The following is a 120116-nucleotide window of genomic DNA, read 5'->3' as shown; positions in this document are numbered from 1 at the left end:
TCAGCTTGATCTAAAACTTCTTTGGCCCATAAAAGGTTTTCAATGGTGGGCATTCAATTCACATTGTTTCTTTTAGTGGGTCTACTTAATCTTTTGATTTACTTTATTTTTGGGCTCATGACCTAAAATGACATGAAAAAAAATGAATAGACAGCATGGATAAATCATATTCATAATGATGGGATTATTGACTCACTAATGTACGAACCCAATGGAATATAGTCCTATGTGAAGAGTTTATATTTGTAATAACATCAAATTTTTATAATATAACAATTTATATAAACAGTGGAAGTTCTACTTGGACGCAATTTACACCGAAAAGATGTATGTGATGCCGATCTTTTGATATTGATATCTTAAATCAATTAGTCTTTCCCTAATCTATCCCAGTAATGGAGAATCAAGATAGCCTAACGTCTAATTCTCTGGTAGGTGTTGAGGACGACGTATACTGTTCATATAAGTAGACTGCACGTGAGGATAATAGAAGATGATGGAGTGATTTTTTCCACTCTCTTATAGACTTTCTCTTTTTTCTCACACTCACACATCCTATGTGGTGGGAACATCTAGGGCTAGCTCTACCTCTCATTTGGGATATGATTATATAAATAAGGAAGGTTTAGGGTTTCAACCATACATCCGGTATGGTGCTTCGCTACCCTTTGAACTTCAGTGTAACCTACTATGAAGAAATTCTGTCAATTCGCCACATCTATACATATACTCATGATTTAACCCCTCCACTGTCATAGCATATCCGCTAATGCCTATATCTCATGCCAATTAGATTTGGTCCACTAGGTTATCATGAAGTGCAATCAAAACAATTTTAGTGATTAAAATAAAAATTCAACAGTTAAAAGCCTTTTGAAATTTGATTAAAATATTTAGACTGTTGGGCTTATCAGAAAAATCGTTTGATAAGTCCCTAATATATTCAGATGAAAGCCATGGATAAAAATGTTTCTACATAAATCAGTGGATCCTTTATTGGCTCATGTAATAATCAATAGCTCTTGATGGATGTACTTAGCTATGTCCACTTTATTAGGGCCTACATGAAGCTTGTAGGAAGAGTCAAAACTAACCAGTCAAGATCGTGAATCTTACGCGTCCTTAAGTTTAAGGATGAAGTCATCTTTCATGCATCATGAAGTACTAATATCACGATCATAGTCCAAACTAATGGGCCCCTGTACTGTTGACTTCATCTTAATCCACCAATGTGAGTGACCAAATGTCCAAACCTATATCATTTGTACATGACACACTCACTCTTTTATAGTGTAAGGGTAAAGTATAAATTGACACCAAGTGGGCTCCCGATGGTGGAGATTGTTCATCCTAACCTAAGTTAGTCCCCTCACACAAGATGATCGTACATCTCATGAACTGATGTCCACATTTGTATTCCACCCACCTATGACGATCATGGTCTAACCCTACTCTTTTAGGGCGTGTTTGATTTTATGTGAAATGTTAAATGCAGGTTAAAAAAGTAATAATTACTTCCCCCTACATTTACAACTTATCTGATTTGACTACTTACTTTTTGACACGAAAACCAAGAATAGTACAAAATATCTATGGGTCCCACTGTGATGCATTTCGTTTATCTACACTGTTCATCTATTATTCCAATTGAATTCATAGCATGAGTAAAAAATTGAGGCATATCCAATACTCAATTGGATCACGTGATACCAAAAAGGGAATCGAATACTTACTGTTAAAAACTTTGTAGGGCCATTGTTTCTTTTGGTGTGGGCCACTTGAGTGTTGGATCCACTTCATTTTTTGTCTCATGCTCCAAAATATTGTAATAAAACAAACTGACAGAATAGATATATCATTCGCATTACCTTGCGTTCAAAAATTAAAATTACATCTTTTGAACCAATTTCACATGCACAAATTCCCATGAATTTTCAAACGCAGTGAAATTACAATAATTAATATTTCCCAGGTATTTTCCATTTCTTTGAAAAACAACAGGCCCTTGGGTTAATAACCATCCTGTCTAATCTTAAGTTCACTAGAATAATCACTCTTCAATAAATCTAATGAATATAAGATAAGAGCAACATCAAATCTGTATAAGGCATTATCACATGTCCAATTTGAAATCCATAGTTACCATGATCAACAACTGAGATCTGTCCAATCACATTTACGTGGTCATTGGATAAGTGCACAAATGATTTTCTAAGACACTAACTCCAACAAGGGTTAACAGAGCTTCGACCAGTATTCAGCTCAAAGCTAGAGGGTCACTAGCAAATCCAGTACGAATGTTACGGCCGTAACAGCCGGTGGCAGTTGTGGCCGATACAGTTTTTTTTTTTTTTTCCACTTAAGAATAGATCATGAACAAGTGGACTACATTTGAAGTATGAATGTAGACATTGCAGATCTGCCACACGATGTATGCAATTGGTGGTGGGCCTTAAAGTGTAAGGTCATGACATGATGTGATGAGGGTGTTTGGGTGGGTGGGGGGCAACTCGAATATTGATATTGTAAACATAGTAGCCGTTGTCCTGTCCCCAAGTACGTGAGAAATTGTCGATATTCTGATTGGAGATGAAAATGTAATTTCTCTCCTTCTAAGATTATCTCGGTTTGCTAGAAAACATCAGGATGGGTTGTTATATGAGACGTCGGGACTGTAGCCGTTCGATCTGTGATTATTGGATGGGCCACAACGTGGATGGGGGATACACACTAGTCAAACTCTCTAATTGGATAGTTTAGAGCTTGAACCGATCCTACGTGGCCCCTTAAAGTGCAGCACGGTCGGGTTCAACCGACCTGCCCAACCCAACTTTGTACCAGGCTGTTGGTAGAGGTAGTAAGAAAAGATTTGATGATGCATAGTCTAATTAAGATTACGGTTCTTGATACAGTGGAATAGTTGAAAAAAAAAAATAAAATTTCATGCTGCCAACCTCAAGGTTTTGGCAATTGTTGATAGAGCTTACCATCCCATATTTATGGGATTGGGTTTTATAAGGCATGTGTATGTTGTATCTTTTGCAAAAGTTTGCAGAAAAGCAATTACACAGGCATGTTAGGATACTTTTATTTTGGATCATGGGTTAGGTGGGGTTGGGTTTGTTGGGATTTGTGCTGCGGCACAATATAAATTTGGATTTATGATAGCAATCCAATAATGTCAAGCAATCATAAGAGAACACAAGGATTTAACGTGAAAAACTTTTGCGGAAAAAAACTACGGTACAAAGCGATAGAAATCAACTATGAAAATAAAAATTATGAAGAGAGAGGACTTACCCAATTCGAACAATCTCGAATCTCACCGTTGTTGCACCTTTTATAAACCCTAGAACCCTTTTAGAAACTCTTGAAATACCTTTAAATAGCCCTAGTATACCTGAGAATGGCCTTAGGGAGTCTTATTTATAAATGGGGAACTCCTACTTACGCACACCCCTAAAAACCACCTCGAGTTTATGTAGTTCGCGCACAAATCGCGCATCATTTGTGTAACCCTCGACTAGTCGAAGAAGGGTTTTGACCAGTCAAAGGGATCTTCGACTAGTCGAGCACCTCGGAACTCTAAATACATTGTTACTGGACTTTAAGTCGAACAGGTTTTATCCAGTCAAAGGGACTTTCGACTAGTCGACCTAGTACCTCGACTGGTCGAGTAGCACGGACAGACAGATTTACGACATCTGTTTTGACAACAGGGTTGGCGCCGGTCAGGTCAGGCCAGGCAGTTTTCCTCAGTTAATATATGGGAGGGCTACGTTGGGTTGGCCTAAAACTGAACCTGACCCATTATTCTAAAGGAGAACTTTTTGTCCTGAGAGCCTGGTTTGCAACTTGTCATTTGGGTGGAACCCACCCATTGCCACCTCTAATGATGGACACTATCATCCACGGATCCATTCATTTGAACCGTCAATTAAACAATATCCTCGATGACAGGACACCTACGGTGTCCTCAAGCCTTGAGTTTGCATACATGGGGCCATATCACAGTGATCCAGACCATTGATCTAATGGGCCCAAACATTATTTCTCTCCATATTAGAAACTCATACCCATCGATCCCCTCTCTGCGTTCTTTCTTGATCAACGGAGGTGGGTTTAGCTGTATTTCATTGTTAGTCATTTCGTTGCTGGACCGCCTCGAACGCTTAGAATTGCCTGCACAGGTCATTGACTCATCCACATATTAAAACATATAGGCCCGAAATTTTGACCCACGGCAGGTCAAGTCCTAAAGTTTGATTAGTAAGTAGGCTGGGTTTGTGACCTCCCAAAATTAACCCAACATGACCCACCCAGATCTAGTTTTAAATGCGCCCGTAAAATGGACCAGACCCGTGATGTACACATTCGACCGACGTATACATGTAGGGAATTTGACACCATTCATCACATAACGATCAACATCGAAGAGGCTTGGACCGAACCAGACCTGACCCATGAATCTCTTTAGGTCGGATGTGGACCGTCGTATATGCCGTCCTGACCCGCTAATTAAACAAGTTGGCTCATGTTAACTTGGACCCCACGTATACCTAACCTAGATTTTATTTAAAAGATTGAGCCCAGATTATTAAATGGTAGTTAAATGACACTGCATATCCTCACGTCAAGGTTCACATAGTTGCCAGTAGGCAGCTACCCACCCCATATGTGTGGCCTGTAATGTTCTGCATTTATATCGAAAAAATAATTTCTGGTGATATTTTCCCGCAACTGCATTAATGATACCATTTTCTAGGCATCAATTGATTGATTGACATTGCCATTCTCCTAACCAGCCAAGATGAGTGGCCCAGATCTGGCATACTAGTCCGCACTAATTTCTACTTTTTAATGAGTGACTTCAAGCCCTGATTGGGATTAGGAAATAAGGAATTTGATAAATCCAGAAACTTATCAAATTATAGATTTGCTTTAGATTTGAATTTGGCATATTTTAAAGTATGTCGATTGGGAATTAAACTACAAATTCATAGATTTAGCAAAGAATTATTATGTGGTAAAGCGTTTATTACAAAAGAAATACTCTTTTAATTATAAAGTAATTGTAGAAAAGTTAAAGGTTAGGATTATGTCATGAGTTTTATTATAAAACGTAAGCCATCCATCTTTGGTACTATGTGGGTGGACCTAATTGATGCATCACCTTGCCGAGTCATGAACGGTCAATGAATGCGGTTCACTATCATAGTAGCATTGTCTATCGGAAATGGTTCAATAAATGCATTGATTAGGTGATCCCATCCATCTCAACAGTAGCCTTCTTGGCAGTTATGGGTCTGATGGAGAGTAGTAGGAAAGTAGAGGTTGGAATTGTCTAATGCACGTGATATGTTAACGATGGTCTATGATAGGGCCCACAAGATTAATGATTGATGGACTTGCATTCCTGCCATATCTACTGAGGAAAGAAAGTTCTATTCTCCAATCATACTGACTCCACTGTTTTCAGCACAATTTTATGATTTCCCCATAGAATGTATGCCTACAACCACTTATGGTAACTTGCCATAAATCTATATTATATATGAAGTAAGCATTTTTTAGACATCTTTGCCTCTACGATCAATTGCCTATCATGGAAAACTTTGAACGATGAAAGGGCATGAAAAAATATTTTAGGTGGTAGAAATATTTTGAGAAATGAAAAATATAGTTGTTATTGATATACATTTTAAATTTCACCTATAATGAGCTTTCAAATTATTTAAATTTTATGAAAAAACAAGCTAATAATTTTATTTTTATTTTTTATGAGAAGAGTGTTTTCTTCACTTCTTTGCATGTAACTTATTTTAATGATATCATTAAAAAAACAGTGTAAGAAAGGTTGTGTAAGACCATCATAATAATTACATGAAATTCATATCATACATGCATTGCACCACTTCATACTAAGATATTAGCTTGAAAACCAAGTAAATTTAGAAGTCAGGTAGGCCACAATATTGCCAAAAAAAGATAAAAAGGGGATATTTTCAACTCGAGAAGCCCAACCTGAATTCCTCTGTACTTCACCAACAAACCCTACGGACCCACTTGACCCAAATACAGGTGGTTTTTTCCAACTCATCCTAACCCTCCTGAATTTACTTTTCTGGACCCGACCTGAGGACTTCGACAACCCAATCCCACCCGACTCCAACTCCTGTTGGGTCAGGTTTGGGTTGACCCGAACCCAAATTGCAGCCCTAACCTTAAAATAAAATTTAAAAAAAATATTTTTTTTTATAAAAAAAAGAGAGAGAAGAAGGGAAAAAGAAGAAGACCCGAAGCCAAATTACAGCCCCCCTTCGGTTAAAATCGGAACAGTCACAGGCGGCATGTAGAAATGTGTGGAGCTGAACGATAGCTACCATGTGTGGGCCTTCCTGCAATCACGTAAGAGATCTGGACCATTCATCGGATATGTACGCACTGGACCAAAACTTAATATTGGTCAGCTGACTAGGCAGATCACACTTTTTCGAGAAAATAAGCTGTCATTAGAGAAAATTCTCAACGGTCCAAATTTAACCTACACGTTAAATGTGGATCGCTTGTTAAGCTCACCAACATGATGCTAGTATATGTCATGCTCACAGTGTATGGCTCGTATTGATTACACGTGTGCCCTGTTCCACAGAAGCCTCACGTGGTAGCTAGCTGTAATGCTGGGCTGCATTCTGGGGCATCCGCGACAAGTTCTTATGGGCTACCTATGGTGGAGGTTGATTCACGCATCGCTGTGGGCCATGTGAAATTATCATGAGCCGCTCCCGGTAACATAAGCTTTAATACCGCGAGAATTTCTTTAGTTGATTTTCACTTTGATATTTTAAAAAATAGAGAATTCTTTATATAAATAAGGGTTTTGATTAGCTCACAAGATCCTCAAGGGCCCGTTTGGCCGGTCGGATCGGAAGGGATTGGATGGTATTGAAAGGGACTGGAAGCTAAATCCCAGGATTGGCCGGGAATGCCAAACAGAGTTGGTGATCTGATCCCAATCCCATGGATCTTAAGACAATCCACTGACAACACCATCATTACCTTTAAATCCCATTCAATCCACCCCTGGGACGTGTTTGGTTCGAGGGATTGGAAGGGATGGGAAGGTTTAATCCCGGGATTAGCCGGGCGTTCCAAATAGACTGGATATAGCAATCAACGGATATAAAAATCCCAATGGATCTCAAGACAATCTACTGACAACACCATCATTACCTAGAAATCCATGCCATCCACCCTAATACCATTCAATCCCTTCCCATTCACCCGGCCAAACGGGCCCCAGACCTTTTAAACGACACGGGGGCCTATCGTTGATCTCAACCTTTCATCCATGCATACAACTAAAAGTAAGCATTGGTTCCAGAATCATGCGGATGATCTTTGCCCTTTAAATGGGGCCAATTTTTTATTTTAATTTTACAACGGACCAATGTTTACTAGCCATAAATCAGATAGTTTAAAATCATCAAACCAAATTGTTTCTTTAGAACAATAAGTAATATAATAAAATCTTCTTATTCAAAATTTAAATTTATTTAATAATTTATAATTCCAATAATATATTGAAAAAATATTAATATTTTGAAAATCTCCTAAGAAAATTTTGAGCCCAAATGATGCTGATTATTTCTAGCTGCACCAAGATCAAGGAAATAAATGGTCACATTGACTTGAAAAAGAAAGATGTGTGATGCGTGTTGGTCCGGTATCAGTTCAACTGCCTTGAAAAAGTATTGCCTTGAAAAACGTATTAAAACAGGGGAAAAGTAAATTCAGCCCATGGTTTTAAGATTCAGACCGGTCAATCCATTATCAGCTCAACTGCCTAGAAAAAATAAATATATATTAAAACAAGGGAAAAGATGGTGGGACCACCATGCAGAACGAAAACTGATTGAGTGGGCCTCAGTAGGGCCAGAAATGCCCACCCACATGGTAATGTTTATATGCCATCCAATCCATATTAGTGGGAGGAAGCTTTCTCGCCCTGAGATGTTAGCTGGGGCCCACTATAATGTTTGTGAGAAATCCACGTTGTTCATCCATTTTGAGAGCTCATTTTAAGACATACCATCATAATTGAGGTGGATCCAAAATTCAAGTGGGCCGCACCCAAGGGTAAAGAGTTTCAATGGTGCCCCTTGAATCCCCGTTGTTTCTTATGATGTGGCTCGCTTAAGTTAATCTGCAGGATATTTTGAGATCAAATCCTGATTGGGGCTGGCGCAACGGATGGATGCAGTCAATCGATAAAAAAAATGCATGGACAGATGGATTCCACGACAAAAGTCGGTCGTAAAGGAAGGACTCGTACGTTTGTCTGGCACATCTTAGAGCATGGTAACGACTCATTCTCTTCACATGTGACGCTGATGTGCGGCTATCTAGACCATCCAAATTGTGGGTCTGTTGTGGATGCAGCTTATCTCTAAAATAACACTAATTATGCAATCCTAACCATCCAATTACTGGCTATTAAATGGATGGTTAAATCCAAAGGAATAAGTCAGACAATTAATATTATCTTCTCAGTACCATTTTTAGGACATGCTCCATCCAAAGTTCAGTTGGCAATCTGGAGCATCTGTAAAACCATGGCATGCGCAAGGTTGAAAAGTCTACACCATTTAGGAAGTTGTGAAAAACTGGCATATGAGTCCAGCTCTAACATGAAATGCTGTGTGGACGACGGCAACTTCAAGCCGGCAGGTTTGATGTTAGCGACTGTCATTACATGGTGATTTTCATAAAACCCATCTAATGGTCCAATGCGTGTGAATTCGAGATAATATAAAACAAAGGAACGAATCAAACTATTGGTGTTCAAGTGATTATAGTAGTCAGGGCTGTCAACGGGTATTGTACCAGCCCGATGCCTGACGAACCCAATCTGATTTTAATGGGTCTGGGTTAATTTATTGGAGCCGTTAAAAATCGAGCTGGGTTTAGGTTTGGGTCCCATTTATTCAATCCACTAACAAATAAAGTCAGATTTGGGTCTCACCTTTTGAACCGGATTAGAATCGGTTTAGTCAAGTCCTGGCCCCACGTTTTGGACTTAGTTAAGGGTCATTCTAGTCAGGTTTGGATCAGGTCCTTGAGATGCAGGTTTTCTGCTATAGTTTCTTGTCAAAAGTTCATGTTAGGTGGAGCACTATGTACATATACAAATTACGAGACCATTTTAGAACATGAGATAAAAAATGAGGTGGATCTAAAACCCAAGTGACCTGTACATTGGGGAAATGAAGGAAACACTTTCCTATCAGTGAAACTTTTGTCCAAACCGTTAACAAGGTCATTCCTGCCCAGACGGGGTGAAATCACAAAACGTTTAGCCTGACATGAAGCTTTTGTGGCCGTGTGAATATTTCAATGGTGATCACTAAATCTTCACTGTTTGATTTTTTGTGCACAAGACTTATAACGATCTTGCACAATGGATGGACCGAGTGGATTTTACAACAAATGGTCCAAATTAAACAAAGAAATGATTATTAATCAAAGATTAGGAACTTTAAATCAATATGTATTTTGGATACTATGGGGGCACGTACCCTATCAAAACCCTCCTGGTACCGATGTAGTCATGACCGGCCGGGAGCGGATTAGGTGAGACCTCGGATCCACCGAAGTGGGTGGGACCTCTTGACTTTGGGGCTCATTATAATATGTGACTATATCCATGCCGTACATCCATGTTGAAAGCTCACTTTAGATTATGATCCAATTAATGAAGAAGATCCAAATCTCAGGTGAACCATAATACAGGAAATAGTGGTAATCGACAATTAAAAACTTCTCACGGTCCGCAAAAGTTTTCATATCAAGCTGATATTTATGTGGTCTCTTCATCCATATCTATGTGACCTTATCAACAGGTTGTATGGAAAATAGCATTCAGGTGGCCCTGTGCAGTTTTTTAATGGTGGGGATTTAATCACTTCTATTTCCTGTGTTATGGTACACATAAAGATTTGGATTTGCTTCTTTTTGGGGATAAGGCCCTAAAATGAGCTTTCAAAACGGTTGGACGGCATGGATTTAAGGCACATATATTAGGGGTCCCACCCACATAGGTGGATCCGGGGTCTCACCTAGTCCGCTCCCCTCATGACAACGGCCTGAACTCGGGCTAGTTAGTTGAGCTGGAAATGGTAGTGTAGCGTGTGCGAGTCAGGGTTGGATCCCTGACGTCGTAGTTTCCTGGTGCTTACAACCTACGTGTAAGGGTAGTTTTGTCACTTTTTAAGTTTCCTAATACATCGGGTGCGGATTAGGTACTGCCCCGCCCTCCTGGAGCTCAGGACGGGCTGGACGCGTAGCTCGTTAAGAGGTGGTAAGTGATAGCCAGTCTCCCTACTCAACCTGTTAGTAGCTAATTCGCGAATCCCCGAGGTAATTGCAGGAAACGGATTGCTTACTGAGTAACGTACGCTAACTGTACTGAGTAAACTCTATGGGGTCCACCGTCGTTCATGCACTGTATAAACTCCGTCCATCCGTTTAATCATATAAATTTAGGGCTTTAACTCAAATATTAAGTATATCCAAATCTCAAGTGGACCACACCACTGGAAACAGTGTGAATTGAAGTATGAACCGTTTGGATGATAAATAAACATCACTGGACTTTAGAAAGGTTTCAACGGTCGAAATAAATAATTCCACTGTTTCCTGTAGTATGGTCTATTTAAACTTTAGATGTACTTCGAATTTGGGTTGAACCCCTAAAATGATCTGAAAAATCAGATGGACAGCGTGGATAAAACACATGAAATCTTGGCGAGCCTAACAGAGTTTACTCAATACAATAAGAGTGTACTGAGTACGCGCGCAACCCGATTTCCTAATTGTGTTTAGGTTTCTTGGAATGCACGTTATCTGTTTGGTGCGCAGATTTAGCAGCCATACTCGCTACGAAGTGACGTAACCCAGTTCTATGGGCCCCACCATGATATTTGTTTTGTATCCACACCGTCCATCCATTTGGAGAGATCATATTTGGGCATGGTCCAAACCATGAGTTAGATCCAAATCTCGAGTGGACCCCACCATACAAAACAGTGGAGAGAGCTACGCCTATCATTAAAAAGTTCTAAGGGCAACAAAAGTTTTTAATCAAGCTGTTATTTGTGTTTTCCTTTCTTTCATGTCTGAGTTAATACATGAATAGGTTGGATCTCAAATAAACGTCGTGGTGGACCTTTGGGAGGTTTCAACGGTAGGCATCACTCTCCCCACTGTTTTTTGTGGTGGGGTCTACTCTAGCCTTGGATCTAACTTATTCTTTGTATCATGCCCTAAAATGATTTCTCCAAATGTATGAACGGTGTGGATAAAACACATGCATCATTGTGGAGCCCACAAAACGTGGCGACGTTACTTTAGTAGTGATTCTCGCTACTCAATCTCCGCACAGAAAAAGGTAGAAAATAAAAAAGTAAGGGACGGTTGGGGTTCTCGTGGACGCGAGATATCGTCGTTGACTGACGTGGCAGCGTGCCTTATGACATAACTACTTACCGCGGCTCAACGAGCTACACGTCCAGCCCGTCCTGAGCCACAGACGGCGGGGGTAGTACCTAATCCGCGCCAAATGCAACGGCATGTTTGATCTTTTTTTCGTGAGAGCCAAGGCATTTTTGGATCTCTACCGTTGCTGAATCCGCAAGACTAACCTGTGCGTTTTTCACCATTCCTTTCCGTAAACAAGGACCATACGTAATTCAATCCATGCCGTCCAATCAGGGAACTAAATGGGATTGCATGCATAAAGTGTTCATAGATGGTAGCAGATGGTCAAGATGATATCTCGAGCACGCTCCATCGACAGTGGCGCCTCGCGGTTTGTACGGTCTTGATTGGCTTGCATGTGTACTGCATGTTCTCCAAAACGCTTGCGTGATTGGTGTGTGGGGTCCACCACCTGTGTATGTGCCATCCAATCCACTTATTTGGTGCGCCACACAATTTAATATATTCCTCAAAAATCAAAACATTAAAAGGCTCGTGTGAGCCACACCATGTGAATTAGAGCCCTTGGATTGGACTGATTTTTAGGATCCTCGATGAAAATGTGGCAGCGAACCTGATAGATGGGGTGGATTTGATGCACTTTCTCCCCACGTGGTATGCGGTTAGTTGTAGGCTCGCCATACGCAGTAGCACATGTACTGTCGGTGAATCACCACAATTTAAGAAGCGGGGCAGAGTGCGCATCGCAGTGTGGTCATACGAATTAATTAACTCCTTCCTCGACAATGTTGCCTTCCAGTACATTCCCAGTACAGCCGCTTTACCGTAACTTGCGAGAGGTACCTTGTGCTAGGGATCTCACGCACGGAGGGCCACATTGGTGGAATTTTCATGAAATCCATCCCGTCCATCAGGTACAATGCCTCATTTAAACCTTGGAATCCAAAAGTTAGGACCATATAGACTCAATTAGGCCACTCACTAGGAAACTGTGAGGATGGAATGCAAACCGTTAATTTATACAGGGTCCACTATGGTGTTTAAATCCCATCAAATCCGTTCATCTGATGTGCCTCAGTGAGATGAAATAATTATCCGGAAATTAAAATGTTTTAAAAAATCAGGTGGCCCATACCACGTAAATTTAGAGATTTTTAGGAATAATTTTATAGGGTTGCCCACATGATTGTTAAATAAGAAGGATTTTAGGTATAAAGGATAAAAATGGGGTGAGTAACCTGATGAACGGAGTGGATTTCATGTACGTTAGGTCCTTTCAACTGCGTTAGAGAAAGTGGCCCTACGCGTGGTACGAAAGATTTTTCTAGATTTTTTTCCATTCCCGCTGTCTTTCGGAGACGGAAGCGGATTGGCTACTCCCCCTGACACCAGCCCCGTGGCTGATGGTCGGTGCTCTGTGGGCCACATAATGATGTATGTGTTTCATCCATTCCGTTAATCCATTTTTACAGATCATTTTAGGCTCGATATAAATCTCAGGTGGACCACACCACATGAAAACGATAGAGATTAGATATCCACCATTAAAATCCTCCTAAGGCCTACTGTACTGTTTATTTCACATCCAATCTGTTGATTAGGTCATACAGGCCCAGATGAAGGGAAAACCAAAAATCAGCTTGATCTAAAACTTTTATGGCCCCCAAAATGTTTTTAATGGTCGACGCTCATTCAACACTGTTTCCTGCAATGTGGCCCAATTGAGATTGGAATATAACTAATTTTTTGTCTCATACCGTAAAAGGATCTATAGAAATAGATGGACGGCATGGATGAAACATATACATCATTGTGGGCCCCACATAGCACCGATCACCAGCCATTGGCTGCTGTCAGGGGGAGTAGCCAATCCGTTTCCTTCGGAGACTTCCTCTATAAAAGGACCGTCAGGGAGAGAGAAGAATCCATAGAGAAAAGGATCTTCTGAGAAGAGAATTTTATTGGAGAGAGAGAGAGAGAGAGAGAGAGAGAGAGAGTGGAGGAGGCATGGAGTCGTTTGCTGGGCATCTGCCCGAGGTGGGGAGAAGGGTAGACGGGCAGCTGCCGAAGGAGAGGTGCGGGTACTTCCAAATGCCGCTGCACTACCCAAGGTACACCAAATCCGACTACGAGAACATGCCAGAGTGGAAGCTCGACTGCTTGCTGACCGAGTACGGGCTGCCCGTCTCAGGAGATGTCTCTGAGAAGAGAAAATTCGCCATGGGCTCTTTTCTCTGGAATCCTCTTTGAAATCCACCACTGATAGAGAGAAAGACGTTGCAGTTAGTTGTTATAGCTAATGATGTAGACGGTAAACATTATCAGATATAGCTGTTTGGATGATTTGGGTTTGTCTATTCCTTTTTTTTTTTTTTTGGTTTTCTTGTTTGGGTATTTGTAATTTGGGTGATTGAGTTGCTGATATAAAAGGTAGATGGTAGCTTTTGATGCCGATTACTTTTCCGTGTTTTATGTCTTTTAATCTTTTTTATTCTTTGTTTCCTTTAAATAACCGTTCTGAAAATTTGTGGACGTTTAATCTTAATATCCCTTACCCCTGGGAGATTCCGTATGCAGATTTTGAAGAGTGATGAAACCTTTCAGGCGTGTAGTCCAAACACACTCATGTGTGGGCTACTCTCTCTGCGTGTGCTATCTCATGAAAAGGGGTGAGAGATGCTAGAGATTGGCAAGCGGCATGCATGTCTAGCTACTGGACGGTGCTCTGTTAACCCCACCATGATGTATTACCGGCCACACCACAGAAACAGTGGTGATTGAATGCCACAATTTAAAACTTTACGGGGAGACCACAACAGTTTTGTATGAAGCTGATATTTATGTTTTCCCTTCATCCAGGTCTGCGTGACCTAATCAACAGGTCGGATGAAAAGCAAACATTACATTGGACCTGAGGAAGTTTTTAACGGTGGTGGGTGTTCAATCACTGCAGTTTTCTAATGGTGCCGTCCACTTGAGATTTGTATCTGCTTTCTTTTTGGGGCTCATGATCTAAAATGATCTCAACAGATTGATGGACGGCATGGATATAAAACACATCTAAATTAGGAACATAAATTTGAACCGTATAAATTAAATCACAAATACATTACCGTGCGATTTGACAATTTCTAAGTGGGTATCAAAGTATTTCTCCCATTGGGAAATATTCTGCCCATTTACTGAAACTTGTTCAGGTGTTGAAAAAATACCATAGCCTTTGGTTGGTATAATCAGGTTCAGTGCCCAAACATGCACATCAATCCGGACCGTACGATGGTGAACTGCTTTTATGGGCTGAGAAATCTGACTAACCAACGCTCGTATTAATCAGCCATCCCCACAACTTGTAAAATCAGGCGGTTGAGTGGATGAGAAGCAATCGCCAATAAAGGTGACTTTTTAATATCACCCTTCTAAAAATGGGCCCTTGATTGTATGGTCGGAATTGAAAGGCATGTTATGTCCTCTTGAGGTGGTTTAGTAGGTACTAAGTGGCGTCTTTTCATCAGCTTTGAGGGGCCCACTCGCATGTGCAATAAAACTAATGTACATGCTACGTATATGCAGCATGACATGATGGGCCCAGGATCAAATCCACCCATTAGAACTGCGCCACTACATTGATGCCTTAGCCCAAGAATCAATTTGATCCACTGGTCGGGTGGGCCACAGTTCGCAAATGAAATGTACGGCCCTGGAAAGCTTTGGTGAGTTTTTCTTACCCATCCACCTTTTCTCAATATTTGGGCCCATGTGCTGATTGGATGAGATTTATTTTTGGAAAAACATGTAAAAGGTCGTTCCAACGTGATGAATGGATAGAGGATCTCGGAACCATGTGGCTAGTGTGGTTCAAAGCTCTTTCCCATCCATGTATGGTTTATTTATTCATATTCGTCACACGGAGGTGCTCGTTTGCCATACGTGTGTAAGATCTGGGCCATTCATCATGCAGGGAACACCAGGAGCAAGCCCTTGCTCAGTATCTAGGGCTGTTAACTCAGGATATAAAAAGGGATGATTGGAAAATGATGAACGATGCTCAAAATTCTATGTACAGGCAAATAAAGATCGGGGCCTACTTGAGGATTGGAGCTTTTCTAGGCCAGGGGATCGTTATGGCGGATTGGATGAGTCCGAGTCCCGTTCGGACTCATTGTGGTGGACTTTATAAAATCCGGTCCCAGTCAACACCACCTGCGCTGTTCATCCCAGACTTGAATTGGGTTTTAAATTCTTTCACATGACTCAAATAAAGAAATTTAAGTTTTTTCAGTGCTCTCGAAATTCTAGAATATCTTTAAAATAATAAAATTGCAACTTACCAGCAATAATAAAATTAATTTAAAATTCAAAATCAAGTTTTAAAATTATTATAAATATTATTAATAGTTCGGATCTAATTGCCATATATCTTAAATTGTTTTTCTCTCAATCTTGGCCGCCTATTCAAATTCACCAGTTCTACACTATTTAAACAATTTATTCAATCGCTGCTTCCTTCAATGGTTTTTCTTACCCAAAAATGCTGAATTAATTTGGAAGATTCTCATTCCCATTGGACAAGGTGTGCCATGACAGCTTTTGAGAACAACATCATATGAAACTAGACGCAACCCCTATTAGAAGGTTTTTATCTTGTATTTATTTATTTATTTATTTAAAACGTCTCTCAACGTTTAATAGGGAGAAAGTGACGCGGTTTAGCTACTGACAGGTTGAGCATGTAGACTTACTACTGAAATGGACCACAGAAAACAGTGGAGATTTAATGCCTACCATTAAAAACTTCTTAAGGGCCACAAAAGTTTGATATTTGTGTTTTCCCTTAATCCATGTCTGTGTTAACTCATAAATAGGTTTAACATGAAACAAACATCATGGTGGGCCTAGGTATGAATCAATGGTAGGCATCACTATCTCTACTGTTTTCTATGGTGGGGTACACTTGAGATTTGGATCGGCTTCAATTTTTAGCTCATGCTCAAAAATGATCTCTCTAAATGGATGGACGGATGGACGGAATTGATACAACACGTGCATCATGATGGGCCTACAAATCCTGGTGACGTCAATTTAGCAGGGAGATTGGCTACTGAACCAGTCAGTATCTAATCCGCGTCCAAGCAAGAAAGACATGTAGGGCCCACCTAACGTCCATGTCACATTCACCCGTCCATCACGTCGCTACATTGTATTGAGACCGGACCTAAAAATAGGCAGATTCAAAACTCTAATGAGCCGTTACAAAGAATACACCTGGAACAAGATCTTCACCGTTGGAGCCTTTTTAGGACGTTCCTGGCTTAAGGAATGTTCGCAATTGACACCGTTTCAGGACCCACTTTATATTTATATTCCACAATAGCATAGCATCTTGATAAAAACTCAGCATTGATACCTCCTCAGGACACGTTGATGGGCATAGCATCTTGCTAAAAACTCCAGTGGACCTTAAAAAGGATTTCAATGGTAGACATTCCATCCCACTTCTTTGTGTGGTGTGGCTGGCTTATTTGAGTTTTGTATCTATTTGATTTTCGTGCACAAGCCCTAAAATAATCTTGCACAATGGATGGACTGAGTAGATTTTACAACAAATGGTCCAAATTAAACAAATAAATGATTATTATTCAAGGATTAGGAACTTTATTAATATGTATTTTGGATACTAACCAATCCATCCCCTACCAAAACCCTCCTGGTACCGATCTGGTCATGACCCGGAGCGGATTAGGTGAGACCTCGGATCCACCAAAGTCGGTGGGACCCCTGACTGTGGGGCCCATTATAATATATGTGACTACATCCATGCTGGCTGTCCATCTGTATTGAAAGCTCATTTTACGTTATGATCCAATTAATGAAGCAAATCCAAATCTAAGGTGGACCATGATACAGGAAACCGTGGTAATCAATTTATGTGGTCTCTTCATCAATATCTTTGTGACCTATCAACGGGTTGTATGGAAAATAAGCATTCCCATGGCCCTGCAAGGATTTAATCACAACTATTTCTTGTGTTATGGTCCATATAAAATTTGTATAGCTTCATTTATGGAATAATGTTCTAAAATGAGATTTCAAAATGGTTGGACGGAATGGATTTAAGGCACATATATCACCGTGAGCCACACAGTCAGGGGTCCCACCCACGTCGGTGGATCCGGGGTATCACCTAATCCGCTCCCCTCATATGACCATGGGCTGAACTCGGGCTTGCTAGTTGAGCTGGCATTGGCAGTGTAGCGTGTGCGAGTCAGGCTTGGATCCCTGACGTCGTAGTTTCCTCGTGCCTACAGCCGACGTGTTATGGCAGTATTGTCACTTTTTAAGTTCCAAATGCATTGGCATAGCCAAAGCGTTTTTGGAACTCTACCGTTGCCGAATCCGCAAAGCTAACCTGCGCGTTATTCACCATTCCTTTGCCTAAACATGGACCGTACGTAAATCAATCCATGCCATCCAATCGGGGAACTATATGGGGTTGCATGCATAAAGTGTTCATAGATGGTATCAGATGGTCAAGATGATATCTCGAGCACACTCCATCCACAGTGGCGCCTAGTGGTTTGTATGGTCTTGATTGGCTACTGCATGTTCGCCAAAATGCTCGCGTGAATGCGTTACTCCAGAGTCATGTAGGGTGTGACTATTAGCTGATATGCACGGAGGATTTTAGGTGGATGAGATCCACCCCGTCCAATCAGGTGATTGGCAAGGTCCTAACACACGGGTCCATTCGAAACTCAGGTGGGCTACCGTAGGGAGCAGCTGAATTGGGAAGTCCCGTCATTAAAAATTTCCAAATGTGTGTGGGGTCCACCACGTGTGTATGTGCCATCCAATCCACTTATTTGGTGCGCCACACAAGGATGAAAATGTTCCTCTAAAATCAAAACACTCAAAGGCTCGTGTGGACCACACCATGTGAATTAGAGTTCTTGGATTGGACTGATTTTTAGGATCGTTGGTGAAAATGTGGCAGCGAACCTGATAGATGGGGTGGATTTGATGTACATTCTCCCCACGTGGTGATCGGTTAGTTGCAGGCTCGCCGAACGCAGTAGCACATGTTTGGTGGGTGAATCACCACCATTTAAGAAGCGTTGCAAAGTGGGAAGCGGATTGCGTACTGAGTTACTCAGCAGGAGTAAACTCTGTGGGGCCCACAGTCATTCATGCATTGTATAAACTCCGTCCATCCTTTTTATCATATAATTTTATGATTTTAGACAAAACCTTAATCATATCCAAAGCTCAAGTGGACCACACGGCCGGAAACAGTGTGAATTGAAATCTACCGTTGAAAAGTTCTTGGGGCCCACTGAAATTTTAGATCAAGATGAAATTTGTTTTTTCCGTTCATCGATGTGTTTTTTATCCTATGAACAGTTTGGATGACAAATAAACATCACTGGGAGCCTTAGAAAGGTTTCAACGGTGGAAATCAATATTTCAACTGTTTCCTTTGATATGGTGTGCTGGAGCTTTTTATATACTTCAATTTTCGTCTCAACCCCTAAAATGATCCTTAAAACGGATGGACGGTGTGGATAAACCACGTGAATTCACAATGGGCCCGACAAAGTTTACTCAATACGCAATCCGATTCGGCAAAGTGCGCATCGCAGTGTGGCCATACGGCCCATACGAAGTAATTAACGCCTTCCTCGACAATATTCCCTTCTAGCACATTCCCCGTACAGCCGCTTTACCGTAACTCGCAAGAGTACCTCTTGCTAGGTACCTCGTGCACAAAGTGCCACGTTGGTGAAATGTTCATGAAATCCACTCTGTCCATCAGGTACAATACCTCATTTAAGCTTCGGAATCCAAAAATAATGACAACCTAAAATTCAACTATGCCACGAACTAGGAAAATGTGGGGATAAAATGCAAACCGTTAATTTATGCAGGGCTCAATATTGTGTTTACGTCCCATCAAATCCACTCATCTGACGTACCTCAGCGAGATGAAAGAATTAACCGGAAATGAAAAATGTTTTAAAAACTCAGGTGGGCCATAACACCTAAATTTACAGTTTTTTATGAATAATTTTATAGGGCGGCCCACCTGTTTGTTGAATAAGCATGATTTTAGGAATTCAGGATAAAACTAGGGTTAGTAACCTGATGAACGGAGTGGATTTCATGCATGTTAAGCCCTTTCAACCGCGTTAGAGAAAGTGGCCCTACGCGGGGTGCAGAAGATTTTTCCATTCCCTCTCCCTTCGGGAGCCTTCACTCTATAAAACGCGCGTTAGGGAGAGAGAATCCATAGAGAAAGGGATCTTCTGAGAAGAGAATTTTATTAGAGAGAGAGAGAGAGAGAGAGAGAATGAGTAGAGGAGGCAAGGAGTCGGTTGCCGGGCATCTGCCCGAGGTGGGGAGAAGGGCAGACAGGCAGCTTCCGAAGGAGAGGTGCGGGTACTTCCAAATGCCGCTGCACTACCCAAGGTACACCAAATCCGACTACGAGAACATGCCAGAGTGGAAGCTCGACTGCCTGCTGACCGAGTACGGGTTGCCCCTCTCAGGAGATGTCTCTGAGAAGAGAAAATTCGCCATGGGCTCTTTTCTCTGGAACCCTGTTTGAAATCCACCACTGATAGAGAGAAAGACGTTGTAGTTATTAGTTATAGCTAATGAGGTAGACGGTTACAAGTACGTTATCAGATATAGCTGTTTGGATGATTTGGGTTTGTCTATTCCTTCTATTAGTTTTTTGTTTGGGTATTTGTAATTTGGGTGATTGAGTTACTGATATAAAAGGTTGATCGTAGCTTTTGATGCTGAGTACTTTTCAGATTTTATGTCTTTTGATCTTTTTTATTTTTTATTTCCTTTAAATAACCGTTCGGTAAATTTGTGGACACCTAATCGTGATATCCCTACTACATGCTTCCCGAGCGGCGGACAGTTTTACCCATGCTGTTACTCTTGGGAGAGTCGTGAACTTTTCGATTTGAAAGGCCATTATTAAGGATTTATGATAAAGGTGAGGATATTTTAGGAAATTCAAAAATTCCGTATGCAGATTTTGAATAGTGGTGGGCTACAAACCCACCACTCTCAGTCTCATGTGTGGGCTACAACCTCTTCACGGCTTCTCTTATTCTCTCTGTTCGTGTGCTATGCTCTTGTAAGCTAGTGCCATCACAAGAAAAGGGGTGAGACATGCTAGAGATTGCCTAGCAGCGTGCATGAACTGGACGGTGATCTGTGGTCCAAATCTCATGTGGACCACACCACAAAAACAATGGTGATTGAATGCCACTATTAATAACTTTTTGAAGCCATAACAGTTTTGTATGAAGCTGATATTTGTGTTTTCCCTTCATCCAGTTCTGTATAACCTAATCAACAGTTTGGATGGAAATAAACATTACATTGGACCCTAGGAAGTTTTGAATGGTGGGTGTTAAATCACTGCATTTTTCTAGTGGTGTGGTCCACTTGAGATTTGGATCTGCTTCCTATTTGGGGCTCATTCTCTATAATGATCTTTAAAAATAGATGGATGGCATGGATACAAAACATGTATATTACGGTGGGGCCCACAGTGCTCTTATGCTCATCTAAGAGGGGGGAATTTCATACGTAGCCTCTACGGAAACTTCAGTAGAGTGAGTGCAGTTTTAACTTAATGATGCATATAAATTAGCAACATAAAATTGAACAGTTTAATTTAAATTATATATATTGATGTGCAATTTGACAATTTCTAAGTGGAGTATCAAAGTATTTTTCCAATTGGGAAATATTCTGCCCATTTACTGAACTTGGTCAGTTGGTGTAACCATGGCCATTGCCCAAATATACACATCAATCCGGACCGTACGATCGGTGAACTGCTTTTATGGGCCGAGAAATCTGACTAACCAACGCTCGTATTAATCAGCCATCCCCACAACTTGTAAAATCAGGCGGTTGAGTGAATGAGAAGCAATTGCCATTAAAGGTGACTTTTTGGTATGACCCTTCTAAAAGTGGCCTCTTGATTGTATGGTCGGAATTGAAGGGCATGTCATGTCCTCTTGAGATGGTTTAGCGGGTACTAAATGCCGTCTTTTCATCAGCTTTGAGTGGCCCGCTCGCATGTGCAATAAAACTGATGTACATGCCACATATATGCATCATAACATGATAAGCCCAGGATCAAATCCATCCATCGGAACTGCACCAATACATTGATGCCCTAGACCAAGACTCAGTTTGATCCACTGGTCATTTGGGCCACAGTTAGCAAACCAAATGTACGGCCCCGGAAAGCTTTAGTGAATTTTGTTACCCATCCGCCTGTTCTCAATAATTGGGTCCATGTACTGATTGGATGAGATTTATTTTTTGGGAAAACATGTAAAAGGTCGTACCAACGTGATGAATGGATAGAGGATCTCGGAACCATGTGGCTAGTGTGGTTCGAAGCTCTTTTCCATCCATGTATCGTTTATTTATTCATATTCGTCACACGGAGGTGCTCGTTTGCCATACGTGTGTAAGATCTGGGCCATTCATCATGCAGGGAACACCAGGAGCAAGCCCTTGCTCAGTATCTAGGGCTGTTAACTCAGAATATAAAAAGGGATGCTTGGAAAATGATGAACGATGCTCAAAATTCTATTTACAAGCAAATAAAGATCGGGGGCCCATTTGATGATTGGAGCTTTTCTAGGCCAGGGGATCGCCAGGCAATCCCCGTCAGACTCATTCCGGTGGACTTTATAAGGGACGGAGATTGACAGCGTGGCATCCAGGTGGCTACTGACAGTACTCTATGGTCCATTATGATGTACCTATCCTATCCATGCTTCCATCCGTTTATTTAAGACTATTTTATGGCTTGAGCCAGAAAATGAGACATAAATCACATATAGGCCACAAGAAAGAGTGGTGACTGAACGCTCACCACTAAAAACTTCTGTGGGAGCCACAAAAGTTTAAATTAAGCTAATATATGCATTTTCTCTTTATCCCAGTTTGTAACCTAATCAAATGGTTGGATGACAAATAAAGTTTTTAATGGTTGGAATTCAATCGCCACTGTTTACTTATTGTGTGGTCTACTCGAGATTTGGATCTCGCTCATTTTCGGGCTCGTGCTCTATAATGATCTGAAAATAATAGATTGACAGCTTATATAAAACACATATATATTATATTTAAATTCTTTCACATGACTCAAATAAGGGAATTTAAGTTATTTGATTGCTGTCGAAATTCTAGAATATCTTTAAAATAATAATTCTGTAACTTACCAGCAATAATAAAATTAATTCAAAATTCGAAATCAAGTTTTAAAATTATTATTAATATTTTTGAAAAAAACTATTATTATTAATTCAGATCCAATTGCCATAAATCTTAAATTGTTTTTCTCTCCATCTTTGGCCGCCTATACGAATATCCTTGTTCTACATCGGAGTTGCTGACTCTTTAAGCCACTTATTCAATCACTCTTTCAATGGTTTGTCTTACCTAAGAATGCTGAATTAATTTGCACGATTCGCACTCCTATTAGACCAGGTGTTTCCATTACAGCTTTTGAGAACAACATCAGATGAAACTAGACGAAATGTCTATTAGAGGTTCATTATCTTATATTTATTTATTTATTTAAAAGGTCTCTCATTGTATAAATGTTTAAAAGGGAGACAGTCGAGCAAGAAAGCTCTGTATGCCCCACCTAACGTCCATGTCACATCCACTCCCTCCATCACTGCACTACATTGTATTAGGATCAGGACCTCAAAATAGACAGATTCAAAACTCAAGTGAGACACTATCAAGAATACACTTGGAACAAGATCTGCACCGTTGGAACCTTTTTAGGACCTTCACTGGCCTAAGGGATGTTCTCAATTGATAGCTTCTCAGGACCCTCCAAAAGGGCATAGCATCTTGATAAAAACTCCAGTGGGCCCTAAAAGGATTTCAATGGTAGGCATTGATACCTTCTCAGGACACACCTTGATGGGCATAGGATCTTGATAAAAACTCTAGTGGGCTTTAAAAGGATTTCAATGGTAGCCATCTTATCCCACTTCTTTATGTGGAGTGGCTTACCTGGGTTTTGTTCCTGTTTGAATTTTTTGTGCACAAGTCCTAAAACGATCTTGCACAATGGATGGACCGAGTGGATTTTACAACAAATGGTCCAAATAAAACAAGAAAATGATTATTGGTCAAAGATTAGGAATCAATATGTATTTAGGATACTGACCATCCATCTTGGGTCACGATACCTGGGCGGCTTGATTGAACTAATATATGCCACATGTAAAAATGGCTGAGTATAAACCTTCACACTCCGCCAGAGTATCAAATTACTCGCATTTACAGCGGAAACGGATTGGCTGCTCCCCCTGACACCAGCCAATGGCTGTTGGTCGGTGCTCCGTGGGCCCCAACCATGACGTATTTATTTCATCCATTCCGTCCATCTATTTTTAAAGATCATTTTAAAGTTGAGACAAAAAACTAGGTATATCCCATTCTTAAGTGGACCACATTAAAGGAAACAGTGTAGAATGAGAGTCGACCATTGAAAATCATTTTAGGGCCATAAAACTTTTGGGTCAAGCTGATTTTTGTTTTTTTCCCTTCATCTGGGCCTGTATTACCTAATCAACATATTGGATGTCAAATAAACAGTACATTGGGCCTTGGGAGGATTTTAATGATGGATATCCAATTACTATTGTTTTCATGTGGTGTGGTCCACCTGAGATTTATATACCTCTCAATTTTGAGATCAACTCATAAAATGATCTTTAAAAATGGATGAAACACATACATCATGGTGGGGCTCACGGAGCACCGACCATCAGCCGCGGGGCTCCAATCCGATTCCATTTACAGCTGCTTCGCCACCCATGTCTTCGGAAACGGATTGGCTACTCCCCCTGACACCAACCCCATGGCTGGTGGTCAGTGCTCTATGGGCCCCATCATGATATATGTGTTTCATCCATTCCGTTCATCCATTTTTAAAGATCATTTTAGTGCTTTATACTAAAAATAAGAGAGATATAAATCTTAGGTGGACCATACCACAGGAAAACAATAGTGAGATATCCATCATTTAAATCCTATTAAGGCCCACTGTATTGTTTATCTAACATCCAATCTGTTGATTAGGTCATAAAGACCCAGATGAAGCGAAAAAACAAATATCAGCTTGATCCAATACTTTTATGACCCCCAAAAAGTTTTTATTGGTCGATGTTCATTCAACACTGTTTCCTGTAATGTGGTCCAATTGAGATTGGGATATAACTCATTTTTTATGTAATACCATAAAATGATTTATAAAAAAATATGGACAGAATGGATGAAACACATATATCATGGTGGGGCCCACAGACCATGGAACAGCAGCCATTGCCTAGTGGCAGTGGGAGTAGCCAATCCGTTTCCCATGTCTTCCACAGCGTGCATGCCACTTTGTCCACCACTGATTGGCAGCTCACCCAAATTTGCTTTGATAGGGACATCTCAACCATTTTAATAAACCCCCTCTTTTTCTCATTGAATGGGAGCCGTTGCTGATTTTTGTCTTTTTTAAGCCACCAATTAAACGGCTGTTGTGGTCCAAATATTTTGTGACTTCTGTAATAGCCAATCCATTATAGGAAATAGCAGATGAACGGTTTTGATCTGGCCCACGTATTCAATTAGCTGAGAAATGACACAGAGGCACGAAAACGCCGTGCATTGAAGTTAAAAGAAACAACCATTCTTTTTTCCTTAATGTAAAAAATGAAATGCCCATTCATGCAAGCAAAGATGGGAGAGGTGATTCGCAGCATGTGGTCCAATGTGAACAACCATGGGTCTGGGAGCTGTTCATCAGGTGGGGTCTACGTGAATGGGCCCCAGTGAAAAAACATAGGGTGGTCTACTCATCAAGTGGGCCAGATGTGAAAAAAAAAGAAGTGGCCAAATAGTCTGTAATCGACCTACACAAGACCACGTAATGAACAGCTCAAATCTCACACACGTGTGCCTAGTCCTATGCAGTCTCTCCACGTGATGATCATCTCAGCAATTTTCCTTTCACTTTCGTTGGATCAAGAAGAAGATGAGCATATATTGAAGAGGCCACACGTGCCAACGCTCATCAGATGGGGGCTGCAATGAACATGCACGCCCATCAAGCAGGTCCGCCAGTCTGGTGGACCTTTCATTTATATTCAAGCGAAAAACTTTGATTAAGATCAAATGCGGGCCCCCACAAGTAATTCAAACTAAACCGTCCAGAATATACACGTATGTTGAAAAGGAACGGCTGAAAAAACATCTTCAGATTGACCATTCTTCACTATATAACGGTTAATCATGGGTGATTGTACCCATCTAACTAACCGGTCCATCAGCGGCCCATAAGCTGGCCAGGGCCCAACCCACCAACTGTCTACCTAATTGATTGACGCTACATCCACATGAATTGGTCGGATGATTCGAGCGAGGAGAGACTGAAGAATATATATATATATATATACATATATATATTTGGCACACGTGACAGTTTGGTGCACATGTGTGATATCTGAGCCATTCATCAGGTCAGAGCCACTCCCTGGACCAAAAGGCAGGCCCAGCGAATTGGTCCTGTTAGACAACCTGCGTTCCAACATTTGAGGTCTCAAATATTCAAATTGCATGTTGGCCCACCTGATGAGTAGTGGAACCTTTACAGTGGCCCCCACCTTATGAGTGGCACGAGGACGTCTGCCACGAATCACCTCAACGTGCCCCAGGTTACACGTGATAAGTTACACACATATGGACTTTACGGTTAGGACTTTGGTATATAATGGAAATGAGGTCGTTGATCTGGCCGTCCAATTTGATGTGGTCCACTCTTCACTGGCCATCATGCAAAATTACGCCAGTTCCGTGATCTTATACACATGGATGGCCCGATCATCCATCTGTACCGTCTACCCAAAATAACCAATTTTTATGTGCCACTTGGCCCTTTTTTTGAAATGAATTTGCAAATTATGAGGGCATTTTAGTAAATTCTCTGACCATGAATAGCTATCAGTTAAAAGGACCGTTGAAATATTGGATGTGGATGGGAGAAAAGCCTCCATGTGGATGAATGTAGCATCGTTCATTTGCATAATATCATTGATGTGTGGGGCCAACCGTCGTGGGACCATTACACGATCAGCCGTCATTAATCCCTCTCCCCACCACGTGTACTGTTGAGAAAATGGCTTTACTACTTCCATTTCTCCCGCTGTACCATATCATTTTCCTCCATACGCATCTCTATTGCTGCACCAAAATGTAAATAAAACAAAGCAAGTATAAGAACATATAATTTGACGTGTACTAACTTTTATAGCAAAAAAAATCACAACATAAAGCAACAATGATATACTGTGAAGATCAAATACAAAAAATTAGATGAATTTATAGGTACAAAAATCCAAGTTGTATCTGTTTGAAAACCTAGAAACAAATTGCTCCTTCTCCTCCTATTCTAATTCCGCGTTACATCCAAAATAGAAAATAAACTATGCAATTATAAAAAATTGTGTGTGACGTCCATATAAGCTTCAATCAATCAAACATGCTCGAAAGTATTTAAAGAGTTAACATCAATTTTACAATTTATGTCGATGGATCGGCCTTTCAAGTTTGATTGATCCAACATCTCCATAATTATCCAAAGAATAATCTATTTAATTCGAGGTTAACTGGATTGATTGGTAAACCTATTTGATCGATCAAAACCATTTATATATATATGTATTTATTTATTTACAAATTGAAGACTTCCAAACAACAATTGCAATGTCCATCATGTGGGACCCACTTAAATGTGTATATTATACATCCATGCAATCCATTTGTCTTTGCTACCCAGGATATGTGACAAAAAAATGAAGCATATCTAAATCTCACATTGATCATAACTTATGAACCGGTGGTGATTGGACACCCACCATTAAAAAGTTCATGGGGCCACCCTAATGCTCAACGTAAATTTTATTTGCCATCCAACATGCTTATAAGGTTAATATGTGGCATACAATAAGTTTTTAATGGTCAATCACCATTTTTTTCAATGCAGTCCACCTAAGATTTGAATTTGCTTAATTTTTGACTCATTTTTTTTATGAGTCTCAAAACGGCTAGACAACACGTATATACAATACATACGTAACCGTGTTGGCTGAGGTGGCCGCTCATTAGGCTGAGTTGTGATAAACAATATGCAAGTGTTGTTTTTTTTTTTATTATTATAAAAAATTATGATTACAATCTAAAACCCAGTGTAAAGAATATAAATAGTGTTTTGATAAACCTAAACTTGCAACAGTTTTTAACTTCATGTTCAACCATAATTCCGATGAGCTCAAGAATAAAAACCATTTTGAGGTGTTGTCCTATAATCACTGTGATTGTGTGGTCCACTAGAATGCCAGATTAGTAAGAATTTTAGTCCCCAGGCCTAACATGGGTGCTGAAGTGGTGTGTCTGATGGTGTGGGCCATCGCAAATTTTAATTGCATGCCAAAGGATATGTGACTGAAATTCTGACGCGGTTGCAAACGTGAGGCAGATGTAATCTGCCGCCATGACTCACGAACAGTGCTATGTGTACACACTATGATGTATGTATTTCATCCACCCCGTTCATCTATTTTGGATCATTATTTTAGTGCATGAGCCTGAAAATGAGGAAGATTAAAATCTCAGGCAGTGCATACCATTAGAAATAGTGATTGAGCTCTCACTGTTGAAACCTACCTAGGGCCCAACCTGTTGGTTAGATCACTTAGAGATGGATGAAGTGAAAACACAGATATCAGCTTGATCCAAAACTTGTATGGCTCCCAAGAAATTTTCAACAGTAGGTGTTCAATCCCCTCTGTCTCCAATGGTGTGGTCGGCTTAACATTTCAGCTTGTGTCCTAAAACGAGCTGGGAAAAATGGATGGGCGGCATGGATAAAACACACATACCATGAAAATAGCTCAACAGTTGCCACTTGTTCGTTTTTTAAAATGAATTTGCAAATTATGGGGCATTTTAGCATTTTAGCAAATGCCGTGAACATGAATATCTAGGAGTTAAGAGGACCGTTGAAATATTGGATGTGGATGAGAGAAAAACTTCCATGCGGATGAGTCTAGTCTCATTCATTTGCATAATATCATTGATGTGTGGGGCCCATCAGTTGCCCTCAATATCGATGCATTAATGATTGAGGTAGATGCAGCGTATGGAAAATGGTAGAACAGTCCATGCCTCGGGATGTCTTGGACCTTTCTTGGCCAAAAGGAAACAGATTGGCTACTCCCCTGACACTAGTTAATGGCTGATGGTCGGTGCTCTGTGGGCCCCACCATGATGTATGCGTTTCATCCATGCTGTCCATTTATTTTTTCATATCATTTTATATTATGAGACCAAAAATGAGGTATATACCAATCTCAAGTGGGCCACGTTACAGGAAACAATGAGCGTCGACCATTAAAAACCTTTTGGGGGCCATAAAATTTTTGGATGATCAAGATAATCTTTGTTTTTTACCTTCATCTAGGTCTGTATAACTTAGTCAACAGATTGGATGTCAAATAAACAGTACATTGGGCCTTAGAGGATTTTAATGGTGGATATCCAATCACTCTTGTTTTCCTGTGGTGTGGTCCACCTGAGATCTAAATCCCTCTAATTTTTGATATTGAGAAATAAAATTATCTTTAAAAATGGATGAATGGCATGGATGAAACACATACATCATAGTGGGGCCCACAGAGCACCGACCATCAGCCACGGGGCTGGTGGCTGGGGGAGTAGCCAATCCGTTTCCGGCCACAAAGCTCTCAATTAAATAATGGTGACGCCTACCCAAATGACTAGATAGTAAGTCAATCCAAACCGTTCATCTTTCAGGCCATGCCCTCGATATGTAGCTGCAGAAAAAGCAAATGAATAGGGCAATCCTAGCCTTCTGATTTTCCTATTTAACATGGACCGTTGACCTTTTTTCAAACCTATATGATATTGGTACACTTGATGAATTCAGGTAGGGCCCATCACTGATTACCCAGACAACAACAACTCACCACGCAATGGATGAGAGTGGGCCATTATCTAACCAGAGACTAGCTGTGCTGTCGTTTTTGGCATTTATTTAAATTTCTATGAATGTAAGTTGTCTGTCCATGGTGTCATGAGATTTGGACGGCTCATCGACTTACCATTTTTTATGTAATCCAAAGCCATACGTATCTGTCCCTCTCATTAAATGTTCCTAATAAATGACTACGAGCCGTCCATCTCAACCGCATTCAGTAGAGCACTCCAGAAAGCTAAGAAGGCAGACTGATATTTGGATTCTTTTTGGTGGACCCACTTTGGTTTGTTCGACCAGAGGCACACAGAACTGGAGCCCGACCCACAGCCCATTTGAATTAGTCATTTTCTATGACCCTAAGATCTGTGGGTCCACTGAGATGTCTGTGTTATATCAACTCCGTCCATCGGCTTCACTAGCTTGCATTAAAATACGAACTCAAAAATTAGAAAGTTCGAAAATTTTAATGGTTCACGCTGTAAGAAACAGCAGGGATGAAATGCCTACCTTTGAAAAAGCTTCTTGGAGTCAAGGAAGTTTTAGATCAGGCTGATATATATATTTGTGACATTACCTCATCAATGGGTTGGATGGATGGACCCAGGAAGGTTTTATAGGTTGGTGTTTTATCCCCACCATTTCCTGTGGTGTGGCCCAATTGAGCTTTGGACCGCCTCATTTTGGGTTCAAGTTCAAGCCAAAGCCAACGACATTGAAGAATTGAATGAATTTCATGCGGATATTAGGGTGAGCCTCAAGCTTAGGGTTATAGGAAATTTTAATTTATTTTTCAGTATTCAAAATTCATTATTTCGTTTTTTTTTTTTCAATACCAGATTATCATCATTGAAGTCATATCATGGCCCAGATTGATGTGAATGTAAATAAATGTACAGTGGATGTGTGAATATGTATAATCCAAAATATAAAGAATTTGCCAGGGAAAAGCTCCTGTGCCACTGGGGTATTTCAAAGCTGTTGCTTGCATGACATGTGGATGGCTAATCATTGATCTAGGCTGTTGGCTGATTTGAGTATGCTAACATTTTAAGTATTGGTGTTGTATTTTATTTTTGGTCATTTAAAAAAAATCTAATAGGAGGACGGCATGTGGTATTGCACAAAAAATAAAAAGTGGATGAAAAATTTTTCAAGATATTAAGTACTTTTTATGAAATTATAGATATTATAATCCAATTTTATATGTTATTAAATGGTTAATAAAATGATGTGGTTGAGTTATTTAAACATTTGATGAGCAAAATAAAATACATTTGAACAATTCAAAATACAAAAGACAATCAAGAAACTCAAATTTTGTCTAAATTAAGAGCAACAAACACGTAAAGAAAATATAACAAAAGAATAATATATACTTAAGAGGAACAACAAGGTAAAGAAAACACAACAAGAGAAGAATATAAAGAGATACTCTTCAACTACTATAATCACTAGAGTAATAAAATAAAGATTTACAAGAATAAGCTACGATAGAACTCTATATATAATAGATGAATCCAACATATAAAGAAGCCTCACATCAACCAAATTAAACAAAATTATCAATTTACTTTATCTAACTTTATTTTAGGAATTGCGATAATTTAGTAGCAGTAATTCTTAACTATAATCTTTAATTGTAATTGAAATTTATGTTTATACATTGGATTTACTCTTCATCTAATATCACGCAGTTCTTTTAAGATATGTATTCTTTTAATTGCTTCTAACAATTAATCATGAGTTTTTATTTTTGTTTGGTTGCATTGATATTATGAAAAGTCATTACTTGTTAAAGGCACAATTAAATAACTCATCTCCGAAAGAACAACTTCATTACTTGGTTATCACTTGTAAAATTCTGTAAGTGGTTGAATAAGCAACCGATTTTCTTACAATCCAGTCATATACATTCATGTTGGATATATTTACTTATTTAAGTACCCGGGGCTGAAGTTGATCAATTTGATCCAACTAATATATCAATTCTAGGACATAAGCATGCATAAGAAACAAACTGGAAGCCAACAATTGGTCTCTTTTTCTTTACAACCATTGGATCGCCAAGTCATTATGACATAAACAGCATTGAGTGGATCTATCCAATGGACTGTTCATATTGTTTAGTAGACCTTTTATCCAAGCCCTCCATCTTTTTGGTCATGATCAGATGGACAAGAGTGGGCGTGAATTTTTTATATACTGCAGCCCATGAACATAGAGTGCACATGTTAGACGGTAGAGGTTGATGATATGACCACCCACGCATCTGAAAGCACTGGACATATTAAGATGTGCCAACGGTCTGATGAAGTGGGCCACTGTACTATACTCATAAATAATCAAAAAGTCCTTCCATAATGGCCTTCCTACGTTTGCAGGCTCCTTTTCTCTTAGAGACATCATTTTTTCGGTCCAATTATCATTTCTGTCAACCAATCCGGTCCATTCGTTTATTGGGCCCTGACATGGATAGCACATGCATAAAAAATACACCTATTAAAATATTTTTATGTATATGCTTGGTGGCTATCAAAGTAATGTTATAAAACAAAGATAATTAACGGTTCTAAAATTTTTGATGGGTAAGAGTGACTGATAGGCTTGATTTTTTAAACATTGGCCATTCTTTTTAAGGGTCCATAGATGAACGGATCCGATTGATAAGTCATCGCAGAGAATTCTAGAAGGACTAAAAAGAAACGAGGGCATGTTAGATAACTATCTTTGCGAGTAGAATAAATCCCATGAGCCAAAACGAAGCAACCACAGTCGAATCATGCATATACTGTATGCATGATTCGAGACACACGGCTTTACACAGTGCGTAAAATACCCAAGCTCTGTAGAGCCCAACGTGTCTTATATGTAAAATCCACTCCGTTCATCAGGTTCAATCCTTGATTTTAGTTGATGAGTTGAAAAATAGGCAGATCATCCATAACTTATGTGGGCCACACCACAGGGAACAATTAGAATGGGATGCCAACCATAGGTTTGTGTGTGGGGCCACCGAGGTGTGTTTCTGTCATCAAACCCGTTAACCAGGTTTAAGAAACCAAGATGAAGTGAAGATACGGAAAATCTCAAGCTGGCCACATTGCGTGGAGGTTTTAGGAGAAATTCTACATTATTCCCATTGGTGTAGTCCACGCGACAAATGTATGGGGCTGATATGTCATATATACAGTTCAAAGAATGGTCCTCACCTGATGGACGGATTGGATTTACATTTACAGGATGGTGGAAAATCTTAGGTTTTTATGCACCGCGTAAAAACATGTGTTGCAGATGATTCCGGTGCATTCCAGTGCATTCTCCATGTTCGAATTTAAAGGGTAGTTATAGTACTCAGGCCTGGTACGAGTCTTGATACGCAAGCACTTAAAAACTGTACACATGGAATATATTAACTGCATTAAACCGACTAAATTGTGCAACCTACTGCCTCCAAAGCATCGAATCCCACGATCAGATTATTCGAACAATCCTAACTTCTGATTCGTGGATACTTGTTTGGGAAAATAGGACCGTCCAAAAAATTTCAATTTTAACCATCCAATATCTGGCCAATAAGCCGATAGTCATATAATAAAATAAGCTTAATTTTTGGTTCATGATACATCTATACTTGTATCATAACTTGGACGGTTCCATGTTACTAGTATGCCACGTGTGCAATTGCTACGTAACTGCGTATCATCACCGCATTCTGCCAGAGTATGTGTACTAACGTGCTAACCAATTAAATAATTTTTTTAAAAAAAAACAAAAAAACAAAAAAAACAAAAAACCTCTATAAAAGGCATCCTACTCTTACTGAGTTTTGGCCACGAGAGAGAGAGAGAGATGGGCAGCATAAGCAGCATGGATTCGGTTCTCCGACAGCTGCCCGACGTGGGCAGACGGTCAGACGGGCAGCACGGGGACTCAGGGAAGAAGAGGTGCACGCACTTTCAGATGCCACTGCACTACCCAAGGTACAACAAGGCCGACTACGAGACCATGCCCGAGTGGAAGGTCGACTGCTTGCTGACCGAGTACGGCTTGCCCGTGATAGGTGACGTGGCAGAGAAGCGAAAGTTCGCCATGGGTGCATTCCTTTGGCCTTCTCAGAACAATTGAAGTGGGCCATCAGTGATCACAGTAGTTACTATGATGCAATTAGCTGCGTCTGGACACGTGGTCCATCCTATTATAGGTCTGGATTGTTCATTCAGTATGGTTCACCCCATGCAAAAATCGATCCAAACCGTCCATTGGTGGTAAACACCTTGGATGGACGGTCCAGATCAATGATAACTTGAGTGCCCACATGCCCAAACGCAGCTAGTTCTACCATAGCATAAGGTACTACTGATTATGTGAGATCTAGGTAGATACAATAACCATGTGGCTATGTACATACGTTATCTGGTGCAGTTTCTCTATATTAGTATCCATGTGTTATGTCACGTATCTGTGACGTGGTCGTCCATATGTAACTTATTGAAGACCTAATTTCTTAGTTCCTGTTTCTGTCTAATCTATAATTACCTTTTGGTTTGGAAAGTAATTAATTCTTACTCTGGCACGGTGTGAGACATGATACACATGCACTCATGAATTGCTATGTATCAGGATTTAATTCCAACTAAACTCGCTAAATTGTGGAACCCAATATCGCACATAATTCCAAAATTAGATTGATTGAACAATCCTAACTTCTGGGGTTTGGACACTTGTTTGTTGAAATAGGATCATTGGATGGCCCTTTTCTTTTTTTTGGTAACCCTTTAATAATCACCCGGCAATCCGACGGTCAAATAATCAAATAAGCGTAATATTTGGTCATGATACATCCAAATTGGGACTCATAATTTCATATGTAATTTCTAAACAATAGCAAACTTTAATAAGGTTTTATCATGCAAACCTAACAAATAATCATATGTAGGTTAGCTTCTTCCCGTACGTTTATTTTTCTGGATGTGGAATGAAGAGTTTTTAAACCATTAAAACTCCTAACACTCCACGCTAGATATTGTGTAGTGTATTATATACTTTTTGACATGATCTTAGTGGGTTCTACTGGTTTGCTACAGAAAATTAGACCATTGATCAAGTAGCCCACTTTAGAAAAATCTTACAGGAATATCCTGGCCAGTTGATGTTTGGGCTTAAAATTTTTAGCCATCTTTTTGTAGGCCAATAATTGAAAGGTTAGGATTATCCCTTGTGGAGAACTTCGGTACAAGATCTATACATGATGGCACATCCAGGAGGGGGCCCTTTTGAGTACTGTACGGTCTGAATAGATGACCATGTTCTTCACTCGTAAGAAGGTTTGCTTTCCAACCCAAGTTTTGATGTCCAAGTTGCCATAAGATTTTGAGAAACCATCCACTGTTCGATTTTGACTTTGAGAATCGAATGCTGTCTGAGCACCTATTAGTGCTACTTGTTGCATTCGGACCGTCCAATTGATTGAACCGAACTGTCCATTAGATCCATCGCACTTTTGAAAAGGCAGCCATGCAAAAAATCCCACCGATGGGATGATCCGATCCAGCCACAAGTGGGAGTTCTTTTTCATAGTCATGGATGGGATGGTTTGGATTGCCTGACATAAGTGAATTTTTACAACGAATAGTGATCCGTGATGGGCCCAACAAACAGATGGCTCAAATTGTTGCTTGGGTCTATTTTATTTTATTTTATTTATAAATGATCTTGACCATCTTTTATAGATTATGATCGGATGGTTAGAATCAAGAAACAGTGGTCATACTCAGCTTAATTTCATCTATGGCCCACATAATAAGTAGATAAGAATGATTTTTGATGTGCTGCAAGTGGAGTTGATCCAAACCATTCGTTTATGGGTCATCCGTGACTAATGCATCCAAGCGCTGCCTGCTTTTATGATATTCCGTAGCAAATTACCATTCCCATTTGGGTGCTTTTTTATTCTCACCATGATATTTGTGAGAAATTTACTTGGTTATAGGTCTTACTGAGGACATGAGCCTAAATATATGGCGCCAGATCCAAAACTTAAGTGGGCTTCATGACAAGAAACAATAAAAATTCAAGCCTAAATCCGTGGCAGATCCAAAACTCAAGTGGCCTCACAACAAGAGACAATAAAGATTCAACACCGCCACAAAAGTTTTGGATAAGGCTAATATTTTATGTGTTTTAAGCTGATCTTAATAGTAATGGCTTTATAAACAGTTTGAATGACATATAAACATCACCGTGGACTCAATTAGGTTTTCAACTCACTCTTTCTAGTTGTGTGGCCTATTTCAATTCTGGATCTGTTTCATTTTTGGGCTCATCTCCTAACATGATCAGGAAAAATGGTTGGATGACATGGATTTCTCAAAAACATTAAAGTGGGCCCACCTAGCTTCTAACCACAATAACTTCCTACCAAAGGTGTCCGGAGCAACCTACCTCGCAGAGAAAGGGATTTCATTAATGAGGTGTTGAATTGTCATTGGGTCTAGATAAAGGTGGGAAATGAACATCTATGGGAATTCAATTTCCAGTATTTGCCCATTTAAATCTGAAAAATGATTCTTATCAACAAATATATTTTAAAAAAAACTAGCTAACAATTCTTTACAAATATGCAAACACAAAAGTTAGATTTTTGAGAATAACCTTCTCATGTCTCAAATACTATATTCAGAATCTCTTTCACTTAAATTTCAGTTCTCAAGAACATATTCACAACATTTTTTGGGAATCAATGACGCCCATGTTAATATATAAAGCACGATGGCAAACAATCCTCCATTTAAGTCACTCGATCACAGCTACCTGGTCCATTATTAGTTTAATCTATGCGAAAAAATAATTGCTCACTAGATAGAGATGGGTGTTTGTGACCCAAAAGTATTGCCATCCATTGATTGGATATTATTGGGTCCATGCATTGACATGAATATGTGGGAGACATTTCTTCCCTGTGACTGAGGGTGCATTGATTGCTGAGATGGATGAAACCTAGAAAATTATAAACAACTTGATGGAAGAAATCTAGAAAATTATATATAATTCCAGTCATGTCGGTATGCATGTGTGCAGTTTTAACCTCAATGGTTAATAGCCATTCTCATGCATGTAATGTTTGAAAGCTTAAAAGATTGTACCATGCAATTGAGGCTTGCTTGAATACAACCCAACATACTATAATATGATAAATCAGGACTTTTTCCCTTTTAATCTGGGTCATCTTTCAATGATCCAAACCATTTATACAACAAGTTTCACTTTATATGATGGAAAGACAACAAATAACTTAGACTATTTCTATCCTTTGATGATTTGCCTATTTTGATTTGAATATAAATGGTGACTGTAACTTCTCTATAACCATGGATAGAAATATTCAATTTAAGAGTGTTTGTGTTTTATAATCAAAAGAAAGCCCTATCAAACAAACAGTTTATATTTGAAAAGGACCCAAATCAAGCTTCCAGAGTCCCGACGTATCTTATAGTAATACAATATATTTAAGCAAACCTCCATTCTATTTGAGCATATTTTCACTAGTTTGCGTGTAAGAATCTAAGTTTTTGATTTCATGGAGGATGAAATGGAGACGCACCACAATAATCAAGTGCATTGTTTATGTTGCTTACGTCTCTTTCACCTTCACATTAAATTCTCTATATATGAGGCGCTGCCACCACATCTCTCTCTCAACCAACCAACCAACACCAACCTAGAATTCCATAATGATGAAAATAATGTAAAAACTTTGATAAGGATACAATGAAATGAAAGAGGGGAAATTTCAGTAAATTTGAATTTGTTGGTGACCTCTATCACTGCCATGGAATTTTATGCCTCCCTTGTTTTAGAAAAAATGCAATTTTAGATAATATCAAGTGTAGTAAGCAACAAGTCACTCAGGTAATTTTGAAGCCATTTGCTGGAAGACTACTGAGAAGATGACTCCAACCATCTGTTTTGTTCTTGAAATTTGAACCATTTACTATTTTACTTTTTATCATCCATTTGATACACACTAATTAAATGGTCTAGATTTTCTTATCAATGTGATACTAGAGATATGATCTCCATACACCATATTTCACACAACTTGGACAATCTGATTTCTAGATTGAAGTATTTGAGTGATGTATTGCCATAAAATGGTGGTGAACTGTCACAATAGGATCCCACCTTTCACAACTGTTCTCCTCCCTCTCTCTCACAATCTGCAAATCACTTTCTCCCCACCCATATATTTGCATTGCTCATAACACATTAAGTATACCACAACTCATCTCTATTATTAGTGACAAGAGTAGCTAACTGCAAAAATCAACATGGAATTAGTTTCTTTAATTGCTAAAATTATGCATTATTAAAACCCATATGAAGAGTTTTAAACAAAAAAGAAGAAGAGGATATTAGGTAAGGAAGCAGACTGTGTCCTACCCCGCCTGAACAGAATTAGTCCAAGCAGGGGTATTGTGGTGCCCACTGTGACATATGTATTTTATCCATACCATTCATCCATTTTTCCACATCATTTTAGGGAATGAGCCAAAAAATGAGATAGATCGAAGGCTCAAGTGGGCCACACAGTGGAGATGAAACGCCCACCATTAAAACTTCTTAGGGACCACATAAGTTGTTGATCAAACTGACATTTGTGTTTTCCCTTCATCCAGGTCCATGTGACCTTATGAACAATTTGGATGGCAGATAAACATCAGAGTAGGCCCTAAGAAGGTTTGAACGATTAGCATTATTATCACCATGACTTCCTATGGCTTCAGTTCACTAAAGCCTTAGATCTACCTCATTCTAGATTTTTTAGCTAATACCTTAAAATGAATCTGCCTCATTTTAGATTTTTTAGCTCATACCCTAAAATGATATGAAAAATAGATGAATGGTGTGAATAATACCCATATATTATGGTGGGTCCCACAAAGCTAACTAACACAAGTTTTTTTTTAAAAAATAATTTTAAACCACATATATAGACCTATTATTCGCATCCATTTCTCCACCTCTCTCTTATGTCTTATAAGCCAGTTCCTCTTTCCACCTGCAGTGTATGTGGTCTTTGTGAGAACCGGTTCTCATGGAACCATGAGCACTTTCTGACACATGATATCATGTGTCATAAAATCCGAAGGGTCTACTAAATGAGTTACCGATAGAACCTTTAGGATCTAAAAGTTAACCTAATAAGTGAGAGGCAAATCAAGAGATGGGTTACATACCTATTAAGTACATAAAAAATCACTTCCAATAGGTGATGACTACATGGTGCAAAAAACAGCCCTATCTACTCATCAGGTGGGCTACACATGAAAGTCAATGTATAGCATTGATAAATAGTAAAATACAAATGTGGGGCTCCATCCAAATTGAAGGTCTATTCTTGATGGAACATAGCCCAAAAAGCAACTAAATTGGACAATAAAGTCATTAGTCCAAATTCAGTAAGCATTATCATGATGTGCGGCCCACATCTTTCCACAGCATGCACGTACTCTCTCTTCCGAAAAGTGGGCCCAAGGTGAGTAATCCAGACCATTTAGCATGTCGTGCCTTCCAAAGATCATGGTTAAGAGACTGGGCCCTGAGTCCAGTAGCAACTTGGCTGCTTTGACTTGTCTGAGCCCGTTTACACCCCTAGTACTGATACTTTGGAGATGGCAATGGGTCAGGTCAGTGTCATCGCAAGCCCGACCGGACCCTTTAATAGTAATTGAATAGGTCTCGTACAACCCAGCTCATGCCCAGCCCGGATCAATTAATGAATGCATACATTTAATACGGACATCACATTTGTGTGTTGATGGTTATTTTGTTGTGGGTTTTGGGCCAGGTCGGGTATGGTCATCTCGCCTAGCCCACCGGAAACCTATATGGGCGGGTCAGGTTGGCTAGGGTTCAACCCAGGTCCAATGCATTTATTTTAACTGCCGTCATTTTATAGCATGCGACCTGCTACCTATTTAACATTGCCTGAACCCACCACAAAACTGGGTCAGGCCAGTTTTTGCTGGGTCCACCCGACTCATTGCTACCCGATATTATTTCCAAGGTAACACATTCACAGATCTTCTAGCCTGGAGTATTTAGAGAACTGAACCTGTTGGGCCGGATTTGGGCCTGTACCGCAAGGCCCGCAATTTAGCCCAGCTGACTTGAACCGGTTGGGCAATTAAAAGAAGAGAAATGATACAGTGCTCAAACGCGGGAAGATTTTGGTGAGGCCCTACGAATGAACGGCCCGGATCACCAGAAAAACACATTTTAGTTTGGTTGGCCATCATCGAAATAAAACCGGTCAGTTACCGGATCTCCATAAATTGCCGGTCGAAAGATCCTTTTACAAAACGCCACACCATATGTTAAAGAGGACTGCTACTTGCACTCGCTACGCGTGGAACATCCGTGTGTAATCTAGGCCGTTCGTTAGTGATCCCAGACATGTAATGACCTCTAAAAAACCAACTGATAAGATCATCAGGTGGACCACAACGGAATAAAATACATCGAGAAATTGACCAATGGTTCAAATTCTCTGTACATCGGTGGGCCCAACAGATGACTATATTTAGCTGATTTTAGATGCATGAAATCTACATGCTGAGGATGACATGGAGAGCTGCTCCGATATTACACACGCGTGTTTCATTTACACGTGTGAGGCGATTGCAATTTCAAAGTATACTTTTTGCGAGTGCATTCAGTCCTCGTTTTTCCTCCGTCGCTATTCGGGATCTAGCGTGTGTCGTCGCACATTTGGACCCACTTTCTCAGTATTCCCATGATCGTAACCGTTCACGTTATGGAATCTATACTATGATTGCCATTTCATAAAATTTGCTTTGAAAGGATGATTGTGATCATCAATATATTTAGACAAATGAAAAACAATAAAAAGAAAGTTTTAATGGCTTGAATTTAACTTTTAAAATCAAAATATAGGATTTTTCAATGAATCGTAATTATAGAAAAATATATTAATATAGTAATAACTGTAAAATGGACGGTTCAAAGAAATATAAAATCTTATCATGTGGGCCCTAGTGGGTGGCCTCATACAGTTTATTCTCAGTCGCGACAGAGGCAAGTATGAATGGCCGCCATCCCGACAACTTGTTCATTAGAGTTGCTTTTTTCCCTCTTCTTTTCAAATCCGAGAGAGAGAGAGAGAGAGAGACAGAATGAGAGCGAGGAGAAAAGCAAAAGGGCAAAAGAGAGAAAACCTCCTCCTCTCCTACTCTCTCTCTCTCTCTCTCTCTCTCTCTCAATACCCTAGGTTTTTTTTTTTTCGTGGTGAGGAGAAATGCCGAGGGAGATCATAACACTGCAGGTAGGGCAATGTGGGAATCAGATAGGGATGGAGTTCTGGAAGCAGCTCTGCCTCGAACATGGCATCAGCAAAGAAGGAATCCTGGAAGATTTTGCCACACAGGCATATTTCCTTTTCCACATTTCTTGATTTCTTCTATTCTTCGATCCTTTCACTTCTCTCTCATTTCTAGGTTAACTTCTTATATCTGCCAAATGCTTTAAAATCGAGTTTAGTTTTGTGGAGATTTCTTGATTCTTCACCGATGCATCTCCTTATAATTCCCGCTCACGATCCAACGTCACGAACATGGCTTGCACCGGTGCCAATTGTCGGATTGGAAATGCTAATATGCAGCTCTCTGCATTAGCGTTCTGGCGATCGGGACTTTTTTTTTTATTATTACACACGCACACACACCCCCACACACTCATGCTGTAGTGGTATTTCACCACCTATGGATACTCGAACCCTTGACCGGGTGTTGAAACTCCTGAGAATCTACCACCGGAGAAAGAGTAAGGATCCATGGTGATTGGGACTGTTGATATGGTGGGCCACTGTGTAGATGGGCTATGGGATGAAAATCGCAGGGATCGGACCACTCTGAGCATTCAGTTATTGTAAGTTTTTCTAGCGAGCCCCTGATTGGCTGGATATCACAGTCTGATCTCCTTGACCCTTTTTTTTTTCTGCATACAGGCTATTCATGTGTTTAGACGGCATGTTTGACGTGTGTACTTCAGAGGATGGGAACTGCATAGGACTTCTATGCAGCCACTTGCATATTAGCATTTCCTCATTACACAAATTATATTGCAGAAGTGACACCTCATTCAACTCATACAAGAGAACATGTAGAGGTGGGGTTTTGATACAGTGCTCCCAACCAGAGTCCTGTAGGGGTGGGTTTTTTGCAGCCTGGATTTCATCTGAGATGATTATTATTTCTGCCTTACAGAAGCTATGACCTAATAATCATGTGTCATTAATGATCCTAACCTTTGACTCTTGGACTTGAAGATGAGCTATTCAAACCTTTCAATGTTCCAAGTTCAAGAAGTGTTTCTTAGGATGACCCCTATAGCATAGACTCCAGAATATGAATCATCACCCTTATCATCATTTACGCCTTATCCCAACTAATTGGGGTTAGCTACGTGAATCCTTTTCAGCCATTCCACTCTATTGAGGGCCATAACTTCAGTTATACCATAGGTCATCAATTCTTTTCTTAGTACCTCCACCTATGTCCTTTTGGGCCTTCCCATTGCCCCTTTTAGAGCCTTCAATTTGTATGAACTCACTCCTTCTAAACAGCGCAGTTCTTGGTCTCCATTGCACATTACCATATCATCTAAGTCTACTTTCCCTCATCTTATTACCTATTGATGCTACTCCTAAATTCCGGAATACATTCATTTCTAATTCTATCCTTGTCTTGCTACTCGTCCATCTCAACATCCTCGTTTCAGCTTCACATCCTATGAACATGTTGTTCCTAACTACCCAACATTAGTTCATATTATCATCCAATATTCAATCTGGCAGTGAAAACCCACCCCTATAGGGTAGTTGTGGTATGATCCTATCAAAACCCGTAGAGGTGTGACTCACATGGTTACCTAATTTGTTCGATTCTAGCATGAAGTTACATAATCTGCCTGATTCTATTATGATATTCACATTTCAATTTGTCCTAATCCATAAACAAAGTGCTTTATTCAAACAAAAAGAAAAGGGTAATCAAGCGTCAAAGAAGGAAAAGTTGCGAGGCTTATACATGGTTTCAATGTCATAGTTTCTCCTATATAAAAGATCTCAGAAAAGAAATCCTACATTTCCCATTATTGTTTGAAAATGTCCAAAATATCCTTAATTCCTTATCCTGCATAAAGATGATATCTAACCAATTGTCATTCTGGGCATTTTCTAGAGCAAATGAATCTAACAAACAAAGATGTTGGTGGCTACATCTTGTTGTTCTTGTAGGCCAATGTTGAGATGGAACAATGGAGAAGCAAGGGTAGAGAGAGAAAGGAGGAGAAAGGAGGAAGAGAACGTGAATGAGATGCTTAGGTTGTGAAACCCTACCCCTCTCACCTATTTATAATATTAGAAAATGTGTAGGGCCCTATGGGTCTTATTACATGGATTGGGCCCAATGGGCCTAATTCCTTTCAACAAAAGAAAGTTGAAGAACGAATAATGGAAGCCGACCCATAATTAACTGGGTTCATTTGAAAGTTTCAATCCAGAATTGTAAATCCAGGCCTAATACAAACCAAGCAAACCAGGGATTCTGCTAACCTAGGTGACTCTTGAGCAAGAACCCTGGGTTTTTTGCCATCTAAGGCTATTAATTCTTCTTGGCTTTCTCTAGGTGATCAGTTGCTTACATTCTCTTCGTGGTTCGAATCTTGCTAGTGGAAGGTGTTAGGTTTGGGTTTTGGAAAACAATCTAGACTATATGCTGTTAGACAGACAAAAAAGGAGAATGAGAACTTTTTGGATTTTGTAGTAGTCGAGGCACGATTTGCAATCACTCGGCTTGAAGTTGAATCTGCCTCCTTGGATGAAGTCCCTTAGTGCAACCAGAATCTTGGACAGTCAAGCTCCAGGATGCAATGACTACTGCCCGATCGCAATGTGCACACATTGCAACAGCCCCGAACCGCCTTGTAGGTTTTGACCCAAATAGAAGAGAATTAAAAACAGTAAAGAGTTGCAGAGATTCAAGAGAGAAGAAATGTAGATTTTAACTCTGGAGAACTGAAGTCTTTAAATAGATTTAGAACAGAGGTGTAATCGCACCCTTTGGGAGAGGGCACGACCCTTGAGCCTAAAGAGACATTACCATTGGGCCTTCAATAGATATGGCTATAACAAACAAACAAACAAAAAAAAAAAAAAACAACAACAACAACGAAGGGACACACATGCCATGTGCCATGGCCAGGGCCATTGGGCCTGAGGAGACATTACCATTGGGGCTTCAACAAATATGACCGTAATGAAAAAAAAATTAAAAGAAAGGACACATACACAACGTGCCACAGCCACTGCCCGGCACGTGCACATTTCAAAGAGATGGTGCACACCCAAAATTCTCGTGTCCCTTGAAGGCCCGAGCCTCCTAATTCAACTCATACTTATAAATTACTTAGAAATCTTGTAGATTTCTAATGTGGGACTAAAAGAGAAGCAATGTAAAGTGAAAGGAACTTGGCCAAAACGTTTTGAGGGAAAGATGTGAGGGGAAATTTTGAAACACAGTTTTCTTTTTCTTTCTTCTTCTTCTTTTTATCTTAAACTGCTTTCTAAAACACAATAGAAGGTCAACAATACATGGAAATCTTGGTGTTGGAAGTTGAGGAAAGTGAAAGGAATAATATGATTATAGGGCTCTTTACACGTGGGACGCAAGAGAAGATGGATGGTAGCACGTGGCACATGTGGGGCCTAACCAAAGATGGACAATGTCTCATTTGGCACATTGGCACATGTGGCGTATGTGAGGCGGTTGAAAAATGGATGGTGGCACATTTGGGCTTAACCCTTGAGAAACCCATTTTCATTTCACCTTGGGAAAATGCCTTTCTTAGTGGTGGAGAAGGGTAAATAAATTTGACAAAGATAGAAAGTGGGAAATGGGGTTTTCCACTAATTCCCAGAAAGAAAGGCTTAACAAACAACGGAAAGTGAGTTTCACAAGAAACAATGTTTCCTTTCCCCTCCTTTCCATGAATCCAAACAGGCCCTTAGTAGAATTTGCTATTTTGTGTTGAATTGGAAATAAAGATTGGCAAAACAGGGATTGTAATGCCAATCCCAAATGGCTGTGACAAGGCTATGATGATAATGATAAAAATTAGAAAGGAGCTCTTTAGTATAAATGCAAGTATCCTTTCATGATTTTTGGAAATTATTTGCGAGTAGAAATCCTTAAAATTGTGAAATATTTTTCTTGTCTTTTCCTGAGCCAGAGGCAGTGTTACTGAGCGAATTGGTCATTTCTGTTTCTACCTTCTTCATTGATGGGGCAGTTTCTGCATTTTGATTTTGATTTGTGAGGGTTGATTTCTACATTTTTTGCTCAAGATTTCTAGCAGATTAGTTATTGAAACAACTATTTGAACTTCTTTTTTCCTTGTGCAGTTTCTAATTGTCGAATGCTGACTTTAAGCTGTTAATATGCATTTCCCCTATAATATTATTCAAACAGATTGCTTTGTAGGCTTAAAGAGCAGTTTTATTTTATAACCACAAACACAAAACTTTAGATCTGGTTGATATCTTATATGAGATGCTGCAGGGAGGTGACAGGAAAGACGTATTTTTCTATCAAGCTGACGATCAACACTACATACCTCGAGCTCTTCTGATAGATTTAGAGCCCAGAGTTATTAATGGCATTCAAAACAGTGAATACCGGAATCTCTACAATCACGAGAACATATTTGTCTCAGATCACGGAGGTGGCGCAGGAAATAATTGGGCTAGTGGGTATCACCAGGTTTGTTATTAGGATCCTACTTGTTCTTGAATAATGCCTCAATGTATCCATTCCATTAGATTTAGAAACCCTTCAGCAACAAAAGGCAGTTGTGAACTCAAACCTGTGAGATGTATAATTCATATTATGTTCTTTACTGCACATTATTTCAAGAACATCATAAGTCATTTGTCTTTTAGATTTGCCTAATTTATGATTACATGTAATCAGGGAGAGCAGGTTGAAGAGGATATAATGGACATGGTTGATAGAGAAGCTGATGGAAGTGATAGCCTTGAGGGTTTCGTTCTATGTCATTCAATAGCTGGTGGGACAGGCTCAGGTTTGCCCTTTGCGTTTATAAATGTTTCTTTAATCTCCTCCTTTCCCCTCGCATCATCAAGTCTTCTGTCCTGATTCTTACACATCTGAGTATTGGTTGATAAGCTTTTCTGCACACACCATAAGCTCTTACCATGGTATCTGCATATGCCATATTGCATCTCTATAGTCTATCCTTTCCGCAGCAGATTTGGGTAAATTCTTGCTATCGTGTCTTTTGCTCACCTGATCTGCTATATGACATAATGTGTTGTACTGTAGTCTCTAGATTCTCTACACACTTTTCTACACCTAAGAGAGCCTATGTGCTATCCAAAAGTGGAATTAAGGGCCAATTTGGAGCTTGCAGTGAAAACATTCCATGGTAAGACACCTTCTAAAGATTATGCTATTGTTATGGCCAGTTCCAGATCAGTAGCTGACCTTTTGGTATAAAGTGTAGAGGAGCTAAATGTTTTTCCACTTTTTATCCCGATAAAAAACAACTCCTTTGTTGACATGACTACATGATAGCACAATGATGGGGCATTTTTATCACATTATATTTTCCCCAACAGCTCCGAATGAGCCCTAACATGTTGCGTGTGTAGGGGATACAGAGTTTCTGATGCCCTGAGCTGGAAGTTGAATAATCCTTCTGCTTCTGTACCCCTAGAATCATCTGTTATCTATAGACACCCGAGATGCACATCATTTTATGGATATCAGGCAAAACAGTCAGCTTTATGATGCATTTACCTTGGGTCTATTGGATTCAGATGTTTTTATAGAGCTGTAAACCTCATGAACATATCCTCCCTCCAGCCTTAGTAGTGCATGCACTCACCTTCATACATGCATGGGATGGTAGATTTGGTTTATCATGCATAGCGATTCCATTTATGTATTTACCTAATCTGGATGCCATCTCACATTGTTTTGTTTCTTCTAGAAATTACATTGAAATGGCTTGCAGCTGCTAGATGGACCATTCACTGTTACATGGATAACTTCAACTGGACATCTACTGTCCTATCTTTCATGGGTGTATAATATGCGCTCTTCAAATTTTTATTTATTTATTTTTTTGGTTGGGAACTGTTTCTAGGGGTGTTAGTTGGGTTCTAGGAAATTTTTGTTGAAATAGCAAGAAGATGTTTTTTTTTTCTTTCTTCGGAAGCTATGTAGAATCATTTCTCCTTATGCCAAATTTCTAGGGGTGTTACATCTGCACGCTCATTTACACATGTACACGGTATCTTATCTCTATATGGGTAAGTAGGTAGTGTTCGAATTATCTCCGATATTATCAAATTATCTCCAATGTTATCTTTATCTCCAGCTAAAGGATACTGATAACGTTGGTAGTATTAGAAATTCCAGGTATTAGCAATGTATCGCTAAGTATCGCCAACGTATCAATATTGCTAATATAATCGACAATTTTTTCAACTATGTAAATTCTAGGTGTCGGTTGTTAGAGGTGGGCAATCCTGACCCGATCTGGTGGATCCAACTAGATCCGACCCGATCCGAACCGATCCGACGGCCTGGATTGGTGCGGATCGAGTAGGGTAGTCCAGATCCGAAAGCGTTTTGGGTCGAGTTCGGATCCATACTTACTCGGACCGATCCGACCTGATCCAGAGATGTATGTGTTTCATCCATTCTGTTCATCCATTTTACAGATCATTTTAGGGCTTTATACAAAAAAAAATGATAGGGATATAAATCTCAGGTGGATCGCACCACAGGAAAACAATAATGATTGGATATCCACCATTATAATCCTCCTAAGGCCCCTTGTACTGTTTATTTGACATCTAATCTATTGATTAGGTCATAAGGACCCAGATGAAGGGAAACAATAAATATCAGCTTGATCAAAAACTTTTATGGCCTCCAAAACGTTTTTAATGGTCAACGTTCATTCAACACTATTTCCTATAATGTGGTCCACTTGAGATTTCGATTTACCTCATTTTTTTTCCTCATAACATAAAATGATCTATAAAATAGATGGAGGGCATGGATGAAACACATACATCATGGTGGGGCCCACAGAGCACCAACCACCAGCCATTGGCTGGTGGCAAGGGGAGTAGCCAGTCCGTTTCCAGTACAGGTACTGGCGTCTGGCGCTCCTCGAGCTCCGAGTTGTACGAACGGTTCAAAGGAGATCAAAGTTATATGGGCCCCACAGTGATGTATTTATTATATCTACACCGTTCATATATTTTTAGAGATCATTATAGAGCAATATCCAAAAAATAAATAATATCCAAAGATCATCTGCACCACACCACAAATAGCAGTAGAGAATGATTTTCACCGTTAAACAATTCGTGTGGTCCACTTAATAGTTAGATCTGTCTTATTTTTCATCTCAAGCCTTAAGACTAGCTCGCTGAATGGATGGACGGCTTGGATATAACACATACCCCATGATCAGACCCACATAACTCGCTAACGTCGATAAAGAAGTCACCCTGTGCAAGCTGTGCTTGCGTGAAAAGCAAGTCACTGCATTTCGTGCAGTGCACGTCAAAAGCCCAATAAAAACATGTATATGGTGGACTAAAAGTTCTTTCAGAGCCATGTAGGGCCCACCTTGATGTATATACTTTATCTAAGCCGTTCATCCATTTTGACATATTATTTTAGGCCTTGAGCACAAAAAGACGGTATATTAAAGGCTGAAGTGGACCACACCACATGAAACAGTTGGATTAAATTCATACGATCCGAATCATACCCAACCCGATCTGACTCGGTTTCCATGACCGAGTCGGACTCGGTTCGGGTCAGGCCAACCATGCATCGGATCGGTCCGAGTCAGGTGACCCGAATTCGGTCTCGGATCAGATTGAGTTCGAGTCAATCCATTGGGATTTCAGATCGGATCGAGTTGGACCTAATCCGATCCGATCCAGACCGATGCCCAGCTTTATCGGTTGTATTGCCAATGCATCAATATCGCCAATGAATCACCAATATTTTCGACTATGTAAATTCTAGGTAATGCTTGTATCATAAGTGTATCAACGATATTTCAATAATATTGCCAACGTATTGATATCATCAAATTTTTGTTTATTAGAAAAATTTTTCTTTCAAAATTTTTTTCATGGGCACATGGTTGTATGTAGTGTTCAATTTATCATTGATTATATAGATAATATCTCGATATTATCGATATCACAATATGCGCGATATTGAGACCACAATGTTTCGTTTCCTTTCCAATTATTGATGATTTCTTGGTGAAACATCAAGTGTTGTTGATATTTTGCAATATTGATGGATGTTTGGAAGGTTGGATGGTTAAATAAATCAGATGGGATGGTTGGTCTGATTTCTTACAACAACACATGCTTTTAAGGCCCCATTAAATGGTTCGGTTCACAATCTGTTGTCAGCCTGGCATGGGATCAAGGTAGGAAAAAAAAGATCGCGCCTTTGGAGAATGGCTATCCTAGCTATCTGGTGGTCTGTATGGGAAGAAAGAAACGGTAGATGCTTTAACAATATGTCCAACTCCGCGGAATCTGTTTCTTCTAGGGCTAAGGGTCTCCTTATTGAATGGGCTATTAATGTTTCTTTTTTGAAGGACTTTGACCTTCTCTTTTTAGGTGTCTAGCTGAATCTGCTCCCTCAGCAGATTTTTTTCTTTTCTGTATTTCCGTTTCTTTCTCTAATATATTTTCCGTTGCTTCTAAAAAAAATAAAAAATAAAAAAATCTAAATATGCAAATATGTACATTTTAACATCCCCTGAAGTTTCGCTGAATATTCCACTGTTTTCCCATGTTTCCCCACATTTCCGGTTATTAGTGATATCGATATTGTCCCTGTATCCTTGGCCAGCGAAACTTGTAGTGATACTGATACTTCGAATACTGCAAGTAGGAAAAATAGGTAATTTGGCCTACCAGATGTTGGCAGGCTATTGTTGCATGAGATGAGTCACCATTGAGTTCACGAACTGGCTCACTCCCTAGCATTAGGATTTGGAGAGTGCTTGAGGTGGTTAATTGATGCATTTTCTGTCCATAATTGTCAATTTTTCCCACATTTTCTTTAGTTAGTCAATATTGCTTAGGTATCTTGTTGATGTTAGCTAACTTCTATGTAAGTCTTTATATCTGGGGCCCATTTTTTTATGTATAGCTTATAGAACCTACAAGTAATAGCATTACTGCTCCATTTTCATTAGTATATTGCTATCTTATTTTCATTTGTCTTTTTCTGCCTTTTTGATCATTTATGAGCCATAAGAAATAGTAGGAATTCCATAATAATATGTATTCATTATCTTTGTGCAACATCTTTTGTCTGCTTCTATTTCGTGGTTTGCTGGAAATTCTTTTGCTTCTTTAGTTTGGCTGCCTTGTCAGTTCATGGCCTTCATCTTTACTGTTTGCCCTTTGTAATCTGCATTCCATCTCCAGGCTCCAAGTCCTTTGTAATTGATTTTATACTTTTCTTGTGATGAGGGAAAGGTGCCTCCTCTTCGCAAAATTTATTAGACGGCATTTTGTTATAGGATATGCATGATTATGTTCCTTCTTCCTCTCTAGCTTTCATTGGGTCTGTTGAGGGGTGTTTAGGGTGAGCGATTCATTTCACATTTGTTCATGTTTGGTGTATCTACTATTAACATGCTTAGTTAATTTCTCGGATCCATGAAGCAACTATGACTGGAAGAATTGAATCCTCTATTTCAAAAACATTATGTTGAGGTTAATGCTTAAACATTGAATATGAGGACTCGTGACCAATTTTGGTGATTATGGTATTAGTAAGTAGAATCATTCTACCATTTGCCCAAATTTTGGGTTTAGAATTTGGGACCTATGACCAAGGTATTCCATAACGGTGGCTGTGGCCATAATGGCCACTGCCGTTGCCGTTATGACACGGCCACCATTATGGTTTTTCATTTGTTTTAAAAAAAAACTGTTTTGGCCCCCTTTAAGGGCCATCTTTTCTGTAATGGTTGTTTGGGCTCCGTAAGGTGTAACGGTTACCACCATTATCGTTACATAATGGCTGTTACATAACTGTTTTGGCATACCTTGCCTATGACCTATCTCTCTCATGCCCACGGTGAATGTTGTTGAGGTTATTCTAATTAGTGTGGTAAGTTAGGAAAGAATGATGATAGGTATTGTGCTTGTTAAATAGGAATTTAGATCTAATTCAAAGATTCATTTGAGTGAAGAAGGTTAGGGGCAGTGTTTTAAGTATCGACGATATCGGCCAATATATCCCACGATATATCTTATATCCCACATGTGCGATACGAAACGCACAAGTAATGCAATATATCCCACATGTTCAATCCGGTGAACATTTTTTCAATCCTTTTTTCTATAAATCATGTTAAATCAGTGTCAAATTGTTACAAATCCATGATTTTTCATGTTTTGCATGAAAAATAATGAATTAGGAGCTTCAATTTTGAGATTTTAGGAGATGGGCCGAGTTGCGAAAAATTGAAAAAAAAAAATCAAAAATTTCCAATTTCTCACAAATTGGTTGCAATCTGTGTCCAAACATAAAATCAAACATGTATGATTTATGTAACCTTATCTAGTAATTCTTCTTATTGCTTATGTTTCCACACGCCTTCTTAAATTTATAAATTATATGAATAGACTTTGAATATATTTGCATCAATTCAGTTAGACAACCCATAGATTAAGACCCCATACAAAGAAAACCTATTATGTGCACTTTATTTTTTTTAAAAATAATGTTTGGATTTATAAGTGTGTATTGATGTCTTTTTTAACAATCACTGAAGTTTCATTGAAAACTTTGACCAATTTCCCAATGTTTCCCCATGTCTCCAACAACAGCGATACATTACACGATACAACCGATATATCCTGTGCGATAACCGATACGTATCTGTATCCCAAGGGTGCAATACATAACGCAATACCGATATTTCGAACACTGGTTAGGGGTGAAGGTATTCCATAACGAAAATGGTGGGCCCCTATAATGACCATTATGTTTTTTGAAAACAACCTATTTCGGCCCTGTAATGGCTGTTACGGGACCATCACAGGTCATTTTTCCATAATGGCCGTTACGACCCCATAACACGTTGTCATTACGATTCTGTAACGCGTAACGGTTACCACCGTTTATTGTTACATAATGGACGTTAAGTAACTATTTTGGAATACCATGGTAGGGGTGGCAATGATTGGGTTTGGGCCAGGTTGGTGTCAGACAAATCTGACCCATTATCAAACGGGCCAAGAATTCTTTGCCGAAACCCGACCCACAACACATTACCCTCTAACCTGATCCAACCCACTTAAAATTCATCAAGCCCGATTCAATCTAAACCATTTAATTGTAAATGGGTCAGGCTCAACTGACCCAACCAAACCTGCCACGACCCAACTCAAGTTTAAGAATGGAATATGACACTAAAGCTATGCACAACTACTCCAGTTAGTGGATATGTACGTACATATAAAATCCACCTACACTTGTCTTTATTTTGATTCAGGTTTTGGGTCGGGTCGGGGCATGTAGCTGAACCCATTGGTAACTTATATGGAGGGTTGGGTCGGGCAGGGTCCCAATCCCGACACATTTACTTAAACAAATCACATTTCTAGCCCAAGCCAAACCTGCTATCCATCTAGCTTGGGCTGAGCCTGCCTTAGAAGTGGGTCGGGCAAGTTGACCTTGTGGGCTGACGCGACCCATTGCTGCCCCTAGAGTGAGGAATTCGTGATTTGTCATGGTACAGTCCATATTATTGTGGATCCTCATCATGATACGTTTGAAAAGCCATAATGGAAGCTAAAAAGGGGTGCTACTGTAATTTGAACTTTTCCAAGTTGCAGATGCCTTCGATCAGTTGATAGCATAGAATGGATGTTTTACAGATATTTGTTGTTTTAGTTGTGTTGGTATCATCTGAAAAACTTTCAGGATCTGTAGCATCCATAGTAGAAAAGTAACATATTCCCTTTGTGTTGACAATCAAAACCTTGTTCAATATGCAAGGTGTCTCCAGATGCCTTTTACACTTCACAGATCATTGCTTTTGCTGTCTTCACATTTATGAGGGATTTTATCATGCATCCTGTTCTTCTTTTTAAGTAAACTCAACTGAAGTATTTCTTCCTACTTTGCACTCTCTCTTCTTCTTTTTTACTTTTCTTTTCTTTTTCTGTGTGTGTGTGTGTGTGTGTTTTTTTTTTTTTTTGGGCATGACACCCATCTATTGCTTTGGTGCAGGAATGGGTTCATATCTTTTGGAGACCCTAAATGATCGTTATAGCAAAAAGCTTGTTCAGACATATAGTGTATTTCCCAATCAGATGGAGACGAGTGATGTTGTGGTCCAGCCATACAACTCGCTTTTGACTCTCAAACGACTGACTCTAAATGCTGATTGTGTTGTTGTTCTTGACAACACTGCACTAAACAGGATTGCTGTGGAACGCCTTCATCTAAGTAATCCTACCTTTGCACAAACAAATTCATTGGTTTCTACTGTAATGTCCGCAAGCACTACTACTCTTCGGTATCCAGGATACATGAACAATGACCTGGTTGGTCTTCTTGCCTCTTTGATCCCAACTCCGAGATGCCATTTCCTAATGACAGGGTATACGCCACTCACTGTGGAGCGTCAGGTAAGATTTCAAATTTAGTAAGAGGTCTACTTCCTAACATTATCCTATATTGCTGTTGAATTTGTCTATTCTATAGTAATTTAATTAATAATCTTTCCCGTGAAGAACGGTGTTAGATATATGGGCTCGGAAGCTGTTAGAAACCATGACTCTCATGTGAATACATGGTCATTAGTTGTGTAGGGTTTACAATTTCAATAATGGTGTTCACAATTACACAATGCAACACCATGATATATGGTATTTATTTATTTATTTACTACATAGGTTCAGCATGTTCATCACATTGGGTCCTAGGATTGCATATTGTTTACCTTATATTGCTGCTTCTGATAGCACCCATACATGCCTTTGATGTTTTTGGTTGCTGGTCAGGGTTTGAACTGTTTGCTTCAATTGAGAAGAATTAGGTTTTACCCTGGCATGCACTTTTTACAAAGAAATTTTCTTTTTTCTTAAAATGTTTGTTATGTTATCTAGTGCCTAGAAAAAAACTGTCATGATTATTTTAGATAGGTACATCTGTGTGATGTAGTCCCTTCTGTTCTGGCAGGCTAATGTGATTCGCAAAACAACTGTACTAGATGTTATGAGAAGACTTCTACAGGCAAGATCATGGCATTTTGAAATGTTTCTTTATTGCTCTTGCATGCTCTGAATAGACATTTTTGTTTGGTGTTTCACAGACAAAGAATATCATGGTTTCGTCCTATGCTCGAACAAAAGAAGCAAGCCAAGCAAAATACATTTCAATATTAAACATCATACAAGGAGAAGTGGACCCTACTCAGGTAAGTCTGAAAGTGTTCTTATATATATAAAATTTATTTATTTACTTACACACACATGTTTCATGTATAATAAGTTCATTGTGTATCAAAGACCAAGAACTGCACTGGTTAGGAGTGAATTGTTTCAAGTTGAAAGTTGTAAAAGGGCAAGGGGATGGTCCCAAGGGACATGGGGTGACATGGTAAGAAAAGATTTGATGACCTATGGTTTAACTAAGAATATAGTCCTTGATATAGTGGAATCGTGGAACGAGATTTGTGTAGCTGACCCTAATTAGGTGAGATAAGGCTTACATGATGATAATGATGATGTGATAGGGTCATCTTACGAAATCCATCCAATGTAAAAGAAAGAAAAGATAACATACCTTGCTTTTTATGGAACTTTTATTTGCAAGTCTTATCTTGCCTCTAATTTTTATTTTTATTTTTTAATTTATTTATATATATATTTTTTTAAATCCTGAATCTAATCACCCCATGCATGGCTCAACCAAATGTCGCACAATCCTTTTTTCTTTTTTATTCTTAACCCAGATGCAAGTGCCCTCTATGGATAAAAGATGAGATTCGTGTTGGGAAACTTGTTTACCATTAACATAACTAACATATATCACCTTCACTGCCACAAGCGTGTCAAGAATCCTGAAACAAATGCATATCCAAAGCCACTTATCTGAAGCAAACTAGTTCACATCGCCACAAGCATGTCAAGAATCCTGATGATTGTGATGAAGACAGCAAATAATCAGTTTATATCCCTATTCATGTGTGGGTAACACATATCCATTGTCTATTGTTGGCAACACGAGTCTTGTTGTCAACTTATAACACATTCATTTCTTTACGTATTCTCATGGTATCTTTGCATATATACACACCGAGAATCTTGAATTGCTTCTTATCTTCTCTTCTTCTTCTTCTTTTTTTTTTTTTGGTGTCTGCTTCAAAGGTTTAGCTGGTTCGGACAAACTGGAATTTAGGAGTTTATTCTGTATATTCTAGATTGAACCATGAACATACAAGACCTCAGTCTCCAAAATCACATTCGCTGCATCAACATACCAGGATACATTGATTTTAACTACCTATTGTGGTAGGATTATATCATCATCATCTAATCTTTATCCCAAATAATTGGGATTGGCTACATGAATCATGTCCCTCAATTCCACTCTTACTCGTTGATTGTAATCAACCTATGTAATAGACTATTAGATAGCACTTGATTGTAATCAACCTATACAATAGTCTATTACATTGCACCTGTGGGAATTTTGTGCTGTCATTGCCGATCCCTGGCCCAGATAGAGGGTTTCATCAGGTTGGCAGCCTGCATCAAACTTATGCCATAAATTTCATCATGAATTTTTTAAATAAATGAGGTAGGGTTATATGCTGATGTGGAATGTTAATAAAATCCTACTTTCACTTGCCCAAAGAAGGGGAAAAAATCCATTCAAGGTGATTTATGGGGAAGTCGGAAGTTCTTTGTTCTTTCCCTTTTGAATGTCTGTCATTTATATTCTTTCTGTTTGAACGCTGTTTTTGATCTGTTCTAACCTTTCAAATATGCAGTACTTACAACAGCACTAACTTCTGATAATTTTTGAACTAGGTGCATGAAAGTTTGCAGAGAATACGTGAAAGAAAGCTTGTCAATTTCATTGAGTGGGGCCCTGCTAGCATTCAGGTTTATATCCACTAAAGCAAAGTTCAACTTGATTTAATTTAGTCCCTTCTGTCTCCTTTGTTGGGGGTATCACATCATTCACACGATTCTTTTGCAGGTTGCCTTGTCTAGAAAATCTCCATATGTTCAAACAGCTCATAGAGTAAGATCTTCTGCTGGTTTTCTTTAGTTCAATCTCTATTTGTATCCAACAGCTGTACTTAGTTGTTGACTTCTTGTACTCTTCCTAAAACTTAGCAACTTTTTTGAAATTTCATCCGGTCATGAATTTTGATTTTTAAACTCAACTGTTTTATTTCTTTTGGTTGGTTACCAAAATGCTTAAAATAAATATTTGAAGGATTCATTTTTTTAATGCTTCCACATGCTCTTTAATAGGTTAGTGGTCTGATGCTAGCAAGCCACACTAGTATAAGGCACCTCTTCAGCAAGTGTCTGAGCCAGTATGAAAAGTTGAGGAAGAAGCAGGCCTTTCTTGACAATTATCGGAAGTTCCCAATGTTTGCAGTAAGTTGCCTGCCACTGCCATTGTTGTTTCCAACTGCATTTTCCTATTTATTTATTTATTTATTTGAGAAGGTAAGCAATATATTTTTTTACTGATCAGAGGCCAAAGCCTAATTACATTTACTCATCTTTGATCATGAGATATTTTTTTTTCCCATTCTACCAGGACAACGATCTCTCCGAATTTGATGAGTCTCGAGAGATAATAGAGAGCTTGGTTGATGAATACAGAGCATGTGAGTCCCCAGATTACATCAAATGGGGGATAGAGGTGTGTTGCTGATGGAAGCTGACTGTCCATGTTATTTTATTTTTGATTTGTCAGCACAGTTTTGGTTAGGTGGGCATTTTTTGCAGGACCCGGATCAAGTACTCACTGGAGAAGGCAGTGTCTCGGGAACAGAGGACTCAAATATAACACTCTAAAGATGGCCAAGTAAGCGCCGATCAGAAAAAAAAAGGATGGTCAAGTAAGCGGTTCTCATCCTTTCCCAAGAAAGCTTTGTGGATAGATGTTGATTCTTCCGAAATGGCAGAACTTATCTTTGTTTTGTGATGATGGATTGCTGTAATGTATATGCTGTTTGATTTATCTCTAATCAATTCCAATCAAAATATAGTGCAGGTGTTTGCCGATATTTCACACTGCTGCATGCTTGTGTCACTTGGTATACAAGTTCTTGTAAGTACCTAGTCAATAAAGGAATTCATTCCTTTAAAAAAATAAAAATAAAAAGGTGATAATCCTAGGATTTTCACGGATATGTTTTAGGTGATCTTGTTGTATTGGGCACTTTTATCTCCAGAATCCCAACATATTGTATTCTCTTCACACAAACACCCATAAAAATTCATATAAGAAGTCATAATGCAAAAACTTTGTAAAAGAATAGGCTGTGTTTGGATGCACAAGTGAATCAAGTTGCAACCATCCAGCTTAATCCAAAGAAGAAGTGACAAGAAATTACTTCCTAGCATTAGATATTGAGCAATTAGCACTCCAAATTAAAGTCACATTCTTTTCAAGTCCTGCTTGAAAGTAACATGATTGCATTTTGGATCCTAGTTCCCCAAGTTATGCTTGGATCCAAATATTGAATTGGATGCCATTATTAGTCTAAGAAGTGGAAATAACCCAACTATGATCACCTTGCTTAGCTTTTATTTATTATTATTTTATTTATTTATTTTAAATCAAGGGACAGGCTCCAAATTGCAGTCACGTTACTATCAAGATGAACTTGAAAGAAACCTAACCTTGATCAGAGGGCTGCTTCCTCTCTTTAGTAGAGTTAATAGGTCAAAAAATCATATAACTGCATAAGGATGGCATGCTGCAAATGGGATACCTGTATCCACATTTTTTGAGTAATGGAGAAAGTACTTTCTTTCCAGTTTCCATGTCGGTATTAGTACCTGTTTTGGGCATTGTAGACAAAGCCTTAACTGTGTCCCACTAAGTGCTGGATGTCCCAATGTCCTGAGCTGGTGGGATACTTCTCTTCCTAAATTAATTATGGGAATGTTTCTGACCGGACGCGAAGCGATCAGAATGTTGATTTGTTAGTATGGAAAAAGGGAACCTTGTAATGCAGATCCTATTTTTTTCTTAACCTCATATGTACAGCAGTAATGGATATATCTGTATTTTGGGGCACATCAAAACAAGGTTTTGGTGTTTACTGATACATTGTGGCAACGGAATTGGTTATGAATCCTTGTTCTTTTTTTCTCTAATTTCCCATTGTCTCTCACTTGATTTGCAGTCATAAACGCATTATGGGATCTTCCATTTCCTTAGACAAACGCTTATCACAGCTACTATAAAAACCATGACATCATGAATGCTATTGTTTCTTTCTTTCAGGTGAAATCAAACGGATATCAATGTTGGCACGTGTGCCTCTGATAAGGCCATAGAGGGTAGGTGGTTTTGTTTTTAGGTAAAAATGACTAAATGCCTCTAGAAAAAATGATCACACACAACTTGGCATGTTAACATATTACGCTTTTTTGTTTCCCATTTTCCACTGACATTATTTGTGCATAACATCTGAGCCGTGCAAAAGGTGGCCCACATCATAAAGATCACCTGGGACAAAAACCAGAATGATTCCATTCATCAGAAAGGCTACACCGTTGAAATCAATGCACAGCCAATGGTCTGAATCAACGTATATTTGTGCCCACATGTGAGTGGATTGCTCAAGGTGATCCTCATGGTACGGTCCACACTTCTCACCGCCCATATAATCGACTGGGTGACACGTGAGGGGAAATTTAAAAATTAAAATAAAAAATGTTATAGATTAATTTAAGATACAACGTTGTATAATCTCTAGTCTATTTAATGAATGATAACCGTTATGATAACCGTTAAACAAAACGTTGGCATCTAGCCTTTCTAATTTTGACCATTCATCTCGGACCAGTTGCCAACTTTGGACTAGATCGAAACTATGCACTTGGTATCTCCGATAGTGAGTGGGCCGTAGTTCACAAAAAAGTTGTGATTCAATAGCCTATAACTCAAGTTGGTGGCCCACAAATGTACAATAGAAAACAAAATCCAGCAATGGATCCCATCCATTGAGAAAAGTTTCATTTCGTGGACGGTTAAGATTGCGCGAGCAAGTGATTTTTTTTCGGTGGACCAATCCAAGGTGTAGGAGGCAGGATCCGTGGTTTGGATCATCATACATATGCGAAAAACGTACGGTACAGAATGTAGAGGCACGAAATCCCGTGCCTCTGGGGGCAGTGGTTCCGCTCCTTGCTTTCAAAATACCGTTGGTATTTCGTGGTCCCCAACTGTCCAGCAATTAAAGCAGTTGCGCACATGCAAAAAGCCTTTGATGTTGACGCCTGCTGATGCAAAAGGAATAAAACAAAGGGAAGCTCATCGGAAGCGGATTGCGTACTGAGTAACTTCAGTACGTTAGCGCACTGAGTAAACTCTGTGGGGTCCACCGTGATGTATATATTTTATCCACTCAGTAATTCAATTTTACCAGATAATTTTAGGGCTTGAGCCCAAAAATGAATTATATCCAAACCTCAATTGGACCACACCACAGGAAACCGTGTGAATTTACCATCTACCATTGAAATTTTCTTGGGGGCCACAAGTTTTCGATCAAGATTGTATTTGTGTTTTCCCTTCATCCATATTTGTGTGATCTTATGAACAGGTTAGATGAGAAATAAACATCGCTGTGGGCCCTATAAAAGTTTAATTGGTGGATGTCATTATTACAACTGTTTCCTATCGTATGGTGCACTTGATCTTTGGGTATGATTAAATTTTGGTCTCAGCCCCTAAAATAAGATGAAAATTGGATGGACGGCCTGGATAAACCAGATACATTCAGGGCCCAACAGAGTTTACTGAGTACGATGAGAGCCTACTGAGTAACTCAGTACGCAATCCGATTTCAAGCTGGTCTGGGCCAACGGCACATTAATCAGTGTTAGTGTGCCATGGCCACGGACACATGGATGGCCAAATGATCAATCTGGACCGTTCATGTGGATTTCCTCTCCTTTCATTGTCTACCATGAAACAATCATTTTGATCGGATAACGGAAATCTTCCTAACAATAACCGTTGGTTACTCAAGCAATGGATGGATTATTGTAGTCACCAGACAAATATTATTGTAAGTGGACTTTTTCAAATGGACCATTCATATTGATGCATGGACGTTTTCCGATCCAAACCGTTCTTTTTTGTACGGATCTTGTATCTCACAAGCCGGGTGCGGATTGCATACGAACCCTGCCAGTACCGACGTCGCAACTTGTAGGTGCTCTGTGGGCCCCATCATGATGCGTGCGTTTTATCTACACCGTCCATCCATTATAGCATTTCATTTTAGGGAATTAGGCAGATCCAATTCTCAAGTCGACCACACCACAGGTAAAGTTGTGATTTAACGTCCACGGTGTAAAAAACTTATTCGGGCCACAAAAGCTTTCAATGGTAGGCATTTAATCACCAATTTTTTCCTCGGGAGTGGTCCACCTGAGCTCTGGATCTTTCTCATTTTTGGGCTCATGCCCTATAATGAGCTGGCAAAATGTATGAATAACTGGTATGCAATCCGCTTCCAGGAATGCAGTCAATGTACACGTGGTATACGTATATGTCAATCTGAAGTACTCAAATAATTGGCCCAATGTAGATGAGTTCATAAACCAAAAATATATTATTACGAGTTGTTTGAATGCATGTAAAGTCATTAAGTTATAATTCAATTATAGGTAATGTGATTACAAGTATAAAGTGTAATTCAATTATAGGTATCTGTTTGTTTTGTTTGATTTTAAGCTGTAATTTAATTATAGAAAATAATTAATTATGTTTGTATTAATTGAAATCTGCTTACATTCTATAATTAAGTATTCAAGCATGATAAAAATTGTAGTCAATTCTTCAAAAATAATCAAATAATATATAAAGTCTTCATGTAAGATAGATAAGTAGAATAAGCCCAACTTAATAAAGCCCATGACTGATTTTTGAGCCACATAAGTAAGTCCACTAATTCAAATTCGCTTTTATGACAAGAAACTATTAAATGGAATATTTCTGGTCCTGGGTACTCAAACTCTGCACCATCATTTGGGTTTGGGGAGTGGATTAGTTATTACCCGTATCTTGTGGCCCACCATGATTATATATTGTATATCCACACCATCCATCTGTTTTTCCATCCCATTTTAATGCGTGGTCCTAAAAATTAACAAGATTCAAATCTCAGGTGGACCACACCATAAGATGCAGTGCTGATTGAACATCTACCATTAAAAACTTCTCAGGGCCACTGCAAGCATATTTGTATGGTATATTTTCCATCTATCCCATTGATAGGGTCAAACACACCTGGATGATAGGAAAATATAAATATCAGCTTGATCCAAAACTTTTGTGGTATATAAAAAGCTTTAAATTGTCATTCACTACTTTTTCTAGTGGTAAAGGTCAACTTGAGATTTGAATCTTGTTAATTTTTGGTATAACGGCCTAAAATGATATGAAAAAACGAATGAAAGGCGTGGATATGCAAAAAGTTCATCGAGGTGGGCTCCACACGGTTAGGGTAACACCGATTACACTATTACACGGGTAATTACTAACCCACTCGCTTGGGTTTAATAGCATCTCAACGGATGAGACACTGCAATGTCGTTTGCGTTTGATAGCATCTCAACGCAGCATGTGATTTCAACTCATGATGGATATGTACTCATGATCCCTTACTTTGTTCTATATTTCCAAGAATTTAGGAACTCTAATAACTTTTGTGATTGTGCAGGATTATATACAAAAGATCATTTCTGGATCTGTTCGGTCTCATATTCTTAGAAGGTTTTCCTCCACTAGCAGGTCTTTACTAAAATTTCCATTCATGCCTATATTTTTGTTGGCTCTTATTTGTTCCTGTTTACTCTTATCTGAAAATAATTAAGTTTTAGTAATGACAGGATGAAACCAAGAAATAACCCCTCACGAGCAAAATTATAAGGCACACTTACAAGACTATTTCTCATGTTTTAAATTACAACTAAATGGAATTATAACATTCAATTGTTTTCAAGCAAATATACTTTTTGAAATTCCCATTGTAATCTGATTATATGTAATCAGATTTTTTCTTAATGACTTTATAAGCATCCAAACGACTCCTAAAGACATATTGTAATGATCCTATTGATGATTCGGAAATCGACGGTTGAGATGGAAAATAGTGGATGGTCAAGATTCAAAAATCAAATATCTATAGGTTTGATATTAGTGTGACCAACAATCTGTTTTTGGTATACGTACAATGGGGACCACAATTTGGACGCTTTGGATTGTGTACATGCATGCAACGCATACAGTGGCAATGTCCTGCATTTGCGTATCAAATAACCGCCTCTGCCAAGAGAAATACTCTGTCATCGTATAATGGATGATACGCATGCAGTTGGACATTACTGTGAAATTGCATATGTAGCAGGTAAGTAATTCAAAGTAAATCGTCCAGATTATTTTGACCAACTTAGATGTATAGTGAAACAAAAATTACTTTTATTTGATAATCCAAATACTAAACTTTTAGACATTTATTGGACGGTTAGAGTGAAAAGCTCCAATGGTCTTATTTAAAAAAACAAAAAAAAAACAAGTCCAAGCATCAGAGGTTAGGATTCTTCAATCAATCTGATTTTTATGTGTAACTTATCACAATGGATTCCATAATCTAGCCCGTTAATTTGAGTTAGTTATGTCAAATATAGTATTTCTAGCTGGATGCGTATCAAGCGTGATACGCAACCAGAGTATCAAGTAACTTACCTTTTTCTCGGATACCGTTTCTGACGAATTATTCCAATCTTCACCTAGTACAAACGGTAAAGGAATCCATGTGGGGCCGACCATGTTGGACATGTAAAATGCACTCCGTCTATCAGGTTTTTGGCTCACTCGAGATGGTAATATATATATATATATATATATCTATATATATATATATATATATATATATATAAAATCAACTTGATCCACACAATATGGAACAGTAGGGATGGAATGCGAACCATAGCTTTGTGCGTGGGGCCACCATGCAGTGTATCTTTCATCAAACCTGTTGATCATGTATAACTTCCCAGGATGAAGTGAAGATACGAAAATCAGCCTCGCAAAAAAACATCAGGCAGAGCACAGCGTGTGAAATTAGCAGTTCGCGGAGCAATTTCACATTATTCCAGTTGATGCCGCCTATTTGAGTTTTTAATCAGGCTTATTTTATTAATGTACGATCAATCTAATTGTTATCACTTAATGGACGGAGTAGATTTTACATATATAACATGGTGGACCCGTCTGTTTTACACGCTGAGTTAAATAGGAGTAGTAGACTATTCCGGTCCCTCCGAACGGGTAATCCTTGCCCGTGGGCCTCGATTAGGCAATCCGCATCCTTCGTGGTTTGCATCTCATAAATCTGCTCGATACCAAGCCATGGATCGACGGTTAAGAAGAGAATTGCAACAACGGTCTACATCAATGGTCATAATATCAGTTTCTAAATTGTCTCAATCTGAAAGATTTTGAGGTCAATGTCCATACATGGCAGGACTCAACATACCAACTATCCGGATTACCGGAAAATGGGCCCAACCTGTCTGAAGTCAATAACTTGTGCATGATGGTTGATCAGAAAGCACACACATGTCATGTATTTACTCAAATAACCAACGACTTATTGTATAAATAAATGCTGGGAAATACATGATAAATATCAGATTGGTTGAACAATACTAACCTTTGTTTTGTGGACGCTTGTTTGCTGAAACAAGACTATCTGATATTTTTCATTTTTAACCCTTGAATAGATGTTCACCAGTCAGAGAGTCTGAATATTTAATAAGAGTAATATTTGGTCAATGATATATCTAAAATAGCAATCATAATTTGTACCGTTTAATTTTAATTACTTGAATACCAAATATGCAATTCCTTGTAATTTCGAAGTGACTGCGTATCATTCCATCTTACTCTACAAGAATTTCCTGGATACAAACTCTGTGGGGCCCCCACCGTAATGTTCATGTAAAATCCAATTGGTCCATCAGTTTTGCAAGCTCATTTTAGTATGAAATACCTAAAATTAGGCAGATTCAAGCTAAAATGGGCCACACCATAAGAAAAATTAGGAATTGAATACGCCCACCATTTAAAACTTACTCGGTCCGAAAGAAAGTTTTGGATCTGGTTGGTATTTATGTTTCTGTTTCATCCTGGTGGGAGTCACCTTATTAAGGCGTTGGATAGAATATAAACATATGGTGGGCCCTAGAAAGTTTTCAACGGTTGGCATTTCCATCCCCATGTTTCCTATTCTGTGGTACACTTGGATCTTCCAATATGCCTCGTTTTTGGAATCTTATCCTATGATGACCTTGCGAAACTGATGGACAGAGTTGATTTCACGCATGGATGGCGGTGGGCCCCACGGAGCTTTTGGGTTGCAGGAAAGTGGAATTCACTCTTCTAACAAAACGCCACGTGTGGTGATGATGGTCAGGCCAGTTGGCGACAACTGAGAGGCCAGACTGTCGAGAGAGAGAGAGAGAGAGAATAAACGGACGGTCACATGGGTGCGAGGCCGAGGCATGCGGGCGGGCGTGCCCATACAAGAGTTCCGCTCTGGAGAATCGCCTATAAATAAGGATTTTCATCTGACATATTGAGACCGATCTCGAAAGAAACTCAAACGAAATCTCATCCGACTCTCTCTCCTCTCCTAGCGTTTCAAGATCTTCTTTCTTTGGCCCTTTGTCGAGCCACTGAAGAGATCTTCATTTTTCTTTTCAGGAAAGAGAGTATCAGAGAGAGTCGGGAAATGGCGATTTCTAGGGTTTCTTTCGCGCTTCCGATTGTCGTCGCTCTTGTTTTTGGCATCGTTTTGCCTGCGGTTCAAGCTCAAGGCCTTGCTCCTTCTCCGGCTCCTGCCAGCGACGGTCTGCCTCTCCCATTTCTTATTTTCTTTTTCTTTTCTTAATTTCTGATTCTGCTTTCTACATTCTCTCGCTTTCTTCTCATGTTTTCGTTTACTCATCTTGATTTATGATGTTTCTCGACGATCTCGTCAGATCTGATTTCTCATCTCCTGCGCGGCACTAGAAAAACTTATAACTGCCATTAAAACGACAGTCATTACGGTGATGTCCGTCTCCCCGTAGAAAACTGCCATTTGATGGGTGACTGCCTCGATCTGACCAAGAAATAGGCGTACCAGAATGGCTGGGGAAGCACCTAGTTCGGTGGGGCCCTGATGTGGTGAAACTTGATTGATCCAGCCACGTGGACCCTGGCAAGCTTTTAATGGTGGGCGTTCAATAACCATTGTTTCCTGTGGTGTGGCCCACCTGAATTTTGTATTTGCTTTATTTTTAGTACCATGCCACCATGCCCTAAAATAAGCTGGCAAAACATATGTAAAGACATCGAGATGGGCCCTACGGTCAGGGTGGTGTCAGCTAAGTAGTGTTTTTATGTACTCGATCAAACCACTTTTAAACGAATCTGTGATTTCCTGGCCTAACCCAATCCCGCTAAGTAATTTATTTCAGGTTCTTTCCATTGCCATTTGTTTTAATTGCTCGGCTGAAACTTTCCTATTGAGTCGTTTTTTCTTTTCATGTGTAAGTGGTGAAAATCTATTCTTTCTTGCACATTAACGAGGGTTATTATTCGTTTGATTTACATTCATTTTCTCATGAAATCTTTTTGTTTTTTCCTACAAAGAATCTCCTTTTCGTATTTCTGTAGAAAATGATCTTCTGTTGGAAATTTCTTTCTCATGGTTTACAAATGCTTCAGTGTTCCTGGTTTTCTAGCTTCATTGTGATAATAGATTTGCTTTACTTTCCCCTGTTGTTTATTTCGCACGAATGATATTGAGGCTGATGTTTTGTTTGTTTGTTTGTTTTTTTTTTGGTTGGTTGGTTGTTTAGGTACCTCAATCGACCAAGGGATTGCTTATTTGCTGATGCTTTTAGCTTTGGTTCTCACGTACCTCATACACTGCGTGGATGATGCCTCTTCTTTCAGTCTCTTCTGATGATTGATGATTGATATGGTGCCCTAGTAGAGAAGAAGAGGAGAGGCGTTACTTGTATAACCATTATTCACTGATTTTTCATTTTATCAATTTGGTTATTGTCGAGGATATGTCTGTTTGTTTGATGAAATTTGATTTGGGGCATTCTCTTTACTTCCATTTCTTGTGTTGTTTGCTGACTTTGGTATGTTTGCATGGAACACTGTATTTCCTGCATGGACCCATGTAAGGACAATCCATCTCCTTATGATTCCACTTGTTTGCAAAGACCTGTAACCCTTTGCTTACTGTCATAATTTGTGGATTCATTATTCTTATTTTCTAAGGGTTTTGTGCATGAAATGGTTTAACAAATCATGAAGTCATTGTCCTTATATTTTCTTCACAAGACTTGTGAAGAAAGCCCATAAACTCTATTAGATTGGAAAATCCTGCTTGATCTTTTTGGGTTTGCGGAGATGGCCTGATTTACTCTTTTTCACATGCCACAATGATGGGTGTAGGAGATATATCCTGTGAATTTTCATCCCACCATAAAGATGTCCTGGTGCAAAAATCAAGCCTGTCCACTCTATAGTTGGACCATCCAAGTATATGTGGAACCAGATTGTTGGCCCATTGGATTTAAACTATTAGCTATTTTCATAGGGTGATGATTGCATTGGCTTGATCTTCTTAGACAATAATATTCATGGTGAGGAAAAGAAAAGGCAGCAATGGTGGGCAAAAATGCTATGTATTTGGATAAAAAATAATATTGGTCCACTAATCATATAGGTCAAAGCCCAACTATCCAAATTCAACACACATGTGGCTGACTTAATGAGCATCCTATGATCTTTTAATATGGGATGTTCCAACTATCAGTGCACCTGACCAGATGAATGACCTGATCTCTAACATGTATTCCATCCCCTTCCACAAGAGCCCCACGACACACTTCATCAAAGACTTTTCCATTTGTCCTAAGAGTTTATATATGAGATAGTTGGAACTTCAGTCATAAGAGTTTATTTTGACTCTATAAACTCATAACCCAACGTGTCACCACCCATTTGAGCCTACGTGCTGAGAAGGTCCAATGATTTAAACCATCCATGTTCACGTTGCTACCATATGTTATCGCCGAAACATCAAGCTTGAGAGATGGATGAGAACCTATTGGAATTTTTCCGAGTTGCTAGCCATTGAAAATTTTCCTTTTTCTGCTTCAATGTAAGTTTATCACGGTGTGGTCCGCATTGCATAGGGTCCACAAAATAGACAGTTCCATTCATGGGAGAACTGCGCAAGTGGGCCCCAGGGAAGAAAAAATAAAAATAAAAAATCATCCAGAGCAATAATGACTAATGAAGGCATTGCCTGCATGCGATAACGTATGCCACAATCCAAAGAAAACATCCGAGACGGTAGCATTTGTATTAATGGGACATTAACGAGTATCTCGTCCATGAAGCTGGAAGTTGCAAGCTCTTCAGAATCTCTAGTCCTCTCTCTACCTGGGGGGAGATGCCCGCTGAGGCCAAAGTCTCTGCCTAGTCTTGATATTAAAAAATTAATAAATCATCAGTAATGAGTGCCAAAAGATCCAAAGCGGATTGCGTACTGAGTAAACTGTGGGGCCTACCGTGATTTACGCATTTTATCCACTTCGTCCATACATTTTATCAGATAATTTTAGGTCGTGATCCCAAAAATGAAGCATATCCAAAGCTCAAGTGGACCACACCACAGGAAACAGTGTGAATTGAAATCTGCCGTTGAAAAATTATTGGGGGCCACAAGTTTTGGATCAAGCTGATATTTGTGTTTTCCCTTCATCCATGTTTGTGTGATCTTATGAACAGATTGGATGGCAAATAAACATCACCGTGGGCCCTAGGAAGGTTTCAACGGTGGAAATCATTATTCCCACTGTTTCCTGTGGTGTGGTCCACTTGAGCTTTTGATATGCTTCAATTTTGGGCTCAACGCCTAAAATGAACTGGGAAAACGGATGGACGTTGTGGATAATCCACATACATTCACAGTGGGCCCAACAGAGTTTACTCAGTAAGATAAAAGTGTCCGCAATCCGATATATGACGCTTTAGCCCTTCTCATCCTTGAGATGCTTTTCCGCATTTACCGCCAGTGTGTGGGCTTTCTGCCACAATGGATGGTAAAAAAAAAAAAAAAACAAATGTTCTTGCCCAAAGAAAAGATAAAAGGAAAGAATTTCTGTCCTTTTCGGCATATGGGAATGGCATGGCAGCACTTGTGGAAGCTCGAAGCTCTTCAAAATCCCAAGTCCTCTAATTGGGGGGAGATGCGTACCAAGGCAAAAGTCTGCGCCTAGCTAGCTCCTTGAGATTATATAATAATAATAATAATAATTTTTTTTAAAAAAATCATCAGCAATTAGAGCTAAAAGATTATGAACCGTCTGGCACATCTTTGCTTCTTCTTCTTCTTTTTTTTTTCGGCGCTCTTTAGTGCATTGGGGCTTTTCTGTATATACCGCCTGGGCATGGGCGTGGCGTTCTGACACCCATGGACGTTAAACAAAGTTCTTGCCCAAAGAAAAGAAATGAAAGAGTTTCTAGCCTTTTGGGCATGGCGTGGCAGCTGTTGAGAAGATTGTTCTGTTCACCAAGAGTCCGTGTGATGATTATTCTCGCACCATCCATCATCCATGAATGGTGGGTGGCAATCAGAACACAGCGTTTCAAAACCTCGACTTGGAATATGCAGCTAAAATCCCTCTAATAAAAGGCACAAATACAATGTTAATTATAAAATCCGCAACCTTAGAGTATCCGCATCACACTCAGACCTTCAGTTCAAGTCCCAACAAAATCCCTGTATTTCTTTCTATTGGCCACCAATTTAAAGACTTTTCCCAATCTGGGACAACCTTTTTCCCCCCTCCATAGCCATAGTGTTGACGGTTTGGATTACATTGGATTACAGGACAACGGTGTAACTGGAGGAAATTCTCAATATCCTGTTTTTTGGCAGTCAGTCCCGAGACAAATATCAATCTGACACTATTACAATTCAACAATTACTGCTGCTGATTCATATGCACACATTGGTGATGAAAAAGATGTGGATCCACTGGGGATTTGAAAAGTTCAATGAATTTGAACTTGAGTACAAAAGCCTTGTATTACAGCTCTGAAGGAACAATCATATTCCCCACAAAACCCACTAAGAAAATGAAAAAATAACAGGGCTTAGAACCATAAAAGAAAATCTTCTCTTCTTCCAACGACTGTACCTTTGAAAATCCTCTGCCAATTTATACTTTGAAAATCAAATGCGATGTGAACAAAAGGAAAAAAATGGGGGGGTGGGTCCCAGCAGTTTGCCCATTTTAGGGCCAAAATTCAGGGAGGCATCTTTGTGCTAGACCTCAGAAAAAAGAAACAGCTGCGTCATCTAACTTGCCACCTCATGCGGCTCAAAACGACGCACCACAATGCATGCAGCTCAAAATGATAGAATGGAACAATTGTGTACTCTCCCCTCCCCTCACGAATTTGAGCGTCTTTGATGTAGAGCGTACTTAACCACCTCATAAAAAGAAACCACGATCCCAACCGAAGGGCCAGCGCGTGCAATCCGGGGGCCGATGCCTGTAAAAAGTCCCTTCATCCTTCCATCCCTGTTGCAAGATTCATATCCCCTTTTAGTTTGTTTCAATAAATTATGGGTGGCTGCAGTATGTGACCGATTATTGAATGATGATGGAATCAACGGCACCTACTGCAACAAAAGGGGCTCGCACATAAATCAGGCTGGCCATTCATCAGGTGAGCCACCATGTGAATTTGGAGGTTTCTGAGTGGTTGCCCATTGTTTTGTGTGGCTCATATGATTACATTGACCTGACTTTCAGGGTGCTCCAATTTCATGGTAGGGTGACCCTTCTGGACAGGTTGGATGTCATAGACACCATGGTGGGCCCCAGAAGCAGCTGGTTGCACGAAATTGTCATTCTAGAGAACTGGGGCCTTCAAGTTCATTACTCTACAGAAGGGTATGAGTGCATGTGAATCCTTTTCCACGTTGTTCAGAATCAGTTTGCTCCAGCATGATTTTTTGGGAAATATTGCAACGACTAAAAGGGGAAACTGCATGACAAAGGGGAACATACCTCCAGACTTCGATTAGTGTTTGCCTCGTTGTCATCCTCATTGCCCTTGTTGGATCCTTCTGGAAAACATGGACAACTCCAATTAATAAGTGGAGCCAAGGGCATCTCAGAAGGTAAACTACAAGGAAAACCTCACTCTATGTTAAAGATTTCACATGCTCGTTCGTAAATCTTCTGATACCTTCCATTTTCAGTTTCTAACTAAAACCCAGATTACTATATAATGTCATAACCAGTAACCATTGGAGCATGTTTCGATGTCCCTACAAATAGGGCCTGAAATGAAATGCCATCAATCACTTCTTTTTCTTTTTTCTTTTTTCTTATTTTATTTTTGGTCAGGGGGTGGGGGATCGACTACATGATGCATTTTCCAGTTTCTGCACTGCCTGCAATGCTTAGCAGGTTGGCTGACCGACCATTCTGCCAAAAGCATTCACAGAACTATGTGATTTCAGGTACATCCAGATGCACCCGTAATAAAGGGGACAACATGAAGTTAGATTAACATGTTTGAATTCAGGAACCAACCTCAATTTGTCTTCGAGTCTTGACAACGTCTAGAGGACATGTAGCTGCAGCAGCAAGGCTCCCTGCGACAAAACCAGCTGAGAAGTTTGCCCCTAGAACACTTGCTGCATTGGCCTCTTCACCAACCAGCCCAAGTAATCTTCTCCTAATCTGTATAGTTAGAGCAGATTCAAACATTTTTTTTAAAAAAAATGCCAAATAAGAAATTGCAATCTTATAAAAATATATTAATAACCATGTGAATCTTACTGGTTCGAGGGTTGACCAGCAAATTGCAGAGAAAGGAACATCGCGGGCGAGTTGTGCTCCGACGCCCATCCATAGGATGCGAAAGCCCTTAACTGTTTGATTGCAAGAGGAGCTCAATCATAACATGTAAATGAAACAGGAAACTCCTCACAACTAGACCATGTAGTTGACTGCATGTGGGACCCACTGTGATATGCATCTATCATCCAAAAGATGCATCAGATGTGCCCCATCATGAAATCGTATGCCCGCCCCCCCAAAAAAAAAAAAAAACAAAAAAAACAAAAAACAAAACAAAAAAAAAATCCTGACCAATGTTGTCAAATGGCACAAGTGATCTTGTATGACTCAAGGGGGCTGTGCACTTTTGCGATGGCAAAGCCCAATTCAAGGAAAAATGAAAAAAATATATGTGACAAATTATGTATAAAGACAGCAAGCATAGGGAATTGTTTTTTATAGTTGTATTAGACTACTAGACTGTATCAAGTCAACTAACAACTAATCAAACAAATGCATATAGTAAAAAATATGACCAAAAAAAAAAAAAAAAACAAACAACAACAACAACAACGGATAAATTTTATTGATGTCATTTTAAGAGAGAATGAGAGTAATAGAGTGTGAAAGAGAGTTGGAGAGTTAAGAGACTAGAGAGACTGAGCGATGAGAGTGTTAGAGAGAGAGAGAGTAATAGAGTTGTGAAATTAGGTGGTGGGAGTGCCTATCTATAGGGAAAAAGTGAGAGAATGAAGCAAAAATAAGTCCCAACAGTCAGAAATCTAACAGTGGGGAGGTTATGCCATCACATATTGTGTACACGATGGCATAACTGCATGAATATTGCTTCTGCGGTGGCATACTTCTCTGTGCAACTGCATAAGCCCCAATGGCATAATAACGGTATATCCCACCATAGCATATATGGTCCACTGGTCCAAAATGGCATATGCAATATAAGTGCTTATGTGATCACTTGATAAATGGGTTGGATTCATATACAGAGCATGGCAGACCCCACAAACCTATGGTGAGCATCCCATTTCCATTGTGCCCTCTGGTAAGGCCTGCCTGAGTCGAGCATCAGGCTGAAATTTGGTCTATGGGCCCGATATTGGGAGGCACAACTGGTGGATGGGTTGTATGTCTGACGCACAATACACTGTGTTCAACTCAGATCGACCCTACCGTAAGCTAGGGTAGAGTCAACTACATGTGAATAAAATTCATGTGTGTCAGTTTGTTTGTGTGCTTTTCACATGCAACCAAAGTACACAGATAGATGAGACTTCAACTTAAGCTGATAAAGAAATGGAAAAAATCATAAATATGGGGTCAATTGGGTAGGGGATGCTACTTGAATTTGATACATGGGCTCAGGCTACTTGAATTTGATCCATTGGCTCAGGCATTTGGGTCTGGGATTACGAAGCACGTATGTCAAACATATGCCGCATTTCACGTAGGCATGTATGTTCTTCATGTGGATCTGAGTGTGAGCATGTGCGATATAAAAAAGAACAAGATTGAAAAGAGTTTATGCAAATTTTCTCTACTTTGTAGATAGAAAATAATCTTCTGATACTGAACCAAGCAGTTGAGCAAAAAAAGGGGAGAAGCTCAATACAACTGCTAAATCAGAGTATAAAAGAACGTACAGCTCTGAAGGTTACTTGTACTCCCGACAGATGAGAGGGCCCCAACTAAAGTTTTCCACATTCCCGGAGGCTTTGCTCCAATTTGGAACTCTTTATATGCCTGTTCTCAACAAGATATGCAACAAAATAAAAAATATAACTATCTCTGCTACAACTAATAACTGATTCAGCAAGCAAATATTACTATTTAATCACATACATATCTAAGAAACCACCCCAGAGAGAAGCCAGCAGCTTACGACAGTTCTATGATTTCTCTATACAGTTTTAACACCTATATTAGAAGAGGAGAGATGCTCTAGAGCTCTCAAAGCACCAAGTTATAGCGCTCCTAGTTGCATTGGGACACTTGCACAATTCAATCCAAGATATTAAAAAACAGTTATATATTGGCCATAACGGCCGCTACGTGACGGTAACGGTGGGAACCATTATGTGTTACAGAAAAATGGCCTATAACGGGGTTTTTTAGGGGGGGAAGCCGTAACAGCTGTCACGGCCCGTGTCGTTATGGTAATGGCAGCGGCCGTTACAGGGACCATTACCATTATTGAATACCTTAATCCAATCACTTGATCTAGACTGTACGTTAGGTCCAACACAGATACTATAGGCTACCACATAAATAGTACACAAATCTGATAATTGCAACTATCTAATCATTAGCCTGTGATTTAAATGGTCCAGATCATTTGCACAAAAATAGGTCCAATCAACAACTTAATAAATATATTTGTTGGATCCCATCGTAAATTGCTTATGATTCTGAATATTCACTTTATCAGGAAATCCTAACCATCCCATGCACGGCTTGGAAAAAAGGATGGTTACAAGAATAAGGACAAATCAGGGATGGTTTGGATCATGGGATCAGTGCGATTTCCGGAAAAGTAGCCCATAAAACGTTTTCTGGAATTAATAGACAGTTCATATTGATCGATTGGACCAAGTGATAGAAGCAACTAGGAGCAATATAACTAATAGTGCTCTGAGAGCACTAGAGCATTTCTCTTAGAAGAGATGAAAGCTGAAATATTGACTACTAAAGAATGGATATGGAACTAAAACCCATATTTAAAAGACTGGATTGACATTGATTTAGCTAAGTGTTGGCATCGTACCTATAGATATTTTAAACAAGATCATGAGAGAAAAGGATTTGGACGAAATATAAATCATGTGAAGATCACTAAAGTGGGATATTTCATATGCATGTGAAATCCCTGCATCATACTCAGTTCAATGAGGCAGCTTGCGAAGAGTTGTTTCTCATCATCATCTTGGCAGAGTTTCCCGAAAGTAATGTTTCTTTCGCCCTTAGTAGAAAGAACCTACATTTTCAAACTACCTTTCCTAAAATTTCACCATTTTAGGTCAGACTCATGGGACTTGTGGAGCTGAGATACTGAAAAAACGCCCTCAACGAATTTGGGTGGTGTACAGGAAAGGGGGCACATCCCTCAACATCTTTTCTGTAATATAGGAAATTTTGGACAAGATTAGAACTGAAATTCCTGCTAACTGATGGTTTAACAAGTATTCTATTGCACAGGTGACATATTGGTTGATGTTTTCAGAATTGCTGCTAAGCAATATGGGGCTGTCCTGGAATGCAAAAAATCCAATGTACGTATATTGCGAATATCTGCGATAATTCCCAATACTTCCAGCGACATCTGTGATGTTCCCTCTTAGGGTGTGATTGGATGGCTGGATTCCACCGCAATATGATGTAAAACTAACATCATTATTTCTTGTAGCCAATTGAATAAACCAAGCTGTCAAATCACAGTAATCTGTTGTATTCACCACCAACTTGGATGGGCAAAGGTGCGTTGAGGTGGCATAGTTTTGTGGGCCCCACCATAATGTATGTATTATATCCACACTGTCCATTCATCTTGCAAGATCATTTTATGGAAAGAGACAAAAAATGAGGCACATCCAAAACAGAAATTAACCACACCACAGAAAGCAGTTGGGATTAATGTCTGCCATTAAAAACTTTCCACAGCCCAAAGAAGTGTTTTGGATGAAGCTAATATTTGGGGGTCATGCCCTAAAATGATATTGCAAAATGAATGGACGGTGTGGATGTAACACATATTAGGCAAGTTATATCTATATGTATGTAATCACGTGAGTACATTACATGCATATCAAAAAATTGAAGCTGCAACAGTAGTATTGTATTACATACGGCTTTACTTAGGACTACTGTGATAGTGATAATCATTACCCATTTACATAACATTACTATGGAATCCAGCCATCCAAACATGCCCTTATATCTTCCACTTGAGAACCCAATGATATTGGGTTCTCTTGATTGATCTTTTCTACTTGACATCTCTTTCAATCACTTTACTATAACCACCTTGTCATGTATTCTTCCTTAGTACATTTTGTTCTTTTACTCACATACTGAGAACACTCCCAATAGACCATCTGATCTGCCACATTTGTATCTCTTTTGTTTTGTGGGTCATTTGCTCCATAAGATCCTACTACTAATACCTTGTAGTCTACCCTTTTTACAACAGCACTCATAAGAAGATGCCACTCATAATTAACACAGCATCACTCTTCTTTGTACTAACTTGGTTGTATTGTTTGTGTTTTATTGCCTGTATTGCATGACATTTGAATGATATGAACTCAATTTGCATATAATTCCATCAGTCATAGCCGATACTGCATATTTTTGTCTGTTAAAACTGGAAAAGTACTGTGGGTAGTTTTGCCCCTTCTATTGTTGTGAATTACTGGTTTGTAGGTGATCCTTTTTTTTAAAAAAAGAAAAGAAAAAAGGAAAGGCTGCTACCAGTGCCAGGCTGTACACCCAAAAGCCTAAAGAAACCACAGCTGATAGAAAAGAAAAAGATTTCCTCTGTGAATTGTTCTCTTCCTAATAAAATTTCTGTTATAAAAACAAAATTAAAAAAAGATGAAAAAAAAAACATTTTTGTTAAATCAAGGAGATGACACCCAAGAATCTTCATTGGAAAACGCAAATAACTATATCAATTCTGTTATTTAACGTTTTTATGGGTAAGTTTTTAATTAAAGTATTAGCAAATGATTAAAAGAATTTTGATGCATGAAACTGGTCATAGGCAATTGCATATCTGATACTTAAATGCACTGGCTTCCAGGCCATTGCATACATGTTTTTAATTGGTAAAGATGCCAACATGAAAAGTTGCATACCTGCATGCGCGTTCTTGCCAATTCAATAGGAGAACAGGTGATGCAAGCTAGTGATCGTGCGAGTGAGCCGGCAACTAGGGGGGCATATGGTGTCAAGGTAGGAGCATTTTGGGCAGTAAATTCTTCTATCCAGTTGCGGAAAATGTCATAACAAGGCAAGTAAATTCCCACCTGATTGACAATTTAGACAAGTAATACATCAGAAAAATGCAGTCCACAAAACAGCTGAACATCAAGGCTATACACTGAATTTTTGTGAAACATATGTCAGCTAAAGTCATGTAACTTGGCCACGGAAACAAGGTGTCATAAACAAGGGACTTTGAAAACCCCACACACTAGCATGCTTTAACAGTTAATACTATATTGATCCATATATTACTATACAAATATTAGTTCTTGAAAGAATAACATAAAGAAATTTGTATCTAGATTAACAAAAATGCATAAATAGAAAGCATTATGTAAGTAAAATTCCAAGAAACTTATGCGACCTGCAATGCATGGGCATGAGTCAGGCAAGGGTTTTGTGCATGATTTTTTTTTTGAAAGGTAACAGTACCAGGGATTGAACCCTGGATCACTCACATACACCACACTGTCTGCAAAGCTCATCTAACGTGTGGGAGACTTGAGCATGAATATTTTTCAGCAGCCATGGAAAGAACATGGAGCATGTTTAGGAATTCTTGTTCACAAGGTCCACGTGATGTGCCAAATGCAGGTGAGACATGGTCAAGAGCCATACTATCTTGCATACGATTCAGGGCAACAGACACAAGATAATGAAGGCCTGCCTCATGCAGGTTCTGTTTTGTGAGCTGTTTAAGTCCAAACAGCATCATATTGGCTTGGGACCCACCTAATACGTATTCTGTTTTACATCATACTGTCGAATACAAATTGTACAATATTGGCTTAGAAGCCTGTCTAGAGTGGATTCAGTTTTATGTACTATCCAAATGGAAATTGCATCTTACCGGCTTTGAAGCCCTCCTATCAAGGATTCTATTTTACCTGCTGTCCAAATTGCACCACACTGGCCTCGAAGATAGGGTATGTTCAAGAACTCTTGGTTCCTAAGGTCCACATTATTCAATTAGTGTCAAATGCATGTGAGAAGAGCATGACCATCCCCCAGAATCTCTCTTTCATGATTCAGTGAAAAACCTCATCTAGATTCTGTTTGTGTGTTGTCCAAGTGCAAATTGCATCATATTGGCTAGGAACCCTACCTAATGCAGATTTCGGTTTGTCTTGTCCAAGTGCAATTTGAATCATATTGACTCACCTAACAGATTCCATTTTACGCACCGTCCAAATGCATATTGCATCGTCTCAGCCTGGATGTCTGCGTAACATGGATTCTGTTTTACATGTGCAAACTGCACCACATTGGCATGGAAGCCTGCCTAATGCAGATTCTGTTTTACATGCTGTCCAAAATCCAAATACATGCACTGTCTTGGCTTGGATTTGGAAGCCCAGCATAGGCCACTTTTTTGGGGCTTACATCCAGATGCTGCATAAAGCATCTGATCATCCAACGGACATTGAAACAAGTCCACTCAAACAAGATTTATTGGCACTAGGAAAACAGTTGTTGGTTCTTGTTCATACTAGGAGAGAGGTTATCAGTTCATCTGGAATAGAAGGAAAAAAAAAAAACACAAGTTTGATACAATTTGTATATTTTCGTATTTTGGTGACTAGTGACTAGTGACTAGTGACAACCATGTGACAGCCATGCAACAAACATGCTTCATTCTTTACGTGCATGAAGCATCTGGTTTTGTATTTTTGTGACTAGTCATGAATGATGACGCACACAACAAATATGCTGCATGCTTCACACGCGGACGAGCACGCACACACACACACAACGCGAGAGGACACCCAACCAATGAAACCTTCTAGACTATTTTGTAGGGCAACTCCTTTCATTGGACGCACACCACAAGGATGAAGGGACACCAAAAACAGGTAAGCCACATTCAAGTGAATTTAGCTGTTTTAGGCATTATTCTCATTGTTTCCTCCAGTGTGACCTACTGAAGCATCTAATCAGGGTGATTTTTGGGCTTCAGATGGAACTTGAGGCAGCACACCTGATGGACAGGATGGATGTCATGCATGCATAAAGATGGGCACTATGGAGAGGTCAGCACCACCGTAAATTGCAGTATTGTTGGCACTATGTGATCAGGATTCATTTCACACACACACACACACACACACACACACACACACACACACACACACACAGAGGGAAATGATTCCATTGTAATGTTTTCATTGAAAGTTCGGTGAAAACATTTTTTGTTGGCCCCGCTGTGATGTATACATGGCATCCAGTCTGACCATCAGAAGCATCCTCCCTCGTTTGCCCATGGGACCAAAAATAACACCATCCATGATTCAGGTGGGCCATACGACAGGAAACAGTTAAGGTGGAACACTCACCCCTGAATGCATACAGGGCCCACCGTGTTGTGTATATGCCATGGATTGTATGGCATATACACATTACGGTGGGCCCCTTTTCCACCAATGGTGGGCGTCCCCCCCCCCCCCGAAACTGTTTCTTGTCGTGTGGTCCACATTTGTTTTGGGCCCATTCTATGAGATAGGGCACATCTAATGGATCGGTCAGATGTCATAAATGCATCACAGTGGCCCTTCAGCGAACTTTCACAAACATTAACATGATATGTATCATAGAAAGTACTCCAATGAGATATACTTGGCCAATGCTACTGTGAAAAGTAACTCACCGTTGGTACAGCCAATGCTAAGCTTGCATTTGTTCCCCTCCACAACCTAGCAACTCCTTCCTGTAAGAACTCTTTTGTTAGATTCCTAGCAATTGATGAAGGTTTAATCTGCTTAGTAACATCAAGCCATTAACTAAATAGATACACCTACCTGTCTAATGATTTTGTAAAACACATCCATGGTTCCCTTGTACTGAAAACAATCAGGAGGACAAAAGGGTTCGGTCCCAAGAATTCCACCACGGGTGCATAATGGAGAACATCTCGCATCCGAGAAGATCTGAACAGCATATTCCAAAGTGGATTAATAACCCCATGGATCAAAGAACAAGAACAGATTGAGTTTTCATTAAAAGAGCCATGACGTCAACAGATTAGCCAGTCCAGGTAAGCACTTTATCATGAATCACAGAACTTCAACTCTGATTGAGCAAATTATCAATGCAAAAGCATGCCCAATCATGAAGATTCTGAATAAATGGTGATAGTGACATTTTGCGCCTATCCAAGTGGTTCTGCTTTTTTCAGCAGAAAGCATAACCAGTCCAATCAGGTGGCTTGGCAAATGGGAACCACATTAGACAGTTTCACATTTTCCCTCCTTTTTCAACCACTAGCGATCTGGGCAGTGTACATCCCATCCACCACTAAATGCAGAAACTTCCAGACACACCCTCAACAAGCATTCATACAAGAAAGAAATTATGTGATTTTCCCAAGATGCCCTTAACAAGCATCAATACATGATTGCTAATAGCTACGGTGTCGACAAAACTAAAATAACAAGACTGCATCATTTCTGGCAAATTCGAGAGACAGAATGCTACATGCAGGTACATATTTGATAACTCATAGGACAAAGATTTCTAACACAATATTCTGTTGTCAGTACCAACAAGTCGAGAACAATGTACAGCCTCCTTAGCATTCCCTAAAGACACTAATTTAAAGCATAGAAGCTAGGGTTGGAAATGGTTTGCCTTGAAGGGAGTTCTGGATCTGACCCATGTAATGATTAGATCTATAATTTGGCCCCTAACCCAACTCATCTAGTTTGGGTCCGGGTTAGGTCCCATCACAATAAGCAACCCATTTATTAAATAAGTTGGGTTTGATGCAGGATGATCCAGACCTGGCCCCTTTATTTCATGGGTCAAATATAGAAAGTATAACAGGATTTTCACACACACCATCTAAATAGAAGGGCCCACCTGATGGACCAGTTCGGTCTTGCACAGAATGGCATATTGACACATGTACCATCAAGTACATAGGCACAGCTAGACATGTGTAAATCAGTAGAGGTATATGCATAAAAATCATCTATCTAAGGATAAGATACTGGAAAATAAATATACAAAGAATGCATGTTTGGCTCTTAACTGGCTCCAGCTCGGGTTTGGGCTTGGATAGGGTCTGGATTCGGTCCATTTTAAGTTGGTCCAAATAGGAACCATTTAAAAGTCAGGTCTGGGTAGGCCAGGGTGGGCGGATTGCAAGAGGTTCTGGACCTGACAGATTTAATGACCAGAGCATTTTCGACAGAACTTCTCCAACATGTCCAAATTGAGAGTCAAACCTATTTAGACTTTGGGTTGGTTCCAACAATCCATTGAGGTGACCCAACCCATTGGCACCCTAATGTAAACATGCATTTCCCTCTTTCAGAAAGGAGGGTGCCGCTATGATGCAGTCTTCATGGAGTTCACAATAAAACAACTTCAAACTTATGCACAGTAATAAGGACCTTCCATTTGGTGGCCCCATCAGGTAGATGGCCCACAACCCACAAATCACAATGAATGGACTGACTGTGGTAGCAGTCAGATCACTGGCTGATATTCAAAGTCGAGCAAAAGAATGGCCAGACATCCACAATATTTCCACATTCAACAGGCAAAAACACCCAATGATCAGGTGGCCAGGAGAGTTCAATCATCAGGGCTTTTGAACTACATCTAATGCACCTGGAGAAACAACCAATCAGCAGTCCCAACTGCCCTACGTGACCGTACACAACTCTTTCAGTTATTTTAATAAGAGTCATGACCACAAGAAATACCAATAGTCGGCCATTACCTACTCGTGAAGGCAACAGGAGAAAAAAGAAAGGGAAGAAATTCTATCATACCGTGCTTGGCCCGAGAGATGCCATGCACCTGCTCATCTGATGATTCGGAGGTGAATAAGGAACTCCAGCAGCCTGCGCCTGCAACCTCGTCTGTAGGGAAGGAAAAAAAAAAACATCAAAAGATCATAATCCAGGAAAAAAAAAAAATCCTATATTCCCACGTTGACACACAAAGCATATAGATATTGGGATCAAGAAGGGGGGAAAACAACTCATATCACAAAACCAATAAAATGAATTTCACATCAATCATCAACAATTCAAAATATCAGGTAGCTAAAATAAACCCATTACAATTCGAGAAAAATAACAAATGGGTATTTCGACAAATAAGACAATTACAAAAATAACAAATACATCTTTCCAAAAATACCACAATTACAATAAAAATGGAGAAAAATCTAAAAATTTCGAGAGAGGAAAAAAAAAAAAAAGAGTCTTTCCACAAATATCACAATGACAATAAAATAGAAAGAAATTTACAAATTTCGAGAAAAATAACAAATGGGTCTTTCCACAAACACCGCAGTTACAATAATAATAATAATAACAGAAAGAAAATTAAAAAAATCAAGAAAAATAACAAATGGGTCTCTCCAAAAATACCACAATGACAATAAAAACAGAAACAAAATTGAAAAAGAAAAAACTACCTTCGCAACGTCTAGCGGATTAACGAGGATCGCCGACAGGACAGCAGCCCCAGCGGCGGAAAAAGAACGTTCAGCGAAACCCATGTTGGTGTCGGAGAGAGTATTGGAATGGTGGTGATGAGGGGAAGTATCAAGACCGTCGGCGAAAACGGATTCGGACTTGGACACATTAGCAGCAGCCCCACCGTCGAAATCGACCCTCGATGCCGCACTCAACCATGACGGAACGGTATGCCTTGAACATACCATCTCTCCTTCAAATACTCTATCAAAACCCAAAAAAAAAGGGTACCAGAAATAGAATATATAAGAAGGCCGAAGAATGAAAGGTCGAAAGGCCCAGCTTCTTGGGTACTATTAATATATGTGATTTGAATCGTGTCAATAGAAATGGGGTTTTTTCTTGCGTTTTGATGAGAAAAAAGGGGTGGTTTTGTAAAAGGAGTGGGGGTGTGTTGTGTTTCTTCTAGGTCTCTCTTCGTTCGCGAGCTCGCGTTGGAGAGAAGAGGAGTGCGTGTACGACGGGTGGTGAGGCGTGTATGACTCGTGGTGGAATTTGGAGCGCCACAGGAATTTCGGAGCGCCTGAACGGCTCTACGTCTGTTGAATGCGTGTCCATGGTCTCCTTGTTTTGCGTGGAAATGACGATAACCCTATGTTCCAATATGCTATTCCTACTCGCCCGTCGCAGTGTGGGAGCGGCACCCGTGTGTGAGATGTAGGCCGTCCATTCGGCAAGCCTTGGGGCAGGAATTAGGTTCCTTTACAACACCTAACTTCCGGGTTCTGTGGGGCACACCATGTAAATCTACTCCGCCCATATGGTGGGAACCCTTTTTTTTAAAACCGTACATGCAAAAGATCAGCATGATATAACAGTCGAATGGGCCACGCCAGTGGGAACAATTAAAATTGCTCCTAAAACCTGAGTTTTGAATCAGGTCCACTTGAGATTTGGATCTGCTTCATTTTTGGGATCATATCACAAAATGAGTTTTTTTTTTTGTTTGGGTTAGCTTGTTAGTACACACCCATGTCAGTACACACACTCCAATTTTTTTTTCTTTTTTTATAACATAAAATGAGTTATCAAAATGGATGGACGGGATAGATGTAAGGAATACACACCACAGTGGCCCCACTGTCTAAGATCCACTGAAGCGGTGTCCGTTTAACAAGTGGCTTACAACACCCAAGATCCGTGGAGTTCACCAATTGTCTAATTGTATGTTTCTATTACGGGGCGCGGATTTCCAGTGAAAGCCTTTCGAAGGAACCCAATGGGACACACCGTGTTGTTTGTGAGAAATCTATTCCGTTCATCCGTTTTGCGAGCTTATTTTAGTACTTGAGACCAAAATTGAACAGGATACAAGACTCAAGTGGGCCGCACTAAAGTAAAAGGTAGGTAGGGAAATTCCTACCGTTGAAACCTCCTTGGGTCGACAGTGACATTTACATTCCATCTATACCGTTTATAACGTCATTACTACTAGGATGAACCGAAAACACAAATATTTGGCCGATTCTAAACTTATGTGGCCCCATGAATATTTCAACTGTGGATATTCAATCCTCCCGTTTTCGGTATACTTGGATCCGGGTTATTTTTAGCCCCATGGGCTAAAATGAGCTCAAAAAACGGATGGCCGGAGTGGATTTCTCACAAACATCACTGTAGGCCCCACCTAAGTTTCCAGCGCAGGAACTTTTAGCTGTAAATCGGCGTCCGATGATACGGTGGAAGTGAGACAGATTAACGGCTCGGGTGGGCCACGCCAAGGAAAAGATAGAAGCAAACCATCGGCTGATATTTGTATAGTCTCTTAATCCAAGCCTCTGTGACCTTATCAACAGGTTGGATGGTAAATAAGCAATCCATTGGCTCCAAAAGAAAGCTTTTAACGATGGATATTTAATCACCACTATTTCTGTCTGATTCACCTGAGATATGGATCTACTTCAGCTTTTGGATGTAAGGTACATAAATTACGGTGGGCCCCACAGTCAGGCATGGGTGGATCCGATAATCCATGAAGCTGCATGTAAAACACTCATTCTTTGTATTGGTATATCACGCATTTTCTATCGAAACCGTCAATCAAAAAAGAGTGGCAGTAATATATTGAATAAATAAAATTTCTTAAATGAATTTATTAAAAAAAAATTTAAAAGCTAAAAAGAGAATATTTTAAAGTGAGTCAGCTTGATCCAAAACTCATGCAGGACTCACCACATAAGACTAGAAATTTTTAAGAGCAATGTTTGTGTGGCGCACTGGAATTGATGGATGAATAGTCCACAACCATTAGAGTTAGAAGTCATACCAATCAAGTCCATGAACTCTGAGATTCTAGATGGTTGTCTTTTGTTAGCTTTAGTGGGTCTCAGTTGATGATTTTGAAAATCCCATTATCATGACAGGCCTCACTTGATCCTTTGATTGAATTGCATGAAACAACACTATGGAACACTGCATAGAAAAGATAATGGACAGCTACATAAAAACCTAACATTCACATGGTGGGCCGCATTACAGTTGGACCATTTGAGGAATTCCAATTATAGGTTGGGGCAACCACCCTTTCTGAACGGGTTGGATGCCTTGACTACATCAAGTGGGCCCCTGAGGCAAGACTTATAGTGTAAGCTAATTCTAGAAACGTTGCAGGGGATCCAGCCTCGTGTATGTATAGGCAATGGAAAATGGGACAATTAACCAAATAGACCAATGTGTAGATGGACGAGATATCCAAAATCATGTGGTCCGTTGTATTTTGACCGTTGATTTAATTCCGCTTAGGTTTAAACCATCCATTTCCCAGGCTAACAATGGGATAGTTCAAGTTAGACCGGATTCGCCGATAACACCTGCTTCCCCAACACACCTAACCGCTGTGGGGCCCACGATATTGTACCTGTAAAATTCACTCCGTCCATCAGGTGAGAATCATTATGTTCACCTTACCTACGATATCTCGCCCTTTTAAACTTATATGGGCCACCCCAATGGTAACAGTATAGAATTGCACTTAAAACCTCTTAGTTTATGATGTGGGACCCACCTACATTTCAAACCAGGCTAATTTTATATTTTATTTTTTTCATTTTCCCTTCACCGTGGCGAGTCATAGCTCATGCCCGGGTTTGATGAAACATACACACCATATAGACCCACTAACAAGACCATGGTTGGCGTCCCATCCCCATCGTTCCCTGTGATGTGACCCATCTAAGCTGTGGATCTAGGTTATTTTTGGTTCCAGATCCTAGCATTGAGGAGCGCACAAGACGGACTGAGTGGATTTCAAACAGACAACATGGCGAGCTCCACAGAGCTTGGGTAGTGCGTAAAATAGGTGTTGAAGAGGCTGCCGGACCGTTTTAGTTGACTAAGCCCATGCGGTCGGTCTTGGCACTCCCACGACTTATGCGAGCAGCGAACTCCGTGATTTCCGGGATGGAAATATTGGCATAAGTTATTTCATACTCCGGCCGCGTAGGACGCTGGATACGCAGGCTCTTAGAATACTTAGTTAGAATTATTCATGTGGCATACATTAAATTAAATTAAACGGAATAAAGGACTTACTACCAAAGGTCCAAAATTAAACTAGCCGAAAAACTCGTAACATATGATTATTGGACACTCATTTATTGAAATAGGACATTGGATATTTTATTTTCAACCGTCCAATAAATGTCCAACGATAGTATATTCAGTATTAATTAAGTGATTTTTTAATGGTTTATGGTAAATATAAAATGGGACACAATCTGGATAGTTTAATTTTAACCGTTCGTTTCTCAGGTACACAATTTCTAGGTAATTTATAAGTGTCTGCGTATCATCCAGCCGGAGTAACAAAGTTTTGTACTCTAATATCCTGAGGTGCAGGATTCTGTACACGTGATTACCATGGTTCAGTGATCGAAACCATTCATCTGATGAACCCCAAGGCCCATAGGGAATGCTTTAAAAATCTTCGAGATTTAGAAGATCCCAGCCCTTCAACATGGAGACACTATGGCAACGGGCTACATTCAATGGAAGATAATCCCAAAATCCAAAGGCTGAGATTTTCCAGTCCAGATGATTATTCGGAGCTGAGGTTGGGACCTTCCAGTCTAGATGGTTATTTGGATGAGTGACTCATTGGCCCGATTTTGCAGATGCGTGGGACCCACGATTCCTCGTGTGTCGCGTCTCTCCCTTTTCTTTTTGTTACAGTTCTCCCATCTACGGTCTACCAGATCTGAAAACTTTGATCTAGATGACGCATGCTCATACGCAACATAGACTCAAAACTAAACAAATCCTAATCGTGGGTTCAACCACAATTGAATAATCCTAACTGGTATATTGGCTGGAACCCAATGGACGGTTAGAATGACACTAATCAATAGTCCAGACTCAACACAGGTAATCCATCGATAACAGATCCAGGCCGTGTAGCCAATTTGATTTTGTGGCTACTCTCCATATACAGCGGGACCAAGCACTTGAGGGGTCTGTGTCTAGCTACATTTATTCCAGGTTTTCACATGGCTGCATGCATTTGGTCACAGCCGTCCTCTTTTTGACTGTTCATTTGATGGCGACCGGATGGATTTTTAGGATCACCAGACCCGCCTGATATTTTGGATATAGAAGTAAAGAATGGTCACTCGATGATAACAGGCCGTTGTGATGACGTGTACAGGATTCACATGAGCGTTGGCAAATGGGGAGAGCAAGTGCACTTGCTCACGTGAGGTAGGCCGGGATTCAGGTAACACGCTACACATGTAAGGTGATCTGTGAACGCGCCGCAGATCAAAATTAGGCCAGAGGCTTTAGTTGAACATTGACCTTTGATCATTTATTTTTTTTTCTATCCAACCTTTTTCCCATGCAAGTGTGATCGGCACGATGAGTGGACCAGCCATATTTTGGGCCAGGGAATGCTAAACAGTGTCCCCCGGTTGATTGGACGCGGGTTACCTCCAGTAGCAAGGTGGCTACTGGACATTGCTGTGGGCCCCACCATAATGTGTTTTATCCATGCTATCCATCTATTTTTCCGGATCATTTTTGGGCTCATGACAGAACCAAATCTTAAGTGGACTACACAAAAAATAAATAAATAAAAATTTGGTGATTGAACGGCCACCATTAAAAAAGAAAAACAGTGGGCCCATTGTAATTTTTATTGCCATTCATCCTGTTAGGTCCCTACCCATGGCTTAGTGGTAGACTCACAACAGTTTCAAAACTAAGGTAATCGGTTCCAGTACCCATCGTGGCGTGTGTGAGCGCGCGTAAATATTTTTTTAAAAATAAAATAATAATAATAATAATTAAAAAAAAATCCCTGTTGTGTCCAGTAGCTACTGGCTACGAACAGTATCAGTAGGGTGTCCTGGTTGACGAATTCACGAATCACTCAAACCTGACACACTTATTTAGCACGTGTGATACCACGCCCCATCCATCCAAACTGATCGAATCTGCTCCGCGTTACCGTACAAGGATTCCTTTTCCCTCTTCATGGCAAAGGTAAGGAATCCTACTAACAGTAATGCCATGGAGATTCGCTCGATCAACTAGCCTTATACCACAACAAGCTGTGGGGTCCATTGTATTGTGCGTGAACTCTACTCCATCCAAATCTCCAAATCCAACGGCCAGAGTACCGACATCTCTTAGTGCCAGTACGGCCAGAAAGGGATGGATTCGAGCAAACCTCTTTAGCTATTTGAAACCACAAGCCTATTGGAGGTGGTGTGGAAAGATTTGTGAGAGGGGTTTACGAGGACAAGACAGGAAAGAGTACAGAGTAGTAGCTGTTAGAGGGTTGTTTTAAGAACAGAGGGCAATGCAGTCTCTACTAAATAGCCCTCGTCTCTGGAACATCAAAACCTTCCTGGAAGATCAATTCCATTAGAAGATGAGTTTCTCGGGACAAGATAGATCCAAACAAGAAAAACCTAAGCATATAGAAGGGGGGGCATGTGACCTCTTCCGCAGAGAATGATGAAAGCAGATCCTCAGAAACAGACATTAGATAGAGGGTTTAAAAATGGTAGAGATTTAACAAAGCTACGCAAATTGGGCTATTACCATACAAACAACCACTTATTCAGATGCCGAGAAGACCCAATATGGTGTTCTTCAGTTGGGTTTGGGACAGGCTGCAAGGAATAATTCCAACACAGGCGGCAACAGTGCTTTCCCCATTTTCTGTTTACTTTACCGTTTTTGTTTGAATCAATCCGTTGTCTCTTTCCCTTTGCCTACAAAAATCAGCTGAGTATTGATGATGCTTCCTATTCTGCTCCACCTTCAATCAGATATTCTCATCTGCACTCCAAGAACATCCTTCATGGTCTCATACGTCACAAATGCAATTGAAATGGATGGCACCACCTGAATGAAGCAAACTATGCACAGTTAAACCAACAAATTTCCACAGAAGAATCTTGACCATCAGTTATTTGAATAACCAAGAAATGAAAGACCAGAGATGATTAGCCATTGAATTGGAAGCCACTATTTACAACTAGCCTTTCTTAATTGCATATGCCTGCTTTCAGTTTACACGCATCCCTTCCAAATTTGCATATTGCAACTTTCCATTTAGGGAATTGAAAGCGTATCAGATCAGGAAAGAAGGGTATGTATATCACTTTCCTTCCAATTTTGCTACTCTTGGTGACATGAAGGTGATATGAAGGGATTACACTTTCCATTTTGGGAATTGAAAGTGTATCAGATCAGGAAAGAAGGGAATGTATATCACTTTCCTTCCAATTTTGCAACTCTTGGTGACATGAAGGTTATATGAAGGGATTAACCTTCCAATTTTTTCTCTTATTCCATTTATACCCCTCCTCACAAGATTTTCTATGATAATTCTCCATCTTAAAAATGGTGGCGACTCTTCAACCATACACATCGATAATCATAAATCAATCTAGACCGTTCAAATCATTAACCCAACTGTGGATATAGCATGACTCAAAAATCACACAAAATGTGGCATTAACTGTTTATTTTTCCATTGGAATTTAGTCCGCTAACTATTTTACTTTTAGGTATGTGCTTGACATGAATAAAATGAATGGTTCGGATTGCTCAGTAAGTGTAAGTTTAAGAGATATCTTCTATCAAGAAGTGCCCCTAGGGTTTAGATGGTCTAGATATTAGCATAATTGTGACAAGTGAGAAGGATGAATGATGGTGGTGAACCATTGTAGTCAATGTATTAAAACACGGTAATGTAACGTAAGTAAAGGTGGGAAGCATTACTCGTTAGGGGCCATACTGGCTGTTACAGAAAAAATGGCCCGTAATGGTCCATTACGGGGTCAGTACAGTTTTTTTTCGTTTTATTTTTTTAATAGGTTGGCCATAATGGCCCTCATCATTATGGTAACGAGGGTGGCTGTTACAGCCACTGTTTCTGTTATTGAATACCTTGATTGTAGTAGTCTGGCCCGTTGTGCATATGGAACCACAGTTCTGCAATTTGGATGGTCTAAATTACCTTGCAGCTATCTCATGCTTACCTTTGAAAGAGTTGGCACTATTTTTTTAACTGGTGCAAATCTAAAAGAGGAGTCTAGCCCTTTTTTCAGGTGTGTACTAGTGTACGTGTAAAGTGTATTGTGAAGGAAGTCAAAACTATTCACCCAGTCGGCCTCATCATGACCATACACAAGGGTAAAAATCAAGTTGGTCTACTCAAATCTCCTAGGCAACACAAGTAGGGTGCTTGGCTGAAATGAAAACACAGAAAGGATTGCTTGAGAACTTAAAGCATGGGGGGTTGGTCCTTTTCCCATTATGTGAATGATATGGTCCTCCTCAACCTAAGCACATTCAGGTATCCGTGGGCCTTGAGTCTGTAGAAGTGGGGAGAATGGCTTGGTGACCCATCCATTGATCTGATGGCCCTACAATTGACAAACAATGCTAAAAAATCTGCCCGTGGAATAATCATAACCCTTCATTCAGTTGCTTACAAATAGAGAGGGGAGGGAGTGGAATTGGTCCTTTTCCCTTTATGTGTCCCTTTATGTGGATTATATGGTCCTCAACCTGAGCATATTCACAGTATCCATGGGCCTTGAGTCTGTAGAAGTGGGGAGCATGGCTTGGCGACCCAGGCCATTGATCTGATGGCCCCACAATTGACAAACAATGCTCCTATTGCCAGAATTTCTTTGATGTTTAAGGAGTGGGATCCTTGACTAAAGGGCTGCCTTCTTGTATTTTTAGTGTTCCTGTCTGTTTTCTGTTTGTGTTCACTGTATTTTCTTTTGGCTTTTGCCTATAATAAAGATCATTGTTCAAAAAAAAAATAGATGGTAAGAAAATGAAATACAGCAATCATCGACAATGGGAAAAAAGGCCAAGGATTAGATAGATCCTAATCTTGGAAACTATGGGGATATGAATCATATGATCTATCCAAGGCAGGTCCCACCAATTCACAGTCTGTATAACTAAAAACATGAGCCCCACTAGTTCAGGCTCAAGACCCAAGGATACCAAACATATCCTTGACAAGTATAATTCCTCGTCTAGTTACTTCTGCAAATCTAATGGAGAAGAGAAAAGGTGGAGGCTTTGACTGACCTTCACTGAATTGGGAACCAAACCCTTGTACAATGCTCCAAACCCTTCATATCTGACTGTTTTTCTAAACGCATCAACCATGCCAGAGTATTCAATTGGTGCTTTGCCCCTCGCATCACCGGTTATAATGGAGGAGGCATCCTTCCATCCTGCCATTTGCATTCTTCTGCGAATGACATCAAGGGGGTAAGCAACAGTCTGGCCAACAGTTCCTGCGGCGGCTCCACATGCAAGCCTAGTTACCACGCCCAGCTCATTGTCTTCAACCAGTCCTAACGGTTTGGTTTTGATTAACCAGTCCTTTAGAGATTCATAAGCAGCAAAGTTGAGGCCCACATATGGAATCTGCAGATATTAAAAAAAATTTAAATCTTCAATACTATCAAGTAATGAGTTATGGTGCCATACACACTGAAAAAAAAAACAAGAGCTACAGTGGCATCCATAAAACAGACACCACATACAAGAAAATGGCTGAAATGGTGATATCCACTCTACAATGTGAATGATATTATCTCTCTTTTCACCTGAGGAAATTTGAGGCAATATCTTGTCAAAGATATTGTGCCTGCAGAAAAACTCGGCAGGTGGTTTTAACTGGAATGGGAGAGATCACAAATGCTCAAACATTGATGCCGAGATGGAGTTAGTTTCCTACCAGACAGTTTCCAATCAGCCAAGAAGGAAATGCTTAAGAAACAAAGGAATAAATCACTGTGATTGGAAACCAAATTTAGTCTCCATAACTGAGAGATGTACGAGTGTAAAAGTAAACTAGAACACCACGGACTTTTCTTTTTTCTTTTCTTTTCTTTTTCTTTTTTTTTTTTTTCCTTTTTTAACTGAGCACTACACACTTTCCTTGCTTCTTCTTTTTTCTTTTTTGAAAGATGATGCAACTTTATTAGGGCAAAAGCCAATATGTATGTGCGCGCACTCGCGCACACACACACACAAGCAGAAAAAGATAAAGAAAAAGAAAAACAACAAGGGAAAAACAAACTACAAGCAGAGAGGAGCGACAAAACTCCTAACCCCGGCCCAAACACACTTACATTGCTTGTATCATCATGGAAGAAATCTACAGTTTAAGACTATATTTAATGGATCCATGTGCAGATAGACATTTACTAAAAGAACCAAATTCATGCATAGGGAAGATTTGACTCACAACTCCAATGACAGAAGGAAGCCAGCCTTTGTACAGAGCTCGTGGACCTTCCTCCCGAAGGACAGTCGTCAGTGCATGGAACATTCCCCGATACTGATAAGGAGACCTCTCCGTCTGCACAAAGAAGAAAAATGAAAAATAAATAAATAAAATTAAAACACAATAAACAGACTACAACTGCAATTAGAAAAAAGCAGGACGGAACTTTAGTTATATTGAAGATTCAAGAAAATACCTGAACAGTTAACCTGCCTCGTACCATGTCCATGGGATAAGTTGCTGACATGGCAATAATTCCAGCACATGCTCCAGCTCCAAGGCGTAAGAGAGGAGTGAGCTGAGCATCTTCTGTAAAATATTCAAATGATTGACATAAAAGGTAATTATGAATCCATGGGATTTTCATAAGTATGCATCCAGAAGGTAAGCCTCCAGTCATCCTTCCAAAGGCAATTTGGAAGACCAAGAAAAAAAAAATTGAAGGATATCCTATTAGAAATTAGAGGCTTCTTTATACATCTGCCATTTGTGAATGTGTTCCCTCTATAATTGGAATTAGTTGTCTATAGGTAGTTCATTACCAAAATAAAAGTGGGATTAGCTAATTAATGATTTCTTGTATATACATGTGCTAAGTTTCACCTGTATTCACAAGCAATAGTCTATACATCATGTTTTTCTTTTATCTATATAAGAGATGTGGACATACTCATTGAGTTTATTATCAAGACAGACTGTTTGCCCTAGTTAACATGCATGAAACTGTAGAATGCACCATCAAATTCATAGAAAAGTTAACGGTCTCAAAGAAATTGCAAATTTTAAACAAAGCTATAAACTTTCAAAGAAAAAAAAAAAGAAAAAGAACGGTCATACCATTGCCAGGTTGTTGCCGATAAAGCCATAAAATTCCTCTGTTAGAAATACCAATTAATAGTGAGCAAGCTGGGAAAATATTTTAACAGGCAAATGCTAAGTTTGAGATGCACACGATGTAAAATAACATTTGGTAGCTCTCGATGAATGATTCTTTAAACAATAAGCATACTGAGCATTTCAGATGAATTGGAAAATGCACTTAGAAGCTTAAAACAAAGGAAAATGCAAACAGGTGTTGGTTTTTTCCCTTCTTTTAAAGATGCAATGCATGAACACTGTTACACACTTAAAAATATTTTTTTGAGACATAATAGAACTTCTATACACCTGCATATGCATGTAAAAAGAGAAAAAGTTCCCTCAAATATTGCGATCAAACTAACGTTTGTGCATAAAATAATATTATTTTGATGCAATAAATGAAAATTTAAATTAAAATAGACTCCATGTGGTAGCTGTGAACATAATGGTCGACCTTATTTTTAGTTGTGTACAGTCTATATCCTTGCTGCACACAACAATTATCAACCATGCACCTTACCATACAAAACTGATATCTTATGATAATTTGATTGTCCATGCATTGACTTTATTTTACTTGAAAACAGTGTTAGTAGAAAACCTGATGGGATCAGCCAATGCAACATAGATTGATCAAGACAAGCACTTGGAGTTGCCAATCAAATCCAGATCAAAGAGTTTTCGTTTTTTCAGATGATAAAAAACTGAAGGTGTAGATGAAAGGTCGAACCTTTTGGTTCATATATTTGGCAAACTGGCTCTGTGTCCACTTTATACACACACACACACACACACACACACACACACACTTGTTTTTTTTTTTTTTCTCTGTGTTTAGATCGCCGTCCAATTGCAAACCAGCTAATCTGGCTCAACCAACAACCTTGCAAGTACAACTTGCTATATCCATATACAAAACAGTACTCCCCACAGACTGTGATCGGCACAAAACATCATGACAAGGGATCTCAGCGAGGACGTGGCCACTAATGTTGCCACAATCATCAGGTAAAAGTCTGGAAGTAAATGATGTAAATCATCAAATAGGCAGAAAGGCAAATGGGGCTGGAATTTCACATATTCATGTCAATACTCTTGTAATCATAATGGCAACATAAGCTATAGCTACAAAGTTCAGATTTGGAAAAACTAGGCAACATAATTCTTCACAAATTCCAGAATATTTGGTAAATTGTTTAAATAAGGAAAAAAAAAATCTACTTTATCAAGTTTTTTAGTTCTTTGGTTTCTGTTATCAAATTACAAAATAAAATTTTGCAAAGATCTTTAATTATGAAATAATTACAAATTGCTTGCAAAAAATACACTATTTTTATTTTTATTTTGAATAATTCATGAGCTCAAGGATTCGTGAATTGTTGGGAATGGACAGGAAGGAGTGGAATCCAAAGGTCCAAACGTCCAATGCATGTGAGGTAGAGTTGTTCAAAATCAGTTTACATTCAAATAAAGAAGTTGCATCGGCTTTTACCCTTTGATAGCTGGACACTAGCATATGATAGAAATTTTCTTTTAACTGCATTGTAAAGGCGCTCATAACAAATTCACTCAAAAGTATAAGAATATAGGGCTAGACAGCCTACAGTCCCATGTGCACTTATCACAAGTGATACTTTCTTGAAACTCTTTCATGGTACAAACAGCATAACTGCATGCCAAACCATTGGATATTGCCAATTGAATTTGGAATGTTAACCATATTTGATGGTCACCAATCAAACAGTTAGGATTATCCGATCAGTATGGTTGTTGGGCTGTGTTCAATCCACATTGGGACTGGCTTTTTGACCATCTAGATTGGCTGCATTTATGTGATGTGAACAGTTGATGAGTTGCCAAACTTTAACACAAAAACAGATAGGAGTCTACTCCCAGAACATAAGCCTTTAATTAGGGCTGGCAATGGGCTGGGCCCAAGCCAAGCAAAATCAAGTTTTGGATAGACCTGGTGTGACAGGACGGGCCAATCAGTTAAAATTTCTGGTCAAAATCAAATACAGGCCTGCCTGTTGCCACCCTTATGAGTAGCAACATTTAACAAGTGATGTGCAAATTATGCATTGAGGAAAATACGATGCCCAGATACACAGATATGAAACAGAAGAAAATTTATGTCATGTATCATGCAGGAAATGTGATTAAAGGCATCATGATAAAAGGAAATGAACATTTGCATCCATCTCTATATGAAGTTAAGAACCACACCTAGCTGCTTGCTCATAGCTAAAGAACTTGACCGCTGAGTTTGGAACTATACGCGCACAATTGGTACCATTGCCTTTAAATAGCCCCCGAAAACCCTCGGTTTTCCATATATACTTCAAGCCTTGAATTGTTCCATTGTACTTGATGCTGTGAGGATTCTGAACCTGTGTTTTCCAATAAATAATGAAACTACCATGCTTTAGAAGTCGAACAGTAACAAGAAGGTACAAAGAATAAAAGCCAAAGCATGAAGAGCTAGCTGGAAAATATTTCTGCCCTTTACACAGCTAATCGAGAACATTATCATGTCTATTGATTTTTCCATCCAGTATTGTGTAGTACAAAGAGTCAATCAAAGGCCACCCCAAATACAAGAAAATTGAAGTTTTACTTGCAGAATCTTTGTCACTTTCAAAGCAATTTTTACAATTCATAACCACAACAGGCAATTATATTTAGTGATCAGTCTCCCCAATTGAATGACTATACTCATTTTTAAATCATCATCTAAGCCTTATCCCAACTAAATGGGGTTAGCTACACAGATCCTATTTCACCATTCTATAGGTCATCAAATCCTTTCTTACCACCTCCACCCATGGAGCACGAACAGTCAGACAACACCCCAAATACAACAACAATGAAGTTTTACTCAAAGCATCTTCCATCAGTTCCAAAGCAATTTTTACAATTCATAACCACAACAGGTAATTATATTGATATCATCGTTTTTAGCGATTAGTCTTCCCAATTGAATGACTACACTCATTTTAAAATCATCATCATCATCATCTAAGCCTCATCCCAACTAAATGGGGTTGGCTACACAAATCCTATTCCACCATTCCACTCTATTAAGCACCATATCCTCATGTTGAACCATATGTCATCAAATTTTTTCTTACTACCTCCACCCAAGTACTTTTGGGACTTCCCCTTGCCATCTCATCCTATGAACATGTTGTTCCTTGAGTCCTTGACTGCCCGACATTCTATCACATAAAGCATGGCTTGTCTTATAGCTATCCTATAAAATCTTCCCTCCAGTTTGATTGGCATGAGACAGTCACATAAAACTCTAGATGTACATTTCCACATAATCCAACCAGCTCTAAATATATGGGCAACATCCTTCTCAATCTCTCCTAGAACAATATGAAACATTTGAGATAGCTGTTTTAATCATATGATTCCTAATATTCAAACGAGCTAACCTTCAAAATAAAATAAAATAAAAAATACTAAGAGGTTCCATAAAGCATATGAGAAGTGATAGTAAGATGCTAATGGAACTTTGGAACTTTGTTAGGGTCGCAAAAGTTTCGGTCTGCCATCCATAAATTTTCTGGTTGTGTTGCCAGGGGAGGCAATGGGTGATGCTCTGCATAATGAATGGACGGAGGTTGGGTGATGGGAGAAGTGCAACAGGAGGGTCATTAGAGGATGATAAGGGATCATTATGCTGCAAAGGATGAGGCGATTGGAAAGATAGGGTGTGCATATATGAGGCTTGAGACTGATGAAGAAGTAAAAGGAATGTATTGTGTTAATAACAGAAAGTTTGGGGGGAAAGTGAAAGGGGTATCGGCACAAGTTGCTGGTACACAGACAGAGAGGGGGGGGGGGGGGGGGCGGGGGTGGATGGTGTGTTGGCTAGACAAGTGGATCAACTAGAGGGTCAGAGGAAGGAGATGATGAGCTAGCAGCAATATGGGTTAACTAGGCAGCTCTGATATAGGAGCGAGATATCAAGGAGGCCGATCGTCAAAGCCATCGACACCGTGGCAGGTGTTGGACGTGGAGATGGGGACAAAAATGGGCCTGTTGGTGACAAGTGTAGGCATGGTTCTGAATGTCAGTATCGGTCATCGTATCAGCCTACCAGAAAAATGATATGATATAACGCCGCGTATCGGTATTCAGGCCGTATCGGCCTATAATGGTCAGATTTTTTTTTTTAAAGAAGAAAACATGGAAAATATTAGAAAATCAGGAAAAAAAAAAAATGTGATGTCCAAGAATCTATCATTTTTTTGTGTGTTTTGACCATTGTATCAGACGGTGTATCAGACCATTCTTTGATGAGAATGTTGCCTGTCGGTTTGACTTGTTGAAGGTCAACTAAATGGGCCCTAATTGAACACGAATCAAGCATGATTTCGTGAACTAAGGCCCATTACATTGAAATACAACAAAAAGAAGATGAAAATATAAAAAAGGAAGTGAAGGTTACCCTTCTTTCTAATTTTCACATAATAGTCCACTTCACTTTGATTTGTTGAATCCCATTCAAATCATTTGTTTTGATTCTAAAATAGGTCTATATCTAACCTAAAATGAGTTTTTAAGCTTCTTCCATGACTTAAATGAAAAAAGAAGAGACGTAAGTGAATTTTAAATATATATATATATATATATATATATATATATATATATATATATATATATATATATATATATATATATATATATATATATATATATTCAAAATTGGACTTTTATGGGTGTTTTGGCCCTGAATCGACCAATATGGGCCAATTTAGGCTGATACAAGTCAGTGTTTTTTCATATCGAACCAATACAACCCCATATCGCGTATCAGCTCGTGCCGATATGGATACGATATGGCCAATACGATACAAATATTCATATGCATGGGTGAAGGGTGATGCCAGAGATGAAGAATATTGCAGGTAGATGGCTAAAGAGATATCTAATGCATATAAAATAATGGACCGGAGGGACGAGATCATAATTTCCAATGAGGTAATATTAGTAAGGGTAGTTTGGATAGTTGAATTGTATTGTGGGAGGTTATTGGGGTGCATGGGTTGTGGGAGTAGTAAACTGTTTGCTACTGTGCCCAGTTTTTATGAATTTGGAGATGGTTGGGGAACCTCTTGGTCGTCAAGACACAGGTTCATGTGCCCAAAAATCCGTCTTCAAAATGGCAAAACATTGGAAACGGGGAACAACTTGATGGTTTGTTACTAGGAGGATAATTGGAGTGTAGATGGGCCACAGTGACAATTTTTTGAAGCACTCTATAGTGTCTCTACATATAACATGACCAGAGTTGTTAACATCTATAGCTGGATGGGTGTGCAGATTGCTTGGTCCCCTACATTTGGAAGGGGGCTGAGGGAGGAAGAGGAGTGGTCAGACTATTGGGGGTGTTTTGTTCAATCGGATAGGGCAACATAGGAGAACTTGGAAATGGGAAATTTTTCAGAAAATTCTCTGTGAGGTCACTTTATGAGAAGAGAATAGATGGGAATGGAACTGCCTCAATAGTATGGTTGTCGTGTTTTAGGTGTCCCCTACAGTCATTGATTTTGGGTGGCTAGTTGCTCATCACAAGTGTTAGCAGCAGACCATCTCCACAATAGACATGATATGGAGAATAGCTGCTGCATGTGCACGAGGTATGCAGAAAGTGTGAACCATTTATTTCTTGATTGCATGTTTCTGTTGGCAAGGGCAGATTGCTTTGGAACCTATGTATCCTAGCAATTATGTGGCCAACGTAGAAGGAAATAAATAACAGGACTTTTAACAACAAAAGTAAAACTGTAGCCCAGGATATTGATCAAGTGAGGAGCTATATTAGTTCCCAGGCAAGGACCCTAAAGGAGTTTTCTGGGTATGAGAGAGATGGTCATCTTAGGGATAGGGTGGGTGTTCTTGCATGAGGTGGGTGTGGGAATTTGTGGTTCCTCTTGTGGCTGTAAATTCTACCCTTTTTGGCCCTTCTGTTTAAATTAAAAATAATAATAATAATAATTAAAAACAAAAAAAAAACAGTGGGCTAAAAACTATTGGATCAAATTTGAAAGCAACTTTGAGAACTTCAATATGCCAAAATAAACATTTCACAGGTACTTCTATCGGGAAAAGAAAAAAGAAAAGAACTTATCGCATAAAGCCCAAAGCATGCTAACTTGTTGTACAGCCTCATCTTCCCCACCAGTAAGCCACTTGTATAGAACATCTGTACCATGCAAACTATAGGCCCCACCATGAAGATCACCTGGCATAAAAATCAGGTAGGTCCACTCATTATGTGGGTCACACCAGCATGTTAAGTCCAACAGGTGATTGTCCATTGATTCCAACAGTATCGCACCTGATGTGTGAGCCAGCCTGATTTTTATACTATGTAATCTTCATGGTGGGACCTGCTGTTTACATGGTATGGATTCCAAACAAGTAGTATGCTGGCGGGAAAATTTTGGCTGCATAACAAGCTAGCATACTGCAGGCTGTATGTTATCAGTTCTCAGGAAAAAAAAAAGATGTTAAAGAAGAGAGAGAGAGAGAGAGAGAGAGAGAGAGAGAGAGAGAGAGAGAGTAGTTGGTCTTTGCATAATCAGCATTACAAAGAAAGAAAGAAAGAAGTAGTTGCAGACTGAACTACAAGACGAATGCATGTAAAATAGATTGTCTGAACTCAGATTGTCTGGACTGGATGATTCTAAAGAGGTGGAGATACGATCTACCAAAGTGGGTCTCAACCTGTTTCAATGTTACAAATCATTCTTGAGTTTGGTGATTATGGAATAGGGATCAAAGAATGCTATTATGTGGACTTTGAGCATGCACACACGCACCCACACACGCACTCACGCACATAAACACCCACACAGCACACGCACAATCGCGCAGCACACACATGAGGTCTAAGTAACACACCATTAGATGACTAATAGCTTATGTGGCATGTGTGTATGACATCCAACCTGTCTAACAGGTTGGCTCGCCATGAAAACCACCTGATACAAAAAACAGATTGATTCACTCATCAGGTGGGCCACTTGTGTACTTTGAACCAATGGTGCCAAATGGCATAAGCAATCATGTGCGATCCAAGGAGGCTGTGTGCTTATGCTTATGCGATGGCACATCCCCCAAAACAATTTTAAAAAAAAAAAATTTATGTGAAAATATTACAAGCGTAGAAGTTTTATTAGAATATTAGACTATAGCAAGTCAACAAACAACTACTTAAATGAATGCACATACTAAAAAATGTGAAAAAAAAAAAAAAAAAAAAAACAGCATATAAATTTTATTGATTTCATTTTAAGAGAGAATGAGAGTAATAGAGTGTGAGTGTGTGTGTGTGTGTGTGTGTGTGTGTGTGTGAGAGAGAGAGAGAGAGAGAGAGAGAGAGAGAGAGAGAGAGTAATAAAGTTGTAAAAATAGGGGGTTGGAGTGCTTATTTATAGGCAAAATGTAAGAAAATGAAGCAAAAAAATAAGTCTCAACAATTAAAAAAAAATCTAACTGTTGGGAGCTTATGCCAATGTGATGGCATAACTGCATAACTATAGCTTACGTGGTTGCATACTTCTCTATGCAACCAGATAAGCCCCAACGGCATAAATAACTGCATATGTCATCATGGCATATGGTGTACACTAGTCCAAAATGGCATATGCAATGGCGTAAGCGCTTATGCGATCACATATAACAACACTACTTTGAACCAAATTGTAGGTTGCTGTTGTTTTCTGTGGCATGGTCGAGATAATGAGGTTGCATGTTACCTCATGGATTTGTTATTCTCTTTCTATTTCTTCAATAAAGTGATTTCCTAACGGAATAAAAAACAAAGAAATATGATGTCCCATGAAGGTAGCTTTCTTTCTTTTATCATGAACCCATATTTCTTTTACCAGCTGAAACCCAATTTTCTTTCCCTAGCATTCCTAGACATTTTAAAAATGATCACATTGCTCATTAAATTTCCATTGATTCCTCTTCAACAACATCCAATCTTCGGCTCTCCACGTTGGCTCAAGGGCGAAATGTTTATTAATTGATTGGGCAGCTAATGTTTCTTGTTTAAAGGATTTTAATTTTGTGTCTTTAGGTCTCTAGTTTCTTTCTTGTCTTTGTTCTGCTATCTCAGCAGCCCCCCCTGTCTCCCCGTTTTAGTTTCTTAATATATTCAAGTTGCTTTAAAAAATAAAAATAAAAATTCCATTGATTCCTGATAGCAGAAGGCTGAGGATTTCATCACTTGTGAATCCACATTGCTTGAGATATTACATAAAAACAAACAAATCAGGAATGTAAAGATACGAAACCTTTTGTGCCTGCCTTCTAAAACCACAATTTAAACTATTATCACAAATGGTCACAGGAATACGTATAAAGATGTAACCAATTTCAACTGCTGACTAAAACTTCAACAGTTGCCAACCAAAGGATTCCCATAAAAGTTTAGAAGCAAGGAAACAAAACAGAATATGCAAAACTAAGAATATCTAAATAGTGGAATATAGTATCATGGTCTTCAAGAAATCTACCTGTAGCAAAATTTTCAATCGCTCAAGAGGAGCAACGGCAGTGCGTGACCTGCGGGAGAAACCCACAAGATAGATATCAGTGTAAATGGAAACAGAGCAAGAATAGAGTGGCTAAGAATTTTAGAGCTAGTCCTATGTTCCGGATTTGGTCAATGAAAAAGGGAAAGCGGAATCACAGATCACAACATAAGAGTGATTTCTTTCCCACGTATGACTGGATTGGATGCATATGTTATTACTAGACTGAGTGTCACAGAACATTACAATCAGATAAAATATGTGAAATGTCAGAATTTCTTCGTTTTATCAACATCTTTCTTTTCCACATGGAAAGTTCTGTTTCTTTCTTTTTTCTTTTTCTTTCTTTTTTTCAGGTTCTCTTAATTTCTCAAAAATCTAAGGGCCCACTAAAAAAATGAGTTCATCTCATTTTAGGAGGCCAAGTTCCCTACTCATTCAGAAAGGGAACTTCCCTATTCAGAACTTAGTTTGTAGATGTGGAGCCCATAGTTGATCTGATGAACCTCCATCACGGATGGACCATTCCCCCCAATTCTCCCAAATCGGAAGATCCTAACCGTCTAATCTTCCGCCCTTCCTCCATTGAATGTCGTTTGTTCGTGCATTTCTTTTTAACCATGTATTTGCATGCCAACAATGGGAAGGTTAGAGTTGACCAATTGAGAGGATATCCTGGGAATGGTCTGTCAATCGTAGAGGCCGTCAGATCAATTGCTTGGATAGGTAGCTTGGATAGGCCAACCATGGACCTCGCATCTACAAACTAAGTTCTAGGAGATCATAATTTATATAAATTGTGGGCTATCAAGATTATTTTTAATCCTTACCAGTATCTCCAATACTGTTAACTAAAATGAGATGAAGTCATTTTTAAGTGGCAACCAAACAGGGCCTACTGATTTGATTTGATTCTCAGTTTCAGTTTTCAAGAAAGGTTCGTGAAAAATAACAATCTAACAAAACGTAAAGACGAAAAGAAATCAAGAAAATTAAGAAAACATAAAACCAATGAAATTGATGATGATGATGATGATGATGATATCAAGGAATAAAAGGAAATTGAAGGAATGAGGGACTGACACTCCACCCGCGACGCCTCCAGCGACAAGTGATTTGCAGATGGTGAGGATCGCGTGGCCCGGCGCCTTAACGCCTTCGCTCGCTAGCTTTGCCTCCTCCGCCAGATTGACGATCGTTGATACCGCCGACTCGCTCGTCGTCTTCCCCACTACATCCTCTGACGCCATAAAACCCTAGCAAACGATCCTTCTCTGTCTTGCCTCGGATTCTTTCAGCGATCGATCGATTCTCAGCGACTATCTCTACTCAGGAATCTTCATTTCTTTCTCTTCTTTCAGACGGGCAAAGTGAGAGAGTGCTCTGGGAGTTCGCTAAAGAGCGCCGGGGGGAGTGAGTGACGGCTTCTAGAGTTTGGTGGCGGCTAGTGTTTCCTTTTATCCATGGAGCTGTGGAATTGTGTAGTGTGCTCTGATAGTGATGAGATTCGTGTAAGAGAATCTCATCCGTGCACCCATCCTCTTTACACGTGTCTTTCTATCTCAATCCTAACCGTTGAAAATGCAGAAAAGAATTATTATGAGTTCTTTTCGAACAATCGGACAATATTATTGATAATCAGAAAACGAAATGTTAAATGGTCCAACTTCAACATATAAAAATCCACCATTCGGATACTTAGCATAATCTAATAAATATCGAACTTTACTAACTTTTCATTATCAATGGGTCTAGCATTTGAATGGATTGGATTGAATTATGTGTGTCACGTGCGAAGTTGGTTAGTGCATGTGTACGATCTTCTCTGTAGACATTCAGGTGATTGATAGTGTGGCGGACTCCTTTGCCCTGGAAACGGAAACCTAGATTGGTTGATGGCCGTCGCAGGGCTGTTGCGCTCCGATCGTTGGTATTGAAAGTACAGAAATGCCCTTACACTTCACTGATTTTGACCGGCACCTACTTCCCTGACATTTGAATGGACGACGATACCTCTTTAACTGAATTACTAACAGGATTCGCGCGAGTAAGATGATGAAATTTCCTCTCAGTATGCGTGAATATTGGACCACTTTTGAAAAATCAGCTATTTTAATGATTTGGAAAAGCTATTTTTCATAGCAGATAAAAAATCCGTATAGTTTCACTTATCATTTTAGATATTAAAATCTTAGTAAATTGAACGGTGCAAAAGAACCAAAGATATACATTTATTTATCGTGTTCGATCAGATGATGGACATACTGAGACAATTTATTTATGGATAAATGTTCAATAATCGTCCCGATCTCTCACATCTAAGAGAAAGTAGTAAGTATAAGTGAGTTGCTTCTCTATCTTAGTCGCGCGTTTACCATTCCTATTCCCCAGAAAGAAATGCGCAGCGACAGAAACGCTACTCTTATTTGTACCGTACGTCTGACCATGAAAGAGAAGTGCTAGGAATTCGCGCGATCGGAGACTGAGGTGGCAATTCTCGATTCGGCTTCGGTGGATCTCTGACCGTGGGACCCACCTTTTTTCCTTACATCCATGCCGTCCATCCGATTTTACCGCTCATTTTAGGCGTGACCCAAAAAATAAAGAAGATTAAAATTTTACATGGACCACAGCATAGGAAAAAGTGGTGATTGAATACCCACCACTAAAAACTTCTAGAGGTCCACCAGAATGTTTATTTTCCATCCAACCCGTTGATAATGTCACAAAGACCTGGATGTAGGGATCAAACAAATACCAGGTTGATTCAAAATTTTTGTGGTTCACAAGAAGTTTTTAATGGTAAATCACCACTGTTTCCTGTGGTGTGGTCCACCTGAGATTTCGATGTCCTTCAGTTTTTGGATTCTGCTTAGAATCAGTTGTAAAAATGGATGGACGGCGTCGATGTAAGGCATAAATATCAACGTGAGCCCCCACAGTCAGGGATCCACCCACCTCGGTGGAGCCGCAACAGCATTTCTCGGTGTATGCGCCAACGTGGCAAAATTCTGAGGCATCTGGACCACTGATCATATAGGGAAAAACATCAATATTTCCTGACCAAAACAGGCAGTATACAAACGCGTCAGTGAAAAGACGGACAACGGTCTATATTCAAGATACATGCGTGGCTCATCTGGACCGTCTTTTCCTTCGACCGGGGCGTGAAGAATGCATGTTCCCGACAAGGATACGAAGCCTGCTTGCTCGTTCACCCGTGCCAACATTTATAACCGTGTAACCGTCCATTTTTGTCACAAAATGCAAGAATGAGGAAATTGCATTTGTATACGTGCCCTTATCTTTGCACAGTACACGCGTTCCCAATTCTGACCAGTGGGGCCCACGGTTCTGGAGATGGAGAATTCCCAAAATCTGTTGTCTCGTGGAGATGGAGAATTCCCAAAATCTTCCATGTTAGATGATTCAAGCAACTATTAATAGAGCATTTTTCAGTTGAACGTGGACCGTTATTGTATTTATCTCATGACCGTCTATAGTTGGCCACGATTTGAAAGGCTGGGATTCTCTAATCAATAAGTAATCCATCCACGGTTGTACTCATGAAATCAATGATATGGATTACAGATCAACGAACCCCACTTGTTAGAACTATAAACCCGTGTACCGTAAAAAGGTGTGGGTCACTATCACATAATTGATATCGCAAAATGCATTTCTTGGCAAAGAAGATTATCAGAGATGGGTATTTTGGTCAATTGAAAGTTGAAACTTGGTTTTGGTAATTTGCCCTTTCAATTAAAGGAGGGCCCGTCTCCGTCTTGATTCGATAGGCACGCTTCTATACGTACACTTGTTAGGTGGGTATGTGATGTGGAACCATCCATTAATGGGCCGGAGAATGGATGGCCCACCTTTCATAAACCGCATCAATGGAACAATCTTAGCCATCTGATCAGTGTTCTCCAAAGCAAATATGGCAGAAAACAGAGTTGTTAATGTGTGACATTCATCAGGGAGAAGCACAGAAATCAGATAACGATCACCGTTGGATCGGGGTGATTTCTTGAACTAGGGACTTTCTATGATTGTCCCAGCGGATGCATGGTCCCGATCACAATCTTCCTGCATCATGTATTTCCGAACGCTTAAATTACTATCACTCCCTATGTACTGGGGATTTAATAAAAACATCTGAATTTTTAGAATTGACCAGATTATCCCGTAGTTATATCCGAATACGGTAGGATTTGTATATAATACCGTCCGGTTAGCTGATTCCCACTTCGGACCCTCTTGGTAATGACTCTGGACAGAGAAAGATGAGTTATATGATATTCGAGCTGCAGATGACGGTTGGTATGCAGGAGAAATTGTACACGTGGCATATAGTACACCAAATAAAACCGGTTAGATTGTGCAAATCAATTTCCCCAAGTCACAATCCTAACTCTCTGATTGGATGAGCAAACATAACCCCTGATTCGTGGACACTTGTTTGTGGAAAGAGGACAGTTGGATATTTAAATTTTGACCATCCAATACATCAATCCGAGTTAGATAATCAAATAAGCTAAATTTATTAATGATAAATCCAACTTGTACAGTTTAATTTGAATATTTGTATGACACGTATTCAACTTCCAATTAACATCTATGTGGCTGCACATCATCCATGACACTCTGCCAGAGTATCAAGTTTTTCTCAAAGATTAACGAGTACCGTAATCTTACCGTTCTGCATAGTTTTTTAGTGCCAATATGGCGAATCTGTGGGGCATCCAATCTGGGAAAAAGGTCAGCCCCAAAATTAAGGGTCATACGATCTGAAAATCAGAACTATCCATTCATAATTTAGTCCAATTTAGTAAGTTGAGTAAGAGTGTTCGTCCGTTCATTGATTTCAATAGTATGGCCCACCTGATTATTATAACGACCTGATTTCTAACCAAGTTGATGTGCATGATGTTATCAAACATTTGTGTGGTTCGGATGTCCTTTGATATGTGAAATAGTGACAGGAAAAGATGTGAAGTAGGGTAATTTTATGGTAGTTGGGGTACTACCTAATCACGTGACTCTGAGAAAAGGATTCCAGGGTGTCGCTGTCTGACCCACGAATGAGTGGCGAATTACTTGTTAAATCGTTGTCATGATTCGTCCGTGTGGACCAAAAACGGATAAATTCCGAGTTATATAATACTCGGCTGAATATGATGCTTGATAGGCAGGCACTAAGAAATTTTACATGTTTAAATATTTATTCAAATAAAACCGAACAGATTGTGAATCGCTCGGTGACCAAGCTACGATCAGAAAAATGAGATTGGTTGATTAATCCTAAACTTTGATTGATGAAATCCTGTCTGTGCAAATAGGAACTGTTGGATTTTTTTGGTTTTAACTGCCAAAAAAGTGTCCACTGATCCGATAGTCTGATTATTATATAAGAAAAATTTTTGGTTCATAATAAATCTGCATTGGGCACCATAATTTGGACGGTTTAATTTAACTACTTGTATGACAGGTGTGCAATTTCTAAGTGCTTGTGTATCATTCATCGCACTTTAACAGGGTATAAAAGCTTTTCTCATGAATTCCGTGTATTCCTAAAAGGTAAAAGTTAGGGCTGTCGATGGGCGGGGCGAGCTCTGTCCAAACTCGTCCCGCAGTTCTAATCCTAAGCCTAAATTCAGATGGGCCGTGAGGGGCTGAAATAGTCCAACTCAGGTCCGGTTGGGGACATTTACACAAAGCCCGACACGAGTCCGCCTGGCCAATCCATAAATATTTACGTAGATAACTGATATCTTGGTGTGCCTCTTGTGTGAGAGAGGGGAAAGAATGAAAAGAGGAGAGAAAAGTAAGTTTAGAAAAGATTTATCGGGCTGGGCTGGGTTTATGGGCTTTGGGGAGTTAAGCCTGAGTATGGCTCGATTTACAATCAGGATCCTTATATAAGCCTGAGCCCAACTATCAGGCTTAATGCACCACTAGGGCTGTACATGAACCGAGTTAGCTTGGTTAGCTCACTCGACTCAACTCGAAAAAGCTTGATTCAACTTGGTTTGAAACGAAATTTGAGTCGAGTCGAGGAGATTTTTTAAGCTCAAAAAAATTTCAAATCAAGCTCGAGCTTGCCCGACTCAACTCGGATTGAACCCAACTCGAATCGAACTCAAATTGAACTAGTTTGATGACTCGGTTACTTTGATATTGATGTTGCTCACCAAGTATTTGATGAAATGACTCAATGAAGTGTCAGCTAGTGGCAAGAAATGTATGTATATGAAACAAATACATTTTTTTTCTTGATTTTAATATTGCCTACGAGTTATTTGATGAAATGCCTATAAAACCATTGTTACATTTTCCATACAGTGAGAATTTAAAGGTGTAGTCCATGTGTTTGTGAAAATGCTGCATGGGCGAACTCGGCACAATCCTGACTTGAATTAGCCCGAGTTACTGACCGAAGCAAGCCGAGCTGGCCAATTAGGCTTGAGGATTGAGCCGAGGCGAGTTCAAGTTGGGGTCGGCTAGTGGCTGAGCAGAGTTGAGCTGTGCCAAGATTGACTTGGTTCAACTCATGTACACCTTTATACACCACCCTAATACCAGCCCAATACGGGCCAAGCCTAAGGCCCATCGGGACTACCTGGCCCATTGACAGCCCTACTAAAAGCAGAGTTTTTTGAAACTCTGCCAGAGTAGGATGGTTGATACTCGGGCACTTGGAAATTGTTCCTGTGGCATGCATGAACTCACAATAAGTATATCACTTGTTTAACCTATTGTTATTGAGTCATGGACCCAAAATCTAAAATTTTTGAACAATTCTAATCTCCGGTTCATGGACACTTTTCTATGAATTAGGACTATTGAATACTTTTAATTTTTAACTGTTCCAAAAAGATGTTTGCCAATCCAATAGTGTGATGTTCAAATAAGTGTATTTTTTGGGTTCATAATAGGTGTGGTACCCATAACTTGGATAGCTTAATATGAGTTACTTATTTAATATGTGTGCATTTTCTACTAAAATATTAGCCGTATCTAAAACTCATGTGGGCCACACCATCTAAAAAAATAGGAAACACATGCACAAAACATCTAAAGCACTTGTTAGGGCCTGCCTAAGTTTAGAAGTGGCTGAAAATTTGGTGTGACCCTTCATCGAAGTGGGACATATACAATGAATGGGCTTGATATCTAAACCACATCTCACTGGCCTATATTCAAATAGAAAGGTTTCAATGGGTGAGCATCCACTTTCAATTATTGTCCGTAGTGTGGCCCACTTAAGTCATAAATTGGCCTGATTTTTAGGCCCATGTATCACCATGAAAGCGTACATAAGATTAATGGAATGGATGTCCTTCAAACATTAGTTAGGGTGGGGCCCATAGAACTCAATCTCATGGGAAGCTTCCCATGAGGTGGACCTCATCGTACCTTTTTCCCACAAAACTGCCATTGTAAGAGATTTGCAAAATTGTTAAAGGCGCACGTTAAGAAGTCGAAATAATAAAATGGGCAGTAATCAAGTATTCTCAAGCAAAAACATAGCCATCTACAGGAAAATGTGCTGAAATGCTCATGTATCACCTATGTAAGTCTAATTAAACTGTCCAAAATCACGGGCCCCCTTTAGATGGTTCGCAAACCAACAATAACGATGGTTTGTTAATGGCATCAAATCAATCTTGTTTGATTTTCCAGTTCACTGGTAAATGCAGCGTAAACGTATTTAATGCACTCTTCCTTATATCTGATTTAACTGCTTATTTGCTGCACTCTTCCTCATGTCTGATTTAACCGCTTACTTTTTTAATGCAAAAATGAGAAAATCATAAAATATGTGCGTCCTACCGTGATGCATGTTGCTTATCCATGCCGTTCATCCATTATGGCAGATGAATTTATGGCATGAGACAAAAAATGAAGCATACTAAAATCTCAAGTAGACCATGCCACAGAAAAAAGTGAATCAAACGCCTACTATTAAAAACTTCTGAGGGCCACTATTTCTTTTGCTGTGGGCCAATTGAGTGTTGGATCTACCTCATGTTTTGGTTTATGTCTTAAAATGTTGTGGTGCAACGGATGAACGGAACAGATATGTCGTATCCATCACCTTGAGGTCTAAAATTTTAAACTAACATTTTAAAACCGGTTTTCAAAGCAGAAATTCCCAAGGATTTTCAAAGGGGCAAAACGGTAATAATTACCCATTTTCGGGGTATTTACACCTGCATTAGGCCAAAACAAATGCCCGCTAACAAGAGGTTAAAGTGATCTAAGCATTCAGTCTCTTGATTTTTAAAGTGATGACCTATCTATAGCCTGGTGTAAGATGGGACCACATGGTGAATGGCTAGGATCATGCATGTGTGTGCATATTGGGCTGCCTCACACATATGCATGAGATAGCAAGCAAACTTATTTTGATCTTTTTATGGTTTTCTGCATGTTAATCATCTTCTTACATGACCTCTACATTGTGAAAGATTTTTGGAGAAACGTTCATTCAAAGTATGATATTTAAGGTCAATGATCTGAATTTCCGAACCATGGGACCCACTTGTCAGTATCTAAAACCCACGTATGCAGTGCAAAGAGTAGGCCATGTGTATTAGAGTTCCTTTCAATCAATTATCATCAAGGATTTTTGCGTGGAATATCACAAGTATTATCTCTGGATTTGAATTTAAGGACCCATGGCGTAGAAGCTACAATGACAGCAGGCTGTTGTCTTTACCAGATGACACGGTATCCTCTTATTTCCGCCGCACTGTGCGGGCACACGTGCTAGGACATCTGAGCCATGTAGCTAGTAGGGCCTGTAGTATAGATTAAGGCTGATGAACTATCTGGTTGGCCGTGTACAAAATAAATGCACGGTCCTTGTTTTAGTACATTTGGGCCCACCTGGTTCTTCAATTGCCTGAAACTTGGACCAGATGATTTATTTAGCGGGTTCTACACAGGTTAGACGGCCCAGATGTAATAAAGAATGCTTGTTTGGCATGCATATGTGCACATGTGCTTGTGTGGGACAGTCGACTGGAATGGATATTTATAGGATAGAACACAAGTACGCATCAAGTCTGGCTGGGTCCGAATGGCTAAAATGAGCCCAATCACAGCTTGAAAATTGATTGACCCATATATGCCAGGTCGAGGCCCAGGTAATGGACCTAGCTAATAAGTCCGACCCTGGTCCATAGCCGGGTGGCCCAGCCGTTGACAAGACAACCTAACGTGGTTTGGATCTTCAGTAGCTTGCATCCAGCCGTAGAAGATGAGTTGGGGTGGGGTCTTAGGCCAGATTAGCAGGGGCCATTTTGAAAGTGATCACTTTCAATGGGCCAGGCTGGTCTAGGACTTCTCTTCATAAAAGCAACCAAGAACATGCATGGTTCTTGGGTTTTTCTAACTCAAAATCCACGTCCTCTGTCATGTCGGAGCAGGACACTTACACAGCTGGACAGATCATGATAAAGGAATTACTTCATCGACCCTACTGTGAACGGAATACTCTCCGAAGATCACATCCGTTGAACAATCCTAACTTCTTATAGTATTTTACTGGTCACTCATCCACTGCGGAGCATGCTGGTGGGACCGTTTTGGGTCCGGGTCAATATCAGTTTAATTTGGCAATGGTCTGGGCCCATCAGTCTTTTGGGTACGGGTCCACCATATGATGGGCTGGACCTTTATTGTTAGGCTCAGCCCAGCCAAATAAATGGGCTGAGCCTGGACTTATTTTCTTGGAACTGGTTTTGTGTTGGGGTGCAGCCTGACAAAAGACTCAGGCTCAGACCTGAAATTGAGAGACGAGTGGTAACAGATCAAGCTTGGGCTGACCCGAACATGGGTTGTACGCGGCCCATTGCCTCATATTATAAATACAAACTGTATTCTCGGTGTCTTGCAATTACAACTGATTTTCAAGTGTACCGTGTGCGTGGGGCCCACCAACCAAGAAATTGTGGTCCTTTCAAGTGAAAACCATTTAATCTGGTCCACTTACATTGGAATTTTTGGTGGAAGTGATTACACCTACATAAAAAGAAAATATCACAAGAAAAGCTGAAAAAATAATGTAAAATGTAATCATGAACTTTTGACTCAGTGACTCGGTCCAACTCATTTTGGCTTGAGTCAGGCTAGACTCGGGAGAGTCATTTTTTTTTTTTTTGCAACTCACTGTGCCAGACCAGATTGGACTTGATCGAATCTGAGTCAACTCGGCCGAATCGTCAATCCTTGACTCAGCACACCCCTACCAGGACTCGACCTTCGATTCCATGTCCAAGGGTCCATCGTCTGTGTCTTTGGCTTTGGTTCTCCTTCCCTTCATATTCTGAGAGAGTGCTTTGATAGAATGCGGGGTCTGCATCATATCTACAATGCAGGGCCTAGTTCCCACCATCCGATGGCACGCATATTGCAAATCACCACACTGGTAATTTGCAACTATTGTAAATATCTATATTCTATTAGTTATTCACAACTTCCATTAGCAACAGTTAAAAAATGACAAAAATGCATACGTAAAACATATCACAATATTCCCCTTCATAGAAATATTTTTTTAAAAACTCTCCTTTGCATGAAACATGCTATAAATAATTTTAATTTTTTATTATTATTATTATTATTATGTTTTTGAGTTGCAGAGAGAGGAAAATGTTTTAAAGTAGTCGTTTCATTAATTTTTTAGAAAATGTCAAAAAAGTTAATAACCACTCAGAAAATTAACCGAAAGTGGGTGTTTATAGTACTCGTGAATTAATTATGTGGTTATTTACAAACATATTATTTTTACATGGTTATTTGTAAATACCTTATTACTTAAGAAGTTATTTGCAAAATCCCAATTTTAAAATCTTCCATGCATCCTTTGCATGGCTTGGATTATGGAAACATGATTGGGATCCAAAAATGTATCTTTAAGCCAAGAATCCACGGGAAATGGAACTACTTAAAAAGTGTCTTTAACTCTTCCATTCATTTCTATTAGGGGTTGTTTGGGAGCATTAAATTGCTGTGAATAGGTAGTAATTGGTGCTTTAAGGAGAGCCTATTTGATGTAAATTGGAATCCAAGCATCAACCACAGAAAAAAAGGGGATGTAAGGCCATTTGGGAGCATATGATTGCTGTGAATTAGTAATTGGTGCATTTGGGAGAGCACGTGTGATGTGGATTGGTATACAATTCACATCAAACATGTTAAGAAGGAATGCTTTGAAATCACAACAAAAAGCCCGTGAATTCATTTCACATGGATTTAGATTATAACTGCTTCACGTGTTACAACTAATTTATATGCCAAAGTCCTCTCTCACTCTCCAAATCCAATGTAATTGCCTGCAAATAGGTAACAATCACTCTTCTACCATGTTTGAAAATGCACTTGTATTTATGCTGGGAAAACCGCCCCATCATAATATATATGATGTATTTGTACCATCCATCTATTTTAGCGTAACATTTTAAGGCATGAGACAAAAAAAAAAGCACTTCCAACACTCAAGTGGCTCACACCAAAGGAAACAAGGGCCCCAAGTTGTTTTTAAAGGTAGGTATTTGATTCCCTAATTCCTGTGGTGTGGTCTACTTGAGCTTTGGATTGTGCCTCATCTTTTTGGCCATGCCCTAAATTCAGCTGGGATTACAGATGGACAGTGTAGATAACCCACATACCTCATAGTAGATCCCAAAAATATTTAACTGTCCTCCGTGTTAGCAATAAAAAATGTAAGAGTCAAATCAAGATCTCTATCTTAATTACTCAAGAAAATAATTATTACCCCATTTGCAATGTATCTATGAGGGTTTAGAAAATCAAACACACCTTAAGTAAATTCAAATATAAGTTGCCAAACATAGCTGCTTGATTCTGGGGTAGTAGCATTAGTTTTGTGGATATATATATATATATATATATATATATATGTGTGTGTGTGTGTGTGTGTGTGTGTGTGTGTGTGTGTGTGTGTGGCTACAACTCTAGTTGCCCAACAAAGAAAATAGAGCACCACTTCATCTATAAGGAAGTTCTTGGGGATGAGATGAATAGTAGGCCTAGGGCTTATAAATCAAGTTAATCCGTGACTTGTTAAGCCACACCACATACAAAAGTTGAGAGGGGTTACCCTCCATTAAAACATTCATAATCATTTTTTGGGCCCACCGTGATGTGGTTCACAAATTCAGCACATCCATTATGTGTGTCCCACTTGGACGAGGGGTCAGACCAAGTTTTAGACGCATCCAAATTTCAGGTGGGCCCCACCAAGTGCTTTTATATATTTTATGCATGTCTTCACATGATTATAGATGGTGTGGCCCACCTGAGTTTAATATAAAGCTGATTTTTGGGATATCCCATAATTTAAAGGGGACCCATCAAAGGAATGGTGTTGATGTTTGACATATATCATGGTGGGGCCCACATAGCTTGACCTCACGGGGAGTTCCCATGAGCTCGACAGTATAAAACCTTTTCCCATATATATATATATATATATATATATATATATATATATATATATATATATATATATATATATATATATATATATATATATATTTCACATGCATAAATTCACGTACAACACATGGGCACTCAGATCCAAGACTTCCGTGTTGAAACACGCTCTCTCTACCATTAAGCCATAGGTTGGAACCTAGAATAAACTTACTTGACTTCTGCGCAGTATTTAAAATAAGATGTGTGGCTTAAAAATGGCATGCAAGTCCTATGAAAGAGATTTTTTTGAGAAACCCGAGTATGCAATGCAAAGAGGCACGCCATGTGTTGCAGAGTTCCTTTCAATCAATTATCATGAAGAGATTTGGGGTGGAATATCCTAAGGATTATCTCTATATTTGAATTTAAGGTCCGTGGGCCATGGCCTAGAAGCAACAATGACCGTGGGCTGTCGTCTTTACAAGATGACATTCTATCCTCCTATCTCCACACGCACAGTGCAGGCACACGTGCTAGGACATCCTAGCCATGTATCTAGTAGGGCCTGTGATATTGATTAAGGCTGATCTGCTATCTTGTGGGTCATGTACAAATCAACGCCCGGTCCGTTCTTTCAGTACATTTGGGCCCGCCTGGTTTTCAATAGACTGAAATTTTGACCCTGTGATTTATTTACTGGGTCCCACACTAGTTAGACGGCCTGGATGCCATACAAAGTACTAGTTTGGCATACATGTGTGTCCCAGATGCTTATGTGGGGACAAGATATGAAGATAATAAGGTATAATCAATGGAATCACTAGGACAATTAGGGGTGGCAATGGGCCTGAGCCCGCATGATCCTAGGACAGCAAGCCCAAGCCCGGCCTTAAAAATTAGTTGGGCTACTGATCAAACTTTCTATTTCTGAAGGTTGACGTTCCTAACCAACCGTTGATTAGAAATATACATTCTAGAAAAATGGAAACCAGCGGTCTTCTTGCAAGATTCATTCGTTTCCTACCTGATGAAATAGGTTGAATATTAATAGGATAGAACACATGTACACATCAAGTTTGACCGGCTCTGAATGGTCTAAAATAACCCGAGCCCAACCCAATATGAAAATTGATTAGGCCATACATGCCTGGCCCAAGCTAATAAGTTGAACCCTGGTCCATAGCCAGGTTACCCAGCCCATTGCACTCCTATGGACAAGACAACCTAGCCTGGTTTTGGATCTTCAGTAGCTTACATCCAGTGGTAAGAGATGAATTGGGCTAGGGCCCAAGGTCAGATCAGTATGGCCTATTTTGAAATTGATCACTTTCTGTGGACCAGGGAGGTTCAGGACTTCTCTTCGTAGAAGCCATCAAGAACCGGCATGGTTTGTGGATTTTTCTAACTCAAGATCCACATCCTCGGTCATGTCTGAGTAGGTCACTAACAGAGCCGGACAGGACATGATAGGGGAACTACTTTGGAGGACCCTCCGTTGAAAAGGGACGGACAGGGTTGCCCCTCGTCCCCCAAGCTCTGCTCCATTTCGGGTTGAAAAGCCCTGGCCCACTGCAGGGAAAATACTTAAAAGGAGGGCTTGAGATAGTCCAATTTAAGATCATTTGAAAATGGTATCAACAAATACTTACAGAAAATATGTGATTTGCAAATCACTACATTGATATTTTGCCATTATTTCATTAACTTTTCATAACTTTTGTTAGCATCAATTAAAAAATGGCAAAAATATAGTCCCAAAACATACCACAAGATTCTGCTCTATGAGAATATAAATCCTTTAATTCTCCTCCACATAGAATATTCCACAAATAATTTTATAATAATAATAATAGTATTATTATTTTGAGTTGAAGAGAGAGGAAAATGTTTTAGGGTAGAAGTAGTTTTATTATTTTTTCATAATATGTCAAAAAAGTTAACAGCAGTCAAGAAAACTAATATAAAATGGGTATTTGGAGTAATCATGAATTAATTATATAGTTATTTACAAACATATTATTTTTATATAGATATTTGTAAATACCTCGTTATTTAAGTAGTTATTTACTTATATGCAAAAACTCCTTTTTAATCTTCCATCTAATATGGGTTGTATTCTTGAGTGGCTTGGATTTGAAAAATGATTGGGATCCAACAAGTATCTTTAAACCACATATGTAAGATGAATGTGAATTGCTTACAAGTTTCTTTAATCCTTTTATTCTTTCCTACAATGGTGGCCCACTGGATGATGGGACACGACCATATATCGTTGTCCTGGGCCCACTTGGTCCAAAAACCAGCCCAAGATTTCGAGCTTGGGCTAGCTCTTGGGCCAAATGAGAGCCCATGCCCTCACCCTACAAGGTCCAAGATCTCTCTCTCTCTCTTTCATATATATATATATATATATGACAAACGCACACAACTCAAAAAAATTTAATTAAAATCATTTTATGGTATATTTCATAGGGAGAAAATTAAAGGATACATGTCTCCGTGAAAGAGAATTTCGTGGTATATTTCATACGGGCATTTTTAGCATTTTTTTTAATGGTTGCTAGCTAAACATGAGTATTTGTAACAATAATAAATCAACAATTTAATTATTTCAAACCATAAATTTTTATGCAAATATTTACAAATATCTTATAAATGACGCCCAAATATGCCAAAGCCTCTGTAAAATATAAGGTATGCATGGGAGGGTGAAATTATATCCGAGACATGCATTTAACTAGAATTAAACTGGTCAGATCATGGACACCAACGTAGACAGACAATGACATTGATTTAATTTTCCAACTACTTTGTGGACATTTATTGGATTAATTCAACAAATAAATGCTCACCGCTAAGATAAGATGATAGGATTGTTAAAATTAATATCGGTTTTAAATACTAAACTTCTAAACTTAGTTTCATGATTTTGAACGGTTTGATTGAATTACTGTATTAATGTTTCACAATATACATAACATCACACTTCATTGGGTTATTAAATATTACAGTTGCTTCTCCTTCCATCTTTCCCACTTCTTGGGAACTGTTTCCTCTATATCCATAGGCATTCAGCATGCAATATTTACCTGGGGTATTGGCAGTGGGAGGTGGGAGTGCAGCTGCCTAGTCTTTATGCTGTCTTTTCCCATTACAAAATGGGATAAGGATAAAACTCTCCCTGGCCCCTCCATGTAAAGGGACACCTCAACGATCAGAACATTACAATACTCAATCAAGCCAGATTTTAGACCTTTTAGGTATGACGTTGCTGGTGTGGCCCACCTAAATTAAAGGAGGTATTCGGTCATCATCCTTTATAAAATTAAGAAACAGTCCAATGCTACAAGAGAATTAGAAGTACTCCTATTTGAATATAGATTCTTAAACAATGGAAATCATTAATCTAGACTGTGGATTAAGTGGAGCAAGATCAGAAGATTAAATCCATAAATGATAGCTTTCATTTTTATAGCCATCCATTTTAGAAACAATGGATGAGATGGTATGGATGACCTGATAAAAGTGTTGCCTTAGAAATGTGAGTGATCCATGATGGATGAACACAAATAAATATATTAAAACCTTAGTTTTGCCTATTGTATGTAAATGATTTTGATTGTCCATTTTTCATGCAATTGATTTGATGGATAGAATGGCCTGGTGGTGTAAATTTGGAAATGTAGACATGAAACATGGCTCAGATGGAGTGGACGGCTTGGATGAATCATTTGGACTATCAAAGTGTACTGATGCAAATAGGAGCACTGGATCATTTCTCTTCAAAATTATCACCATCATCATTAACCGGTGGGGGACTTGGTTTTTTTGTCCTTGACAGAAATAGGGCCCGTCTAGATCATCATCCATTGTAGATAGAGAGCATACTTAGAAAATCAAATTCATTGGACAATTCTAACCATCCATTTCATTTCAATCAAATTGATGGTAAAAAAAAAAAAAAACTGGCAATCTCAGTGGAGATAATGGGCTGGTTAAGATCACATGATCGGATGTGATTCTCAAGATCTGTCCCCTGCAAAACAAAACAGATTCTATAAGGCTAGAAATCAGTGAGTTTGGTGAGACTTGACATGATAGAATTTGATCGAGCCAAGTACAGCTTTCAGAGATAAAGTATGTACCTGCTCGTGGAAAATTTAGGCGGTGGAAAGCTACGTCGGCCCCTAGAGATGCCTATGACAAATTTACTCCGTCCATAGATTTCACAGTAACACAAAACAATACTGCAGGAATGCAAAAATCAGGCAGATCCAATACTTTAGGTAGACCGTACCACACAAAACAATAGGAATTGAATGGCTACCATTTGTAATTTTTTTAGGGCCAAAAGCTTTTTAAGGATGACATTTGTACTTAACAGTTTATATAACCGGAAGTAATCCTATGAATGGTTTGGATGGCATATAAACATCATGGTTGGTTCCATGAAGGTTTCAATAGTGGACATTTCTATTCTAATTGTTTCACGTAGTGTGGCTCACCATAGTTTTGGATGTGCCTAATTAATGAAACCCTATCCAATGGTAGTTTTGCAGAACTGATGGACAAAGTGGACTTGTCACGCTCATCTATGTGAGCCCCACAACTTCTAGCAATTGCTTATGAGGCACGCAAATGCATGTTTGAAAGTGATTCAGTACCTACTCTACCAACTTTACATTAGGCTAGTTCCCATCACATTTAACCATGCCTTGGAATGTTTTAATTTGATTGCCTAGTAAAATTATTAATAGCCTGTTTTAGAACTTTGGATTAAATGGTATTGAATTGCATTACATGGAATTAACATCATTCCTAAACTTATGTATGAGAAAAGTATTGTGCTAAGTGAAACCTGTGTTTAGTGGACCATGGAACCATAATCACTAGATTTCACAACTGATGATGGCTATTTGTATGCACATGCAACCCGATTGTCACATGTATAAGGCGCATGTGGATGGATGGTGTTGATAAAACACACCATCAACATGGGCTCATTGAAGGAGATGCTGCCATATTTCCTGCTGAGCTAGATGATATGTGATGCAGGACGTGGCGTCAATACATTCCTAGCATGGTTAGATTAAAAGAAGGTGGACTGTAAATTGATCATAACTTTTGATTCAGGTATCATTATGAGACACATAACTTATCAATTTTTACTGAAACGGGTCATTCGAGGTGAACTGTGTTTATTTCCTTAGAAAACGCGCACTTTCAGCTTAAAAACAAAAATTTAAGAAAAAATTACTATAGTTAGTAATTTCATTTTTTTGGGTAATATTTTGTTATTTTTAGAGTTTTAGATTTTCTTCTTTTTAGAAATAACTTTTAATCATGATAGTAATCTTTTAATAAAAATTTATTTTTAAAAATTAGGCTTGAGAAGAATTTTATTAGAATTAGAATTTTACTATTTTTGATAATTTTGATTTTTTTTTTCTTTCTATATTAAGAGTGTAACAGGGACCCACATTAGACAATTTCTCAGAATTTCTAAAAATATATTTCTATTTATAAATTTTTCCTTGTGAATTTAAGATATTTTTGTGAGGAAGACCATGATCAAAGAAATTTTGTAAATTCAGAGTAGTTATTCCCTTGAGAAAGACAATGATCAGCCCCATCACGCCCATCCCTATGTTAATATGATATTGGATTAATTCAATGTTTCTTATATTTTCCTACATTAGACCAAATACAGTTCCATCGTAATTAATCTCACCTTTCACCTTCCAAGTGGAAGCAAATTGTATGGTGTGCACACACCCACTTTAAAAAAAAAAAAAAAAAGGAAAAAAGAAAAAGAAAAAGCACACGCACCCCCACACACTCATGCCGCTGTGGGATTTCACCACCTATGGATACTCAAACCCTTGATCAGTTGTTGAAACTCCAAAGAGTCTATCACCGGAGTAAGAGTGAGGATCCGAGTTTGATGAGCCCCAACACAATACATGCCATATTCATTACTTTCATCTATTTTGTAATATCATTTTAAGATATGACCCAAAATGATATTACAAAATGATATCGGGTCATGAGACAATGTCACTTATTGTTGAAACCTTCCTAGGGTCGCCATGATATTTGTTTGTCCAACAATTTATTTATAAGGTCACATGGATCTAGGGAAGTAAAAGCAACACAATATCAACTTAATCCAAAACTCTTGTGGCCCCAAGAGGTTTTCAATGTATGCATTAAATACCCCCTGCCTTTTGTGATGTGGTCCACTTGAACTTTGGATGTGACTCATTTTTGGGCCCATGTCCTAAAATGATCTCAAAAAATGGATCGAAGGTGTGGATATGATATATACATTCCGTTCCAAACATTTCCTTTAGAGTCGTATGAAACCACGGTGACCCGCAAATAAATGGACTAAATTGTTGATGGATCTGATTTGGGGTAAAACAGGTTCTCCCATGAAAGTGAACGCTCCAAAGGGGCGTGACAACCGTTGATGTGGGTGGAGTGACATCATGGATATGATGTATCCTGTCCATCACGTGACATCTACCTGGCCTTCCCGTGCGCTACCAGTGTTTGGACCGAGCCCCAAAAACATGTGGACTCTAAGCCCGAGGAACAATTAAGATGGGGACGTCCACAAAGCAGATATTGCGTGTGGGGGTCGACCATGATGTTTATATCGGTTCATCAGACGTGTCCCACCAGAATTAAGGGATGCTTCTGAAATCATGAAATTCCAACTATCACCTGAATAACAAAGCGTGAATTTAAAAGATTTTAGACATGATATACACGGTTTATTACGGCCCTATATCCAATTTGGATGGGATTAAATAGGGGTAAATGAGAGAAATTGGTAATAAATAGAATTAAATTCCATTTGAAGTGTGTTTAGATGAGAGTAAATGCATGATAATAAAATTAAATGAAAATAAATGAGCCTTGCCAAGAAATTAAAATTTGGAAGTAAACCGGGTTGAAATGACTCACCTAGCTTTTCAGGAGAGTTGTGTAAGCAAAGGTGCTGCTATACACATGTCCTCCATATATGTGGTATGTT

General features: G+C 39.3%; 4 protein-coding genes across 8 annotated transcripts; 2 read left to right on the top strand and 2 right to left on the bottom strand.

Moving 5' to 3' along the window:
• Positions 1–40813: 40813 nt before the first annotated feature.
• On the top strand, positions 40814–58687 carry LOC131245068 (tubulin gamma-1 chain-like). 4 transcript variants are annotated; one of them, XM_058244254.1, is made up of 12 exons: positions 40814–41054; positions 45247–45447; positions 45658–45769; positions 53020–53420; positions 53974–54027; positions 54107–54211; positions 55830–55904; positions 56002–56046; positions 56283–56411; positions 56578–56682; positions 56769–56847; positions 58279–58687. In XM_058244254.1, exons 1-11 carry the CDS (start codon positions 40926–40928, stop codon positions 56835–56837), a joined length of 1425 nt encoding a protein of 474 aa, XP_058100237.1. In that variant the 5' UTR covers positions 40814–40925; the 3' UTR covers positions 56838–56847; positions 58279–58687. The 4 variants fall into 4 exon arrangements, with proteins under 4 accessions (XP_058100237.1, XP_058100236.1, XP_058100235.1 ...); XM_058244253.1 differs by having other exon boundaries at positions 56769–56881; XM_058244252.1 differs by lacking the exon at positions 58279–58687 and having other exon boundaries at positions 56769–57049.
• Positions 58688–64576: 5889 nt separating this feature from the next.
• On the top strand, positions 64577–66184 carry LOC131245067 (arabinogalactan protein 41-like). Its single transcript, XM_058244251.1, has 2 exons — positions 64577–64922; positions 65919–66184. The coding sequence occupies exons 1-2, from the start codon at positions 64805–64807 to the stop codon at positions 66023–66025; spliced, it is 225 nt and encodes a 74-aa protein (XP_058100234.1). The 5' UTR covers positions 64577–64804; the 3' UTR covers positions 66026–66184.
• A 3175-nt stretch (positions 66185–69359) lies between these two features.
• Positions 69360–82018, bottom strand: LOC131245065 (mitochondrial carrier protein MTM1-like). 2 transcript variants are annotated; one of them, XM_058244249.1, is made up of 10 exons: positions 81373–82018; positions 80720–80809; positions 78740–78868; positions 78589–78648; positions 75815–75985; positions 72605–72704; positions 70947–71038; positions 70698–70847; positions 70167–70225; positions 69360–69674 (listed from the first exon to the last, which is right to left on the bottom strand). In XM_058244249.1, the coding sequence occupies exons 1-10, from the start codon at positions 81619–81621 to the stop codon at positions 69542–69544; spliced, it is 1233 nt and encodes a 410-aa protein (XP_058100232.1). In that variant the 5' UTR covers positions 81622–82018; the 3' UTR covers positions 69360–69541. The 2 variants fall into 2 exon arrangements, with proteins under 2 accessions (XP_058100232.1, XP_058100233.1); XM_058244250.1 differs by lacking the exons at positions 78589–78648; positions 78740–78868.
• A 5384-nt stretch (positions 82019–87402) lies between these two features.
• LOC131245064 (mitochondrial adenine nucleotide transporter ADNT1-like) lies at positions 87403–102093 on the bottom strand. Its single transcript, XM_058244248.1, has 8 exons — positions 101708–102093; positions 100607–100655; positions 94293–94456; positions 92043–92080; positions 91402–91514; positions 91167–91280; positions 89996–90340; positions 87403–87781 (listed from the first exon to the last, which is right to left on the bottom strand). Exons 1-8 carry the CDS (start codon positions 101872–101874, stop codon positions 87698–87700), a joined length of 1074 nt encoding a protein of 357 aa, XP_058100231.1. The 5' UTR covers positions 101875–102093; the 3' UTR covers positions 87403–87697.
• Between the last annotated feature and the right edge of the window lie 18023 nt (positions 102094–120116).

Source organism: Magnolia sinica, chromosome 5, assembly GCF_029962835.1.
Source record: "Magnolia sinica isolate HGM2019 chromosome 5, MsV1, whole genome shotgun sequence".
Taxonomy (NCBI): domain Eukaryota; kingdom Viridiplantae; phylum Streptophyta; class Magnoliopsida; order Magnoliales; family Magnoliaceae; genus Magnolia; species Magnolia sinica.
Note: the sequence above shows the minus strand (reverse complement) of the source record. Positions and strands in the feature narration are given on the sequence as shown.

Coding starts and splice junctions, on each gene's coding strand:
- LOC131245068 (XM_058244254.1), top strand. CDS start 40,926: ATGCCGAGGGAGATCATAACACTGCAGGTAGGGCAATGTGGGAATCAG. Junction 54,028..54,106: donor TTATGAGAAGACTTCTACAG/GCAAGATCATGG, acceptor GGTGTTTCACAG/ACAAAGAATATCATGGTTTC. Junction 56,683..56,768: donor ACATCAAATGGGGGATAGAG/GTGTGTTGCTGA, acceptor CATTTTTTGCAG/GACCCGGATCAAGTACTCAC.
- LOC131245067 (XM_058244251.1), top strand. CDS start 64,805: ATGGCGATTTCTAGGGTTTCTTTCGCGCTTCCGATTGTCGTCGCTCTT. Junction 64,923..65,918: donor TCCGGCTCCTGCCAGCGACG/GTCTGCCTCTCC, acceptor TTGGTTGTTTAG/GTACCTCAATCGACCAAGGG.
- LOC131245065 (XM_058244249.1), bottom strand. CDS start 81,621: ATGGTATGTTCAAGGCATACCGTTCCGTCATGGTTGAGTGCGGCATCG. Junction 80,810..81,372: donor ATCCGCTAGACGTTGCGAAG/GTAGTTTTTTCT, acceptor CCTTCCCTACAG/ACGAGGTTGCAGGCGCAGGC. Junction 78,649..78,739: donor TTTACAAAATCATTAGACAG/GTAGGTGTATCT, acceptor GAGTTCTTACAG/GAAGGAGTTGCTAGGTTGTG.
- LOC131245064 (XM_058244248.1), bottom strand. CDS start 101,874: ATGGCGTCAGAGGATGTAGTGGGGAAGACGACGAGCGAGTCGGCGGTA. Junction 92,081..94,292: donor AGCTATGAGCAAGCAGCTAG/GTGTGGTTCTTA, acceptor TATTTCTAACAG/AGGAATTTTATGGCTTTATC. Junction 90,341..91,166: donor TTCCTTCTGTCATTGGAGTT/GTGAGTCAAATC, acceptor TAATATCTGCAG/ATTCCATATGTGGGCCTCAA.